Raw genomic sequence first — 144,179 nt, forward strand, 5'->3', positions numbered from 1 at the left:
TGTGTGAAGAGTGTCACAGGCAACTATTTTGTCTTTGTTTCCATGCATCATTTTTTTGCTGACCATGCAGCAACTGCCTTTTTGTGGAGTCATTGTGTGTGTGTCAGAGGCAGTGATTTTGACTTTTTCTCCTTGCCTCCTTCCTTGCTGGTCAATGCCATGGGGTCAGTGGCTCCACACTTTTGTGGGGTACCACTACTGTGATCACCACCAAAACCAAAGTAGATGTGTCTCAAACTGCAGTGACTACAGTCACTGCTGTGAGCAGTGAATTGGAAATCAAACTACCCCATAAGCCTCCCACATTTTCACAGGAAACAACAGCAACTCTATTCTGCTATACCTAGTGTTCTAGAGGTAGGATCAGAGGAGGAAGTTGAGCGTGCTACTGAGCAAGATGTTGTTGTGACTGGACTTGCAATGGATGTATCAGCTTCATTCCATCTTCTCCAAACTTCCCTTCTGATGATCTTGACTTGGACTGGACCCCCAACTGAGCTCTTCCATGAAAGACAAAAGAAAAGGAAGTTTCCTGAAAGCTTTGGAAGAGAGGAAGATGATGAACCAGGTATTGTTCATGTGGAGACTGACACAGAGGAAGTGCAGATCACCTCTATTCAACCTGCTTTGAATCATGCAGTATCACCAAACCACAGGGTAACTTCTTTTTAAGAAGACAAAAACCTGTAACAGCCACCACCACCCCTACTGAAGTCATAGATATTGCTCACCCTAAAGAAAACCAAACATAGCCTCCTAGCTCTATAGCAACACGTTTTTCAGGCTTTCACTAGATAATGTGATAATGCTCTTCACCAATTTGAAACTTGTTATTGATCCGTCACAGATGATGCTCCTCAGGATCAGTGCGATGCTCAAAAGGGTCCAATTCTCAAAACCCTCAATTCCCAATACCTTAAAGTCACAGAATCTTGAGGTGATCTAGTGGGGGAAAGGTCGTGGGGGTGGGAACAGTGGGGAAGGAGACCTGCAAAGAAGAAGAATAATCTTACTTTCTTCACTTGTGTACAACTAGAATCCTGAGGGTTTTTGTGTTACCAAACCTTAGTGGTATTATCTAAAATACACTGCGATTCCTCCCTTCTTGTTGTGTGTTGAATAGGTCATGTATTCTTTCTCCAAAAAGAGTCACAGTAGGATAGTACTATATTATGCCTGCTGATAAGGAAGATATACTAATGTGTTATCAAATCCAAACACACAATACTGTTACTGTGACATTATTAATCCATGAATACAATGTACATACCACAAGTTTTAGTCTTTCTTGCTTCTCAGATACACGCCTCAATAATGTCCCGTAGTTTCTGAAGACTTTTTCTGTATCGGTATGACTTCAAAGGCAGCGCCTCAACACTGCACACTATAAATGTCTTTACAAAGTTTGACTGTCTTTTCAAGAACAGCTAGTCTTTAAAAGCACCATAAAAACATGAACCATTTCCTGATCATTGCCATGCGACTGAATTCTCTGCCACAGTCACTGGCCTAGAAGCTATTCTTTACCTAAAAAAGGAGCGGACATAACACCCCTTACTTGTGAACCCAGGCCGGGTTCTCTGTACAGCTTCTGCGGGCCTCTGAAGGCACAGGAGAAGCAAGCATCAAGATGAGCTCCTTCCCAGCTGAAGCTCTAGGATTACATCCATTGACTATTGGGCGGGGCTCCGTTTTATACGTGTGTCCCACCCAAGAAGGCCATGCATTGTTGCCCTCTGCAGATTCTGGGACATGAGGTCTGTTTATGGGGGACCCGATCCCTACAATAGAAAATAAAGCAAAGCACATCATTTCATAATGCCTGCAATCCTTGTGATAACTGTTCAATTCTGGGCTAAGAGGCACCTGCAAAGCATGCTAGATCAATTTTACGGTAACGTACATGCACCTGCAAAGCCTATCAGAAGGGAATTAGTATACAGTTCCCTTTCTGTTCCGAGGCCTAAGGTCTCATTCAGAATCAGAAGGTGCTCAGAATAAAAAGGCACCCACGGATACTCGTCACACTCCAACAGACTTGCTTACACTTAGGGCACATGTAGGGCTCTTTGCAGAATGCTCACTTTGCCACAAACAATTTATGGATATTTGGTGAGGTGATGGACGGAATGCAGAACAAATCAAACATTCATCCCCAGTCACAGATCTGGGTTTAAGCCAACAATTTTTCTACTCACCATGCCACCCCAGTTTAGACACAGCCATACGCAAATCAATCTTGAATCAGCTCCCCACGGGCTCGCTATGTCACCGGATTCAAGCTATGTGGCTGATGAGGGGTGAAAACCTGAAACTGGTCCCAGGATGCTTGCGTCTGGTCCAGGGAGGACCTTGCCTGGCAGTTCGATCTTAACTGTTCCCATGGGAAGCAGGTGCTCCATAGCGCTCCATAGCGCTCGTATTCTGGAGCTTTTCACCTCTGATCCATGAAGGACAATGGCAGAGAAATTCAGTTGCACCATTTGCACAGTATCATTTTTCTTAACTTCTATTATGTTTATTTGTCAAATGTGTGCATTGTTGCCATTTTGGACTTCAACTTAGATAATTATAAATAACTGGGTCTGGGCGTAATTTCAATTACACAGGAATAATTAGAGTAATTTTGATAATTCTGTGTTACTCTTTGATGCCGAATAACCGATAATTACGTCATTACTAATTATGAGCAATTTTGGGGGAAACATCCTATCGCAAGAACACATTTAGTTTGCACTAGCTATTCACGTTCTACTGCATTCAGTACTATTTCATAGTGCAAAATGCACCCCCATGTCCATTTTGGATGCAAGGGTGCATTTTGCTCCAAACAACCACCACTAAATGCTGGTAGTAAGATGGGTAAAATTCCTAACCTAAGAACACATTTAATGAGTGCAAGCAGCTACTCACACCTACTAATAGTGTTCTGGTGTTCTGTTGCATTCAGCACTATTTCCTAGCAAAAAAGACACTATTGTGCCCATTTAGGATGAAAGGAGGCATTTTTGGGCCAAAAATAGCAGTAAATGCAGAATTACTCTTCTCACATAATTAAGTGTAATCTTGAGGAATTCTCTGGTAAATCTGTGTGATTACGTTGACAGCTAAAGACTGAGTAGGTTAACTTAACCATCATTCTCTTTCCATGTGATGAGCTGAATGCGATGTTTGTCTCTCTAAACCTTTTCTAATTTGCCCAACCAATCTAATCATTTATGCCGTAGCTTTTTTCTACAACACTGTGAGATCTATTGTGGTGTTATCTAATTCCATTATCAACAGATCTCACACTTGGAGGGGTAGATGTTGTGCATGCATCACTAAGCTTTCACAGTGGGAGGTTTCAAAAACTGCTAATTTGCCCACACAAAATCCCCCTACTAGGCCAAAAAGGGACATCATAATGCAGAGGATACATTATACCAGTGGTAAACCAAGGCTAGAATGTGTGCAATTGTTTCCACAATCTACACCCCTTGATGAATCAATCTAACTGATGATTCTACCAAAGCCAACCTCCTTCTGTGACATGAATGTTCATTAAGCTTACTTTAGTAAATGTATACCCTTCTACATTGTTTTGATTTATGCTGGTCTCTGTCTTAGAAATTCCACTCACTCTGTTTAGTTCTTTTTATTTCATGTTGCAGAAAAATAATAATTCTTTGCTGGTCCACCTGCTCAAATCTGAATATGAAGAACCTTGTTTCATTGGCAATGTCATTCCTGTTTGGGCCTGTTAGACCTCTGCATCAACAGCAAGGTTTCAGGAAGGTCACAGACAGTACATTTCTGCTCAGAAAAGAAATGGAAAGAGGGATTGGTTGGCTTCAGGGTTGATCAGGAGGACTTCAAAATATGCATAATGTAAACACAACCACAGTATTCCACCGGTTGTTGTTGCGGAGGATAGGCCACTGCACAGATATTACTACTACCGATTGATGGGTGGGGCATCCATCTCATCAAGTCAAGAAAGGGGAGTGGCAAGGAGAGAGATTAGAGAGAGAGGATGATAAGGTTGCACAATTTGCCAATTCCTGTGGGCCAGGTTCGGGGCTCAGCATTTATGTTGGCAGTAGGTAGGAAGGGCATGGCATCCTTGTTTATGGACGTTACAGTAAAAAGTGCAACCAACAAAAAATCACACTAATAATGACCATATTGGTTTATTCAAAACCTATAAGTAGGAAAAAATAGTTTTTGCACAAAAAATAGTGCCACCCACTTTACTCGCAACAGTCCCACCCCTCTTTCTAGATCCATTGAAAACACAAAAAACTCAAATATACTCTATCAAATCTCTTATATTCCATTCCCCAAGGGACCACACCTCTCCCTAAACCCCTCTAGTATAAATAAAACAAAATCATACTAAATCTATTTTACCTCTTCCACAACTTTTCTCACCCCCAGGCCCACCCCTCTCCTTAATGAAAACACACCTCCAAGCATTTAAGTCTTTTTTTAATCTCCCTCTGTCCCTTGTTTAGTTCATTGAGAAATAGAAAAGTTTAAATACATTATCTTATGATGTGACATTTTAATTAATTTGATTCTTAATATGCATTAAAAAAATACTAGACTGTAAATTGATATGGATTGCCATTGAAAACATTGGTACTTAAAATTGATGCTGCTCAATTCATTTTACCATATTATGTAATATAAACAAAGCTAATCCCTGCAGGGCAGCATGATGTTTTCACAACTATTGGCACATGACAATAATTCCAGTGCCCCCACACTTTCAGTACTCCTGTGTCCAGCCCACTGCCCACACCACACCCTCACGCCTACCCCTAATTCATTACCAGTACAGCAAATATTATTACTGGGTTAGGGAGCAAGTGAGTGTTAGCAAGAGGTGACGTTTTAGGCCAGGGATTGAGTTAGGCTGATGTTGGCCTATAGGCAGGTTGAATGTTGATGGACAATATAAGACAGACCAGTGTGAGAGATGGTAAATAAGGAAGAAACTTAGGAAAAGGTTGAGGGAGAATTTGGGGCACCTGTCTGGAATGAGACAGGATGGGACGTGGTAGGTATGAGTGGGCATTGGAAAAACAAGTAGAAGTTGGCTGTGGAAGCTAAATGGAATGCAAATAGGAAACACAATGAGGTGCGCTGAGCATATTGGCACTAGCTAAAAAGATAAAGGGGAAGTAAAGAAGCTTAGGCAAAATACAAAAAAGCACACTACAGTTTGACAGAAGAACACACTGCATAACTATAGGTAAGATTGTTAACTGAAATATAAGAAGAGTAAATAATTAAGTATACATGAATTACTGACCTCAGAGGGAATGCCTTCCTGCATGGAGGTGAAGGCAGAGGATACTAGCTTTCCTTTCCAAGACCTCCTCAAATATGGTGGGCCATATTTAAGAGCCTCCAGCACCATTGGAGGGTCTCTTTTCGTGATGCTCCAGTGGCGCTAAGCACAGCTCCATATTTACAAGGTAGTGTAATGCCACTTTTTTGAGGCGTTACATCTCCTTGTAAATAAGGGCCCCTCCGATGCAGTTTTCTGTGTCAGAGGGGCGTGCAATGGGTGTTGCTGTGTGCCTTACACCGCAATACCCATTGCTTGTGGCGCTGGCTCAGATTTACGAGTTGTCATAAACCTGAGGCAGTTCCAAAAACTAATGCCACCCCAGGGGTGGTGTTAGCATGGCAAAACGAGGAGGAATGCTTTCATTCCTCCTTGTTGTTTGCTTTTTCTAAAAGAAGTAAAATGCCATGGATGATTGTTTATGTGCAGGAAGGGACACCTTCCTGCATGTAAACAATCTATCGCCTCAACGCAGACACTGTTGCACTATGGTGCACCCTATTCCTCTAAATACTGTGCACCCCTGCATTTCAAAATTGGCGCAGCGCTGCGCTGGTATTTTTGGAGCAGCACTGCACTGCGCCACTTTAGCCTAAATCTGGGCTGGTGTTCCTAAACGAGGAAAGAAAAAAATACACTTGTTATTAGTTATGCTATCTACAATGATATTAAAAACATGTAATCAGATGGCAAACAAGCCTACTTCTTGAGTAACTGATCCAATTTCCCCCTTGAACATCTATCCTAAGAACAGCACCCTGATGTACAAAGTAGATATAACTACACATGATTTTGCTCCTCTGCTCCTTTCAAAATCTCTGCTAGAATCACACTAAAGCAATCTGCACCTAAAGTTGACAATATTATCCTGCATCTCAAGGACAAAGAGACTGTGCAGTTACAGGAGATTCATGGAGGACCACGCCCTCATTAAGATCTTTTCTCTGTTCTTTGCATTGCCAGCCCATCAGCTTAAGCCTAAGCATACCTAGCTCCGACGTTGCCTGCTGACATCCCAGGTGACCTCTAATGACTCAGCATGGATTCATGGAATATATTTTTGTAAAATCCAAATGTCTGGCACTGTGACTTGACAGCCATTCCACTCCCAGTCTTCCTGACATCCTCTGTGACATTCCACACTATTCTCAGTCTGGACCAAGCAAGCCTCACTACACACCTACAAACTAAGTCAAAGCAAAATGTACTGTATAATATATCTTGGTGGATGTATACTAATATCTGTCCACATAGACACAGACAGTGCTAAACCTTATCGAATGTAAAATTAACTAATTATTTTGAATACATTCAAATCCGTTCGTATATGTATGGTTAAATATGGGTGTGTGTCCATGTTTTTTGTGACAGAACTAAAGCCCATGATGTGCACAGGATCTAGTGCTCACTGCTTTGAGAAAGGATCCCAGATAAATAAAATGCTCCAATGTTCCTGTCTCACACTGTAAATAATGGACTAGATCCTGAGGTCATGTCTTGGACTTTTGTGCCTTCATACACACACACACACACACGCACGCACGCACACACACACTTTACATAATTATTAAGTAATCCCTTAAACATACCTATGATTTAAATAACACCTTCTGCAAAATAATAAATATAAAAACATCACGTGCCTGTCTCTGCCACCTCAAGTTGAGGGGGGTCGAACATGTTCAGCTCCCACTCCAGGATGTCAACCCAGCGTTGCATGACCTGCATGCTGGGTTTGGGAGAACCTAGTGTGTCAGCACATGGTGTCCTGCGCTATCTCCCAGTGCAGTGTGCACACCGCCAGGCTGTACCCCTTGCCACACCTGCCATCTGCTGCCAACATCTGGGAAGGTGGTGCTGTGCATAAAACACCAGTGCTGCCACCTCCTATGTTGCATGTAACTTTGGGAGGTTTCAGCTACTGCCTCCTCCTGTGCCTCCTTTAGCACACTGCCTTCCTCTAGCAAAGCTGTAGGGGTAGTGGGATAACGAAAACAAGCTAAACAGACAAAGAGGCAGCTAGAAAATGAAAATCATGTTGTGTAGAAAAGAAGCAAACCCGTAAAAAAAAATGGATGAAATGGGCAGGGATGAATGAGTTGGATCGACTAAGAAAAACAGCTAGGAAGAAGGCTGGAGTCAGAGTTCCACTTTCTTTGTTGTGCGTCATTAAATTTTACACTGTTTTTTTTACACAAATTGCATCTTTGTGTCATTTTTTGAGTGAGCGTCAGCGAGATGTATTTTGCATAATTCCGTGTAACTCTTTTCGAATTTCACATAAAAACACTAACAGTAATTACATGAATTTGGAACACCCAAGCTATTAGGGTACAATTAGATAATTTAAAAACAAATCACGTATTGAATGCAACTTTCGTTGGGTTTGTCACAGTTAATAATGAAGGATATGACATCAAAACATTCAATTTAACTTTAATGTTTAATGTAGTTAACATTTTAAAAGTCTACTTTATCACATGCAACCAAACAAACATGCTCTCTGGGAGGAAATATTGCTCTACAAAGCCGCTGTAAAGGAATAAGCAGTGCTTTAAATGGAAAAATAGAAGTGCAGGTACTCTCTATCAGAGTACCTGCTTGTTTCTGAGAAGTGCCGGTACTCTCCAATTAAAAGTATTACGTTTTTCTTGAGATATGCCGGTACTCTCCCTCTCAAAATAAAAAAGTGCCGGTACTCAGTACCGGAGAGTACCGGCCCATTTAAAGCACTGGGAATAAGCTAGCAGTGGCTACTTCTGTGGTACTCAGGGTGTGCTACACCTGTAAGAGCATTTTTCATTTATTTCCCCTATTATGTCTTCCCTGCAGTCAGAAGTACTCACATTAACCCACCTGCTACATGGTTGTTCCTTGGTAATAGTGGTATTTGCCTATATATCCCTTATATCTGAACTGTTTATTAAACAAAAGCATTTATTTCTATCCTCTGTAGAGCTGATTTCTACTTCTGGAGTCATAGTACTCACCCTTGTTCTCCTTCAACCTAGACTCTACCTGGAGATGGTAATCCTCCCCTGCATCCATCTTTATCAGTAGTCACTGGAGTAGGAAATACTTTCTCTCTTTCCTTACAGCTGGACTCTCTCTGGAGCTGTTAGTTCTCATCTCTATTCTTCTATCTGGACTCTCCTAATGAATCTGGTAGTTGTCACTCTGGTTCTTTTATCTGAACTTCTCTTTTAGTTGGTAGACCATCCCCTCCCCCCATTTCTATTTTGACCCTTTCTTGAGATGGTAGTCCTCACCCACATCCTTGATCATCCATCCTTTTCTCTGTAATTCTATCAGAACTGTCTAGAGCTCTTAGTAGTCATATCTGTCCCTTGTCTATCTCAACTGTCTGCAGGGCTTAAAGAACTCACCTATGTCTGTCTATTTGGACTTTCTTTGGAGCTGGTTACACTCACCATAGTCCTTCTATCTGTATTGACCTTCGGTTGGTAGTAACTTTTTCCCTCCTTCTCCTCTGTTTAGTTTCATGCTTATTAGTACTCTTTACCTCTTACCTTCTCTCTGAACTTTCCTGAAGTACTCTTCTCTCTTCTTCGTGATCTGGACATTCCTAGAGTTAACAGTAATTCATTACACTACTCAAAGAAGTAGTCATTTTTACCCGTGTCCTCTTGCTCTCTGGATGTTCTTGGAGTTAGTTATAGTTGTACAAATATGTTTATTTATTCTTCTTAGTCCATATGAAAAGCAAAGCAACATAAAACATCTTACAATATAATTTACAATTTACATGAAATAAACATTTGTAGTCCTTCTCTAGATTGTCCCTGTAATCAGTACTATTCATCTCTCTCTTCTACTGTGTGGACCTTACTTCATAATAGTAGTTGATAATATTAATGTGCGTACTTCTGCTTTATAAAGATTCTTGTAATTGGTAGTACTTCTCTAGACACCCAATAGAGTCTGTAAGGGCACTTTTGTCCTGCTGCAATTTGAACCCTCCTGGAATGTGCAATAATACTTATGAAGTCTGACTCTTTAGTCAGTGTAGGTCTGTGCTTCCAGAGAGTGGAACACCAGGGGTTCTATTACCCATAGGGTGCATTTCTTCTGTTTGCGCCATTGGGCAGCTTTAAATATGTGTGCCTTGCACAAATAAGGAAAGTGCACCCTATTAGAGAGAAGGCACTGCCCTCAGATCAGCCACAAGCTGGTGCTGCCCTGGGGGCTACACATTCACGTGAAATACCAAGAGGCTGCTTCAAAGCCACTCAGTGTTCCACTGAGGAAGCTACACCCTGCTTGCACTTTAAAGAGGGGAGAGAGATACTCTTGCAGGCAGGTGCAGTGAGTGACTCCGCCCTTCTGCAAGGGGATGTCTTGAAGGTCCATAGAAAAAGATGCCCTCACGGGGTGCACTGACAATGCAGCACCTTTTTGTGCCACACTTTGAGTACATGTCCAGATGCTTCCCTGCTTTGTGCCCACACTCCTAATAATACGGCACGGGCACAGAGATAAAGAGACTCCGCCAGGGATCACCTTCTCCCCATCGCTATCTTTGTGAAAGAAGGGGCTGCACAAGCCTCTACAACCTCTGCTGTAATACCAAAGCGCGTCTTGTGGAGTGAGGGGCAGCAGCAGGTCAACACAGGGCAGGAGCCCTTTAATCTAAGAAGTCTTGCGCTCCCGCTTCGCGGGAAGCGCGCCTTGCTGAAGGAGCGCACACCAGCAGCATCAACCAACGGCAGGAGCACTTTAAATTCGAGCCCGCGCTCCCGCTCCCGCGGGGAAGCGCGTCTTGTGGACTGAGGGGCAGCAGCAGGTCAACACAGGGCAGGAGCCCTTTAATCTAAGAAGTCTCGCACTCCCTCTTCGCGGGAAGCGCGCCTTGCTGAAGGAGCGCACACCGGCAGCATCAACCAAGGGCAGGAGCCCTTTAAATTTGAGCCCGCGCTCCCGCTGGGAAGTGCGTCTTGTGGAGTGAGGGGCAGCAGCAGGTCAACACAGGGCAGGAGCCCTTTAATCTAAGAAGTCTTGCGCTCCCACTTTGTGGGAAGCGCGCCTTGCTGAAGGAGGGCACACCGGCAGCATCAACCAAGGGCAGGAGCCCTTTAAATTCGAGCCCATGCTCCCGCTCCCGCGGGGAAGCGCGTCTTGTGGAGTGAGGGGCAGCAGCAGGTCAACACAGGGCAGGAGCTCTTTAATCTAAGAAGTCTCGCGCTCCCGCTTCGCGGGAAGCGTGCCTTGCTGAAGGAGGGCACACCGGCAGCATCAACCAAGGGCAGGAGCCCTTTAAATTCGAGCCTGCGCTCCCGCTCCCGCGGGGAAGCGCGTCTTGTGGAGTGAGGGGCAGCAGCAGGTCAACACAGGGCAGGAGCCCTTTAATCTAAGAAGTCTTGCGCTCCCGCTTCGCGGGAAGCGCGCCTTGCTGAAGGAGGGCACACCGGCAGCATCAACCAAGGGCAGGAGCCCTTTAAATTCGAGCCCGCGCTCCCGCTGCCGCAGGGAAGCCTCTCTTGTGGAGTGAGGGGCAGCAGCAGGTCAACACAGGGCAGGAGCCCTTTAATCTAAGAAGACTCGCGCTCCCGCTTCGCGGGAAGCGCGCCTTGCTGAAGGAGGGCACACCGGCAGCATCAACCAAGGGCAGGAGCCCTTTAAATTCGAGCCCGCGCTCCCGCTCCCGCGGGGAAGCGCGTCTTGTGGAGTGAGGGGCAGCAGCAGGTCAACACAGACCAGGAGCCCTTTAATCTAAGAAGTCTCGCGCTCCCACTTCGCGGGAAGCACGCCTTGCTGAAGGAGGGCACACCGGCAGCATCAACCAAGGGCAGGAGCCCTTTAAATTAGAGCCCGCGCTCGCGCTCCCGCTCCTGCGGGGAAGCGCGTCTTGTGGAGTGAGGGGCAGCAGCAGGTCAACACAGGGCAGGAGCCCTTTAATCTAAGAAGTCTCGTGCTCCCGCTTCGCGGGAAGCGCGCCTTGCTGAAGGAGCGCACACCGGCAGCATCAACCAAGGGCAGGAGCCCTTTAAATTTGAGCCTGCGCTCCCGCTCCGCGGGACGCGTGCGGGCAGCGCCGGGGCGAAGACCGGGCCAAGACAGGCCCGTCTACGCCCGTCTTCGACCGACTGAGACTGGGCTGGGACCCGTCCCTTTACTTTTTGTATCCGGTGATTGAGTAAGTGTCTAGTTCTTTTTTACAATTTGGGTAGCCATTATGGGGAAAAGGGAGGCTGTTGACTTGCCGGAATCCCGGTTCGAATGTAAAAAACAGAAAAAACGTTCCATTAAGCCAGCTAGCAAGCCCAAAGGTCGTAGTCTTAAACCATTTGAGGAGACAGACCATCTGTTCGAGGAGGAGGAGGCAATTTTAAATTGCACTGCAGGTACCAAGAAGGTCCTGCCACAATCCAGGAGGATACAAGATTTTTTTCATAAGACAAACAAGGGCATAGCCCAAGATCTAAATTTCTCAATTAATTGAGTAGGGCCTTCATCTAATGTGTCTACCACAACTCCTTCCCCATTTAGTGAAGAAAAGGACACAATCAGAGATTGTACTTCTAACCAAAGAGAAGAGGAAACTAGTCTCCTCATTGCTCCTATTCCGCTAAGTCCTGTGATTAATGTGATCCCAAATATTCCTTGCAGCAATCGGTTCCAGCCATTATCCGAGGATGTGGCTGCATATAGGTCGCATGTCTCTTCAGTAGAAGTCCTAGATCCCGGAATCCTTAGTCCTTCAACTATTCCAACTACCTATTCCCCACTGGTCGAATCCTCCTCCGAACCCAACATGTTTTTTATTCTGCAGAGAATAGATGAACTCAAGGGTATGGTGCAGCTATTAACCCAACTTGTCCAGGAAAGATCACCAAACTCATTTGGATGTAAATGCTGTTTAAGTGTGGACAAGGGGGAAGGTGAACCAATAAAGTCTGTTAGGAGCTCACATCCAAAGATGGCGTTTGAATTACAGGTTAATCCTCATTTAAAGAAAGGTGTACCTAGAACGGATATTGATGTGCAGTTGACATGCCCTGTCGATAAATCCATTTACGCCGAGCTGGGCAATATACACCCCCCTTCTGAAAGGATTACTGCGATTAACTGCGCTGCCCCTACTGGTTGCCCCTTTCCTTCTCTAAACCTACAGGGACTTGGAAGGCGTAAGGAATTTGATAACCTCAGACATGCAGGGGGGTGTCCCCCTTTGAATATACGAGGGCCACCTGTATCCATCCTCAAATCTACTTGATCTATTTCCTCTCAGGGAGTCCCCCCTGGTTTCAGTATGTCGAGGAAAAATCAAAAATATATACATGGGCCTAACTCCTTTTTTATGATTAATGTTCCCAGGTTGCCGCAAGGAGCAAAAGAGGACCATGAGTCCAGGATAAACAAAGCCATTTATTGGCTTCAGAACCAACGGGGCTGTTTATCGGTTATACGCTCGGATATTTCAAATGCCAAACGGCTGAGCCCCCCAGGGTCCAACCATGATATTTTTTCTATTGAGCTCTATGATAAGTCTCTGATTGATCATCTCATTACTTTTGATATTCGTACTCGCCTATTCTGGCTCAAAGGGAAAGAGGGGGGTATTGATTTAGATTTTGGGGTAGTTGATGCATCACAGGTCCAAACAAATGTTCAAACGATCAACAATATTACAAGCAATTTATGTGGGCACGTTGATACCATCCTGCCTAAGCCTGTATGACTGTCTACGTCCCAAGAAGCCCTTGGTGAGGACAAAATCATAGAGTTGCCTCTGAGCCCCACTATTAAATTAACTCTAGAGGATGTCCCACAGACAATTGGAGCCACACCTGATGTTACTGGTGGTCTATCAATACTGTCTTGGAAATTAGCTGGTATTGGGAGGAAACTGGAAGACAAGGACTGGTGTTCATATGTACAAACCTAAGATATTTGCCTCTTCCAGGAAACTTGGGCCGAGGTTAGGACTACCATCGATGGGTTTCTCTCTTTTTATGTTCCCGCCCAGCCTTCAGAAAAAGGGTCAGGTCGTGCAAAAGGGGGGTTGTTAATTCTCCTGAACAAAAGATTACATTGTGACTACAAGATTTTACAGTTTGATTGTGCTGACTTGATGGGGATGCAAATAACATTTCAACAGAATCTGACTATAACTCTTATCAATGTTTACGCTCAATCAGTATCACGGGGAGTAGAATCTCAGACCCTAATCCAGCTCCTCAGGTTTTTAGACACTACTCAATCTTCATCTTATTCAATTATAGCTGGGGACGTAAATTGTACTTTTGAACCATCAACATTATTAAGTGGCCTAACTATGGAGGAGGATCAAATATGGGGGATTATGCAACTGAACTCTGACCGCTACTGTCCTCGTACTCGCGTAGCAGTCCAATTGGCCTCACTTTGTTTGAAACATGGTCTCAGGGCCTGTAATGCTCGCATGCCCTCTGACCCAGATATTGCTCCCACTTTTTAAATGAGGCATCTGTACTAGTGTAATCGATTATTTCTTAGTCGATGTAAGACTGTGGCCACAGCTCAGAGATATGAAGGTAGACCTTAGATGTGAAAGCGACCATTATCCGCTGCTATTGTCTATTTCTGGGGATGTATTTCGTCGATCGGCAAATAACGTAGTTACTATGGTTCCCACCCCCATTATAAAGAAGTTATCTATGAAGGTTAGTTGGCCAAAGGTGGTGTCAAATCCTTATCTATTGCACGCAATCTATTCATCCTTTTTAGATCATTTGGCACCTTACAATGACTATGATCCTCAAGATATCCCTATTCTTTGTATACAACAGCTTATTCTGGGAACTTTTAGCTAAAAGAGATCAAGGGGGTAGAACTATCATTATGACTCACATCCAACCAGAAAGCTGGGTGGATCACTTTTCTTGCCTCTATGGCAAAATCGATACCTCAGAGACTCCCATAAATCATGGCGAGAGAAAAGAGCCCGGTTCCTCGCAAGACATTGTACTCTCATCTGCTTTACTGGGAAGGGGTCTCATAGATACTGAGGTCCACATTAGCTTCTCTATCGAAGAAACCTTAGTGGCAATTCTCTCGCTAAAACCCAGGAAAGCCCCAGGACCCGATATGATTCCAGGGGATCTCTATAGATCGGAACCCTTTGTATGGGGTTGGTATATTAATGCACTCTCCAATAAAATTTCTGAAGGAGGGCAGATTCCATCAACCTGGAAAGTTGCAGAGATTATACCTATCCATAAAAAGGGTAATGCAAATCTACCAGCAAACTACAGGCCGATTAGCCTCATAGACAACCTGCAAAAGATTTTTGCTAAACAACTTCTTGGCAGATTAATGCAATGGGCCAAGGAACATAAGGTATTATCACCCCTTCAGGCAGGTGTTCGACCTAGAATTAGTGCAGTGGACCAGGTCTTTAGGCTGGCTGTGTTGTATTGGAAACACACTGTTCTTGCCAATCAGCCATTATATGTTGTATTTGTTGATTTGAATCAGCCTTCGACCTGGTTCCAAGGGAGAAATTGTGGGTAGTCCTACACAGAATAGGGGTCCCCAGTAATCTAGTCTCCTTACTAAAGCACTTGCATGTAGGAACCTATGCGCAAGTCCGTTGGGGCAACCTAGGCGAACTGACCAATAAAATCCCCATAAATAGGGGTGTTCGCCAGGGCTGTGTGTTGGCACCGATCTTGTTTTCCTTGTTCATTAATGAGGTGGTACAGGCTATGATGACTTGCCAGAGTGATGCCCCTACTCTGGGGACCCAAAAAATTCCTATCCTTCTCTTTGCCGATGATTTGCTTTTAATCTCAAAGACGCCTATGGGTTTGCAAATTCTCATTGATAGGTTTAGTGCATTCTGCCAGGATTATGGTCTAGAGTTAAATCCCAAGAAAACGAAGTTAATGGTTTTGCGCTCTGGGAAACAGAAGAAGTGCACCATCAATTTAAAAGGTGATTCCCTGACTAAGGTCAGTTCCATAGATTACCTAGGAGTGAGGATAACTGACAACTTACATTGGGAAGAACATATTAATAAAAACACTGGTCTTCTCCAGCACAATGCAGCATCTATCCTGCTTTTTTATAGGAGCACCTCTATAAAAATGGTCTCCCCAGCTATTAAGATCTATGTAGCAAAGGCTCAGGGAGCTGCTGTATATGGTGAGGAAATATGGGGTTTTCATGATACCAACAAGCTCACCCTAGGGGAGAATAGCTTTGCAAGGGCCCTTTGTACTTGTCCCCCTAGTACACCTTTGATCCCCCTGTTTCTAGACTTGGGTATAAAACGGATAGCCGACCTGATAAACTTAAGACCATTGTTGTACTGGGTCAGGCTATGGATCGTCCCTGAATTAGTTGTCTATAAAGCCTCACTTCTAGATTTGCTAACATGCACCAACTCAGCTTCTATTCCGTGGGTTAAGCACGTATCCACCTGGCTCAAGATGTTGGGGTTAGGAGATTACTGGGAGAACCCTCACAAACTTGAGAAAGTCCAACTCCAAGCACTGAAGCGGGTTTATTGGTCTTATCTGAGGAATTATGCTATTAATCACAAATCATGCGGTCGTCTAACCAACTCATTTATTGATATTAAGTGGTACCCAAGGTTTAAACCTTATCTAGATCTTATACCTGACATTTTTGGCAAAAGTCTATATGCTAGATTTTGCTTTGGGACTTTACCATTGAAGACCGTAGTGTGCAGATGGGATCCAAATGCGACTAATGATACCTGCCCTGTGTGTGGCAACACTTCTGAATCAATGATGCACTTTATGTTTTTTTGCCCTGCATATAAAGCTCCTAGGTCTAAGTGGATCTGTGATCTTTGCCGAGAAATGAGAATAAGGGAATGTGCAGTAGCATTGAGGATTTTAAAAAGCGATACTACCAAAATGCTGATATATTCTGTTAGCAAATATTTATTGTCAGCATGGCGTATTAGGAACTTTTATATTAGCAAAACCGATGGATGAGGCTTTTCTGTTAAGTCAGCCAGAGGAGGGGATCTTTTTACTTAATAACATGATTTTAGGACTTGTATTTATTTTTTTAGGTGGTGTTATTATGTGGTTTTATGTTTTTGGGATGGAACTGTATTTTATATTTTTTTAATATTTATTTGTGATGATATTGATTATGTACTGGTTTGATGATCATTGATCGAATAAAGCTTTTGTTGACACACACACACCAAAGCACCCCTGGGTACTTTGGTATCACAGAAGCTATCTCCACTGGCTAGTTTACTTGGTAGAGTTAATGCAGATGTTAGCCCAAAGTCCCAGGGCTTCTCTTATGGAAATGAGATGTGGGAGTACAAGACAAAAGGAGAGTTTATAGTTGGGACCGATGGAGATTATCAGTATGCAGCTGGACTCCAATGGACAAAAGTAACAGAGCTTCAGACTTTGCAGAGATTATTGGAAAGATTCCTACTGGCCCAATAAAATGAATAAGCACAAAGCTGTGTTGTAAGGTAAGCTCTGCCAAAATTTTGATTAAAGCCCTTTTGTCTTCAATACAGTGTGTTACATTTCTGACAGAATTGTATTCATTGATTGAAAATTGATTTTGTTCTTTCAGCTGAGGAAACATTGTGACTACTAGGTTTGTTAATGAGCACTTGGCTAACTCCTAATAAAACAGACAATATCACCATATCCAAAGGCTAAAAGAGAGATTTCACACTGAATCAAACAGAGCAAATGCCTTGTTCAATGGATGAGAAGAAAAGGAATTAACGGTTAATAGAGCTATATGTACTTTTTGCAGTGGTATGAAGTTCCCCTTTTTGTTTTTAGATCAACATTTGGGAGAAAATATAATGCAAGGACCCCAAAGTCTGAAAATATAAGTATTTCTGCATTGTTCATAGTCCAGAAAGAATGAATGCCTGGTTGTATTCTCAAAATGAGTATGGTCTGTCGTATCCTGGTACATATTTGGTTACCAGATGTGGATACAGGTGGATAGTTTTTCAGAGGAGATAATGCTTGTTTTAGATTTATGCAGTGAATTGCTAAAACATCTTAGAAAAAAAATTGTGATAAAAAAGTTGTAAGAGAATTACATTTTATTTATCTTTAATGAATATATATATTTTTTATTTTAAATATATTTATTCCATTTTATGTTTAAATGCATTTTTTTACTGTTTAGGAATTGGAATAGTAAGTGTAACTCATCCAAGTCCACTACTTCCTTACTTTGCTTATGTTAAAGAGGAGATAGTAAATCAAACATTTCTAAAATCCAACACTTTCCCTACTTTTGCTTAAATTGGAGTGGGAATACTAAATTTAATCCCTCCAAAATCCAACACTTTCTCTACTGTTGCTCAGATTAGAGTAGAAAAAGTAAATCTAACTCCTTCAAAGCCCAACACCTCTCCTGCTTTTGCATAAGTTGGAGTAAAAATAGTACATTTTAACCCTCCAAAGTCCAACACTTTCCCTAATGCTCTTCAAAGTGGAATGGGAGTAGAAAACTTAAGCCCTTCATAATCCAACATTTCCCTCCTTTTGTTGACATTGGAGTGGAATAGTAAATTTGACCCCTCCAAAGTCCAACACTTTCTCTTCTGTTACTCAAAATGAAGTAGGAATAGTATATCTAAAATTTCCAAGGTCCAACATTTTCCCCACTGTTGTTCTGATTCTACGGGGAATAGTAAATCTAACACCTCCAAAGTTCAACAACTCCCCTAATTTTGCTCACGTTGGAGTGGGACTAGTATAGTTTGAAGCCTCGAAAGTCCAAGACATCCCCTACTGTTGCTCAGTTTGGTGTGTGAATAGAAAATTCAGACTTCCCATATTCCAACACATCCCTTCTTTTGTTCATTTTGGAGTGGGAATATTAAATGTGACCCTTCCAAACTCCAACACTTACCCTTCTGTGTCACGACTTACATGCTGCTTTACCCTGGAGGCCGCAGAGTGAGTGGCGTGGATCCTGTTCTTGAATGTTCGGCCTTGGCCCAAGTAGGGGCGACTCTTTCTGGTAGCCACAGTGCTGCAGGCAATAGGTATGCCAAGAGCAGGCCGTGTCCCTCAGAAGTGGCGCCAGAGGGAAAAAAAACCCTGAAAGGGGAAAAAACCTACACAAAGATAGGTTCCTGCAACAGGAACAAAAAAGAAGAGGTAACAGCAGGAGCAAATACAGGAAAAAAATATACTGGAACTGACGAGAACCAGCACAGGAATACAAGGAAGCAATTAGCGAAGACATCATCCAAACAGAAAGTGTTTCAGCGCAAGGAGAGAAAGAATCACAGCCCTTAAATACCAACAAACAGGAAACGACCAACAGGAAGTAAAAGGACACCATCTTAGATAAGGAAAAGCACATAGAACAGAATGGACTAGGAACCATAGAGAATAGGGAACAAGGAATGCTGGGAAGAGAAGGGTAACATGGGAAGGAGGAAAAAACATAAAGGAAGACACAACCAGATTTCCAAAGAAAAGAAGAAAAGAAGAAAAGAAAAGAAAAGAACAGGTGAGTGGGGGGGGGTCAGGACTGCTTAGACACACAGTGCACGGAAAAAGAACGAGGCCCCATGCCCAATTTGGGGCCTCTTAAAGTACAAAGCAGACTGGGGGCGTGGCGCGTCTGAGGACCGCGTGCTGCGGCCCGAGCCGAATGTTCGGCTCATGCCGCGCTCAGCGGCGCGACATTCTGATGCTCAGATTGGAGAGGGAATAATATATTTAACCCTTTCGAAGTCCACCACTTTTCTTACTGTTGCACAGATTGAAGTAGTAATAGTACATCTACGGCCTACAAAGTCCAACGCTTTCTCTGCTTTCACTCAATTAGAGAGAATGGAAACCAGAACCCTCTAAAGTCCAACACTTTCCCTACTGTTGCTCAGAATCGAACCCTTTCCCCACTTTTTTTTTACATTGAATGCAATAGTAAATCTGACCCCTTCAAGATCCAACACTTTCCCTACTTTTACCTATATTGGAGTGGGAAGCATAAATCTTACTCCTTTAAATACCAACACTTTATCTACTTTGTTAATTAGGATTGTTAACGGTATTATTTATTTATAGAAATAGATAATATGTACTTTTTGTTCATATTTTAATATTTGGGGTTTTATATTACATTGTTTAATGTAATTTCATACATGTTCTTGGTATATATATATATATATATATATATATATATATATATATATATATATATGATGCGCTTCTACTCACCTGGGGGCCGAGAGGAGGAGGCAGTGACGCTTCTTCAAGGGCAGGAGCCCTTTAAATCCGGACTAGCGCTCCAGCCTCGCGGGACGCGCTTCTACTCACCTGGGGGCCGAGAGGAGGAGGCAGTGATGCTTCTTCAAGGGCAGGAGCCCTTTAAATCCGGACTAGCGCTCCCGCCTCGCGAGACGCGCTTCTACTCACCTATGGGCCGAGAGGAGGAGGCAGTGATGCTTCTTCAAGGGCAGGAGCCCTTTAAATCCAGACTACCGCTTCCACCCGGGCGGGCCCGTCCTGTGCCCGTCGGAGACCGGAGGAGGCTGGGCTGGGCCCCCCCTCTTTCACTCGTACTGCGGTAGCAGTAGGTTTGCCAATGCCTGGTTAGTGCTTGGTGGGATTCCCAGTCCCAGGTTCCCTCGCTCTCTTTCTATACTTGGGAGATCCTCGCGAGCTGGATCATCACTATTCAACTTCTCTTTTGTTCTCGTTTTTGGGGACCCCAGTCCTTGGCCCGGATACGTTGTAGTGAATTATGGGGAAGCGCAAGGCAGATGATGTCCCTGCGCCTTCCTCTGGCACCAAAAAACACAATAAACGAGCTGGTCGGAAAATTGACGACCCTCCTAAGCCCATTAGGAATCAGTTTTAAGCTATTGACTCCAGGTTTGAAGAAGTAGAGGCAATATTGAGGAGTCCACCCATTACCGCTCCTTCCATCCCTGCTACTTCAACTATTAGGAAGATTCCAGATTTATTTATCAAGAAACTACGGTCACCTCCTTTGTCTGTGGAAGCGAACCTCCATCCCCCTCCTACATCTGAGGCTGCAATCTCTTCACCGTCAATGAGGCCTACTTTAAGTGTTGATATTGCAGGATGTAATCAACTTAGGGACTCTCTGCATTTGGGTTGCAAGTCTGTAGTTTCTAGTGATATTCCTTGTTCCAATAGATTTCAACTCCTATCCACTTCTAGCGAGAGCCCAGGTTGTTCTCTGCCCTTAACTTCTGTGGAACCTGATACAGAGGAATTGGTCTGGCAGGCTAAACGCAAGATGTCACTTGAACTGGAGATTGTTTCCCAGAAACTGGACAATTTAAAATCCCTGGTATCGGTTATTCTGGACAAAATTTCTGGACTATCTGAGACGAAGGTACTGTGTAATTGTAAATCGCTTAGCACAAATGGCCACCTTCTTGAGCCGATTGGAGGGCCTAATGCGCTAGCTACATTAGACATTGGGGGCAATCTAGTTTCTCACCCCAAACGTCCAAAGCAGGGGGCTAAGTCTATGAGTGTGGCTACAAATAAAAAGGGGAGTTGCCTCTCTCTATCCGATGGTAATCCCTCCATCCCCAGTCGCATGTTTATCCCCATTTCAACAAATAACGATCTACGTCCCTCCTGTATAAATCCCCTCTCTATGGGAGTCATGGTTGGGAAGGGCGTACGGGTGCCCGCAAGTCCTCCCAGAGTCTCATGCTCAGGTCAATCCAAATTCATTCAGGCGACAGTTCTAAACGGGAGACACGATCTAAATAGGAAGGATGCTTACATCTATATGACAGGGATTCCCAGGTTATCTGCTGGGCAGAGAGAGTCTCGTGATTCTATCATTAATAAAGTTGTCTACTGGTTTTGTATCCAGAGGAAACGTCTGTCTGCTATCCGTTCTGATATTTGGGAGGCACGTAGATATGCTCAACCAGACTCAGATTTTGATTACATTTCAATCCTTTTTTTTTATAGCTCTATGGCTGATAACCTTTTGGCTTTCAACCTACAGACTCATTGTCTGACATCTGTGAGAAATATCGGAATTGGCCTCTGCAGGTATTCTCCAGGGGGAGAGTTACGAAGGACTGATAGATCTTCCAATACTCATGAGGGAAAGGCTCTGGGTCCACTTAATAGCAATCAACCAGCTTTGACCAAGATCCGTTCCCCCCGGTTATCTGCTCTAGATTGACTAAACGACGTCTCTCCCTTAGCGTTCCACACTTCAGTTGTTATGCCTCACAGATGCAAACGATCCAGGGCTCTGAATTCAACCATATCCCTTAGAGCTAGACCCACTCCTGTGCTCTCTGCACTTAATATCTTATCTTGGAATGTGGCTGGAATAAGGAAAAAGATGGGAGATCCAGGATGGTTTAACTTTATCTCTAAGCAAGACTTGTGCCTTTTTCAGGAAACCTGGGCGGAAGAGTTAATATATGTTGAGGGGTTCATAACTTATTTTGTCGCAGCACAGCCTGCCTCTGGAGGCTTTGGTAGGCCTATGGGTGGGCTCATGATTTTAGTGAATAAGAAACTACAATGCGACCATTCTGTATTTCCCTTTAACTCATTAGATCTCATGGGTGTCAGACTTATATTCCACCCTGGTTTCATAGTGACCTTGGTTAACGTGTATGTGAGGTCCGTCCCCCCCAACATGGAATCTAGGGTACTTGCCCAGCTAGTTGAGAACGTTTTTTATAAAGAAACTACTGTGAGACATGCTCCAGATGCTATCCGATCCAGGGAATGGTTCAACAATGACTGCAACTTTGCTAGGCACAATCTTAAATTGGCCCCCCTCAAGCACTCACAGGAGGAGATTAGGACCGCTAGAGTTAGCTATACTAGCGAAGAAAAACTGGGAATTTGAGATCTGGCAGAAGTTGCTGGAGGCAGTCGAAAATCAAGACGAGGGCTCTTTTTGGAGGTTGTTGACTCACAGGCAAAGAGAGGGTAGTGCTAGTCCTAATTTTCATATCCAACCTGAAAGATGGGTGGCTCATTTTTCCGAGATTTATGCGTCATCTGTGCAACAGCATCATGAGGCCTATACGGGTGGCAAATGCAGACCTCTAATTGAGGGTCTCATGGAGGGCATTGTTTTTACAATTGCTGAAACCACAGTAGCTATTAATTCTTTGAAACCGGCTAAGGCTCCTGGTCCTGATAAGGTACCGGGGGACCTGTTTAAGTCTGAACCTGCTATTTGGGCGTGGTACATTAATACCTTATCAAATGCCATCGCAGCAGGTAGCCCCATTCCGGACTCTTTGCAAGACTTACTGGATAGACCAAACATACTATCTATCCCTTGGTTTAAGCACATTTTAGAATGGTTCCATACCTTGGGACTTAGTCATTTTTGGAGCCAGCCCAATAATTTAAAGAGGGCTCATAAGGACCACCTGAAATCTGTTTACTGGTCCCATGTTAAGGAAAAACATTTGTTTTGCACCTCACATGGCAGGTTGACATCTCTTTTTCTTGATTATAACTGGTTTCCCCACTTTGAACCCTTCCTGGACTTAATTACTGATCAATTAAGCATAAGTTTGTATGTTTGTTTTAGGTATGGAACCCTCCCTCTGAAGTCCTTTTCTAGTTCATGGTGCTCCACCCTGTCATTCGATAAATGCCCTTGCTGTAATGGTTCTGTGGAAACTGTAGTGCATTTTATGTTTATTTGTCCTGTCTATGGTACTGCTCGGCGGAAATGGCTTCGGCCCGCTTGTAGGAACATGGGGTTGAGAACGTGTAGAGACGCCCTTAGGTTGATGTTGAGAGACTGTTCCTTTCTCCTAACTTGTGCAGTCAGCAAGTTCCTTGCGTCCGCTTGGCACACACGTACATATTTAAAAAAAAAAGGATTATAGTGATCTGATATTAACCGATCCCTGATTTTACCTTATTTAAGTCAAATTGTTTTATTCATTGAATTTCTTATAAATTACTGATGAGTAAGTTTAAAGCAGTTAACTAAAGGAACTTGCCCCTCACTTATAGGATGGGATGCATATGTGAAGTTTTATTTCAATTTTTTACCTTCTGTACACTTGCAGATCCCTCATTTTATAGTATTTTTATCTTATTCTTATTATCTACATTTTAGTCTTGTTTCTATATATTTATTATGTATAGATCATGATTTTATTGTTGTAAGTTATTGCTTTGATGGTTATTTAGACCGAATAAAGCTTGTGTGGGACTGATATATATATATATATATATATATATATATATATATATATATATATATATATTAATGTAATATGTATGTATATATATTACTATATTTCTTTTTATATCATTTTTAGTACAATGATAGATAGATAGATAGATAGATAGATAGATAGATAGATAGATAGATAGATAGATAGATAGATAGATAGATTATGTAGGTGCTTCTAATGCTGAATTAAAGAGGTATGAAAAGTGTATAGAGGAGGTTTTGGGAGATATTGCTTCAAAGAAACTTAACAGGCAAATATATATGTTCAAAATCTGTGGTTTGACTAAGAATGTAGACAGTGCTATAGCGCTTTAGTAAGGTGTTTGAAATTTATTGAAATAAGCAAGCCTGCAAACATGAATGTGGAAATCTGAAACAGTGGCATTTTAAACTGTTTGGCAAAGATAGAGTGCATAATTGAAACTTGGGATTCTAAAACCTTTTGTCAAAGGGTCATAGAGGATAGATCAAGTGGATGTAAGGATCCTGATTTGCATATTTCCGAGAAACAAATAAGTGATCACTTGGAACTACTGTGTTGAGCCTCATTTGGTATACAGTAATTTGTAATGTGGTCTTTTATGCTTCACTTCTACTAAGATTACTCTGAAAAAGAATATGGAGTCCATATACAATATGAGTATTCACAGAGCCCCAGGGCCTAATGGTTTGTCAAACATAGAAATTAAGTGAGAACCTTTGATCTGGGCAATGCTATTCTTAGGCCTGTTTGCACATGCATGTAAAACTAACAAAATGCCACCAATAGGTAAATAATTGATTATAAAACCCATTTTTTAAAAGGGAAATAGATTTCATCTTGTGGCATATCACTTAATGTCACTTTTGCATGCCTTCACAAACATTTTTTTTAAAAGCTATTAGTTGAAGAAATGGAAAACTGAGTTCAATGTGAGAACTATTTCCTATTGAACAGTCTGGTTTTAGAACAGGATTTATTACACACTGTCATATATTTTCTTTGAGTTATATATATATATCATTATAAATGGTAGTGAATAAGCCAATTTGTGAGTGTACTACATAGAATTTCTAGCTACATTAAATTATGCAGCTTGCCACTTATTATGGAAAATGTTAACCACATTGTGTATAACGGGAGGTGTTTTTACTATGCTTACTATGCTACACACTAATACATGGACCAAAGTACAATTACGAATTCACTGGGAGATGACAGGCCAGATACCTACACTGAACATCCTTAGACAATGCTGCAACATGGTGCCAATGTTATTTGTCTGGTCATCATCTAAAACCTTGATTGTTAGAGGATTTTCCTCAAAGGTAACTTGATTGCCTGTAGGTGGATTATTATATGTGGATGATTTGATCATAATTGACGAGACTCCTGCGGGTCTCTTGAGGACTTACAATGTGCTAAATAGCTATTGTCATGTAACCCCATTGGGAGAGAATATTTCTACGACTCAATTTTTGCAATATGGCAGGTGAAAGTTACAATATGCCTGGCAGGTGTGCAATAGCAAGTTGGTTGAAGTCAAGCAATGAAAGTGTTAAGCAATACAGGTGGATGAACTGTTGACCTAGGAGGAACATCAGACTATGTTTTCATTAATGCTTTCATTATATTAAATGTTTTAAGATATTTTAGCCATAAATACTGTGGGCTTTTCATTTTACTCATGTTGAAAGTGTAAGTTAAAAAAATGCACCTGTGACCGTCAGGGGTGGCCAAGTCGGGGCAAAGCGGTTGGGTGGGGGGGTCACAAAAAAACAACATCGATTATATATATATTTTTTTAACGTACCTGACTCGGCATTCCACGCCACTCCTCTGTCCTCACTCATTGCAGGCTCAGGCTCCCAGCCTGCCCTGTGGCCAATCCTAACACTGCTTTTATGCTGCTGCCAGCATGAGAGCAGCATTGGAGCACCCTGGCTTGGCACTACCAGGCAGGCTGAGAACCTGTGCCTGCTGGCTCCAACCCGGCAATACAAGTACCAGGTTGGAGAGAGCTCAGTGCGCATGTATGTTTAGCCGTCCTGAGACAGCCAGCCAATACACAGATGCACAGTGAGGTGAGTGAACACCACTCCCCCTTTGTGCTCGTCATCCCCATGGCCTCACCCCTTGAAAAATAAAAATGATAATAACTGTTTATTATTGTTTTTATTTTTCAATTTGCAGCTGTTGCTGCTGCTGGTGGGAGGGGAGACGCTCCTCAGCCATAGGGGAGGAGCCGCCACTGGTGACAGATTGAGGAGCAGGCAGCACAACACATGAAAAAGAGTTCACTGAAATAGAACAAAGTGTTTCATAATGCTATCTCAATGCCATAGGCAGTAAGTAGGTGTTGAAGACTTGCAGCTAGAATTGCCTCTGTGGGCTTCCTAACTCTAAGGTAATGTTGTTTGAATTAATTGTGCTAAGGGACTTGTAGAATCCGAGTCACCGTCTTAATGCTATGTCATCTTTAGTCTAAAGAAACACGTAGAGTGCTTAATCACCATTGATTTCTCGTCACTAAAGACCATTTACATCAAGTAAGAACCATCTCAAGAATACAGTAGGAGATGGCAGAGGATTATGAAAACAATGTAAATAATCATGTCTTTAGATTGCATTACATTTTGGAATGGCACTCTATATATTTTAATGATGCTGGCATGAAGTGCAGCATACTGGAGACCAGAATTGAGAAGCTACGGACTCCAAGCCTACATTTGGGGAATTAAGAATTTGAAACAAGCTATCTGAACATAAACTTGCAAGACTTTGTAGTCCAGTAATAACTGGTAGTGTAAACAGAGCAATAGTTCCGTGTGAACTCATTTCAAGGTAACAGTCAGTAATATACAGGAGCAGAAATCAATCATAAAAATATTATACACAACTTATACACAACCCACCAAACATTTAATCTATCAAATACATTTATTTTCATATGTGCAATGTTTTCAAAGGTAAACAGTGCTCTGAACAGTGATCACGCAGTGCGACAAATGTGAAGAAGTGGCATATGTGTACATAAAAAGACAAATTACTTTTGAACTGAGATATTTATTTAGCACTAATGGTCAGTGAGTCTATGTGTTGTCTAAAGTTGATGGCGTTTGACGTGTGTGTAATGTCAAAGATTATCTTGAGTACTGGGTAATAGCAAAGAGCACTCTGGTTAGGGTGGGATGGTCCATGGTGAGTAAGCTACGGTTGCAAGAATATTGATCAGGAGCCTGAAACAGATTGGTGAGGCAGTCATATTGGTTAAGACGGAGGTTAGATAGTTGAGAAGTGTAAGGGTTATTCCAGTTATACTAACAAACGTAGAAACACTGTTCCAAAGCGAGGGAAATATAAGAGAACACAGGGCAATCCTATTGCTAGAAGCAAATGCCCTCACACATCCTATTGGATGTCATGCTTCATCATTGGGCCTGCTCCTCGTCAGACCGGCGCTGCAATGTCTGACGGGCTCTTTGCCGGAGATCTTTTCTCAATATTTTTGCGCCGTGGTAAGAGATATAGAAAACAGTGCCAACCTACAGGCACATAAGGAATAGGAGAGCAAAAGAAAAAAGATTAAAATTGGCTCAAAACCTAGCACAACCCCTATATTGAACTAGGGAACAACCTAACAACCCCTATATTGACCCATTATAGGGGTTGTTAGGTAGTTCCCTCCCCTCTTTCGTAATTGTGATTGAGAGAGTGAATGAGCATTACCTCATTCCTCACTCTTCTCTTTGTTTTAACCTTGGCCAAGACCCTCTCTAGATCCACAAATAATTGTTTTGTGCTAGCTTTATGTACTATATTTATTGAGGAAAGAAAGCAGTACCTCATATCAAGCTTTCATTAGGACTGTTGTGGCGTTCTAATTTTTGTATAATAAGGACAGGTTGAATGTTATATTGGCCTAGGTCTATTTTTGATGCTTGTTTGTAAAAGGAAAAAAGTGATAGATTTTAAATATTTGAATGCATGTACTTAACTTTTCTGTTGTCTATTACGTCTAAACAAACTGGTTTGAACAAAGTGTTATTTTCACTAAGAACTGCCAGCCTAGATACTCATAAAGTTTCGTCATTTTATTTTTTACCTTTTTTCTTTGCATAAAATGTGGATGTTCCTAGTCTAACTGAAAGTAAGTCCTGGTTTTATTGAAGACTCATAAGCGAGTACGATCTCATCTCTGTTTCTTCGATAACAACCTTGTATAGGCTGCTAATAGGCAGGGCAGAGGATAATGGAAACAGCCTGAGATGCGGAAGGTGTTATCGTGCAGAGGTGGTTTCTGCAGTAATAACTTCCAGGTTATTATTGTCAATCTCCTGCACAACAACCTGAAAGGGAAAGGATAATGCTTCCTTTACAAAGGCATCATGAAGGTTTTTCTTAAAGAAAGCCTCATTGGCAACCATTTCCTCACTGAAATTATCTTGAAAAGGTGTCAGACGAAAACTGTGGCCCCAATACCAAATGTGCACCGAATACAATGAAATCAGTAATACGTAAAGGGCAGCTCAGCAAAAGAAAAAAAACATCCTCAGTGTGTAATAAGAACAAAAAAATATATATTCCTTTAATTGCTGAAAAAGAGAGTTACTGCGTTATGACACAATTCACATCACTGTGTGGTCTTTATCACAGAGTCCTCAGTGCACCAGCCAAGAGGGTGAACAATGTAGATTTTTGTTTAGATAAGGATCTAGCCATCAGTCCACAGATTATCTCAGTGATTTCATTTTGTTGCTATTAGTTATAGATGATTTAAAAAATCCTTGATTGTGTTCCTTTTCCCCTGAAATCCTTTCTGATCATGTTAATTCCAGATTTAATTATATGAATGTCTCCTATCTGGACTGTCCAGGTTTTTTATTATATCGATGGCAAGGGGTCCAAAATATACAATCTAGGTTGGTACATAATTTACGGAAATATGTTGATGCCTTCATTGGATGTCGATTGTGAACCATATACATTTCAAAGATTTATGTCTCTAACACAAACCGTCCATAATAGTAGCAGAGTCTTTCTCCAGAAATTACATTCTAAGTACTATCTAGCGTGCAGCCTCAAATCCAGCTACTCCGTCAAGTAAATGTTATTCTGCTAACTTAGCCGTAAAAGTCACACATTAACGTCTCAAGGAACTTTAAAATCCACATAATAATGACATAAGAGTTATTCATTTTGCCTTAGTAGGCTTTTGGGGGACTGCTTCACACTTTTAATCTATTCATTCATTCAGTTCATGTGTGCCAAAGCAACAATGAATGGGACATTCGGCAAAACAGACATGTACAACTGCGTTGCAGCTTTCCTTGCTTGTGATAGGGAGAGAGGATGAAGATGTATAGGGTCATAGCTTAGCCACTGAAATATGAGGATGGGGGCTGAATCTCCAATTTTCCTACTTAAAAAAAGAGTGTGTTGCAGGGTGGAGGGATGAGATGACCAAGGATTGGGACGCGCTGTTTCCATGAGGAACAAGATCAGTACTGATTTTCTTAGGTGGGCCTCTATTTGAAGTGACACAGTGGATGAAAAATGATGGATATGGAATGCTACATTGACAGATTGTCACTGGTTAGACTATCTGAAAGCATTCATCCCATCTTTTGGGTGTTTGATTGCCAGTAGTATGCCTGGAAACGTGATACTTATGCAGCTTTCCAAGCCTACTACTGCCAATGTTTGTGAATTCCAAAAAGTAGTAAATATGCACCCATTCAGGGATTACTTCTATAGTCGCAGATTTACTATTTTTTTGTAAGAAAAAAAATATATAAATAGATAAATAAATATATATATGTGTATATGTATATATATATATATATATATATATATATATATATATATATATGTGTGTGTATATATATATATATAGATCCACTGAAAAAAACAAGGCCTACAGGGAGGTTATAGTTAGGTCCTGAATTTACAAAACCGTAGAAATGTAGCCGTTTTAGTTAGAGTTCTTTCAAGTAACTATAACTTGTGCCCTAAGGTAACTATAACTCGTGCCCTTGCCATGCTCAGTTTTCTTCTCAATAATTTTACTGCTAATTTTGCAGTAATAATATCAAAGATGCCATACAAGATCTCATCAATGATATAATATGTGGAGTAATTAGCAGTGCATGGCGAAGGCTTGGTTTATAGTTACCTTAGGGCTGGAGTAAAAATGAAAAATCATTTTAAACCTTTAATTTGCCCCTGACACACACCTCTATCACACCCCTGGGGTCAGGTTACCTTCACCCTGACCCCTTATGCCACTTTCAATTTGGATTTTCACCCTGGGGACAGTGTCCTGTGAAATAAAATGGCAGCTGCAACTTTCAAAATAGATTGCGTCAGCCAATTGCAATTGCTTCTTTTTGACCACGCATTCATGAAAATTCACAAATATTTGCTAAGTGATAATGGGCAAAGATATACAAATTTATTTTTGCTTTAATATCTCAAAAACTACTGAACAGATATACACCAAATAAGCGAAAATGTGATCTGCGTACCGAAAGCTGGCTTTCTGCCAAATGTGAATTTCTGTCCAGTGGTTCGGGGTGTAGACGTGTCCAAACGTCCTGTGGGAATTAACATGGGAAACACAACTTTTTTATCACCCCCCTTGTTCTCAGGCCTCGCTTGACCGATCACCTCCAAACTTTCTGTGCGCAACAAAAATCATCGCAACACTTTTTGGAAAACATTTTGTGAAGATTCGTCAAACGGTGCCAAAGGCAAGTCAATAAAAGTTTTTTCTATGGAAACATGGTCCTAACTATAACTACCTAGTGGCTATATAAAAACATATATATTATTATATATATATATACATATATATATATGTAGAGAGAGAGCGAGATAGATAGATAGATAGATAGATAGATAGATAGATAGATAGATAGATAGATAGATAGATAGATAGATAGATAGATCGGGAAGCCAGTACTCCACATGTATTATCCAAAAACTCCACCTCCTCTCGCAGACAGCTAAGCGCACTCCAGGACCAAAAGTTTTTTTAAAGAAAAAAAGTTTATTGGCAATGAGTTTAGATCGTTGCGATCTTCTTCATAGCCACATTAAAAACTGTGCTCCACTTCCCTTAAAAACTAATTTTTACCCATATCTATAAACATGAAAAACAGACTTTTACACCAATGGTGATTAAAGACCAAAGACTGTGTCCCTCCCAAATTAATGTTTTCAATTTCAGTAATATTGCCAATTTGATATTGTAAAATGTTCAACATAATCATAATACATTTTCAAATAACAAAAACACATCAATCTTCAATAATGTCCATAATGGACATAAAAAGCAAACTTCTACACCTATAATGATTTAAAAAATAAAAAGAAAGACTTCAATCCCACAAAAACAATTTGACTGATGTCAAAATCCGGTAATTTACCAATTGTCACATTCTCAACATGATCAGAATAACACATCACTTCTCAATGCTATCCATTGCAAGAATGTCAAAAAATACATCTGCATATTTTCATGCCAATTTTGGCCAAGTGGCCTAAGCCTCTCAAAACAACTGTTCTAAAATAGACTAACAATTCAATGGCCTCATAATTAATAACATCAAAGAATATCTTCAAAAGAGACAACAAGAAAAAGGGGGGTGGGTAAATCATCCTATAGTGTCTATGCATCTCATTACAATGGTATTATCTCTTTGACCAAAAGTTCCTCATCAGAGTTTAATCCTCCTGGAGTATGACTGTTCAGACGGATGATAAATTCTGACTCCAAAATCCTGAGCTTCTTCTCCTCGTTTATTTAGGATGACCCTCTCAACACCATCAAATGAGAATTCATCAGTATTTTTCTTATGAACCTGGGACCAATGCCTTGCAACAGGATAACTTTTGACGTCATTTCTTATAGCCCACAAATGTTCCAATATCCTATTACGAACCGGAAAATTTGTGCTCCCTACACACCGTAAGCCACAAGGGCATACAATACATAGACACAACAACTGCTGCTGCAAGTAATAAACTTGTTAATGTGTCTGATTTTCCCAGAGGGTAGGGAACAGGTTTTCATGTTCTTACTTGTTCTACAGCCTTTACAATGGCCACACTAATAAAAAACCCCTGTTATTCCATAAGCCGTCCTCTCACATCTCTTCTCACATTTAAATTACTGTGCACTAACATATCTGCAAGTGATGGCAATTTCCTGTATGTGAGTAAGGGATTCATTGGTAGTTCACTGCCAATCACAGGATCAGATTGCACCAAGTGCCAGTGTCTGTAAATCCTCCTCCTCAGCAAATGTGACGTTGCATTGCAAGTGGTAATTGAACAGATATCATTCAATCCCTTCTCTCTCGCTCTTAATCATGGGTAGAGTAGCTCATCCCTTGTACCTTTTCCTTTGCTTCATGTAAGACTTTTTTAGGATAACCCCTCACCCTAAATCTCTCCAGCATTCTACATTCTTCTTTCTGGTAAATGTGAGGGTTACTGCCATTGCGCTTGGATTTCAGGAGCTCCCCGTAGAGGATACCCCCCTTGAGCCAAGTAGGATAGTAACTTTGACCATGTAAAATGCTATTGCCGGCCTGGGGTTTTCAATACCAAGAAGTTGTATCTCCAAGTTTATACGTAAAAGCCAAACTCAAATTATTGGAGGAAATATGGGTGAAAAATTCAAGGAAAACATCACTTGTACCAATCCAGATGATGAATAAATCATCAATGTACCTAGTCCAGAGTTGATTTGTGTCAGTCCAAAGACAATGTTCCTCCCACCAGCCCATAAAGATACAAGCAAAACTTGGGGCAAAGCAACTGTCCATCACAGTCCCAACCTTCTGTCGGTACGATGTCTCATTAAACAGAAAAATATCTAAGCATCCCCAAGAGCATTATTGAATGATCATAAAAGTGTATTGGTTTGCCCCTAAACAAATGTCTGCATGCAAAGATGCCTTGTTCATGTTTGATGCAAGTATATAAGTAGACAACATCTATAGTGACCAGTAAATAATTGTCTGACTATGAAATCCCACTGATTTTAGAAATGAAGTCAGTGCTATCTCATCAATAGGAGGGTATATTAAGAACATAAGGCAACAGATAATAATCCAAGAAAATGAAAGTCGTTCCAACAAACTATTGTTGGCAGATACTATAGATCCTTTTGGTCCTGGAGTGAGCTTTGCAACACCACTTTTCTTGTGCCCCTTAGTGGTCCACTAACGCCACCATGTGTGCTCCGTATTTAAAATATGGTGCACCATGGTGGTAGTCAGGGGGACTAGTGTCATAATTATTTATGCTAGTCTGGCGCTTTGCAGGATTAGCGTAAAAATGATGATGCTAATCCTGCAAAGCTCCCAGAGGCCCATTAAACACAATGGGAGCCTTTTTTTAACGCCTGCTCCTAGCAGGCATAAAAAAAATGCTGGTGCAAATGATATGAATAAATCTCATATATTAGTTTGTGCCATTTTTACGCCCCCCCCCCAGCATACATTATGCGTGGTGCAGGTATAATGTGGCACAAGGTGTTACAAAGTGGTGCATGCCGTTTTTAGCCTTCTAATGCCACATTAGTCTTTTGCCATTTGTGTAGCAAAGTCTTTTAAGCACAGGATTGACACTGTCATTCTCGCCAAGCTGTAAAATGACAAAAGCCATTTACCACTCCAGGCACAGTATTACAGCTTTGGACTGATAAAATACCATCCAAGCCATCCTGGAATGAGTAAAAGCAACCCCTGACACATGTTTCACTTTCACTAGAGCTTTCAGAGGGGTTTAGCTTTGTCTTGACACAAGGGAGCACCCAGTATAAGTCAAAACAAAGCCCTTTCAGGGTTAGAGTGAATAATAGATTATGCAAAAAAGAAGGGAGAACTCTGGGTAGTTCCCAAGTTTAGGTGGAGAGCAGCTCCTGTAAGGAGCACCCTGAAACACCAGCGACACTCTAGATTTGCTCACCTCAAATGTCTGTTTATCTAGCAAAGTTTTTAAGCATAGGATCAGCACAGTGCTATCCACGCCGAGCTAGACAGGGACAAAGGGCCTTATTACGACTTCCAATTACGGAAAAGGCCATCTGCCAAAGTCTCGTGGTCAGGTTGCCGCCAGTGCGGCGTCTTCCCGTTGGCCCCATTATGAGTTTCCCACTGGGTCAGTGGGCGTAAACAGCCCACAACATTGATGTCAGCTCATAATTAAGCTGGCGGAAATGCTGCGGTGCATAGGGTGCACTGGCACCCATTGTGCTTTTCACTGTCTGCAAAGCAGACACTGAAAAGCATGATGGGGCTGTAAAATGACAACAGCCATTTGCCATATATAATATATATATATATATATGTATATATATATATATATATATATATATATATATATATATATATATATATATATATATATATATGTGGAGAGAGAGAGAGAGAGAGAAGGATATATATATATATAAGTTTCAGCTCAAAAAATGAACAGGTTAAAAGCTCTTAGTGAAACGAAAATGACAAGGAAAGCTGACACAAATGTAGAAGACAAGAATAAGATCCCCCAGACCCAAATACCAAGCCAAGAATGAATTTCACCCCTGCCCATCCAACCATGGCCTAGTAGTTCTCCCTGGTAACTCATAGCTACAGTCATGTACAACGCAATGGCCTGGAGTCCCTGCCCTCATATCACTTACATTAGATATATTTTCACTGTATGCAATCGTACTTGTCTCTGCTACGGGAAGCCTTGATCATAGAATTGTCAAATTGATGCAAGTAGGCGTGACTCCATGATTCCAGTTCTTGCCTTTTATGAATAATTTTATTAAGTGATTGATGGCCCCATGTCCAAAGCCCAAGCTACAAACAGAGGTGGGCACAACACTAAAATGAATAAGACTAGACAAGCAAGAGCCGAGCCAAGAGTCTAGCTAGGTGTTCATGCACAAGTCAAGGTATGAAAACAATTGGCATGTATATTGTGCAACAAACATAGTCTAAAAATATGTTACAGTCTCCTAAAAATTCAAAAAAGTGTATTCCTTTTCTATGCAGAAGTATTTCACCTTAGTACATAAGATTATATCAGTGCATAAACCGACATGAAATAAAAGTAATAGTTTTTAAACATGAACTTAGAAACATTAATGGCTCGCCACCCCCAATGACGCTGTCATTAGTGAATTTAGAGGCAAGTCCATTGTCATATAATCCCTAAATTTGGCCTAGTTTCCTATTATAGATGAAGCAACATTATAGTCTAATGAATAACACATAAGAGGTGCTTGTACAGCACACATCCTGAGCTCAAGTGTGTTCATATGTGTAATAAAGAAAAAGGAGGCTCTGTGAAATAAAATGATTGCCTATGATCAAATAATTTGGAGAAGCAGTGAAGCCGATATTGATTGCCGGTTATTTGGTTTACCATTTTTAGATACAGCTACATCACTACCCTTCCCTCTCCCTCTCTCTGCCCTCTCTTCTTCTCTCCCTTTCTTTCACCTTCCACGGACCCAACTACCTTGCCAAGAATACATTTATTTGGTAGATGTCACACCCGCATCACTCCCCCTGAAACTACATCCATAAACCCAGCCGAACATGCAACCGTTCTCCAAAGGAATACAAGGATAAAATCTAGCAAACAGGACCTTAGGAATTGGGGTGTCTTTGGGGATGCCAACCCTGCAGTAAAAATGCTAAAATAGACAAAATGTTGTGGACAATTAGCACAAATATAACTAATCAGTAACCAGAGAGAAGCTAATGTGGTAGTCAAGCATGTAACAATGAAAATGGCATAGAGGCTACTTCAGAAACTCATTGAGCAAAAAGAAAGAGCAGTCGGCCCTTCAACACTGATTGATAATTTTGATGGGATACCTTTGCTCCCTCAGAGGCATACTTACCTAGAATCTGTGACCATAAAGAGGTAGGATTTTTCAAATTTAAAAAATGGTGATTAGGATACCAGAGGCATCAAAGAAAATGGCATCACATGATTTTTGAGCTGACATTGTTATAGTGGAAATTACATCACATGACACTCCGATCATATTACAGATTGTGGTTCTACATAACATCATGAGAAATTACATGAGGTATTCATGACCATTGTGCTTAATTTCAGTAAGTGGCTGCAGGTGGGGCCTGCCCGCAGTCATTTTTTGGGACAGCCACCCATTTTTTCGCAACAGACTTTGATTTTAAGCAAGAGATCAAACAATGAAAAAGGGAAATAAACAGAAATAATAAGACAGAAAACAGTGACAAAAGGTGAAAGCAAAAATGAGACATAGAGACATGGAGTGCCTGGTGATGAAATAAAGAGGCATGAGGTGGAATTAAGACTACACAACCTTAGTTTTTGGAACCTTAGCCTTGGATATCGCGAGTTGCAGGCTTCTGAGCAAAACTTTGGACCCTGGCAGTTATTCTTTACAAACTACACACTGACAGCTAGCAACGCAGCTAATTTTCACTAGCATCCTAATATTTAAACCTACTTGCTCTGTGAGTAGACAGTGATGCTTCACTCTGAGCAGATTCGCATGTGTTGTTGTGAGCCCAGTTGGGAACTCCTCAGACCCCCAAGTGGGTTTCCATTGTGCCTATCAAGAGCAGGAAGCCATGGCCTCCCCACAAATGATTCTCTGCAGTGCATGTGGTTTTGGCTATTAGGACACCCTTGATAGGGCGACCTCAAACCTCACCCCCGTATACTCTCTAGAATCAACTGTCAGCACAGAGGCATGGCTTTCATAAAGTCTGGATTTTGTAATTCACATAGGTCATAAGTTAGAGCTCTAAACCAGGCACAATAAACAACACATCTAGCTGAGGTTCTGGGCCAGCTGAGCTTCCTTAACCTACCTCTGCTATTGCTATGTCCGGGTTGCATCATACATTGGCCTTCCTGGACCTTGCTTATGGTCTTTTCCTGTCCGAGGGTAGGGATTTCTCAAAACAGCTCCAGATATCACCATACTTTACAGAGTGAACGCAAAAACGCAAGTTTTTTTAGCTGATCAACCAAGTGTGAACATTTGGCTTATGCCTCAGCTTCCACCCCTATTTTTTATTGTTGCTTCAATTAAGCCTCCTACACATGCCACTACATGTGTGAGCATTCTAATTAGTTCTATAATGAATACAACATTTTTGTGATAGATTTGATCCCTCTCAATTTCGCTGAGCAATTTAGCATCATACTTACTATTGTTGAAATTACAGAGGGATGCTTACTGGACCCTCTAAAATGAAGCATTTACTACATGGTTATTAAAAAAGGTGGCTGGGTGGATGCAGCTGAACAGAATGGCTACAAACTTGTGGCAAGACTGCCAGTGGGAAGCTAGATTTTATGAGGTAAATACATTTCAAACCTAGTGCAAGAGCACTTCAAAGGATACTCGGCATTTACCACTCAGGATGTGGGATGGAGTCTGTGTTGGTTGAGGTCCCTAACAACCCCTTTAGGGATGAATGATAAATGCAATGTGATGGGCAATTAATGTATCACCAGTTTGTTATATGGGAAGGCTCTAAGTTGGACCATCACCTAGAAGAGACTACAGGGGCAAAGGGCATTCCCTCCTTTGGTTTTCTTTATTTAGAACTTTTCTTGAGCTATTTCCCTACATAAAAACATTAAAGTTTAAGACTACACCCAAAGGAAACAACAAATCAAAACCATACCATGCACACAATGCCAATGAATGGTTGGCAATAGTTTCAGCACCATGGATAGCACATCCACAGTCCTCGTTCCAGAAGTGTTCTCTCAGTGTTATCTTAAGGGGTGTATAATGGCCACAGATAGGTGTTCTGAGCTGATCGCAAGGAATTGTTGTAGTTGTTAAATATGAGTCCTGTGCTCTCTTCAGGGTGAAAGTGTGTTTTTACAGTTGTGTTTTCATCAAGAAAATGGCTACAGTTGCACTTTTTCATCTCTAATATGAAGGAAGGCTCTGGTAGTACATTCTGTGAGAGGAAAAGTGGCGTATGAGCAGTAAAGTAGTTTCTCAGCAGCAGTGGCCCCTTGTGAGAGTCATCCTTTTAGCATGTTCACCCCCATTTTTTCTGACTGATACTGGTTGTAACTGACCCTGACCGTGCCTGGGCTATGCTGAACAGGCCCAGGGCCAATGCTCTGAAGGAAAGGTATATGATAAAGTGGCACAGTTACAATTGGCAATGATAGACACCTGTAAGTCCCTAGTAGATAATAGGGCAAGGGAGATTCAAACTACCTATAAGTCCCTAGTATATAATATGGCAGGGAAGTTTAGACGAAAAATAGATTTCCTGCACTGGAGTGTGCACTGCTGTATTGCCTTCTGTCAATTTAAAGGCAGTCCTGCCTTGCAAACTGTCTTCAAAAAGTAAAATGTGCGCAGTTTGACTTCGAAATTAAAGGTACTACCTAACTGAGAATCTACCTTAGTTTTACATACAAGTCATCCCTAAGGCCTCCGCAAGATGCTTCATGGGTAGGGTGTCATGTAACCATAAGCAGGGACATTATAACAAATGTTTTATATGCCATGGTGAGGGACAAATTGTACATTTCATTTACTCTCATTGTAGATACTTAGCTCCATAGGCAAACATGAGACTATTTTCCAAAAGCATACTGCTAGGAAGGACATAAATGTGTCATGAAAGGACTCAGAAGGTTGGTAATGATAAATCCACTGTTGAATTTATCATAACTAATACAGAAAATAAGTTATAGGACTTTCTTTTCTGTAAGCCATATTCCAGCCTGCAAGTGGCCTCTCCTGATTGGGCAGCCTGAACAGGATTAGCCAGCTTTCTTTGATGAAGTGATGAGTGACCTGCACTGAGCGGTGGGTATTTGATGGGGGAGGTCTGCAGTTGCAGAGGCCAGACCAGGAAGGGTGCTGAGTAAATCAAACTGGGCTTTAAAGGAAGCAGGGCAGAAAGGAATGCCAGCCGGCCTGTCCTCTCACCCTGTCCCCCCCAGATACATAGCAGGCCTGGATAAAAAATGTACAGATGTCTGGGGGGGGGGGGGGGGATGTGTTAATGAAAATGAGCCACACCAGTAGGTTGATTTAACCAGGTCTTGATGCTTTGGATGAAAATCCTCCATCGTGGATTTTGAAATGCAGTGCTTTTTGGGACAAGAAAATGCCACACTCCGCAGGAAGCTGTCATGCTTTGGGTGGCACCCTGGAGCTCATTGGACAGGGGTACCCCTCTGATTGTCTCCCAAAATGATTGAATAAATGTGGTTGAGTTGCATTGGAGCTCGGACTTGCTGCCTGAAATCAAAAGGAAGAAAAAGAATTGCCCTGCTTGAACCCTGGTCTGCAACCCGGAGGACTGCACTCTGAATTAGTGCTCCTGTTGCACACTGGAACAACAGCCCTAAGGACTTTGCCTTGCTTCAAAAAGGACTCAGGAGTGGACTCTCCAAAAGCAATGGGTTAGCAGAGCTTGCCTGCATCAACCATCACAAAAGCCCCAGCCTGGACTAGCATCCAGTGAACTTTTAGGGGGTCTGGCTATGTGCATTGTGGGAATTGTAGTCCTAAACTTCCAAGGACAATCTCAGTGCTGCTAAACCATTGGATTTGTTTTTTTGGGCACTTTGAACCCTCAAAAGGAGATTCAGGATGAAGTTCCAGAAGTTTGGACAAGTTTGGTGCAACTTTTAGAGAAAGCTCAATAGGTGGATCGACTCGTCGTCATGAGTCAAGCTGACTACCTCCAACCACGACATGGCCAGGGTATCAGGATTGTCCCACTGAGCGCTCCGGAGTTCCATGCTTCCAAGATTTGACTAGTGCCTTGCAGAAAAGAGGTTCAACGATGCAGCATCTAAATTGGATTGCTGAGGAGGACCACATGACATAGAGAGAGAAAAGATTCAGAAAAGTATCTAAGCGCAAAGGTAAAATTTTGACCAAGACCTCCCACTCAGTGTATTCGAGTAGGGCTCTATTGCGGTCGGCCTCAAACTTTGACTTTGAGCTCGTCAAGGGTGGTCAGATGTCCCTGGTGTGCACTATTGATTTCTAAGCACAAGAAAGCACATTTTTCATTTTAATCTTTAACAATTCATAATTCCTGTTCCTATATTGGATTTTTGTCATTTTGGTGTCATTTTAAAGATACAATGATTTACTTTTGTTTTTAATTGGTGTGATATTTTCATTGTGTGTTGTGTCTTACAAATGTACTGTATCAGTGTATTTAAGTGCTTTACATACCTTTCTCTTAAACTAATCCTGTTTGCTTGTTGCCAAGTTACCAGGGGCTGAGCAAGGGGCTTATGTTTTGATTCCTTGACTGGACCTAACATTATCTTCTGGGCATTTTTGCTAGTGGTTGGTGTGTATTTACCTTTACTAATAACCAGCCTCCAACACCCCTTGTATTTAACACCCGGTGGCAGAGCTTTGGGGCACACATAGTTTTTTAGGTTTGTCCTACAGACCGCTTTAGCCATCTCGCCGGGCTCAATTATCAAAAGAATCATCAATAAAAAAATAGATACGTATACAGAGAGTGGCTGTGGTTCAGTCCTCTTCATCTAGAGTTTGGGTTCAACTGCCCTTCACATTTTGCTTCTACTCATCGTAGCTGACCGTTTCAGACACTGGCATGTTCTGTGAATGACTCCATTTTACCTAGTTCTCGTAAAAAGAAGTGCACTTCAGTGATAAGGTTGTTTGCCAACAACATACTAGCCAATTATTTTTTTCCATTCTTCATATTTTTAGTTTTTTGTGATCATTGCTTGTTTAGAATTGACTTCTGGTTACAGTAATTGAAAATTACTTCATTGATTCGTGAAGGTTACTGTAATTCAAAACCAGTAATGCATCTATCAAGAAGAAGAATAATTTCCTGTGATGTGCATTAAACTGTATCGAAAAAATGTACTCTATTGCGAGAGCACTAATCTGAAGGCGGAACATCACTGACATCTACCAATGATTTTCTAACTCTTTTGAGAAGAGCACCAAATCTATATTATTTTTGTTATGAAGGCTTGAACAGAAGTGCTTTGAAAAGCAGCATTTTGTGAAAATGTCAGTAAAATCTGACACAGAAATTTGAGAATACTTCTTTGTAAACAGTAACGCGATTAAAAAATTAAACGATGAAAACATATTTTAAGCAGTAGCAAACAACTCGCCTGATGAAATTATATTAACTGCATAAATAGCATTATGTCGTTTTTTAACAGTCGGACTTTATTGCCATTTTCAACAGCCAATTTTAGTTAGTAATATGCGGTATCCTCCACTTTACACGTCAATGTGCACATGACTATAATCATAAAAGCACATGAAAGCCACACATCAATCTCAGTATCAGTATAATAAGTAGCCTGTCCAGTTGGCTCACATTTTATCGTATTTATGAGGCAATTAATGGCTATCACGAGCTTGTTTCTCAAGAATTCTACGACATCGTGTTTTTGTTCACACTAGACTACAAATCCCTAAATAGAATAAATAAACGCCAAGGACACGTATACCATTAGCCAGCCCAGGTCAAACAGAGCTGATTCTAACACACACACACACATAATCACTTTTAGAAACTACCAGAAAAATAATGTTTTTGTTCAGCCTTCAAAGCCAATTAACAGAAAAAACGTTTGTTTATTTTTTCTATGACCTTTACTATGATTAAAAATAAAAAAATAACTTTAAAATGAAGCAAAAGCTACTCAGTTCATCCAACAATAGATGCCAGCAAAAGGTGTGGGAAAGCGGTGCCTCTAAACAAAGGTAAGTGGGACAAAATAGTTTGTTTTCGTTGCTCGAAACTAGCGTGTTCATGATCCACCAGAAGGCAAATTAGCACGGCCATGACCTTGATTGTGAATTGCAGGATAATGCTTCAAAGAGGATGTCCTCCAGAGTTCTTTGCCAAAGCTATTTTGTCAGTGCATAGAGCATTTGGATGTCTGTCTGTCTGTTCAAGAGTGAGACAAAGGGCCTTATGTAAAACCGTATTTTGCGGTCTCAAAGACTGTGATTCGTTAGCCTGTGATGTTAGCATGCAACAACACTCAATTAATAATTGTCCCTTTTTGAAAAAAAAGGAAAAAGAATAGTCTTTTCCTAGACTCCCACTATTAAAACTATACATTTAATTACAAATATGTGCATCAGATAGATGGACATACCTTTGATGACATCCATCATATCGCAATGAATCCCTGGTGGGTCCTGATACCTATAACCATGATGACCCCCACCTATATTAGATGCAGCATCACAATATAAGAGGATGTCATTATCACTAAGCAAGCCCACTGGCTTTGTCAATGTGTCACTACATTAGTAAAATCGGCCACATATCTTAACTCATACTTCTACCACCACTAAAATCAATGGATATAGAATAAACACAACCATTAATTACAATGATAAAACATTGCACTGCAAACATCAACATTATCAATAAAGTATTTCAATTGAAAACATGTGTGTCAAAGTCTTTCTTTTACTCCCATTAGTCATCCATTGCAGTTATGGGACTAATCACAAGGATTCGCCACACACCAGAGCGAAACAGCAAAGCTCCAGGTCTGAGTACTTAAAACAAAGGAACGGTTGTTATTTTTAAAACATTCCATGGGCCTCCGCAACTCCTGCCGCCCACCCCAGCACATGAGCAGAATGTGGTGCTCCTGCCCATTTAGGGGCATTATAGAAGCAAACTAGTATGCAAATTAGCCATCTTGTGCTGCTTTATGGGGTGCTTCAGGCCTGGTTTTGTGGATTCATATGAAGCAGCTCTGTTGCTTGCAGGTAAGGGCTTTTCATTTGTTTTCCTTTCTTTTTTAAGTGTGCATTGGTCCTACTTAGACAGTATTTGCTGAGCAGTTACTCTTCAAAATTCTTGAACTAGGAGACAATCACTCAGCCCTTGTGTTCCCATACTCATTCGAGTTTGACAACCCAGTAGTGAATCTTACTTGGCTAGACTTGCTCCACACATCATCCAACTCCACACTACCATGTGTTTTGAACGTGTCTGATATTAAAAGGGTCTTGATAAGGTCCAAACACAGAGAGGTACTCGTTTCACACTTCTGGGGATTTTAACCAGGACTTCATAATTCGCCACTCAAGCAAAATTTTTCACTTTGCAAGAGCCATCGTACAAACGTTTCACATCTTCTAGTGCCTCACAACTTTTGTAATCTGTCCATCCCCTTCAACACACAACTTCTTTCTCCCCAGACACAGTCATCTAGGATTCAAATTAGAGACAGTCTTGCTCTCTTTCATGCCTTCATAAGGCAACACACTTATGTTGCTGTGTAGCATGGTTCTATGATCCCATAGGGTTTCTTTCAAAACTTCCATCAGACAAACTGTAAATTGCACACACCCCTTTCCCATTTTGTTCGTTTGCAAACTTTATTGTTTAGTCGATAAAAACCATAACAACTATGCAGACATGTGCAATAGGATACATTAATAATAATAAAATTACCTCGCTAGGTAGGCAGATTGCAAATTACATTTAAAAGCACTAATAATGCATATTTTAAAGGTACATCAGTAAAATTCGATCCAATGCTCCTAATTCACTGGTATTCGAATGGAATATAACATCAGTTTCTTTTGACTGGGCAGGACTTCAGATTGCGGGCAACGCAGCGACCTGAGTTCATCAACAAATTTCCTGTATCTCACCAGGACAGATGGAGTAGAGTGTGTAAAGCAGAGCAGTAGGTGCAAACACTATTTGTGTCTATGGCTGCAAAGTCTACATTCGCCCGACGCTATTGGGCTGGCACAACCTGGGCTAAAGTCTCTCTCTGGTAATCCTAAAAGCTCCATGTTTAGGCTCTTCCTATGGACGAGCTTATTTATAGCTCCCAAGAGCTATGGTTGCGGCTTCCCCACCAAATAAGAGCTGTTTAATGGGTGAATGGATATAGAGTCATTTACTGACCTTAAATCTTGGTTCTTAGACCTGGCATCCTTAAGATGGTCTTACCCCAGACTTTTTGCCTTTCACCTCCTGTTTTTGCTGTATCTTTTCGTTGGCCTTAATAGTCTGAACAGTGCTACAGTGCATGTGCCTCTCTCTTAAACATGGTAACAGTGGTGTACCCACAATTGGCATATTTAATGTATTTGTAAGTCCCTTGTAAAGTGGTATACCATATACCCAAGGTCTGTAAATCAAATGCAACTAGTGGGCCTGCAGCACTGTTTGTGCCACCCACTCAAGTAGCCATGTGAACATGTCTCAGGCCTTCCATTGCAGAGCCTGTGTATGCAGTGTCACTGTCACTTTGACTTGGCATTTAAAACCTCTTGCCAAGCTTTAAACCCTCTTTCATTACATATATGTTACCACTAAGGTAGGCCCTCAATAACCCGTAGTGCAGGGTGCTGTGTAAGTAAAAGGCAGGACATGTACTTTTAGGTTTTGAAATGTCTGGTAGTGAAAAACTCCCACGGTTGTTTTTCACTACTGTGAGGACTACTCTTCTCATAGACCAGCATTGGGAATTACTTATTATATGCTTAAGATCTAATACCTGATCAAAAAGGAGTAGCCACATCATGCTTTGTATAATTGGAATGGTAATAATTAGTCCACTTTACTGGTGAAGTCGGATTGAACATTACTATTTTAGTAAAGACACTTTTGGAAAGTGGGCATTTCTCTACTCTTACTGCTGTGTGTGCCAGACAGCCTATACCCAACACACGTCTGGACTGGGCTGGGTTACAGCTACTTTTGTGCATTCCCTCGTGACAGCCGCAACACAGGATATCTGCATTCATCTGCATACTTCCTGAGCAAGGAGGATGGGAAGGGCTCACATTTATACTTCAAAGGTTAGTGGCCGAACCACCCACAAAGGGCTGATTATTCTCGATAGTCAAGGACAAGGGATGGGATGAAAGAGGTTACCTGCACACTTCAGAGAGATCCTTTGAAGTCTTCCCCCACATCAAATACACTTTTGGGTATAAGTACTGGGGCTCTGACCCTAGGAGATCAGAGCACTACTGGACGTTGGAGGAAGTCTGCTGGAGGAAAAACGTCTGTGTTGTAAGGATTGCCACTCTGCCAGGACTGACTGTTCCAAGGAACTGCTTCTCTGCTTTGCTGTGTTGCCTTGCTGCTTCTTGATCTCTGCCCTGCTGAGGACGAGGACTGGACCAATTTTGCTGATCCAGAGTGACATCAAGGGCTTGCTGGCTTGCCCCGTGTTCTCCTTCAGTCTCAGAGACATCAAAAACTTCCTGCAATTCTCCTAGTGCTGCTGGACTCTGCCACCTGTGAGTCCTACCCTTGTCTGAGGTGCCCCTCCAGTCCTGGGCCTCAGAAGTGGGTTTCTGCAGCTTTTTCCATCTCAACGTTGATGCATCGGGAACTTTGCCCCAGTCAGAGGCGACCCATCTCCACTTCGGCAACTAAGCAGCGGCTGCTGAACAACATCGCATTGACACCTGGTGCAGCTCAGTACCGACGGACATTGGATTCCCAGTTGACATGGCTCTATGACGACGCTCGGCACCAATACTTTGCTTTCACTTCAATGGAGCTCAATGACAATGCAAGGTTTCCCTTTGTGAGGCTCAACGGCAGCGCAACACACTCTCGATGTTGGCAAAAGGTCCATCCAAGTTATTTCTTCAATGGATCCTGTCTGGGTCCTGTCGTCAGCCTACCCTTCATCACAGTCAGCCTGAACTTTGAATTTGTACCATTCCCTCGCATCCTCAAGTAACCTTTTGACCACTTGATAATTTGAGTTCCACTTACTAGATTTTTATTGTTTTCTTTGTGTTTTACTCAGATAAATATTCTCTATTTTTCTAAAGCTGCGTGAAGTCTTTTTGAGGTGTTTTTCTATTGAGTTACTGCATTTTAAGTGTTGCACAAATACTTTACACATTGCCTCTTAACTTAAGCCTGACTGCTGTGTCCCAAGCTACCAGAGGGTGAGTAGAGGTTAATTTAGGGAGTGTAACTGACTTACCCTGTCTAGGACTGTGGTCCTTACTTGGTCAGGGTGCATACCTCTGTCTACTGGAGACCTATTTTCTAACACTTGTCACTTGAGATTTTCCTCAATTGCCTGTTTATTACTTATTTCCAGGCTTTAGGGAAATTTCCTCTATTTGGAGAGACACAATGGTGTATTGCAAATAATGATGGCACAGATTATCCAAAGACTCAAAGATAAACTTTACCTGTGTCTTCAGTGAGTTAACAGGGTCATTCATAATCCTGATGGAATATTTGAATAGGGTGGCTTTATAGTCTAGTGATTGATTCGCCAAGCTGAATTCCAGTCTTATTATTGAACGTTGAATGTAACATGGATGCTGGAATACTTATCTGTAGGCAGTACAATGAATGGGCTCCAAGACAGGTGCAAAGGCTCCTGGTTAAGCTTGATGCTTATACTGCAGGGCTGGGAGGAGAGTTGCATTCTTGACCCCAAGTATGGGGGCCACTAATGAACTACTAAGTAACAAATTCAGTTGGCTGATACCATGGGAGATTGATGCGCCTTTTTTTTAAAGAGTTTTCATATGTGTAGTGGGTTTGGTATTTTCTGCAAACCAAACTCCCAGATAATTATATTTCCTGGCTCCATGAATAGTCATACTGCTGAATGACATGCTTCTTATTTTGGTTTCTTCCAAAAATGAGACCTTTTGCCTTGGTTTACCTTGAGATGATTTTCCACATTGTAGGTGTTTCAGACCTTGTTGCATTCCTTCTCTGGTGTGATCTATTATTACTATGTCATCCATATATTGGATGATGTGTAGTTTAGTTGACTGAGCTTGGGGGGACAGTAGGCAGTCAACCTCCATAGGCTTCCCCAATCAGCACTGTATAACTTAAAAAGGAGAGGTGCAAGAAAGCATCACTTCTTTAAAATGTATGAGGTGATAATTTTGGGTATGACGGTGCTGACTTCAGTTTTCACACAGACCCATGTACATATATACAATGACACTATAGCCTTTAACAATTTTGGATGGGGGCCCCAAGCCTCAAGTTTCCTCTATTAGGCTGCCCGTCAACCCCACCAAATGCTGCACTATAATCTGTAAAACAGAAAAAATAGTCTGATGTGAGATGGGCTACCCCTTCAAAAACTCACACATCTCATATGGAGTAAACTGCAACAGTTAACTGTTACAATGAACTCAGCAGCTTCTCTGGGAAATTCTTCCTTAAGAAATTCTGTAACCATGCCTGTAGTCACAGAAAAAACAAACACGTTGGTGTGATCCAGTTGGTTTCATAGTCCATCAGAACTTCAACAAACCATTCTGAGGGCTGTACAAAATCAAAAGGACCTAAAACATCCATACCCAACATTTGTCAGGGTTACAAAGATGCCTGCCTCGAAGTTTTAGATGTAACAGTGTGCACGTACTTAAAACATTCTTTCCAACAGTCTCCACCATCCTGCCCATGCCCGGCCACTAATACTATTCCCTCAGTCTCTCTTTAGTCAAATTCATGCCTGGATGTCTATCATGAGCACGATTCACTAATTTACCGCTTGCCACTTCAGTTGGAATTCTTTGTCACCTTTGCACAATACACCCTCCATCAAGCTCAATTCATCTCTTACAGCCCCAACCACCTCTCTGGAACATTTATTTTTCCCCATTACGGGGCCAGCCCTTTTCAACATATCTCTAAATCTTCTCATACAACAAATCATCCCTCATGCCTATCTCTCACTCGTCCTTCATTAATGTCATCAAACAAATCCATAACACAGGTGAGCACTCATCGACACTCACAATATTGTCCAACAGCAACCTGGACAATCAGCTGCAGTATTCCTAGAAAAAGGTAAGTTCTGTATTTCAAAAATCAACTCCCTTATGCCCGCCAACCACCAACTGATCATTGGCATAGCGCTATTTCTATCTTTACAAGAAAATACATGTAACAACTGTTAGAAATTGGGTCTTTGGTTGGCAGTCAGGTTACCCCCTCTCCAAGCAAGAACCCTCACTCTAGTCAGGGTAAGTCACACACAATCCAAATTATCCTGTGCCTACCTTCTGGTAGCTTGGCACTGAGCAGTCAGGCTTAAATTAGAAGGAAATGTGTGAAGTATTTGTAGAATAAATCATACAATAACACCATATAGCACCACAAAAATACACCACACAGTGTTTAGAAAAATATATAATATATATCTGGATAAATGCAGGTCAAAACTATTAAAGATGCAATAAGTAAATGTTGAGATGTCACTGAAAAGTGAGATAAAGTGTCTTAAGTCTTTTAAAAGCAAACAAAGTCTCTTTCAAGCACAAAGTACCTGGTCCACGCGAAAAATCTCTGCAAAGAACCGCAGAGGAGGAGGTGCGTGGAAACAAAGGGTGTGTGTCGATTTCTCGGGCCGCACACAGCGATGCGTCATTTCGTTTTCACGGAGGGACGGCTGTGCATCGATTTCCGGTGCTCGGTCGTGGATCCTCTTCGGGTTGCGGAGTTTTCAGACACCCCTGGGATGATGCATGGATTTCTTGAGCTGGCAGGACGAAGTCGAAGGAACGGCGTTGATCCAGTGGGCGTTGTGTCGAATTTTCTACAGCACGCCAGGCGCTGCGTCAATTCCTCTCTGGAAGTCGGGCTGCGTCGTTCCGCCTCGGGTGTGCGTCGATCCAGGGGGCAGTGCGTCGCATTTCCAGCCGCTATGCTGGCGCTGCGTCGATCTTCTTGTTGCAAAGTTGGGCTGCATCGTTCTAGTTCAGCTTGCGGTGAAATTTTCACAGCGGTGCAGGCTGGGCATCATTTCTGGCAGGCTGTGCGTCAAATTTCACCGCACAAGGAGTCCTTCTTGTAGAGATGAAGTCTTTTTGGTCCTGAGACTTCAGGAAACAGGAGGCAAGCTCTATCCAAGCCCTTTGAGAGCACTTCTTCACCTCAGATAGAGAGTAGCAAGGCAGCAGGGCAACCGCAAGGCAGCAGTTCTTCACAGACAGGTGAGTCCCTTGGGCAGCCAGGCAGTTCTTCTTGACAGGATGCAGGTTCTGGTTCAAGTTTCTTCTCAGGGAAGTGTCTGAGTTGGTAGGGGCAGAGGCCCTGTTTATATACCCAAGTGTGCCTTTGAAGTGGGGGAGACTTCAAAGAGTGGCTTTGAAGTGCACCATGTCCCCTGTCAGTTCAATCCTGTCTGCCAGGGTCCCAGTAGGGGTGTGGCAGTCCTTTGTGTGAAGGCAGGCCCTCCACCATCCCAGCCCACGAAGACCCATTCAAAATGCAGATGTATGCAAGTGAGGCTGAGTATCCTGTGTTTGGGGTGTGTCTGAGTGAATGCACAAGGAGCTGTCAACTAAACACAGCCAGACGTGGATTGTAAGGCACAGAAAGATTTAAGGGCAGAGAAATGCTCACTTTCTAAAAGTGGCATTTCTAAAATAGTAATATTAAATCCAACTTCATCACTCAGCAGGATTATATATCACCATTCTGGCCACACTAAATATGACCTTCTTACTCCTTTCAGATCAGAAACTACCACTCAAACAATGTATGAGGGGAGCCCCAATGTTAGCCCATGAAGGGAGCAGGCCTCACAGCAGTGTAAAAAGTAATTTAGGAGTTTTACACTACCAGGACATGTAAACTACATAGGTACATGTCCTGCCTTTTGCCTGCACCGCACCCTGCCCTATGGGTTACATAGGGCATACCTTAGGGTAGTCTTATATGAAGAAAAAGGGGGGTTTTAGGCTTGGCAAGTACTTTTAAATGCCAAGTCAAAATGGCAGTGAAACTGCACACACAGGCCTTGTAATGGCAGGCCTGAGACAAGGTTAAGCGGCTACTTAAGTGGGTGGCACAATCAGTGCTGCAGGCCCACTAGTAGCATGTAATCTGCAGGCCCTGGACACATATAGTGCACTCTACTAGGGACTTATAAGTAAATTAAATAGTCCAATTGGGTATGATCCCATGTTACCATGTTTAAAGGGAGAGAGCATATGCACTTTAACACTGGTTAGCAGTGGTAAAGTGCACAGTCTTAAAATCAGCAAAAACAGTATCTAAAAAGTGGACGGAGGCAGGCAAAAAGTTAGGGGGGACCACCCTAAGGATGTTAGGTCTAACGCCAATGGCCTGTGGTCACTCTTGACAATGAATGACAAAGTTGACAGATAACATTTGAAGTGTTGCATAGCCCACATACATGCCAGAGTGTCTAGCTTGGTCACTGAATACTTCACCTCAGATTCTTTGAGTGCACAGGAAGCAAAGTCAAACACCTTTTCTTCTCCATGCTCCACATGAGCTATGACTGCCCCAAATCCCTTTAGACCAACATCAGTTGTCAGGATGGTTCTCCTATGCACTTCGAAATGCCCTAAGTTGGGTTTCTTTCCCAAGTAGGATTTGACCTGCTCAAATGCTACAGAGCACTCACTGAAATAAATATGTTCTATCCCTTTCTTCATCAAGAGTCTGGTGGGATTAACTAGAAAACTAGAAGTAAAATTCTTGATGAATGTAGCACAGTATTCTGCTACCCCTAAAAGTCATTACACTTGATCTCTATTAATAGGAACTAACAATCAACTCCACCAGATCAGTTGTGGGGCCAATCTCTCCCTGAAGTGGCACACCCTAAGTATTTCATACCGTCCAGTCTAATCTGACACCTGTGTCTTTTTACAGTCAGTGCATTTTTCTGCAACCTAACCAGTACCTCCATAACAGTCTCTGCTTAATTGTGCCTACACTAACCTGGAGATATAATTCTAAAAATTGCACATGCTGTACCACTTCCAAAACCTTTCTGAATACACATTGAAAGCAGACAGCTGCTGAAGCCAATCCGAAGAGTATCCTTACATAGTGGTAAACACTTAGGGCCAGATGTAGCAAGCTCCCTGTTTGCTTTTCTTAAATAGCGAATTTTAAGAAATACCTATTTAAGAAATGCAAAATGGGATGTATCAAAACTGCGAGTCAGTAATATCGATTTCTTAAAATTCGCAAACGCAATTTGCGAGTTGCAAATACCTAATCGCAAAAGAATTGAGAATCCGTATTTGGAAATCGCAAATTGCGAAAATGGCAAACCGGAACAGCCTGATGACATCACAACCAGGAAGTGAGTCAGCCCATGCTGTTCCAGGAGTTACACCCACAGGAGCAGGCAGAGAGAAACAGCCCAGCACCAGGGAGGCAGCTTTGTGATCCAACCAGGACCAAACAGCAACATGGCCAATAATGGAAATGTGAAGGAGAAAGAAGACAGGAAGCACAAGCTTAAACTCAGTGAGCAGGAATTGGAGGTGCTCACTGAGGAGGTGGTCAGGAACCACGACAAACTTTTTTGGAAGAACTTACTCCAGGTACCTAAAAGTGAGAAGAGCAAACTGTGGTCAGACATCCAGACCAAAATATGCGCAGTGGGTGTTGTGCAGCACTCTGTTGAGGAGATACGCAAGCGATGGTACGACTTGCGTTCCTGTGCCAAAGAGAGGGCAGCCAGTAGGCTAAAGGAGGCAAGGAGCACAGGAGGAGGACCACCCACCCAGACTCCTTCCACACTAATAGAAGACGTGGTGGAGTCCACACTGCTTCCTGAAGCTGTCAGTGGTGTCACTGACATTGACACCTCAGGCACAACCAGCACCAACAAAGGTAAGGTCACTAATGATGTGTCTCCCCATATCTGCATGTGCAAATGCCCCCTAGAAATGAGCTATTAGCTTGATGCAGCGTGATAAGTAGTCCATGCCAGATCTTACATACAACGCAACAATACCTTATGGGAGTGGTAGTCCACACCCCTAAAGTGCAAATACCACATAAATAGCAAGATAGTGTTCAGCTACATAGAGAAACAACACAAAAGACTCATAGTGATACGATGTTAGTGTACACTTAATGCTATTATGCAACATTTTGTGAAATGTTCATAAATGACATGCTGCACATTGTCGTTGTTGATGTCCCGGGCCCTGCCGCAGCATAAGGTGGAAATGTGGGGGATAGCGAAACACAGCCACAGTCCGACTCAAACACTAGTGAGTCCTTCATCATTGCACCAACTAGACGCAGGGCAAGAGTGTTACCTCTCTCAGAGTATAACCTGGACTCAGATTAAATGCCGGATGAAGTACCCACACCACCCCCAGAGGCTATATTCACAGGAAGACAGCAGTTCCTGCCCCAGCGTCAGTCCACTCCCCTCAGGAGGTGTCACAATGCAGGCAGTGCACTGATGAAGGAGAGGGCTCATCACTTTTTGATGGCCTTGAAGCTTCCATGCTGAAAGTGCAGTGCCTGCGATGCAAACACATGAGGTCAATGTACAGGCAGTTGGTGTCTCACAATAACAACATGGGAGTACTGCACAAGCAGGTGGATGCACTCAATGAGAATATGGGATCAATGCAAAAGAAGTTGGAGTCTCTGAATGAAAACATGTGCAAGCTGCATTAGGGACAGCAAACAGCAGCAGAAAACACAAAGAAGATATCAAACGCCATTAGGGAACTCTGCTCAGAGATTCAGCTGGAGCGTGTCAGCCACCGTAGCCGCCATCACGAATTGATGGGCAGGTTGGATGGCTTTTGCAGATCGGTCATTCAGCTCGCTAGCTCGACTGCCTTGATATCACAACATGCTTTGGGCATACAGGTGGAGATGGTACATTGCAGTCTGGACGTTGTGCAGGGATTGGTGCAAATCGCCAATGTACTGGATGCAACCCAGACAGCACGGAGTGCTACAAACAGAGAAATGGGTGGTGGGGATAGTGAGGAGCTCTCAGCCTTAGCAGTCTCAATGCCCCGGTGATGGATCCTAGGTGTTGCAGTACCAGACACCTTACTGTCTTGGAACCCGCTACAAGAGGTGCCAACGAGGCCACTGAGCACTTAAGTGGGGTGCGTGGATGTAGGAAGTAATGTTCGGGGGTACAGGGGACCAGCTTAACATGTACCAGTACAGTTATCCTATGATGGTAACAGTGTGACTGTGTTACTCACACCTGTTGGTCTATAGTGCATAGCTATGTCCTATTCACACATATGTTACCTGGATTCAAGGTAATAAAGATGCTACCTACAGCAATACATATAATTGACGTAGTATTGTCATTACTTACATCAGAAATGGTTGCGCGTGATGTCAGCCCGTCTTTGTCTGCCCTTGCTGCACTGCTCCTGTCTACTGGGTGAAGGGGTGGTAAGGGATCACCATCCTCATCTGAGTCCGGCTCGGTGGGTTCCACAGGTATGCCCTTTGTTGTTGAAATGTTGTGCAACACAGCACATGTAGCCATGAGTTTGCAGGTTGTTTCAGGGCTATATTGTAGTGTACTACCACTCTTGTGAATGCACCTGAAGCGGCTCTTCAGCAGTCCGAAGGACCTCTCCACAACACTGCGGATTGTCCTGTGAGCAGCATTGTACCACCTCTCGGCTGGCATTGCAGGACTCAGGTAGGGCGTCAGTATAAAGGAACGCACTGCATAGGCACTGTCTCCCGGAATGAAATGAGAGTGAAATGAGTACTTGTTATTATATTTTACGTTACGTTTACATCAATGCTACATTGTCAACTATTACATTAACCAGTAGATATCCTTCGCCAAACTCCCCAGCTAGTAGTCTTGTGTAAATTCCACTGTGGTGAAAGATGTAGGAGCCATGTGGTGCTACCTGTTTATCTGGCCACTAGATCGGTTATGATGTTTGAGGCATTGCTAATTACTTGTATGTTCATGGAATGTGAATTTTTACAGTTCTGATAAACATCCTCTGTGGCCGATGGTGGACAGATAGCTACATGTGTCCCATAGATGGCACCTATGACATGTGGGAATTGGGCAATCTGGTAGAAATCGATTTTTGTCTGTTGTAATTCCTGTGGGGTGTTGGGGAATCTTATGTGCTGTTGAATTTTGCTCGGCATGGCATTGAGAAATGCATTGAAAAATCTTGAAAGGGCACTCTGTGAGACTCCTCCTACTGCTGCTATAACCCCTTGATAGCTCGCTGAGGCTAATAGTTGCAGGAAGCATAATACTTTCACATGGGCGGGTATACTATTGGTCCTGTGTGTTGTGCGTTTCAATATGGGTTGGAGATCAGCTATCAGGTCAAATATCATGGCTGAGCTTAACCTGCACTTCTCACATATCTACTCCTCTATCTGGTCACAAAGGGTAATGCGCACTCTAAAAATGCGCTCCTGTCTCCTCCTTCCTCTCCTCAAACCTCCCAGAATCCTCATCTTCCTCGCCATCACGTAGATTGAGTCATTGTTAAAAGGGCTAAGTCATTCTGGGCCTATTTATATAGGTTGCACCTGGTTACCACCTGATTTCAATTTGTGGTAAATGGCATGTGAAAAAGGGTATTCTGGGAATATTCGTTATTTGCGATTTTTGATGCATAGCATTGCGAGACAGAATTTGTGTGTCGCAAACTGCGTCTCACAAATAGCGACATGAATTTGTGGATCGCTATCTGCGAATCACAAATCTAGGTCGCAATTTGTGTTATGCAGATAGCGATTCGCTAAATCATGTTGCTATTTGCGATACGCAGTTTGCAACACGCAAATTCATGTCACAGTCACAAGGACTCGCTAATTTAGCGATTCCTTATATTTGCACTGCAAATGCCTTTCATACATTGTGAAAGGCATTTTTGCATTCGCAAATGGCAGAATTTTGCAATTCGCAGCATTTGCGAATGTAAAAAAGTTTGATTCATCTGGCCCTTAATGCCTCAACAAAGGATATTACTTGGATTCTGCACTAAAAGCAATATGATGATATGTGTACAAAAAGTCCATGACAGTGAAAAATGAAAATAGTGGGCAACAGCTCCTTGTCCACCCAAATTCATTATTAAGATTCCCGAACGTTCATCCAAATGTGACTTTAAGAGACACAAAACATTCAGAGCACTCTCTCTCCTCAATCACTCCCTGATTCTTCAATCTGTTTAATTTAACTTTGAATGGGTCCAATACTAATAGATTTTTGGACTGAAGGCTTCACTCACTTCTTAAAAATAATTCTATGCTTGAATCATTGAGGAGATTTTATTTGGCTCCAAAAACATCAGGAAATTGTTTTGACGACGTCAACATCCTCACTGACACGAGCAACCATAATAATTTTGTCAGGGGCATTAGGGGCCAGATGTAGGTAGCTAAAAAATTGCGAGTTGGAAATTGCGAGTCGTAGCGACTCGCAATTTCCTACTCGCAATATGGTATCCAACAAGAAAAAGCGACTCCATTTTGCGACTCGCAAATGAAGTTGCACCGCAGATTGCGAGTCTGCTGTTTGCGAGGTCGCTTTTTGCAACCGCGCTAAAAACGAACACGCAAATTGCGAGTGGGTGTCGCAAATTGCGACTGTGCCGCAAATTGAAGTCAGGTGCAGCAGAACACTCTGGAAAACACTTCCTGGCTCTTGATGATGACATCACAGCCAGGAAGTTTACTAATACACGTGGGTGGAGGGAGGACCACAACCATTTCCAACTGCTGAACAGCCAACAAGAGGAATAGCAGCTACAATGGAAGAAACAGCCAGGAAGAGAAAGATACAATTTGCAGAAAAAGAACTGGTGGTGCTGACGGACGTATGCTGCTAGCACCGTGGTCAACTCTTTGGAAGATCAGCCCTCAGTGTGCCAGAGCAGGAAAAAAGGAGGATTTGGAGTGATATCCAAGACAAAGTAAATTCAATGGGTGTGAGCCACAGGAGCATTGAGGAACTTAAAAAAAGGTGGTATGACCTGCGCTCCTGGACCAAGGAGAGGGTGGCAGAGCGCCTCCGGGAGATGAGGGGCACTGGAGGAGGACCATCTACCATACCACCACCCACACCCTTGAAGGAAAGAGTGGAGGAGACCCTGGAGCCAGAGGCAGTGTCCAGAATAAGAAAGCTGGACATGTCAGCGCCAGGACCATCAACCAGTGAGTACCATGAGACATGCATGTACACCCATATCTGCCATACCCCCACCTACCTAGTACACAGCAGCATGCACAACCAAAATAGCTCCATTTCAGTGTAGCAACCACCTGAATGGTGCATTATGGGCAATGTAGTCAAGAAGGGCAGCTGATAGGCAACAGTTTATTAGGAAGCATATAACAGATGGTAGATATTGACAGTGTGTTCCCTATGTCCCACAGGTCTCCCACAAGACACCACCTCCAGCCACACCGTCCAGGGGCCACAGGTCAGCCACCAGGCAGCACAGGTCCCAGGAGCAGCCACCACAGGGACCTGCACCACCCAACCACAGTCCCCTCCAGATGCACCAGTGGCCATACTGGAGATTGAGGCAGCACCCGGGCTCAGCCACAGTGCCAGCGTACAGGACACAGAACCACCACAGCGTCGCAGGCGACGTGTCAATGTCCCTACAGTGTCACAGGGAGCAGTAGGGGACGCCTCTATTTCCTCCGCCGAGGCTGCACTCATCCATGGTCAGCGCCTGCAGACAAGGGAATTGAGAATTATTTCAGGGGCCATGCGGCGCATGGAAAGAAACCAAACAACAGGGCTGTAACAGGTCCACACAGAGCTACAACATCTAAACAGCAATGTAAGTGACCTTGCGCTCTCACTCAGACAACTGGTGGCTGAACTTGTCACGGAGAGAGAGGGTTTAAGGCGACGTGACCGGCAGCTCATCCACCGCCTAGACCGCATGGCTGCCTCCATCGTCCGGCTGGCTGTAAACACCACAGGGCTGTCACGCCGCACAGTCAGCCTACAGGTGGACATGGGCCACTTTGCCAGCGATGCGGCACGTGGGCTGGGATGCATTAGCCATGCAGTCGACATGATGGAGGCACGACAGGTGGCTAGGGGCGCGGCAAGACAGTGAGGAGGACTCTACGATAAGTAGTGCATCTGCCACAGACACCAGGGTGTTGCGTAGTGGAAGTGCATGGCAGGGCACTACAGACGCTCCAGGAACCAGCCATACTGGGCGAGCACGGCGTAGGGTGTGAGCTACGCACTGACATACAATGGGGGCACATGAGGTTAATGTGTCCTCATAGCAGGTGGACTTTTACAGCCCCTGATCAGTAGTTTCTGTAAATAGGGTATTGGTTCACATCATTAAAGTTCTTGTTTGTTCCACTTCACACCTGGGCTCTTTGTGTGTGACATTCGTGTGTGTGGTGACAGTTACCACGTACCTTCCAAAGTATTGGTTTGCAATGTGGTCCCGTCTCTGTCTGCCTTGATTTGCAATGCTTCTATCCCCATGATGGCGATGTGGTCGTCATCCTACGAATCTGGGTCTTCTGGGGTGAGATGTAGCCCACGTCTGGTGGCAATGTTGTGCAGTATAGCGCATGCGCCAACTATCCTGAATGCTGTAATTGGGGCATACTGGAGGGCACCTCCACTTCTGTGGAGGCATCTGAATCTTGCCTTGAACAGTCCAAAGGTCCTCTCTATAATATTTCGGGTCCTCCTATGTGTACTGTTGTATCGCCTCTCTGTCTCATTGCTGGGTGTTAAGTATGGGGTAAGTATCCATGGTCGTAGTGCATATGCACTGTCACCTGTTTGGCAAAAATGAACAATGTTAGCTGGGCATGGATGGTTTCCACATTGACCTGTGTGTATGTCTGCAAGGTGTATTCAGCTATACCTAGGAGATATCCATTTCCAAACTCCCCACGTTCTAGGCGTTGGTGTATCCCACTGTGCCTGAAAATGTAGGAGTCATGTGTACTCCCTGGAAATTTGGCTACCATGTCAGTTATAACATAATGGGCGTCACATAACACCTGGATGTTCAGTGAGTGGGTACACTTCTGGTTGCGGAACAGATATTACAGATTTGCAGGAGGGCAGATTTGTATATGTGTCCCGTCTACACACCCTATTACATGAGGGAAGTTGGCAATCCTGTAGAATTCCAACTTTGTATATGTGTCCCGTCTACACACCCTATTACATGAGGGAAGTTGGCAAACCTGTAGAATTCCAACTTGATGCTGTAGATTTCTGCCTCATTCCTGGGTAGGTATAAGTATCTGGACATGTGTGTGAGTATGGCATCTAGGAATGCTCTGAAGAACTGTGAGAGTGCACTTTGGGATACCCCACCTTCCACGGCAATGACCCCCTGATAGCTACCCGAGGCCAAGAGGTGCAGTGAGCATAGCACTTGCACATGTGTGGGGATGGCGCTGCCGCGCACAGTCTGACGTTGAAGCTGCGGATTGAGTAGATCTATTAAATCTAGTATTGCTGCACTGCTAAGTCTGTATTTATCATATATCTCCTCCTCAGTTTGTTGGAAAAGTGTCTGTCTGGTTCTGTATATCTTCTCCTGTCTCTGGCTCCTCCTCCTCATCTGCTGTGCGGCGTGGGCTCTCCTTCTCCTTGCTATCACATATATCTCCGCCATCTTAAGTGGCCCAGGGGCCTTCTGGGTCCCCTTTTATACTTTGGTTATGGTTACCACCTGCTCTGAGTTAGTGGTAAATTGGAAGTGCAAAAAGGGCTTTTTGCGACTAGTCGCAATTTGCGAGTGGCTATTTCATATGGTTTGCGACTCGCAAATTGCGACTTCCTATTTGCTGGTCGCAAAATGGGGTCGCTATTTTTGCGAGTCGGTAATGGCTCGCATCGCACTTTGCGATTTGGAAATGGGATTTTTGCATCCCATTTCCGATTTTGCGGGGTCTCAAATTGTGATTCCGGCCATTTGCGACTCGCAAAAGTTTGCTACATCTGGCCCTAGGATTCAAAATAATTCAATGATGTCACTTATGTTGTCACCTATGTAAATTAGACCACCTTTTTGCCAGGTACACCTTAACAATTGTTTCATGACCCCTAAATGCAATTGTGATAGGCACACATTCAATTAGATTCACTTTGGTACCACCATAGCGCACCAAATTTATGTCATGATCCTTTAACACAATTTCATCACATTCAAAGATTCTTTACCAAATATGGTCCCAAATCAAGGTGTAAGGAGATATAAATCTGCTAAATATCTATTTCTTTGTTTTTTATGGTGAGTTTACACTCAGGCATTCTACGGGTAAGAACATCACACCAGCACTCTTTTCTTGATACACTAGTTTCTATGGCATGCAAATCTATGGTTCTTACATCTTCTTGTGCATCATCCACCTCTTGTATCACTGTTTTTTCATCCTTCTGATGTTCTTCTGAGCTCTAGCAGACCCTAGCAAAGTGCCAGCACCTACCACACCTCCCAGACACTAAGGCGGTCATTCTGACCGCGGCGGTCGGCGGTCACCGCCCGCCAGGCGGTTCCCGCCGAAAGACCGCAGCGGCCATTCCGGCTTTCCCGCTGGGCCGGCGGGCGACCGCCAGAAGACCGCCGGCCGGCCCAGCAGGAAAGCCCCTTCAACAATGAAGCCGGCTCGGAATGGAGCCGGCGGAGTTGCAGGGGTGCGACGGGTGCAGTGGCACCCCTCGCGATTTTCACTGTCTGCACAGCAGACAGTGAAAATCTTTGTGGGGCCCTGTTAGGGGGCCCCTGCACTGCCCATGCCAGTGGCATGGGCAGTGCAGGGGCCCCCAGGGGCCCCACGGCACCCGTTCCCGCCATCCTGGTTCTGGCGGTGGACACGCCAGAAACAGGCTGGCGGGAAGGCGGTCGGAATCCCCATGGCGGTGCTGCAAGCAGCGGCGCCATGGCGGATTCCCTGGGCCAGCGGGAAACCGGCGGGAAACCGGCGGCTCCCCTTTTCTGACCGCGGCTTTACCGCCGCGGTCAGAATCGCCCAGGAAGCACCGCAAGCCTGTTGGCGGTGCTTCCGCCGCCCTCCGCCAAGGCGCTCATGGACCACCAGGGTCAGAATGACCCCCTGAGTTACTGAGTTACTTGCAGAACAAGTTTTGTCGTGTTCTGGCCATGTGGACCACTGCCACATCTATAATATGTTATCTTCTCTGAGGCTTGCTGCGAAACTTTCCCAACTATTTTCTTCACCCTCAGGCTCTCTTCATATACACAACCTTTCCCACTCCAAACATCGGCTAAATCAATGTCAACACTTCTCATTTTCTTCACCTGTCTCAAGATGTGTTCTATCCATTCTTTTATGGAAATGGCATTCATCTAATTGGCTTTCTTGACATATAGTTTCTTTTGTACTCTTGGGTTGTTTGTACAGTGTGCAAGCTGGTCTCTAATGAGTGATTCTGAAAATTCCCCAAACGTGCAGGTTTTGGCTCAATTCTGTAGGCTGCCCACATAATTTCCAATCTTCTCTGTTTTGTATTGTTGTTGAGTAAAGAACTTATACTTTAAAAAAACAACAACATTCAAATGTGTACCAAAGTGCTACTCTAACTTCCCAAACAGACATTTGTAAATGTTTCTAGGTTCTTCATCACCAACTCCTATAGGGATTTTTTCCAGGCTTCCACATATGTTTTTATACCTTCAATACCAAGATTATGTAGAAGAACACCTTGCTTTCTTGCTGAATAAATAATTTCCCCTCCTGTGACCAATAGGTATGAGTCAATGAGACTTTTTCCATCTCTCCATGTTAAAGTGGCTTCTCCACCTCAGTCAAAAGGAGGGGGGCTGAGGCATGCTGGCAGCCCCATAGTATCAAAGGAATTGCCCAATACAATCAGTGTTTTTAAAGTAGATAACACATCTGCAAGATGGCCGCTCATTAGAGGCCTCTACCTGCTGACTTAAATTTCCTTAATTCTGCACCCATCTGTGGATGAACTAGGGCCATTGAAGAGTGACGTCCCTTCCCCGGGGCGCTGTGAGTTCAGGGACATTGTTCCACTGAGGTGAGGCCCCGTTCCTGTGAAGTTCTGCCAATTGCCCATGGCCTGCAGTGTCACAGCTTGTAAACCAGATGAACTGGGATTTGTGTTAGCTGGGGTTGCTGGCACTGGTGCTTGGGGGAGCTGTGGCCCTCCTCCCCCCAGCCGGCAATCCTACCTGACTGCAGCTGTCTGCCATTTGCTGGTCACAGGGTCGGGCTGCAGCATGGTCCAGCAAAGTGACCTGTGCCTCGGGTGTGTGTGCTTCAGACACACTGGGATGAGGGGCTGCTGAAGCGTTTTTAAAGGGTTGAGACCCCTAAGGCGAGCATGCTATCTAGATGGAAGGCAGAGATGAATCCTGGACAACTACACTGCAGATGCTGAAGACTCTCACACTAGCTTCTGGAGACACTCAGTGAGACCCATATTTTCCTCCTGACCCTCTGGCTCTTCTTCCAGAAAGACTCACATGGGCTGACCCTGATCACCCAGTAGCACCCGTCTGATTTTTAAAATATGGGGAGACGCTCATGGCTCATTCCCAACCTCACATTTGTCATTGTTTGTGTGGAAGGGCTCTTGTGTTGTACATACTGTTGTAAGAGGCCCCAGCTGGCCCTTGGCAGACCTCCCGTTACTTTAGTGCTTCAGGGCCATATTCTGGCATCAGGTCTGCTTGTGCCCCCCAGAGTTTTGTTGTCCAGGGTTAAGGGGGGCCTAGAAGAGACCTTCAACTCCCAGCTGCCCCTGGCCTGTCCATGGGGCGTACCTTAGGGATTCTGTGTTGGTGTGGGCCCGGTCTCTGGCTTTTGCCCCTCTCCTAACTGGCTCTGATTCTTTACCTTTACCTGGCCTGCCTTGGTGGGATCATGGGGAAGAAAGACAACTGGCAGCAGAAGCTCTCACTCGAGAGTAAACACGAGACTTGCCAAATGGAACAACAATTACAGTTGGGGGACCAGCTGGGCTGCTCAGGCAGAGATGCCCAAACTGACATAGACTTTAAGGGTCTTTTGGTTAATCTGAAGTCAGGCCTCAAAGCCATTGATGCTAAGCTGGACATCTTAACAACTGGCCTCATCCATATGAAACAACGCGTTGATAGGCATGAAACCTGGACTCTTTGCTGTGACTCCTGCCCTGCCAAGTGATGCCTAATCCAGTCCCTGTACCCTTGAAAGGAGAAGCTTGTGGAAAAACCAAGAACAACCAAGTAAATCGACTTTGGATGACTCTGGACTGATGCCACTTACAACCAAAGCTGTGATGCTCGCTGAAGTGCGACTGCCCTACAGGCCCTACGCCGCTGCAGCCTCGCTGAAGTCCGCAACTCCGTGGAAGTCACTTCATCACGTCGTGACCACCAGATATTGACTCTGCTGGAAGTGCGTGAATTCAAGGCTTCACACCTACGCCACCTCACCTCCACTGCTCCGCAGCCAGGACCTGACACCTCTCCGTTACACCTCTGCTCCTTCACTCTGCAGCACCAGAACCAACACCGCCTCAGATCCAGTGCACCGGCTTATTCCGCATTTTCGCAAGGTACTGTACCTGAGGGTGCGTGTGACTCCGTGACCAGTGCCATTGGCGTCGGATTGTTGGGATCAACTAAGCTATGACACTGTGATATCACCTGATCGAAGCATTTGTGTTTCTAAGTGCTATTCTAGTGGTTAATCTTTGAAAATTCATAACTTTGCTTGTGTATGTTGGATTTGTGTCATTTTGGTCTTGTTTTGTTTAGATACATATTGGCTTTTTTAACCTGTTTGGTGTCCATTTGGAGGGATTCACTGCATTACTGTATGTGTTGGTACAAATACTTTAAACATCGCCTCTGGGTTAAGCCTTCCTGCTCATGCCAAGCTACTAAGGGGGCGAGCGGGGGTTAAACAGGTGTGTTTCTCCTTTGCCCTGACTAGAGTGAGGGTCCTTGCTTGGACAGGGGGTAACCTGACTCCCAACCAAATACCCCATTTCTAATGCTGACCAAAGTCCCCTATTTTTTTGTCCCCATACCACTAGGGAACAACCCCTTATTATCCATCTTACCAGAGGCAGAGTCAAGAGTGTGAACTGGTGGACGTGGCCTAAAGACTTTTTCAGACTTGTGCCCTAATGGTGAAGTCATGGCTCCTTTTCCGGATCCTGCCTCCTTGCAACCAACAATTATAGAAATCTTTCTATATCACCAGCTCCAGGGACCTTGCTGGACACTGCACAACACCTTCCTAACCCTCACGCTCCAGGCCCTAGATATTGCACCGGTTATCGTGCCTGCGGCTCGTGACACTTGATCAACTGATCTAGACACCCCTCAGCGATACCCAATGGTCTTCCTGCTGCGGCCAAATGCCTTCTCTTTCATTCAACTATCACCTGAGTTTGATACACTTCAAGTTCCTACACTGACTATACCACACCTTCGCACAGCTGGAGAAAATGGGTCTCACTGCGGACAGGCACTGTATGAGCTGCACCTCCCAACTGGCCACCTTCATTCATCTAGTGTGTGATTACCCTGCGGTGGGAGAGTTCTGGGAAGCTGCCTTAATCACTATAAATGAAACCACTGACCTTTTCTCACCTTGTACCGCTCTGGTGGGTATATGTTAATGATGTCCCAGCTGGCGAGCATTGCCTTACCACAACATTCCTCCTGTAAGTTAAACATAGAGCTGCCTTACACTGGAGATGGTGTCCGACCACTTCGGCAGATGCCTGGCTGAAAGATGCTATCTATTGTCAAGAACAACTATGCAATTACTGGTAATTGATGCCGTTGCGCTACCATCCCAAGTATATATAGAAACCTTTTCCATCATATTTGCGTAGCCGAGAATCCCTCCATAGGTCCACAGATGTCACACTTTTAAATACTTGAGTTCAGGATGTGCACTGTACAAACATCTCTTATGTTTGATTTAATAGACTATAATGTTGCAATTCTACATTTAGGGTTAACATCACTACTGACTTGCCTCTTAGTGCACCAATAGCAATGCCGTTAGGGGGGATGGAGGGAGGGCAGCCATGAATGTTCCTAAAAACTATAACTTTTAATAAATTTGTATCTATGCAGTGATATAGTCTGATATATTAAGGGAAACACTTCTCTGTGATAAAATACACTTTTTTGAACCTTGAAGATATTGTATCAAATGTTTACAGTATGTTTGTTGTATGATATACATGCCAAACGTTTTGTGGCTCTACTTGTGCATGGGCTCTTAGAGCCGAGATAGACCATGGCTCGGCTCGGCCTATTAATTTTGCCTCAAGCCCTCCTCCATTTACAGCACAGGCTTAGTACATGGGGCCATCAGTCACTTGATAAAATGATTTGTAAAAGGCAAGGCATACAAACATGGGGCCCACCGCACCCGCATCAATTTGACCATTCTACCATAAATGCTTCTTGTAGCAAAGATGAGGATGAGTCTGGCATTGAAAATACATTTAAAAGAAGCAATCCCATGGCAAGGACTTCAGCCAGGGAGAACTATACAACCCAGGTAGGATGGGCAGGGGCATAGCTTCAGTGGAGATGTTTGGGGTCTGATACCCCTCAAAATGCATGTTTGTTGGTTGGGTCCGACACCATGCAGTCAGGTCTGCTATGTTGGTGTGGATGTTTCTCATCATTCTCTTTTCAATAATAGGTTTTAACTTGTTCACTTTGTGGATCGGGATCTTAAATATATATATTTACCAAATAAGTAGTAATTCCGCACCATAAAAGTACTCCTTGAATGGATGAAAATGTACTACTTTTGGAATTCACAAACATTGGCAACATTAGCATATCACTGACAATAAAACACCACAGAGGTGATGGGATAAATCCTTGCAAATAGTCTAACCAGTGGCAATCACTTGGGGTAGAATTCCAACCCATTGGTTTTTGCCCAATGTGTCACACTAGAAAGAAAATCCCACATAATGCAAATCAGTACTGGCCCTATTCTTCATGGAAACAGTCCATCCTGAATCTTGGTCATCTTACCCCTACACGCCACTGCTTTTTTAGCTGGCCAATTTGAGATTCACCCACCCCAGACCTCACTGACTAAGCTACACCCTAGGGAGAACCACAGATGGCCACTGCCCCTACATGAGTATTGGGATGGGGTCAATATGTACAGTGTGCACAGTGCTGTACCACAGGTTCTTGTTCAGTAGAAACAAGCAAGTGCAGATCACGCGTGCTTCGTGCTTTCTCAGGTTTTTTTACATGCTCGGGTCATTGCCCGTGAAGACCTTGCCTTGTGAAGAATGGCACACTCCTTGGAACTCAGCAAAAAACAGTAAAATAAGTCATTAACTGGCGGGTATTTAAAGAAAGAAAATCAAGCGCAAATGTTTGATAAGGCTTACCAGGGTGCAGGTGCATCTTAGGGATATTGGGGGGGCCTGGGCCAAATTAATTTTTGGGGCCCCTGTTTGGAACAGCGTTGAATTTATGATCCAATTTCAGCTCTTTTATGCACTTTTTGACCAGGGCACTGACAGTGTACTTGCACACTCCTCCAAATCGTAAATGCGTTTACATCTAATATTCAGGGATAGTTTGATTTTTTTTTGTATTTTGTTAACACAGCAGCAGCTCACTATTATTACTGAAAAAATCTCTATGACACCCTCAAATTTCTTATGTTAAAAGCTCAGTCTTCACTGGTGATGGTGTGTGAAAACTGCACCCTGTGCAGGTAACTTGTCACTAACTGCATTTAATAGGAAAACTGGGGACACCACCAATACTGAAAGAGGACTTCACTCCTGGGCCGCCTTCTCTAACTGCTACAGCACATCATTGGGGTTTGTTTTTAAATAAATACATTATTAATATTTTTAAATACGGTGTTACCTGTAGGTTTCTTAGGAGGACACCTATATTTAGTTACATTCAAATACTATTTCACGATCAGTTCTGAATTTCCACTCACTGTTTTGCAATTATTAAATGTTGTATTTTTTATGCCTGAAGAGAGAAAACATGCACACAATATGCCCTTAGGTGCCAGAACCATACCATGTGATCACAGTTTTTTTTTAATCAGAGCACAAATATACTTTTAATGCCATTGGAATCAACTGGTTAGTTCTTCTCAGTGATAGTGGTCGTGAGTTTGGATAAAGATGCTGAACGTTGAGGGATTGTTCTTAGACCAAAACCATACATATGATAAACTACATAGAGCCATATGGGGCAGTTTCACAAAACTTTTAATCTGTTGTGAAATGCAGTGGGTGCATAATGTGACATCTTTCTTGTATCCCTGTGCATGTTATCAATTTCCAATCCTCACATATAGTTTATACCTTCTGCATTTACCCAAAACACTTCTTAGTTCACATTTATGCCATATAGTTGATATAGATGGAATAAAATGCTCACTACAACATAGGAGGAGGCAGCTGCTCTTTAACCAAGGAGTTTCAAGTTCACATAGAGAAGGAGGCTAAATCTGAATTCCTGTATAAACTCAAAGAACTCACAGTGAAATGCAATATCCTTTTTTTTTACTAAGGTCTGGGGCTATTTTATTTTTTAAGACTTGATTATCATCACTTGTCCCCACTTAAAACCCTTTTCAAGCTACGGCAATGGATTTTTTGCCAAATAAAACTGCAATCCATAGTGTTGAATTCCACCAGTAACTTTCCACAATAACTTGCTTAAACCAGAGTAATATTTGTGCTCCTGGAGATTCCGTTCACTCTCTGCTGGCTCTGGTGTCCAGAAGTGAGGCTTTGGACCACAAATATAACAAGGATTTTAGAAAACTGACCTTCTTTATTGAGAGCTCTCTATTACTTAGCAGTTACAATTTGATCTTTGTGGCTTCTTGGCACTTTCTCAAGCACTAGCTGCAGATATCTATATGTGACATACAAATCAAGTGCTTGAACTAGCCATTTGTTCTTCCAGCATTGATAAGATCAGTGTTGCTAACTTTGAAAATGTCTATTTCTTAAGTGCATGTTTATTTAGTTATTTATTGGCAGATTATTGTTTTTTTGGAGTGCCAGCTAGTTGCCTCACAACCTCTTCATAGTACTTGACTGTCTGGAGCAGTAACCTTTATTGTGATTCCCTTTGCTTGCATTGCCACTGCCTACTGTCAATCAAATTGAACGGAAGTATTTTGTTTCAGATGACATGACGCCCTGGTGGTGATAGTAGGAGGACCTGGCTCAGGCCGGTAGTCATCAGTATATTTTTAGGGGGCATGGCCCTCAGCTATGACCAAACATTAAAGCTGTGCTCTATAGGTGCATTATTTCCAAAGTGCGGGTTTCTCCTCAAGTAAGGTTAGGAAATGTCATCTGCTTCATAAAGTGTGGAGTTTCCTAATTCTGACCAACTTCGTGAGTGAAGTTTTAATTTAATTTGGAACTAATTTAAAAAACCTTTACAGAGAGCTTGTAGCATATCAGTCAAGAACATTTTAGGAAACTAGTGGTCAACAGTGTGTTTTAAACATTTAAGGGATGGAACAATGGGTAAAAACTAAATGGAATTTCAGTGTCAATTTACAGGGGAAGTGGGAAGGTCCCACAATGATATTTCACTGTAAACATGTGACAAAAGATGGATAGTTCAATTCCATTTCATCAAAAGCACCAATCAAAACTACTGCATGGACAGGTTCTGACATTGGCATACAACCCTTACAGTTACAGGCAGGTTGTGTGAAACGTGTTGTACAAAAGGAGTCTCTCGTTAGATATCAACCAGCAAGAAAGGTAGGCATGGTAAGTATAGGTGATTACGGGAGCCCAGGATGGATTTATTGAGTCCTGTGGCCTGGCTGAGGTCACTAGCAGCTGTACTGCCTCTAATGCTCTGAGTGATAGTTTCACAGTTTGCATCTAGGATACTGTTCTGTGTTAACCTTCTCATCAAGAGCATATAGCAGCAAATAACAAGGGGCTACCACTGTTAAGCAATTTGCAAAAAGCAATGTGTATCAAGTAACAATGGTTACACCTTACTAGTATTTTAAATACCACAATGCAAGGTGATTTTTGGATCTTACACTTTGATCCCTTTTAGAAAATAAAGAACACAATTATGCTTTGAAATCATAGTGTGCTAAGTGTATTGGCCAAAAACATGATAAGCTATAAATTAGACTTAATATCTCAGGTCATCATTTCTCTGCATGTACCTAGCTCTCATTTCGCTCCTTTAGGCCCTCTCATACTTTCTCTATTCACTCCCAAACTCCAATCCCTCCCCTACTGCTTCTCTCAACCTTTTCCATACTATCCGTTTCTGTTTGCTGCTGCATCTATCTTCCTATTCCTGTCTCTCCTGCTCTTATTTGCGTTTCCTATTTACTCTCCTTTCTTTCTCCTGCTCTAGTCTCCTTTTTTGACCCTTATCTCTCTATCTTCTCTTCTCTCCTCTTTGCATTTTCCAGTATTTGTTTTCTCTCTCTATCCCTTTTCTTCATAAACCATTTGTGACCACTTAAACTTTCTCTTGGTTATGGATGGGCATTAGCAGCACCTGCCACCCTTCTTTGACCACTGTGCTTTCACTGTCACTCAGTCCCGGAAGCCTGCCATCCTGGTGTCCTCCTGAAACTGGAGAGATCCCTTACAATGATGGAACAGAAAAGGTAATACAATGTGGCCAGAATATCCCTGCAGCTTGTTGTCAATTCTTGTTGAACAGGATATACGACTGCATGGATTTGGGCTGATCTCAAAAATGCATTTTGGTAGGTAACAAGTCCAATTTGCGATTCAGTAACTTGTTGCCGAATTGCTAATTGGATTTGCGACTACATACCAATTCAGTATTAAGAAGGGTCATGTCAAGGGCGTCCCTTCCTAATACCTAATCACAGAGGTGTGTATGATTGTTTTGTGACAGTGAATGCACAACAATCGCAGTTACCACCTCCTTCAAGTAGGTGGTAACCTGTTCGCAAAGGGGAAGGTGTCCCTTTGGGACCCCTTCCGCTTTGTGAATGCATGCAAAAACATTTTTAAGAACAAGCAGTGGTCCCCGGACCACTGCCTACTCTAAAAAAATGAAAAGAAAACTTCTAATTTTTCATTTTTAAATACATCCTGTTTTTCTTTAAGGAAAACGGGCTGCTTTAAAAAAAAAAAAAAAGATTGCTTTATTGAAAAGCAATCACAGACATGGTGGTCTGCTGAGCCCAGCAGCCAGCCATCCCTGTGATTGTAGCCATTCGCATTGGCTCACAAATTGCACCCTACCTCATGAATATTGATGAGGTAGGTCCATTTGCGAGCCCTTGCGAATCGCAGTATGTAACTCCTGGAGTTTCATACATTCCAATAGCATTTACTTAATTACGATTCGCAAAAAATTGCAATTAGGAAATCGCTATTGGATAACATGATACACCTGGCCCTTTGTGTTTTTAACTGCTTTAGGGCAGAGGAGGACCCACTGATGTCCACCACAATACTTTTACAGTGTGATGGACTTCAACAGTTATCCACAGTACTTGAAAAGAAAATATTGCTGGCAAAAACACCAGAAGCATTTTCTTTTCCATAATCGAAGGTATGTAGGGGACTTGCTTCCCAATAGTCTTAAGCTTGATGAAACAAAGTGAAAGCAGATCACACAAACAAGTCTGAGAGAAACAACAAGTGTTTGCAATTCTCCCAAGCATAACATTTGTGAGACTGGGCTATAGCTCGTTAAAGGAAAGGCTCCCCAAGATTCCTATGACACAAAAATAAATCAAGATTTTGCAATGCAAATTGACTAATCATTGTACTGTGGGTAGCTAAGGTATTTAGGCCAGGGCTTGTCAGCACTCTGGGATCTTCCAGACTCAGACATTTCTGAAAACAAGATACCCAGGGAAGTCTGTGGTGGTGTAGTTTGCATTGATCCAAATACTTTTTCTTAGCCAGAATGCCCTGGAAACAACACATTTTGGCTTGATCACAGATTCCTTATATTTCTGTGAAGAAAAATTCCAGAATTTGAGAGGATTCAGAGAATTCCTAACACCCAGCATTTATACACTTCTCCCAATAAAAAAACAAGCCCCAAATGTTCACCAACTATTATGCATTTAGTACATTAATTACATAGGACCTCATAATAGCAATTTATCTGCTTTGAACACACATAAGACAAAGCAGAATTTCAAAGGGGCCAATACATTTGAAAAAGCAGATTCATATGACACAGGTCATAAACTACAATATACAAAAACCAGGAAATGTTAGTTGATGTTCTGCATAGAGGTCTAGAGACTGACTCTGGCAGCGTTATCTAGATATTAAACCATTTTTTAAATATATGCCCTCATTACAACCCTGGCTGTCAGTGATAAAGTGGCGTTAATACCGCCAACAGGCCGGTGGTAATAACCGCAAAATTATGACCACGGCGAAAATATCTCAGACAGACAGCCACTTTAACACACCGACCCCCAGGGCGGAATCAACAGGCACCACAGTGGTACCTGCCTCCAGCCAGACGAAAGACAATATTCTGCCCACTGTATTATGAGACAGGAAACTGCCACCTTTTCCGGGGCGGTACCAACAACATCAAAAGCCTGGTAGAAACACTGCACAGAAGGGAAACGCCTCACCTGTGGAGACTCAGAGAACACCATGGAGCCCGAGTTGCATGTCTTCCCAATGCTCTTCTACGTGCTGCTCCACTACGAACACCAATGACGCCGAAGACGACCACGGTGAGTACTGCTGGCTAGCACACAGCGGGGGGAGGAAAAAGAAAGTGACACACACACGCAACACGCAACACTCTCTCCCCAACACCATACACACAAGCAGATGCAGTAAAATAACATATTCACCCCATACCACTCAGGAATAATGCAAGGACAACTACAATAGAGTTAAATGAGTGTAATAAGAGAAATATATTAGTAATACGTTCATCAAAATCAAAAATTATATACATATTTACAAATCAAGGGACACTACCCAGTCCACAATGTTCGTGGGCCACAGGACCACATCACTAAGTCCAAGGCACCACCTCACTCCTGCAGCAACACGGAGAGAACACTGCAGGGTCATCAGGTTGAAAATAGCCAGGCACCTTAGGGAGACGGGGAATGGGGGGCACCTCAGCCGGAAGATGGTACAACACCACTGGTCCTGTCTGGGGCATCGTGCCCAGTGAGCTACATCCTGGGGAGGATGGGGTGAGTAGATGGCTTATCCACTGGTTCTGCTGGGGGCTTCGTCCCCACTGAGCTTCATCCTGGGGAGGATGGGGTGAATGGATGGCTTCACCACTGGTCCTGGAGGGGGCATCATGCCCAGAGATCTTCATCCTGGGGAGGATGGGGTGAGTGGATGGCTTCACCACTGGTTCTGGAGGGGGCATCGTGCCCAGTGAGCTTCATCCTGGGGAGGATGGAGTGAGTGGATGGCTTCTCCACTGGTTCTGGAGGGAGCATCGTGCCCTGTGATGCAGATCTTGGGAGGGACAAGGTAACATTCTCTCAGCTGGGTGTCATACCCACAGGATTTGCAGGGGCCAGGCCGCACAACAGCCCATGGATGCAGGACTACACACTGTCCGCCTGCGGTGATGGCTGTTCAGTGGTGGCAGCGGTGGTGGTGGTGCTGCTGCTGCTGGTAGTGTTTGGCAGAGGCTCAAGCGCATCCCCTGCAGCCTTGGACGGCTGCCCACTGAGGGTACTGCTGCCAGTGGCGGTGCTGCTGGTGGAGCTGGTAGTGTTGGGGGGAGGCTCCAGCCCATCTCCTGTAGCCTTGGATGGCTGCCCACTGGGGCAGGTGGCGTGCTGGTGGTGGTGCTGCTGGTGGAGCTCGTAGGAGTGGGGGGAGGCTCCAGCCCATCCCCTGCAACCTCAGACGGCTCCACCACCGTGGTTGGTGGTGGTGGCTCAGACTGAGTCCCAGCACCAGGACCCCTTGTCTCTACTGTCTGCTGTTGCAGGCCCCTTGCCCTTCCTTCCTGCAGCTGGGACTGGCTCCTTGCCTTTCCTTCCTGCAGCTGGGATCGGTCCCTTGCCCTTCCCTCCTGCAGCTGGGGCTGGCTCCTTACCCTTCCTTCCTGCAGCTGGGGCTGGCCCTTTGCCCTTTACCTCCTGCAGGTGGGGCGGGCTCCTTGCCCTTCCTTTCTGCAGCTGGGGCTGGCTCCTTGCCCTTCCTTCCTGCAGCTGGGGCTGGCCCTTTACCTCCTGCAGCTGGGGCGGGCTCCTTGCCCTTCCTTTCTGCAGCTGGGGCTGGCTCCTTGCCCTTCCTTCCTGCAGCTGGGGCTGGCCCTTTGCCCTTTCCTTCCTGCAGCTAGGGCTGGCTCTTTGCCCTTCCTTCCTGCAGCTGGGGCTGGCTCCTTGCCCTTCATTGAACCACTTGGGGCAGGCACCCTTTCCATCTGGCTGACTGGTGGCCGGGATCCTTTCCCACCTGGAGTTGCTAGGGACACTACTGTGCCTGTGGACTGGGTGGCAGAGGTGCTTGCCTGGGTTTGGACCACCCTGGCCTGACGTGAGGGATGGGGGGAGGGATAGAGAAGAGATCAATGGTGGCAAGGAAAAGCTTCTTAGAGACATTGGGGTGGAATGAGGGAGATGGTTTGGGAGAGGGGGAAGAGGGAGCGGTGGTAGGAGGTGTCAGTCTGCTGTGTTTGGGTGCAGGTGCATGGGCTGGATGCTGTTGTGAGGTGGATGGCTGTTAGGTGTCTGAGTGCTTGCATTTGTGTACTTTGGGAGGAGGTGGCACAGACACAGTGGGAAAGGACACAGGGGACATTTGCATGGATGTGGGGGTGGTGACTGCCAGTGAGGGATGTGTACTGCTAGGTGTGCTGGGGTTGGTGGTAGTGGATGAGGGTGTAGTGCATTCAGGTGTGAGTAGAGATTCTACTGGGAGGGAGGTGGATGAGGAGGAGGGGGCTACAGTGGAGACAGTGGATGTTGGTATGTCTGCTTCTGGAAGGTGTTTGTGTGAGTGCCTGTGGGATTAAGTATGATGCTTGTGTTTTCCATGTCCGCTCTTGTGTGTTGTCCTGGGTGCCTGCTCATCTGACTGTGTGCTTGGGATAGGTTTGGGTTGTGGGGAATGGGATTGGGAAGAGGAAGTTGGAAGGGGGAGGGTGGAAACAGAGCCAATGGCTGCCATCAGAGAGGATGCCAGAGCCTGGATTGATCTCTGTTAGGCCACCAAGCCAGCGTGAATACCCTCTGGAAATGCATTTGTCTGTTGCATTTGGGCTGCCAGCCACTGGATGGCATTCACAATGGTTGACTGCACAACAGAGATGGATCGCAGGAGGTCAATAGCCTCCTCACTCAGGGCAGCAGGGCTAACTGGGGCAGGGCCTGAGGTGCCTGGGGCAAAGGAGATGCCCACGCTCCTGGGTGAGCGGGCACAGGAAACTCGCTGAGGGGCTGCTGGGAGGGTGGTGCGGGTATGGGGGATGGTGGCTGTACATGTAGCTGGGGTGGGCACAGAGGTGTCTGCCACTACCAGGGAGCCTCCATCAGAGAAGGTATCCGTGTCCAAACTGTCCCCTCTAGTCTCCGCCGTGGTGCTCCTTTCGCCCTCCATCCCACTGGTGCCCTAACCGTCGGTGGATTTGGCCTCCTGGGTCCTGTGGGTTGCAGCTCCCTCTGTCACCGGTGCCTCTGCTCCTATGCCAGATGATGCTAATGCACATAAGGACAGGGTGACAAAACAAAATGGGGGGAAGAGATACACTTGGTCAGTGGCGGCACCAACAACACCGTTGGTGCACACAACACACACACACACAGGGAACAGCCCTCAGCATTAGGCAATGCACTACCAGTCACAATGCTAGTCACCAGCCCATGGATAGGGACACCTAACGCTAATTGCAACATACCTGAGACCCACAGACCCCTGCCCAGTAGTGGATGCCTACTAGCTTGATTGGAGGACTTTCACATCAGAACCCTGCCCAACATGGGACCTACTCTACAATGCCAGGACTGGCCTAGGGGCACCCACAGGACCCCCCACCCATATACCACCCCACCAGGCGTAAGCTGTAATGTAGGGCACTATACTCACCCCCTTGTTGCTGCTGTGATGCCCCCAAGCGCCCATCTAGCTCCGGATAGGCCACCGCCAGTATGCAGGCCATCAGGGGGGTCAGGGTTCGACGGGCACCCCTTCCTCGTTGGGAGGCCATCCCCAGCTGGGCTGCCACCGTCTTCTGTGCCCTCCCACCATTTCCAACAGTGGGTGCTCCGCCTGCCGTAGACCCCCATGGTCCACACATCCTTGGCAATGGCACACCATATACCCTTCTTTTGATGGGCGCTGAACTGCAGGAAAATACACACAGGGAAAGGTATTAGTCCGACCGTCCTGCCTGTTACACTTATGGCCTAACATACCCCTTCCTAGCTCCATCAGCACAGACATGGCCCAGCATACATGCTGCACACTGCCCAGGGCCCATCCACCAACCCCCCACATGAGGCCTTCACACACAGCACTCCATACATTCACGCCCCATGCATTGTACTCACAGTGTACTCATCTGTTGGTCTGGAGGCCCATACAGCAGTCCGTAAGGGGTAGGACCCCATCCACCAGTCGCTCCAACTCCACCGAGGTGAAGGCAGGGACACTTTCCCCAGTAACACGAGCCATGGTCGGTTCCAGACACAGGTCACCGCAGCACATGCAGTGTAGGTCCTCTCCTGTTGAAGGTCAGGTAGTAAGTGAGTGAACAGATTGAAAATGGCAGTCACGTCCACGGCGGTGCGTACTGTCACCGCCGGCATACATCACCGTTGACCACTGTACCCCATAGGGCCCCATGATAACTAATGAGGAGTTGCACAGTGGTTCTCGACCGCCTCCAGCAACGGCACACAAAGTCAGTGGAATTACCTAATTTCCACCTGTCCCTCCATACAAGACAGACGGACGCCATTTCAGGGGGGAGCAGGCCATGGCTCCTAACTGCGTCAAAGTACACAAATTCACATTTTGGACATATCCCACCAAAGTAATGTTACAATCACAATATGCATTGAACTGTAGGGGTTAGAATGTACAGATAATGACCAGCTGCTCACTCTTTTGCCCCATAGATTGCAACTGCTGCCAATGAATAGGAGATGGAGACATCCCCGTGTACAGACCACTGATGGACTTGGCAACAATGGAGGACAAGCACATTATCCTCACTTTTAGACTTGACAGGGCCACAATCACTGAGCTGTGTGCCCAATTAGGGCCTGACCTAATATCTGCTATCTGTCACCCCACCGGGATCACTTCTCTTGTGCAAGTCCTATCAATGCTCCATTTCCTGGCAACTGGTTCTTTCCAAGTGACAGTGGGCTTGGCACCAGGAATGTCACAGCCAATGTTTTCAATAGTGCTGACCAGAGTGTTGTCTGCCCTGATTAAACACATGTGCAGCTACATCGTTTTCCCCCAGGTGGAGGATTTGGCCACAGTGAAAGCTGACTTCTATGCAATGGGACAGATCCCCAACATCATTGAGGCAATAGATGGAACACATATTGCATTTGTTCCCCCTCCCACCCCCAGCGAAATGAACAGGTGTTCAGAAATCAAAAGAGTTTTCACTCAATGAATGTCCAGATAATGCGCCTGGCGGACCAGTACATTCCCCACGTCAATGCAAAGTATCCTGGGTCTGTGCATGATGACTTTATCCTGAGGAATAGCAGCATCCCAAATTTGATGACCCAACTCCAGAGGCACAGGGTGTGGCTAATAGGTGAGCCCTGGTTCCCACCCAGTGGATGTTGCTGTTTGGGTATGTTGTGGGTCCTAAGGGTGAGTGTGTGGCTAACAGTTGTCCCTCGATATTTGGAGGTGACTCTGGTTACCCCAACCTCTCATGGCTACTGACCTCTGTGAGGAATGCCAAGACAAGGACAGAGGAACGTTACAATGAGGTACATGGGTGAACAAGAAGGATTATAGAAAGGACCTTCGGCTTCCTGAAGGCCAGGGTTCGGTCACTCCATCCAACAGGTGGATCCATGTGCTGCTCACCCAAAAAGGTCTGCCAGATCATTGTGGCATGCTATGTGTTGCACAACCTTGCCTTGCGCTGCCATGTGCCTTTTCTGCAGTAGGAGGAGGCTGGAGATGTCCGTGTGGAAGCTGTGGACCCTGTGGACTGTGAAGATGAGGAGGCAGAGGATGAGGATGAGGATAACAGAAGTGTAGTTCTTCGTCAATACTTCCAATGAGACACAGGTAAGACAGTGTTATTTCACATATAATTGACAGTTTGATGTGTGACATTGTCACTGGCAGGCTGTGAATTCCTACTTCTATGCCCACTCACTGTACCCTTGGGCATCTCTTTTTGGAGATGTTGGTGCCCCACTATTGCTCCTGGTGTGTTCAGTGCAGCGAACTACAGGTCTTTCCTATGTAAACACTACTGTACAATTGAATTGCAATGTTTGAACCTGGTTAAACAAATAAATTTTGAAATCATTTGACATACACCATACTTGTATTTTATCAAAGTGTGTTAATTGCAGTGCTCTGAAGAAGAGGGGGTAGTGCAATGGGCTGGGGTGATGATGGAGGAAAGTCCAGGTTAGAGTCCAGTCTATTTGTATCACAGGTGCAGTGACCAAGGGGATGTAGGAAGGGGAGCAATGGCAGTCCAAGGTGGACAGGGTGACAGAGTGAGACACAAGGGTGACAATCAGGAGAGTCTTATTTCCTGGTGGTGGTCTTGGCAATAGTCTCTGGCTTCTGCCTGGATCACAGGGAACGTTTGTGGGGTGGTTCTACTTCTGCAGGGCGGTGGGGTGCTGGTGGCCTGTTGGTCCCGTGGCGGGGGCCTCCTGTCCACTAGCAGCAGTGTAGGTGGAGGGTTGTTCAGTAGTCGGCTAGTGTCAGGGGTCCGCTGGTGTGCCACTGCCTCCCTCATACTGTTGGCCATGTCTGCTAGCATCCCTGCAATGGAGACCAGGGTGGTGTTAATGGCCTTGAAGTCCTCCCTGATCCCCAGGTATTGTGCCTCCTGCATGTTCTCCTCCATCTTGTCCAAGATCTGGCCCAACGAATCCTGGGAATGTTGATATGCTTCCAGGATCATGGTGAGTGCCTCCTGGAGGGTCGGTTCCCTGGGCCTGTCCTCCCCCTGTCGCACAGCAGTCCTCCCAGCTTTGCTGTTGTCCTGTACTTCTGTTCCCTGAACCGTGTGCCCACTGCCACTGAACCCAGATCTTGGATTGTCCTGTGTTTGTGGGGTGGCCTGGGGTCCCTGTAGTGGTGGACACACTGCTGATTGATGTGTCCTGGGGACAGAGGTATTGACCTTCTGGGTGGGTACTGTGGTGGTGTTTCCTGAGAGGGGAGGCTCTGTGGTGGTGTGACAGTGTGTCTGGGTAACCAACTGTCCAGAGGTCCCTGATGGGCCAGGTTGGTCATCCAGATCCAAGTGGCGGGGGGGCTGGATGTTGCTGGCACGTCATCGCCAGTGTCATTGGCTGGGTTACCTGTGGGGATGTAAATGCAGTGTTATTGTTTCTGCTTGTGACATATTGTGCATGGGTGTGTTGCCCTCTATGGTTGTTATTGCACTGCCAGCTTTGCCTTGTGTGAGTTGTTATTTGGTGGGCTAGGTGATTCTCTCTAGTGTGCATGCTGTGGTGATGAGTGTCCATGCAGGTCTTTGAGGGGTGTCCATGCATTGGTGTTGCAGGCAGGGCTTGGCATTGGGATAAGTGGGTTGTGATGGTGGGGTGTGTGGGAGATGTTGGTGTGATGGGAGTGAGGGTGAGGGTGGGGGTATGTGATGGCATGCAGGTAGGGGGTGATAGTAATAGAGAATTGACTTAACAGAGTCCAGTCCTTCTCCTACTCCTGCCAGGCCCTCAGGATGCATGATTGCCAAGACTTGCTCCTCCCATGTTGTTAGTTGTGGGGGAGGAGGTGAGGGTCCCCTGCCAGTCCACTGTACAGCTTGTTGGTGTCTTGCTGCTATGGAATGCACCTTCCCCCGTAGGTCGTTCCACTTCTTCCTGATGTCATCCCTTGTTCTGGGGTGCTGTCTCACGATGTTGTCCCTGTCCACGATTCTCCGCCATAGCTCCATCTTCCTAGCAATGGATATCTGCTGCACCTGTGATCCAAATAGCTGTGGCTCTACTCACATCATTTCCACCAGAATGACCCTTAGCTCCTACTCCGAGAACCTGGGGTGTCATTGTGGTGCCATGAGTGTGGTGTGAGTGGTGTGGGTGAGGGTGTGTAGGGTGATGTGCTGGGGTGTGTGATGTGGGGTTAGTGAGTGGTGTATTGGTGCAGGTGGTGTGTGGCTTTGGTCTTGTCTGTGGTCCTGGTGTCTGTGTCGTGCCAATGGTTTTTATTCATAAAGGGTTGAGGGTAATGTGTGTGTGTTTTATAGTGGTGTGGGTGTGTGGGTGTGGTGTGTGTATGGGTGTCAGGTGTGTGTAGTTTGAATTTACTAATGTAGTGTTGTTTTGTTAGTGTGTGTGTATTTTGAGCGCAGCAGTATGTACCGCCAATGGTTTACCGGCATTGAATGTCTGCCGTGGTGATTCGTGGGTAATAATTTTGTGGGCGTTGTTCTGTTGCATAACGTTGTGTGGGTTTGGATACCACCAGTTTATCACTGACCTTTGGACTGGCGGACTTGTGTGTGTGGCTGTCTAGTGACGGATTGGTTTGTGTGTGTCATAATATGTTTAGCAGATATCCGCTGCCGACGTGGTAAGTTGGAGACAGTCAGCATGGCAGTAAGTGGGATTTACTGCCAATGTCATAATGAGGGCCATAGTCTGTTACAGCAGCCCTTTGTTACATGGCAAGTTATGATTGCTTATTTCAGATTCAAACTACTGCTGAGTAGGTTATTTGCACCTCTCTAACCTAGCAAAGTATCTGTCTCCTACAAAAATAATGATCAGCAGAGCAGATACATTATGTAGGCTATATTTCACAACAGGCAAGTGTAGACTAGAGCAATGTCAGTCAAATATAAGTCGTACCTGACTTGTGATAACTCTGCTCTTAGATAATAAGCTACTCAAAGCACCATGCCATATTGGAATCTGGAGTTTCCTGATTGGACATTGCTCCTGAATGATAGGTCGGTTTGGGTTGTGGCAACCAACTTATGTATCAAGAATAGGAAATGTCATAAATGTTTCTATGTTAAGAACAACATGCCTAAATGTTCTGAACAAATGTGCAATCTCTCACAGCATATTTTTGTTTAACCTACCGTATGTGAAACGTGAGAAAGGAGTCCAGTTAATGCCCATTAAATTATTGGCCTCTCAGCTATGATCTGAACTAGTATTAATATTACCTTTCATAACAGCTCCTCACACAAAACACTGTGGCATTCCACAGGGGTCTATGATAGACCCTCTACTCTTCAACATTTATCTAACCTCCTTACTAAACCTGATTAAGTCATTCAACCTCACCTGTTTCAACTAAGTAGTTGACATCCAAGTCATTTTTCAAAAACTGGATGGTCTGAAAGACCCCTACAATTTAAAACTTGATGAATGCATTTTGTCCAGAACCACATGGATGGCAAATAAACATCTAAAGCTAAATACTTCAAAGACAGAGCTTATGACCTGCGGACAATGACAAAAATACCAGCCTCCCACCATATGGCCTAAAGAATATGACGATCATCCAACAATATCATGAGAAGTCAGATACCTGGGGATAACCATGGATTTATACCTATATTTGATACCACATGTTAACACCATAAAACAGAGTGGCTTCTGGTCTGAAACATCACGTTGCATTCTCCCATACCTTGGATACCAACAGAAGCTGCAAGCCACCCTTGCACTCGCAATCTTTAAGCTTGACTATGCCAACAGCCTATACGTTGGCACACCAGCATCATATTATGCAAAATAGAACTCATCCAAAATACTCACCCAAGAGACCGTCAGTCTTGCAATCCCTCCAGTGGCTACCTATATCAATATCAAGAAGCACAATGTTTAAGTCACTTTGCACAAAGCCTCCAAGGAAAAGGCTGCTGTGTTTATAAGCTGAATTCAAGCAATAAAAACAAATCAGGACACTGTGCTCTAGGCTTCCATCACTTATCATTTACCACCTTACCATAAGAAATATGTAGGAGGCACTGGTTCCTCAGTACAAGCCATGCTCTTGAACACACTACTAGTTGGCATTCGGAGCATCCAGCAGCAGATACACTTTAGAAAACAGTTGAACCATGGCTATTTCCAAGACAACTTTACCACAAAACATCCTGGCAACAGAACCTGGAAAGATGGTTGTACCCTCAAGGTCCATCTTTAGCTTACAATCCACAGACTGGAACAACCCAACAACCAAACTACTTCCGATAAGCAGTTAAGCTAAGGAGAGCTGACCTATGCTTCGCTGGGGTATTACATTGTTATGTCAGTTCATAAATAGCATTTCTGGCCCACACTAATACTAATACCAAAATGCTCAGTGGTCATCAGTCAACTGTAACTTACACCTCTTACATTCAATGACGATGTATATGCTATGAGGGTTGTCCATCACCAGTACTGTGCAGTCAGTGAACCAGCCACCACTAAAATGAACAGACATGGAATAACTGAAGAGATCTGTCACTCCAAGGACTTACATTTAGTACATGAATGCAGGCCCAAATAGCTATATTCCATGGCAACTTGTTTTCCTCTAACAATGGCTTCAGGTATGACATGACAGTAGCAATGCACATCCCAGCAGATCTCTCCACTTCTCTCTTCCCCCAACAATGGGGGCTATGGCCCTGAGCCATACACTCGGGGCAGATTTACTAACATTTCGCATCAGGGTTGCATACCTTTTGTGGCGCAGCCCAGACACAAAATCATTTTTGGTATTTACCAAGCCAGGCAAAGTCATCTTGCAGGCCTTTGCATAGTTTAGTAAATACAAACTAACGCAAGGCAGCAGATATCATTGCCTTGCAATGGGAAGGCATTCCCTGGGTGGAGCATGGGCGTTTTCGTGCTTCCACCCCTGGATTTTGGCACATTCCCAGATTTACTAAAGTTAGTAAACCTGGGAAAATGCTACGCCTTCCCCAGTGAGGTGTAACAATGAGAAATATATTTCTTTCTCTTGTTACTTCCTCATTCTATGTGTTCTGCATTATGCAGCACACAAAGAAAGAAGAATATGCTTCTAATGATTGTTTTTTGTGCAAAGTTGTCCATTCCTGCACAGAAACAATCCTGCCTTTAATGCAGGCACCCTTGCACCATGGTGCATGGATGGCTGTGTTGGGGCTAGGCACCACACAGTGTGGCAATGCTAGGAGAATTTAGAAATTTGCTATCTTTTTGCAAACATGGCATGTTTCTGCTGTCTTCCTTTCACACAACGCAGTGCAGTAAGTTGCCTCACTGGGTTGCATGAAATGTAAGTAAATCTGCCCCAAAATTTCTGATTGGACAGCCCATTGCAGTAGCTAGCTAAGCAGACTATAATCACACGAAATACCATATTGGGATCTAGAGAGCTGTTCAAAGCTGCTGGCTTACTGAAAAACTCATGTGCATTTGTGTCTCTCACACTTCATCATCCTCCACATGGCTATGCACTGTGTCTCATAACACAATAGCCGTACCTCAGTGGTCATCACCCACAACACGGAAACACTTCCCAAACTAACTCACAAAAGAAAGACAACACGTTTGTAACCACACTACCCTATCTGGCGTAGCTTGCTGCCAATGTACGTAAGCGCTTAAGTGCTTCACGTAGGGGTAGTAAGTGCTATACAAATGGCAATACAATAGAATACAACGTTTATCATTTGTGCATCACCAAGATTTGTTTTGATCCCATTAAAATCTCAGTTTTCATTACGCTTCAGAATGAAAATACAAAATGTGTTTCAATTGTGCTTTCATAACTGCTGGTATGTCATGTTGAAATATTTTCACAGTTCGCTTACAGGTATTTAATTTTTTGTGAATTAGTAAGAAATTAACATCTTAAATCAATTATTTGTGTACTCCCTTACACAAGGCTGTTGGATTTATGTAATTCTGTGGATGCAGAATTGTGAGATTCTGTGGTCACAGCATTTTCTGCAAAATCATGAATTTACCACATTTGCCAGATAATCCATCATCTACATAATCTGCAGATTTCTAACAAAAAATATATTTTCTAGCTCAAACAGAACAAAATTACTAAAAATGCTAGAGTGTTTTGCCAGGTCCTTCGCAAAGGTGACTTGTCACCTTTCAGTTACTTACATCTGTTTTTGGAGTGGAACTGGTATTTATGAGGTGAAACTTTTTCCCATACAGTATTAATATGCAAAAAGTACAAAATAATGAAGTGAGACTATTAGAAAATATGCTGCATTAAGCCACATCATATGTGCTTTCTTGCCATATAATTCAGTCAACATTGGCACGATTTAGGCCTTCCCTGATTGTCAAATAGTTCACATTATAAAATCCTCTCATTTTGCAGTCAAAGTAAGAAAAGTAAACAACATCTCCACATTAGAATAATAAGCAGCAATATTTTTAGAAGACATAACTGACAATTAACCTGCTTTGGACAAGCAGCAAATGCAACAAGATAAAGACAACACTTAAAGGCATTTTTATTGCTCATTGCCTGTCTGAATTCCTGCACCTCTATACTGTGCCAGGTGCCTCAGTCGTTTGGGAGGGGCCAAAGATAATTATGGCCTGGCCCGACCCTCAAATTCCACCCCCTCCACCTCATGGCTCTTTCTTGAAGGAGGTGGGGATCTAAGAGAGGAGTCGTTAAGCAATTGGTTTTCGAATGTGGCCACCGGGGGGCGTTCCAGAGTTGTGGGCAACGATCATTGATGGTTCTGCCACCACACGTCTTTCAGCCAAATTTGGCTTGGGTGATATAAGTGCATGCAATAGGAAATCTCAATATTATACATCTGCAAAAAAAACAACCCCAGTTTATTTATTGTAGTTTGATTGGGACATTACCTGTTACCAGCAACACAAAATACAATCATTACTCTACTGTGATTAATATTAATTCTTTAGTTGTTCCTCAACGTTTTACTGACATATGAACAGGAAAAATTATGAAGCAATGCAAACTTGTATAGTGAAAACACCATTCATTACTTTGCAAAGAATAGAAAAAATGAATTATGAAAAGTTCAAGAATAGTGAAAGTTCCTAACAAACACTCTAATTCTAACCCTAACTTGCCTTCATCATACCAAAATACCAACCCTATCCTGAACCCCATGCCAATGTAAATATGACCCTTCATCCCAAACCTACTCCTACCACATACTCCCACCAAGTCTTTACTCTAAACTTTTACTTAATAACAAAACTTTTGCCCTTTTACATGATGGCAAACACGTCCAATGCTATTGCAGTTTTCATTATTATTACATAACAGAAACACACATTATCACCTTTCTTCACTTTCTGACCTCATTACAGGTTGATTAATTTTTATATTTTCACCTATTTCACCTAATGCCTAGCAAAATACCATCTTCCACATAAATAATTACAAGAATGATTAGCATTTCGAATTCCGTTCGTCTGAATGTGAATACCCTGAAATCTGAGACATTAGAGGATAATGAGATATTAATGGTAAAATGTTTATTTAATGAACGGCTGGAGTTCAGTAGGGGAGTGTACAAATCTATCTGAAAGTTTTCACATTTTAGACCCCAAGATTGACATTCAAATTGGCTTTCATTAAACTGCTGAGATGTACGGTATAAATAAATCACAAGCTGAATATTGGTGTGTTGAAGACCACATTACATTTCCATATTTCCAATACATATCAGCAACCAGAAGATGTTCTTACATCACCGGGATCAAGAGATCCCGGTGCCACCGTACTATTAACACACTTTACTAGTGGACCCAAAACTGAACATCAGGTACACTTCGTTGGGAATTGACCCTCAGATAGTGATCTAGAGCAACCCAAGTCTTACCACAGTGAGAAGAGCAATCAAGGGAACCAAAGCAGCCCTGGCAAAGATGTTCAAACCAGCATATCTCCTTTCCTCTTCCTCCCTCCCTACCTCTCTCTCTAGTTTTACCCGCTATAGTTGCTGCCATAAACCCTGGAGAGATGGAGACAGAGGAAGTGGCCGTCAATGGCTCCAGTCCATAAGTAAAACCCGAAGGAATAAATGAGCAATCCTGCAACTGAGATGGTGCGGGCTAGAAACAGATTTCAGGAGAGACAATAGCACTCAGTTACACTGCACACCAGCCGGCGCTTTAACAATAAAAAGAAAAGATACTTGATTCTAGGCTCAGATAAATTCTTCACATATAAATAAGGGGTAGCCTATCTCATGTAATTCAATGTAGGCTAAACCTGTGGAATTACCTGAGAATTCAGAAATTAGGCATAATTGCACATAAAAAGTAATCCTGCGAGAAGTGTTATTTTTTAGCGCACAAAGGACCCCTTGTATCTAAAATGGCCACGAGAAAGCATTTTGTGATAAGAAATAGTGCTAAATGCAGCAGAACACAAATAGCAAGCATGAGCATTGGTTCACATTTGCTAAGTGTGTTTTTGGCATAGATTTTTCCCCTAACCTATTCTCATCGTTTAGTGGTATTTGCTTATTGCAAAATGTACCCGCGTCCAAAATGGACACAAGGATACATTTTGTGCTGAGAAATTGTGCTAAATGCAGTAAAACACAAATAGCGAGCAACCGTGAGCAGCCCCTTGCACTCATTATTTATGCTCTTGCAGGAGGATTTTTCCCATAAATTCCTCATAATTACATGAGCAGGAGTAACCGCATAATCAGTGATTCTGCATCAAAGAGTAATGCAGAATTACCAAAATTACTATGATTGCTTTGGCGTAATTGAAATTCCACAAAGACCTGATATAAATATTTTATTCAACATGGCGAAAAACAAGCAATGTAATACAAGCTTTTCACAAAGTGCTCTGTATTGGCTTTAAAAAAGGCTTTTTATAATCAATAAACCACTGCTCATAAGCGTAAACAACAGGTTGCCACAGTCAATAAACCACTGCCAGTAGGCTTTGACAAAAGGTTTTCATAAACAATCAGACAGGCATTTGGGCTTCAACATCAGGATTTATGTTGCACTACAGGCAACTAAAGAGTTAGTGTTTTCTTTCCTAAAACACTGCTGATAATGAGGCACACAAATGATCCTACAAAGCGGGGCTTTCTAATTCAAGTACCTCAATAGCCGCTGGGTGTTTTTTGATGTATTTGGGAGAGGGATCCGAAAGCTTGCAGCCTGTGTGTTCTAGCGCATTGCTGAGGTCTCACAATGAGATGGTCTTTTCCCTCAGAACAGAGGCAGCACGTCAAACAGGGTCATGCACACAAAACACTTGCACACTTCCAAGTCACCAAATAGCTAGGCTAAGGACTCCAAAGGACAGGCTGTCCTTGGTGTGAGGCAGTGCAGTATCCCCTGTACTGGGCAGGCTGTTCCTCCTTCTCCAGGCAGTCTTCAGCTAAACCCTTAGGCACTGCCTCAGGTTTTGTTCCCAACGTGGCAGAGCTACTGGCTGTCAAAAACACCAGCCCTGGCCTCTCATATTTCCCCCAACACTGCAGTGTAGAGCCAGGACACCAGTCAGAGAGAAACCAAAGAACACAGGCCTGGGGTTTTTACCACTTATTGGTGGCTCCCAGACACATATGTGAAATCCGGAGTACCTCTGTTTTATTTTACAGTTAATGTCTTGCATAATCAACAGGAAGATGGGGTGCAGCCATGGAGGTCAATTCACCGAAATGCTAAGGGATAGTGGAGGTGACATCACATGCCCTTTGACGTCCACTTTCACTGGCACACACATACTTTACATACACACAAATTCACACTTACATACACTCTCTCTCACATAAACGCACTCTCACTCGCAAGCACGCACACAACATACATTAAAATCATTTCATTTTTTATTAATCTCTGCTGCCATGGAAGGTCATATTCCAGCTAATTGTACTCCATTTTTTTTATACTAATGGTGAAAAATATGTTATTATTCACTCTTACTATAATAAAAATATGACCGAAAACCAAGAGAGTGGCACCCTAGCTGACGTCCATAAGGGCGAGATGCCACTGTGCTCCTGGCACTGAATTTGCCACCTCTGAGGACAGGGGTCCCATAGGCAGTGCCAGGGGTAGCAAGGGCAAGCCAGGGGTTGCAGCTGCGACTCTGGCAACCCCTTAATGACATCCATGGGTGCAGCTGGTCACAGCCTGACAGGAGTTGGAAATCAAATGCACAATATACACTGACCACTACACAAACCTGTCTATATGACATCGGGAGATGGAAATGAGGAAAGGGAGGGGTGGTCTGTGCACTTCAAACAGCAATTACAACCCTTATATCCCACCAGCCCACCAACTACTAGAGGTTGGCTCACATCAATGACCAGATGTAGGAATGTTACAAGACTTCCTTCAAACCACAAAATAATCTAAGCAGGCTTACTCCCATCCTCCTTCTTATGGTTCACCCACACACAGGGAACTTTCCCAGCCAACGATGCACAACACTCTTACTCCATGAACACATGAGGAATAAACATGCAGGGCCAGATTCACAAAGGTAAATTTACCCTTTTGGTCTAAATTTAGACCAAAAGTGGAAGTTTATGACTTCTTGGTATTCACAATGGTAAGTTACGAGTAGTACCTTAATATCCGCACTCCGGGCAGATTATCCATACTCAGGCCAGATTCTCTGCACTCGGGCCAGAACCTCCGCACTCGGGCCAGATCATCCATCCCACAGCCGTAATCAGTGTAATCACATGCACCTGCACATAATCAAACCCACCTGCAACCCATTTCCAAGTACCATACTGTGCCTGCCTCTTCTGCAAATCTTGAAGCCATGCTGCCCACTAGGAGGGGAACAAATCTACACAGAGGAGGAGACCACCATGACCCTGAAATTTATTGGGGGGAACTACAAGAAACTGCATGGTCTGTGACCCTACAGCAGCAGTTTCTCACAGAAGGCAGCTTTATGGCAGCAATTGACCACGCAAGTCATTGCATTGGGGGGGACATCTAAACCGTGAATGACATCAAGAAGAAGTGGCAGGACGAGAGGAAGATAGTGAAGGAGAAATGCGCCAGGATAGAGATGGCCAGGGTTCCCGCAGGTGTACAAACCTGAGCCCTCCTCTGACTCGCCCCACTTGGGAGGGATGTCCTCTCCAACATGGACACTGAGCTGCTTCATGGGCCACCTGTGACTGATGACTGCAATGTGGTGTTGTCTATTTTGTAATGTAACTAACAATGACACCAAATGAGTAATGTTTGTGATAGTCAATAAATGTGACCATGAATGGTGATCTAAATATTGCCATCTTCATGGTGACTCTGCCCCTCTTGTGTCTCAGCTAGTCAATTACACTACAAGTACCAGCGTCCTTTGTGATGGCAATTGAAAATTACAATACCTCAGTCCCAAACAGTGAGCCATCATGCTGCCTCATACACTTCATACTGGTGTATGGCAATAGAAAAGGTCCCTTGTACATTTACCACTGCTGTTGGCGTGTAGATGCAAATGTGTAGTCATGTCATAGGTTGCACATAATCAAATCTCTTGGACATTTCTTATGACCTTTCTGTTCTGATGCCACATAGAGCCAGAGAACAGTCACACACTGGAGCACAGAATACTATCTTAACTGAACACACACATATCATTGTAGGCCCTGTGATGTCTAGAAAGGTTCAGCCTGCAGTGACCTAAGCAACATGTATGAGTTTGACTTTTGGTCAGGCACCACACACTGAGCGGATGTCAGACACTGGTAAGGATACCTGAAAATGGCTTCACGGAAAGCTTTTGCTACCAAACTGTGTTGTAAATGTCAGCAGTATGTGGTGTCAGTCTAATGTCACTGTTGCCACTCATCCCCATATGCACATATATGGCTCATAACAGTATGCCACACACTAACCTGACATGTTGGCCAATGATATGTCTATCAAATATGTATGTGTACATTACCTACCTAAGGGTTCATTTTGGCCCTCATGTAGGTTGATTTTTGTGTGGGTCAGTGCTGGAGGTCTACATGTGACAAGTCACAATGACTCACATCATTGTGTGTAAGGTGTTTGCGCCTTCCCAGTCATACAGGGCTCTGTCACTCTGGGGAACTGTGATACATGTTGTTCATGGAATTTCATTCAAGGGGAGAGTAAGGCAACTCGGTGATGGGTCCACTCTTGACGCACTCGACATAGGCCACATCAAACCATGCAAAGTGGCCTGTTGTGGCCTCATAGATATGATTTACAGGTGTGTGCAGCTGGGGTTGATTCTCAGGGGCCTTGAGGGGCTCACTAAGTTGTCCCCAAGTCCATCATAGAGATGTGGAATCAAAACCTGTTTGTAATTTCCTGACATGGATACTTGCTGACAAGATGCCAGGAAACAACTGCTAAAGTGATGTTGGTGAGGGGTGAACTGATACCAGCAGGCTTACAATTTGGGGTTGTGGTAGTGGATGGCAAGTTGGTAGTAGAGGAGGGGAAGCCTAGACTTCTAGTGGTTGAACAGCACATCATGAAAACTTTAAAGCTGGGGAACAGCCCAGCTTTTCTACTTGAGCAAGATGTGGGCTCCTTAAATACTGTCAATCTCCCTTTGCCAACATTAGCACAAATTAAAAGAACCTCTGAATAGAGGACCCTAGGATGTGTCCTGTAGTTGTACTACAAACACAAGCCAAAGGGAAAGTGCACAGCAGAGATGGTTGCACTCACAGTCCATAATTAGCAATGTTGTCCTGTTGGAGTAGGGCAGGGGGTGAATTTAAATAAACATTACCCAAACCTTTGTTGATAATTGTGTATATCAAGACATGCACCTTTCAATGTATGGACAAAATCTGATGTGCAAAAATAGCCCAGCTCTGCATGTTCTGGAAGGTTCCTTCACAAATTTGCACATGCCATATCATACTTAGGATGCATGATGCCAATGAAGACGAGGTGTGTCCAGAGGTAGCCAGTGCAGGACAACCAAGTCATTCCCATCCTATAGTTCTCAGTGACATCCAATTACATGTTTGCCTATAAGTGTGAAACATGGTTGATCTGTGGCTGGGTATAGCTTGTAGATTACTGGTCCATATCTCTTACATGTACACGTAGAATCATCACCATCATCCTGTGCTATCAGCAGTGGATATGTATGTTACATTATAGCTGCTGCCTGGACAACATCAGTGATAAGGATGACACCATCCAGGGCTTTAGCAGATATCCTGGCTGCAGCAGTCAAACCCACAGCCATCCGTCTGCAAGGTAAGTGTGCCATATGGCATTCTAACCTCTTGATGCCAATCCCTTGTAGAAGTAGATGGGCATATATTACCATTTTTAGATCTCACCTGTAGTTGGTGTGCAAAATGTACCCTAAATGTTTAGTGATGCTATGTCAGGGGTACCCAATCACATTTAATATATGGAGACTAGTAACCATGGTGTGACATCTCTCCAAAGCTGCTGGATTACAGACCAGTTCTTCTGCTACTCACTCAAAGAACCTAGTCAAGCAGCTGACATCTAGGGAGATCTCAGTATGATCACAGACCTGTGGTTGGAACAGGTGACATTTCAGATCTGCATTGAACACCTCAATGCACAGTGTGAGCTACTACATGAGTGGCACACTAACCAGGTCACATGTGGCTCATCTGTTGAATTGAAGATACATGTTGACCAATAGCTGTGTTGCACTGCATCATGATGTAAGCCACATACTTAGCCTGTTGCAAACTCGGTCTCACAGGTGGGGACGACAAAGATCTGAGTTTGGATGATGGAGCAGCTACCAGTGACGGGTGCCAGGCAATCCGACTGGCAAACCCACTCCTCTTCCAAGTTTCCTTGTAAGCTTCCAGAACAGCACAGGAGAGGGAGTAGGAGGAAGTAGAGGAGGAGGGATATCAGGGGGATAATGGTGCCTCATTCTACAACCCAGAGGATTGCACATTTTCCACATATCCCAACCCACAGCTCACCTCTTCACACCCGTCACATCCAGGTCACACATGTTGGTTCCCCTACATACTCCTACTCTGAGAGTCTCTCCCAGGCTTTCTCTCCATCATCTGAGGGACATATCAGCACTGGTGAGGAGCAGGTAGCCCCTAGGCACAAATCTGCTCCTCACAACCTCCCACTTGGCACCTCCCACCCCCTGCTCATGGGTCGGCTGTTTGTATCTGAGGGTGTCCCAGGCAGAGAGGGCTGGTAGATATACATGTTGGAGAGTGGGAGGAAGATTTTTTCAAGTAGCAGTCAGATGTGAGGTAGGATATTTGTGACATAGGGGCTACACTGTCTGACATGTCTGCCTCGCTGCAGGACATGCACCAACTCCATAGTTGGTGCACAGAATGATCCACGTGTTGGAGACAATGGATTGATTCTTGCAAGACATGCGGAAGAGGCTGATTGACATCATGGCCAAACAGAGGGAAGAGAGTGAAAGACACCTTGCGTTGGCTATAAAGATAATGGAGGGGATACTCAAAATGATACCAAATCCTTCATAGTCGATGCATGGATGGGAGTTAACACATCTACCTGCACCATCCCACCTACAACCCCTGGTTAGGCAACCTGCACTGCCCCACCCAATCCACAATGGAAGCACTCACCTTGCACATGCCCTAAAAGGCAGTCACATATTCTTCCTGTACAGGCCCCAAGACCCCCTGTCCAGGCAGACCCCCACTCTGGACAGGCTCAGACACCCCCTGTCCAGGCAGACCCCATACAGAACAGGCTCAGACACCCCTGTCAAGGCAGACCCAACAAATGACAGGCTCAGATACCCACTGTCCAGACAGACACCCACACTGAACAGGCTCAGACACCCGCTATCTAGGCAGACCCCAAAACTGAACAGGCTCAGACACCTGCTGTCCAGTCAGACCCCCATACTGGACAGGCTCAGAGACCCCCTGTCCCAGCGGACCCTCACACTGGACAGCCACCACACCCACCTACAACTAAGTAATCCATGAAATGTTCAACACTGCAAAGGTCCTCACTAGCAAAACTGAGAAGGCTCAGCTGAGATCCCACATGAGCACTGTGACATATGCGTGCACAGCACTATGTAATTAATTGACATTTTGCACATTTAAATTTGTTTGGACATTAGTTGATGATGTTTGAAGGCTTAATGCGGCTGTAGGCCATGTATGTGTCAACAATGTGAGTAAGACATGTTTAGCCCTAGGACCAACTGCGTACAGTAGTGTCATGTGGAAGGCATAGCTAGACAACTCCAGATGTATAATGCCATGCTTCAGTTCCAGCACAGACACTGAACTACACAACACACTTTCTCCATTTGTTAATAGATAAATGTAATGTGAAAAAACAACTGTCCACTGGGAAGGGAGAAACGAAAACAAATATTGCTCTTCACAGAGTATGGGCCTGGGACATGGGGGGACTTGGGGAAAATAAATAAAACACATAAGGAAACGTTATGGAAAACAGTCTATTTACAGGGAGAAAAAGAAAAGTCCAGTAATAATCAAATGTTCAGTCAACTGTCACTCTGGTCATTCTCTTTCTCTAAGACAATGAGATACTCTGCCGTTGTGGCCTCTTCCTGGCTTGCCATAGAAGGACCTGACACCCCACAGGACTGAGACACACGGGGATATGAAGGGTGGGGGAAACAGAGTGGGAGGAATGACAGGGGGACACATGGATGGTGGTGTGTGGCTGGGACGCTGAGACAGGGCAGAAATCGTGGCTGCACCCAAGGAAGTGAGGGTGGCATTGATGGAATCCAGGGAATGGGTCAACTCCTCTCAGGTCTCACGCTATTGTTCCTATTAACTGCTGTAGGAGCTGAGAGAGGTTGACTGGCTACCCCTCAGATGCCACCATCCCTTCCTGGGACGCAGGCACAGGGGTCACAACACAGGAAGGGGTTTGTTTGGCACAAGAGGGATGCAGAGTGTGGGAGACAACAGAGCTCCCAGTGGGACTAGGCAGGCACATAGGGGGACTGGTGACAGGTGTGGCAGCTGGGGGCCCCGTTGGACTGGGGGCTCATGTTCTAGGGAGGGGACAAAGCCAGGCACAAATGATGAAGATTACGGCTCTGGTAACACATCTGGCTGGTCAAGGTCTTTAATGTCTGGGGGAGAGACAACACCCTCCCCTCCTGGCCAGAGGTGTCCAGATCAAGGTCCCCGCTACAGTCTCAACAGCCTCCACCTGGGCCTTGTCCTCAGAGTCCGTTCGGATGTGCGCACTTCCTCTGCCTGCAGATGGTACAGGTCCCTCCTCCTACTGGTCTTCCTCAGTAGACGACAGAGATCATGCTTGCCGTTGTCCCCAGGTAGATTTCCTCCTCCCTGGTTCTCTCCTTGGTCTTCTTGGCCAGCCGGGTCCACTGAAATGGAAGTGAGAACATTATGTCGTTGGTGTCCAAATCATGCCAAGCAACATGAGTATCTGAAGCAAATGCTGACTTTGTCCACCTTTGATCTCACTGACCAATTTCAGGTGACTTTGATTCCCAATAGAATGGGTACTATCACTGACGGATCCAGACATAATTTACACAATGACATCTGTCACAATTGTGGGTGGTATATCCTAGTGTAGTGACAAGGCCTAACCTTAAGCAAAACCTAAGAATCATGTCCAGATTCTCAACAGCCATAAAAGCTGTACGTGTGAATTACTGGACAGAAGTTCATGTTACCCAAAGATATTGGGACAATGGTTTCCTGACCTCACTACCTAGTCTTCTTCACAAGTGAGTCTACAAGTGGAGTCAGACCACGGTCTGGATGGTGCTGTCCTCGCCGAAGCCATGGGCCTGATTCACAAAGGTAAACTTAGACCAAAGTCTAAACTTAGAACAAAAGTCTCAATTTACTACGAGTAAAGTTAGACTTTAGGTCTAAACTTTGGCTTGTGATCTAAAAAGAGACTTTTGGTCTAAGTTTACCTTTGTGAATAGGGCCTCATGTGTCAATGATCACTCTGCCAAGTACAGACTTGATAGCCTTAAAATATCATATATCATCTGCTTTGTAGCAGGGTTGATTCTACATTCTTGTTTGAATGGGTATACAAGTGAAAACCACCCCTTGGACCTGACTTTTGCTAAGCTGTGAGTACATGCTTTGGGGGATGCCTGAATATATCTGTCAAACTGCATGGCATGTGCCACATTTGGCAGTTCAAGAATGCCTGTTGGTGCTGCACACCAGTTGGCATTTGTGCAAAGTTGGCTCACCTAGTTAGCTGTTACATGAAACAGACGAGCCACTGTTCTAAGGACATGTGCATTCGTCCAACCTTGGAAATTAGGGAACCATTTTGTGTGAAACAGGTATTCCAAAGTTAGCTATTACTCCAAGATACAAGGAATGATATTTTACACTGATGATACACACAACCAAGGCATGCATGTCACAGTGTCCAACACAAGAAGTGTGACCACTTGAGCTCACACTGGACATTGTCTGGATCATCCATTTTGCACTGCACACAGCAGTGACAAGACCCTTGCTATACCAGATATGGTGGGGGCATTGCACTTCTTCACATAAAAGCATGGGTGATGACTATTTCCCCTGTAGTGTCCAGCACACTAAAAGTCCCAGAATACACTTTGGTCAATGCTTCCATTGTGAGCCCATGGGGCTTTGGCCTTATGACTGCTGCAGCTGCAATTGCTGTGATTTGTGCAAAAAGACCTGAGAGGCTCAGAAAGAGAATGCATGTCACAGCATCCGACACAAGAACTATGACCTCCTAACCTCACACTGGACAGTGTCTGGACCATCCTTCGCCTGGACCATCCTTTTGGCATTGCACCCAGCAGTGATAAAGCCCTTGCTTCACCAGTCATTGTCGAGGCATTGCATTTCTTCACATAAAAGCATGAGTGATGGCTATTTCCCCTGTAGTGTTCAGCACACTAGAAGTCCTAGAATGCACTTTGGGTGGTGCTCCCAATGTGATCCCATGGAGCATTGGCCTTATGACTGCTGCTGCAATCGCTGTGATTTTGTGCAGAGAGACATGAGAGGCACAAAAAGAGTATGCATGTCACAGCATCCAACACAAGAAATGAGACCACTTGACCTCACACTGGAAAGTATCTGGACCATCCTTTTGGCATTGCACCCAGCAGTGATAAGATCCTTGCCTCACCAGTCATGAAGGAGGAATTGCATTTCTTCACATGAAAGCATGAGTGATGGCTAGTTCTGCTGTAGTGTCCAGCACACTACAAGTCCCAGAATGCACTTTGATCAGTGCTTTCAATGTGATCCCATGGGGCATTGACCTTATGACTACTGCTGAAATTGGCCAGATTCTGTACATGGTGACATGCGATACATGTTTGCACAGCTCTGTTACCACTCACACCATGCTACCAGACACAGCGTGCAGGCAATTCACTCATAAGATCTCTGCTGCGCTAACTTCACTAGCTGAGCATTTGGCCAGTTTGTACTCAGGACCCTCCTGTACAGTGGCTTGCACTGGGGCTGGTGCATGTGTGGCTGGGAGGACTGCCCCAACAGTTTTGGAGTCCTCAGATGAGCCCAACATTTCAGGTCTGCCCGGTGCTTGCTGCACGTCCTGGCCAGCTGGTGGTATACACCCACTTCACTGCAGAACTGCGCAATCAGCTCCCATATCCTGGCATGTGCTTCAGTGCTCAGCTGGTCCTCGTGCCTCCATAAAGCTTGAGGATAGTTATCCAGCACCCCATCCAGCTAAGCTGTCTAATTCCCTTTCACTGAAGTGGGGGTGCCCTCTCCTCAACTCCCTCAGCCATGTTGGGGGCAGTAAGGGTGGACTGAGCAGCAGGGTGGCAGAGGATTCTGTCTGTAGCGGAGGATGACTCAGAATGACTAGAAAATGACTCCCTGCAACTTCCTCTGTGTCACTTCCTGTTGATTATCATTGGGTTACGGCCCGTCGGTGGATACTATGCCCCGAGTGCGGATCATCCGCACCCGGAGCGCACGCTTCGCATACAAAGCGTAGGATCCGCTTGCGTGGTGTGGCACTGTAATCAGAATGGAAATCCTCAAAAACACAAAAGTGAAAATCAAACGTGACATATGCAAGAATGTAGAAAGGACAGGTATACTGAGGAAGAAATGGAATGTTTTTTGGTTACACTTTACACTACAGGACTTCCCAGCACAGTTTTGCGCTTTGCATTGCTTTGTAGTACATGTCAGCAACATATCTTACTCACATCTTGGGAATCTGCTGTATCACTACTCCAGGATCACGTTGTGATGTCAATTTCTGGACACATAAAACCAAGTACACCAAAGACCAGAGGTACAGAGTAAGACTGGGAAGCCATTGCAGCACTGACTAGTTTGTCACACCTGCTCCAATACAGAAACTGTGTGTTCAAGTGTGTGGATCATGCAGGATTGCTGATTTTTAACTGGTTGCACATATTGGCATACCAGTTCTGAAGCAATCACCATAATGAGACCCATCCCCCCCCGTCCTGTGCCCCCGACAGAGGCCCAATATCCCCCTGGCCAGTCAGGACAAGCCCACAACCTTCACACTATTGGCAATGGCCCGTTGATCATCGCACTGGGTTACAATCACTACACTGCAATATCTTATGGCAGGAAAATCCACCATGGTTATGGGAACACACCCTCTGATGTGGCACCTTCACCCGAATGGGCAACACCCTTTGTGAAGCAGGGGCCTTTTGTGACACAATCTAGGGAGGTCTCACTCATACTGAGCTTTGATCCCCAGAGCCAATGAGGCCTTAAATGACATTTGACACATTAATCCTTGACATGCACAGACAATCTTTTAACTCCTGGGGACAGTTGTTCTATACGGACATCATGTATGAGTCGCAAAGTTGTATCAGGATGGCATATGCGGACAGAGTGTTAAATGTCCACCAATCATGATTGACAACAGACTGCAAACCACATGAAGGCCATGACACAATATGTTGCTCAGGTGAAAAAAGTGTCAGCTAGCTGGTCACGCACCTGCATACCCTGCCCTCTGTTTTGTACAATGGCAAGGTTGCCCAGATTCAGACCTACCTGAGGGTCCAGTGACTTAATTCTATGTTGTGTAATACTCAACAGGCTACTATGATCTTGTACACAACTTGAGGGGACTACAGGAGCACCCCACTGTATGGTCAAGACATCTGAATCTTGACTTCAGGAACCCAAAACTGCATTCAATGATGGCTTGTGTATGTCTGTGTGCCCTATTGTACCTCTGCTGAGGTACAGTGGATGCAATTTTTTATAGTGTGAGGGGATTAGAGGAGAGTGCATATGCAGCATCACCTGTGGATGGAAAATTTGTGATATTTGAAAAATGTCCCTTTGCATCTGTATAGTACATGCTGTTTGAAGTGGTACATGCTGTGCCTGTTTGGGGCATGAATGTGGGATGAGGATCAGCTCTGTCTGATGTTTGTGCACATGTACAGACACAATTATACATGTGGTGCTTGGAACTTACCCAGTAGCAACATGTTGCCAAATTCTCCTGCTGCCATCCGGCGGGCAAGAGGAGACCTCCAGAATACATAGCTGTCATGGGTACTGCCTGGGAATACTGCATGCACATCAATGAAGCTAGTACTGGCATCACAGATACCCAGCATGTTGATGGAGTGCCAGCGATGTCTGCTGCAGAATGTGTGTGCATTGTGACAAGGTGACTAGAGAGCCACATGAGGGTAATCAATTGCACCCAGCACACGGAGGAAGCAGGACATGAGGAAGAAATCCCTAGCTACCCTTTGCCTTCTGGCCAGTGTATGTGGCATTCGCATATGGCGATGAGTATTCCTAATGATGCAGCTCGGTACCTTATGCAGGCATCTGGATTGGGTTGCCTGGGAAATGCCCACCAGGTCACCTGTGACCCTCTGTAATGACCGATTAACAAAGAAATGGAGAGCTTCTAGGATCTTGACATAAGTTGGATGGCGTGGGAGCAGGATGTCACTGAGTGAAGATCCTGCTCCCACTCACATAACCACCTCCAAGATGACATTTGGGGGAAAACGGTACCTGAATAGGACATCTTGGCTGGATATCCCAAAGAAAGTTATCCTTTGTCTAAAGATCCTCTATACTCTCCTCCTCCTTCTCCTCAAATGATCCTGTTACATAGCAAGGGGCAAACCGACGAACACATTTAGTGACATTTTGCAATGTCTGAAAGGGTTTGTTTGTATCAGCTTTGTTTTTATGTGTGCAGCAAGGCTAGGATTGGGTGTGGTCTGGGGAGTTTCAGCTGGAGCTGTATGGGGGATGGTAGGCACTTACACAGGTGTGTCATCATCCGTTTCTGACTGATCCGGCCCGAGAGCAGATCATCCGACCCATATGCAGATGATCCACCCGAGTGTGGATGATCCACTCTGAGTTGAGATGATTCAGCTCGAGTGCGGATGATCCACACCGAGTGCGGATGTAAAGTTACTAATTGTAACTTACCTTTGTGAATGCCAAAAAAGTCATAATCTTACACTTTAGGTCTAAACTTAGACCAAAAGTGTAAGTTTACCTCCGTGAATCGGGCCCGCAGTCTCTACTAATGTCCTAGGTGGATGCAGCGAATGACCCAGTTGTGGGACACTGAGCAGACTTCTCCCCTGTGCAGTTAATAGGCTCAAAGGACTTACCTCTCCTCCTAATCATCTTTTGCCACCACTGCAAGTTGCTCTCATCCCGATGAGAGGACAAGAATCACTCTTAAAAGAAAGTGTATTTTGTGTACCACTCCTGACCTCTGAACTGTGCTCTGGTATTGTACACAATTACATGAGAGGCCCAGAGTCAATAGACGTGACTGTCATGTTCAGCCAGGTGAAATATAAACAATTTAAGAGAAGTAATGTGAGTTTCCATCGGTGTAACTCAGAGCGGGAGGAGGCATACTTTCCAGAGCTTTGCAGGAGACTTTTTTTTCTGTCCATGACTGCTGGAAGGGGTGTCTTTTGTATTTCCTTTAACTCGCCTGACTTTTCAATCCAACACAATTTGCATTCTGGCAGTTGATGACAGGATTATCCCCTATCACAATGGTTCGACAAATCTCAGAATGAAAAGTGTTGTTCTTTAAATGGTAAAAGACAGTTTAAAGTTCTCACAGAAAAAGCTATAATGTCATGCATTATTATAAGAAATAAACCTCCCCAAATAAATTTAAAATTGATATTAAAACATTGGAATTTTGAGAGCTCCAATGAAGACACAGGAGTAGCTCTGGGCTTATAATGGCTAGTATAAGCCCAGAGCTCCAAAATGACAATGTTTGTCTTCATATTTCTCTCTTTTTAGTTTAGAACATGCTACCCTGATTCCCAGTGGCTCAGGCCTATAACTCTGGTTCAGGGCATTTAATAATGGTTACAGCCCTTGGCAGCTGACTATAAGGCTATATTACCTCAGAGTTCGGAGACCAGCTGCATTGTTCTTATATGATGTAAATTTGAGGGTATTTTATCCCATAACAATAAATGGTAGGAGAGCTGCTTCCCCTATGTAAAACATACCACTTGAAATTTCACATCATATGTGATGTAAGATAAAGTGTACTATTTGACATATATAAAGTATGTTTGTGTTATTTCTTATTGTATATAATGTATGACACCTGGTGCTTCATCTCATATATAATATTTGTACGAGGGCACTTCCGCCTGTATATAATTTAAAACAGGGGTACTTTATCTGATATGCAATGTATTAGCAGATGCTACATTCATGCATAATGTATATTAGGGGAGTCCCATATATAATTTACAATCAAGTGTATTGCTTCCTATTAATAATGTTCAGTATTGAGACTTTATCTCATATGTCCTGTAAGGTAGTGTGTGCTTCATCCCATGTAACATTAGGTGGTAATGTATCTCATAAATAATATATAGTAGTGTGTACTTTGTACCATATATATTGTACAAGAGGAACATTTCCTCCAGTAATTCATGAGGCGATTGGTCAGTGCCTAAGGGTGACCTATGAACTGCTGCCACCTCTCCTCCGTCTTCTTTTGCTCCCGGCAGCATGGTTCAGCAGCACACAGGCTCCCCGACTCTCCTAAGCCAATCATGAAGCAGATGTCACCATCATGACAGCAGAGTAATGATTGGTCTGAGCGGCCTGCTTCGTTGCTCAGACAGGAAGTGGGAGTCTGTGTATTTCTCCACCCAGCTGTGCAATACAGCCGGGTGGAGAAATGCAAAGTGTGCATGTCAGTTTGGCCAGCCCAAGACGGCCGGCCAAACAGTCAAGAGCACTTATGGTGCACATACCACTCCTCCTCCAGCCCTCCTCCAGTCCCCTCCAGCCCAATCCCACCTTAACCTGACTCGCAAAAAAAAAAAATGATAATAAACTTTATTATCATTTACTTTTTCAATTTTTTATTGGTCAGAGCAGTGGGGCGACCTCCTCCTCCTCCGTTGTTGATTAGTTAAGCTACCAGTCATAGATCAATAAGGCAGCTTTACCCTTTCGCCTTCCCTTTACTGTTTAAAATACATACGAATCGAGGAAAACATGCAGGCTTTGGGTATTTTCTTCATTTTCGTACTACCCAGCATAATAAAGAAATGCTGGTAATGGTGGTACAAAAACGGCCAGTGGCAACTTTTGCCAGATCAAGTGCTGCAGCCCTTCAGCCATTTTATTTTACCTCACCCTCCAGGCCAAAATGCAGGGTTTCTAGTTGTTACCAATGTTACTGGTTGTATAGGTCTTAAAATGTTTACCTTTACTAAATATTTCTTTAAAAAAACATGAGTCCAGAGAGAGTAACCAAATGGAGTTTCGTGAAACGGCACGGTCCGGTATTGTTGGCCACTTCTTTCCTGCTTAAATCCACAGACCTAAACAAATTAGATGACTGATTTATTATGAAAAAAATCCGCATTGGGAAATGCTTAAAGAATCAATCACAATGAAGAGGTGGTTGTGCAGTGGTGAGTCAGACATTGGTTACACACACAGAAAGGTGCCACAGCTTGGCACACAATCACGACTTTGCAAGTAAAGAGTGTTTACTCGCACCTCGGTGCTTCAAGCGCATCTGTTTCGAACAGAGTGCAGGGGCAGCTGCTTGACTTTTCTACCCGAAGGGGTAGAGAGAGGCAGATCCCATTCTACTGATTTCAGACGAGGGCATAGTGTGGCCAGGGAACGATGGGAGCACCGTCAGGGCATAAGGGCAGAGGGCCCATTGATGTGGATCAATGGGATGTGGATAACTAAATCTAAGCTATGATTATTGTCAGAACCCATCCATCCAACCATCTGCCCAACCATCCATCCATCCAGCCTTCCACGTGTGCGTTTATTTATATCTCGCGCTTCTACTGTTCCAGGACCTTTTGAATTAAATTGCGGGACTACATATTTTTAATGTCTTATTTTTTCATGAAAGCTTTTATTACCAAATCAGATATATGTGGTGTGTCTTGCGGAGTGCTACACCCGTACGTGGGAGAGAAAAATAAATAAATTTGAAATGCTCCAGCTCAACGGAAATGCTGTTAATTAATAGTACAATATCCTAAAAAAAATCCCTTTCCTCCCCATGAAAGTTCTGCTGAATTCCAGAGCTAATTTTGTTAAGCTTGAGTTGTATTATTTTAAATAATATCTTCATGACAAGCTATGTTATTATAATTGCATCTCGGAGGACAAGTATCACTGTTTTAAAGCCGCACTTAAGAAACTGAATTGTATGATGGGAACTATTAAAATTATTAACATTAGCGTGTTTCCATGAACATGATTGGTGTTAGACCTCAGCATTGTTCCTATAATTTTGCCATCATGGAAAGTACAGTGGTAATGCCAGCATGCACATTAATGTATTTGGTCGGTGGAAATCATACTATGGGCAAGAATTCCCAGCTCCAGTTGAAATCGATCAAGATTCATTGAACCTAAGAATAAGCAAAGCTATATTTTTGTTGTCATTAATAAGCCACGAAGCACGTATAGACTTTGTCTCTCATTGTTCCACCCAAGGCAATTCTCTACAGAGGGACCCAGGTGCCTGTTTCCATTGATATTGTGCTGGAGCGAACCCTAGTTTGCAAGACAGGTTACGAAACAGAGGGTCTCATTACAATTGTGGCAGTCTTACATTCGAGGTGGCACTCTGGACCACTGCCTATGTGGCTGTCTGACCACAAGATAACAACCCTGGCGCTCTGACCACCAGCTCTGCCAGGATCTTGGATCCAGGTGGTCTGGCGGTGGCAGAGATCCAAATCCACCACGGCAGTGCTGCATGCAGTGCTGCCCTGCGTATTATGACCTCATTCTCCGCCAGCCTTTTCATTGCAGTAACACCGCCATGAAAAGGCTGGCAGAAAGCAGGCAGGTTAAGGGGGCTGCAGAGGGGCTTCTGCACTTCACATGCACTTGGCATGGGCAGTACAGAGGCCACACTGTCCAGCACCCTCGCAATGTTCACTGTCTGCACAGTGAACATTGCGAGGGTGCTGGTGCTCCCTGCTGGCTACAACATTGCTGCCGGCTTGATTACGAGGTGGAGACAATGCTGTAGCCTGTTTCTCTCTAGGCCGGCGGGTGGAACTCAGGTTTCCGCCCGATGACCTACTGGGAAACTGATAATGACATAGGCGGCGGCCACCATCACAGGAGTTTGGAGGATGGGCTTTTCTGTTCGCCAAACTCGAAATGAGGCCCACACTGCCTACAGAACTACAAGGGGTGTCTATTTACTGTATTGCACTACACAGCCAATTAAGAGACACATGTAAAGTATGGCTGGCTGTAGTCCATTCTGCCAGCTCAGCAGAGAGCTGCACTCTCAGTGTCTGCTAGCTTGTATATATGGCAGGGGTGGGGCGTGGGTACAATAATAATATATATTTTTTTTAAAAGCACTTGCCTGACAGCATCCTCCTCTCTTCATGGCGTTCTCCTCTCCTCGTGCTCCTGGAAGCTCCAAGGGGGGACCAGAAAACTGCACTAGCAAATCCTGGGGCTGCTTCCATGCTGATAACTAGCATGAAAGAGGCATCAGAATTGGAGGGAGGGGCTCTCTCAGCGCTCACAAGAGCACTTTAGGCCTGTGCTTTCTCTAACCCAGCTGTCTTACGACAGCTAGGTTAGAGAAGTTTAAAGTGCGCATGTCAGACTGGCTGTTGCAAGACAACAGGCCAAAGGGACATGTGCACTTTAAACAGCTCCCTTCTGCTGACACTCAGCAGCAATTGCCCCGCCCCATGCTGACATTCTATTCAGGACGAGGTGCTAAAAAATAAAAGGATAATAACATTTATTACCAGTTTATTATTCAGTTCTGGCGACATTTTTGGAGGCATTTTCATAGCGGGAGATACTCCTCCACTCTTGTGAAGTGGGCTGCCCCTGTGCATTCTGCTGCCCTAGTTGAGTACAGCTCGCCATATTTAAGGATCTCTAACAAGAAGGTGAGGTCTCTGTTACTTCTTCAGAGGCACAACCTTGGCGTCCTCACCGAAGGCAGTGATGCTTTGCTGTGTGGAAGTGCCATATTCAATGTGCAGAACAACAAAGTATTTTGTTTTTCAAAAAGGAACTCCCATAGCTGGAGTACTGAAAAACACAAAAATAATGGCACTGATGCTTTGGAGGGACCATTAATCTTAATTCCACTTTAGGACTGCAAGACTTTCTGTGGCAATCCTGAACAGTAAAAACTGATGCTCATGAACAGAGAGGCCTTTTAAACATTACCATTCCAAACTGCCCCTAAAACCTGGGAGTTTATAGCCAGGTTATAAAAAAGAAGAGAGTGAGAGGGATAGAGTTAGAGAGTTTCATGGGCTTTGATAAATGATATACAGAGAATGAGATATTTCAGGACAAATTGAAAAGAAACATGTATTTGTCAATTAAAAAGAGTGAGATGACGTTTCAGTATGAACCTTAAACTTTTGAAGTTTAAAAGAAATTAAAGAAGGAAAATGACCATGGACTCACCTGGAGTAGAAACCTCAACTTTCAGTGCAAGGGTCTGAGACCTTAACATTTAGGCCATAGGTGACTCCTTACTGTGATGTGCACTCTCTCTCTCTTCCATTCCATTATGGTATGGAAAGGAATAGAGAGAGTGACAGGACAGCAGAGAGAGCCTCAATGCCCTGCGGCCCTAGCCGGCTTTCCGCATACTGTGGGAGTCAGCATTGATCCCAAAACCAGAGAGCTGCTTTAAAAAAAAACAGCTCCCTGCTTGTGGGAGCAATGTGTTCATCTGTTTCCCTGCACGCTTATTTGTGTGCAGGGAAACAGATGAAAACTCCACTTTCTGTCAGTGGGAGCAGTTTGATAGCACTCAGGGCGGGTGCTTCTGCTATGTGGTGGTGAACCCACCATATCTGGGTTTCACCAGTAACTCCCCTGAGGGCAGGCAAGTTATTGGTGAACTTGAGAAACGAGTAAATAAGTACATAACGTGCATCACCATGCACCATTGGAAAATGCAGCCTCGACGATTTTTTCAGTAATTATTCAAATTGCTGGTAGTATGGGCATTGGTCCAACTCCTGCGTGTGTTGCATCTGAAAATTAGATATAACAGCATTGGTGAGGGTAATTGTTATATAAATGTCAAATAACATGGAAGTTGCCTCATTTGTGAATCCATATAATTGTTGCTATAGAGTTAAGCGGACTGTGTGATTTTAATTTGTGTGATATCGATCACTCAGCATTTGTGGCTATTTTGTTGTACATTAGAAACGAATGGCACAGTGCAAATGTTGCCATTGGGGATTATAGAGGAAAAGGACACCGAAATGGCTGCCATGGATTGTGAATGTCAAAAAGGACGGCAGCAGTCCTCTTTGAGGAAAGTGAAGGCTGTAATGCATCTACTGACAAATGACAATTGGCAACTTATCCCGTGAGTGCTCCGTGTTTGTCCTTTTGGATACAGAAATGCAGATATCATGGGTTTACATCCACATAGCGAAAGCACCCATCTGAGTGCTGGCGAGTTACTGGTAAACTTGAGAAATGGGTAAGTAAGCACAGAGCCTACACCACCATGCGCCATTGGAAAGCACAGCTGTGTTTTTTTGATTGGCAATTATTCAAATTGCTGGCAGAATGGGTACTGGTTGACTCCAGCGTGTACTGCGTCTGAAAATTAGATATTACGGCAGTGAAGGGGGTAATTGTTCTATAAATGTCAAATAACATGGAAGTTGCCTCATGTGTGAATGTACATAATTTTCACAATGGAGCTAAGAGGGCTGCGTGATATTTATTAAAAAAAAAATTAAGTCAGACGATAATAGATCCACTATTTCCACTCCAATCTGTGCAACAGTAGGGAAAGCGTTGGAATTTGGAGGGATAAAATACACTATTCCCACTCCAGTCTGTGCAACATCAGAGAAAGCATTATACTTCAGAGGGGTTAAGTTGACTAATCCCACTCCAATCTATACAACAGTAGGGAAAGCATTGGAATTCAGAGGGGTAAAATTTGCTATTCCCACTCCAGTCCATCAATAGTAGGGAAAGCGTTGGAATTCAGAGGGGTAAAATTTACTATTCCCACTCTAGTCTGTGCAACGTTAGAGAATGCGTTGGACTTTCGCGGGCTTAAATTTACTATTCTCATTCCACTCTATGCAACAGGAGGGAAACCATTGGATTTTGGAAGGGTTACATTTACTATTCCTACTCCAGTCTATGTAAGGGTAGCAAGAGTGATGGAACTTGGAGAGATAAAATTCACTATTCCCACTCCAGTCTGCAACAGTAGAGAGAGCACTGGACTTCTGAGGGGTTGCATTTACTATTCCCACTCCAGTCTGTACAACAGTAGGCAAAGCATTGGAATTCAGAGGGGTAAAATGTACTATTCCCTCCAGTCTGTGCAACAGTAGGGAAAGAGTTGAACTTCAAAAGGGTAAAATTTACTATTCCCACTCCAGTCTCCGTAACAGTAGGGAAAGCATTGGAATTAAGAGCGGTAACATCTAATATTTCCACTCGCATTTGTGCAACACTATGAAAAGTGTTGGACTTCGGAGGAGTTAAATCTACTATTCTCACTCTAGTCTATGCAGCAGTAGGGAAAGTGTTAGACACCAGAGGGTTAATATTTATTATTCCCACTCCAGTCTGTGCAACAGTAGAGAAGGTGTTTGACTTCAGTGGGTTACTTAAGTTACTATTCCCATTCCAGTCTATGCAATAATAGGGCAAGTATTGAATTTCAGAGGGGTTACATTTACTATTGACACTCCAGTCTCTGCAAGAGTAGGGAAAGCGTTGGAATTCATAGGGGTTGGATTTACTAATCCCACTCCAGTCTATATAACAGTACAGAAAGTATTGGTCTTCAGAGGATTTACATTTGCTATTCCCACTCCAGTAGGGAAATTGTTGGACTTCAGTTCAAACACATAACATATTTTAAAAACTCCATTAGTTGACTAGAAATACACAACTCTTATTAGGAAAAATATATATAGAAAAACAGTTCAACAATTTACATGATTATTACAAAATGTAATAACGAATTATAAATTACAAAATGTTATTAATTTATCATTTAACTAAGTTCCCTAACCTAACAGCCCACACTTAATATCTAAACACAATACACAGATTTATTATTCAATTAAATAATTCCTAATAAATTAATAATGAATTGTTGCTCAATTATTAGTTCTATAACTTCTTGCTCTATGCCCCTACAAACACATCACACACCTAATATATATAACTTACAAATATTACTATTGCACAGTTTACATAATTACTAATCAATTACATAATTAATAATACATTAATATATAATTGTTAAATAATTATTACTTACTTAACTTCCCACCTATAAACCCAACAACCCACACCTAAAATATAATCCAACAATATACTTATTACACAATTTTCATGAATAACAGTCAATTAAGTAATCAAAAATAAAGTAATAATTCATTATTAATCAATTGCTACTTAATTACCTTCCCTGCCTATACCCCTACCAACCCAACATTATGTACCTAATATAGAACTTAAAAAACATAATAATTGCACAATTTAAATAATAAATTATCAATTAAATAATGACTAATGCATGAAAAATTAATTATTAATCAATTAATTCTTGATCAACTTCGTACCCTATACTCTTACAAACCCTGCAACCCGCACCTGATATATAACTAAAAATATAACTACAAAATGCACTTACTTGAAAATCAATGAAATAATAAAATTAACAAATAATTAATTGTTAATAAATTATACCTAATTAACTTCCCACTTTTTAATCCTACAAACTTCACAACCTGCTACAACAATATAAATTACTATTAGCAATTAAACTAAAAATTATGTCACTTAAATTTACAGACTGTATTTAAAAATATTGTGAACATATAAAATTAAATATATAAACGAAAACACATAACGATAATTAAAAAGCAATATTGTTCACAACTATATTGTTGAATACAATATTATCAAACAAAGATTTTCTTGAAAACGATATCACTTACCTAGAAAATAGATATACTTGTCAACAATATTTCAGCATCACAATATTTTTGTATCACACTATTTTTTCCGATACTTCTGTATCTTGAAATTTAAAATTGAATAGTTTGTACAAATACCTTTCTAAACCCTGCACATTTAATTGGAGCAAACAAAGCTGGAGGAAACAAAAGGAAGAAAAAAACAATGATTTAATGACATCCCTAAACATCAAAACCTTACACAGAATAACCCTAGACTGGTCTTTTTGTTACTACCTTGTATAACAAAATTACATAGTGTTGCTCATTTGGATGAAAATAGAAATGTCTCATTCTCTCTGACTTTCATTTCTTTGAGTAGCATTTTAGTTTGTGGATGTGTTTTTATAAATTACACGGATGAAGACAGTTTCCCTTAAAGCGGAGTTCTATCATTTACAGAGGTTTAAACCTAAAACAGTGATAGAAAAGTCAACTTCTGTGAGAGGATGTATTAGTTTTACCCCGTTACCTGCACTCCTGCAGGAAACGAAAAGAGGATTCCTATTGAACCAAGCTGTTTCAGGTTAGAATAGAAATCTACATAATTTGTGAAGTGCAGCTACGGTGAAGTGTGAAGCTGTGCAGTGCTAACTTGTAGAGCTGTGCTAGTAGAACTGTTTAACAAGATGGTATAGTGTGGTGCAGGGTATGCCGGGACGGAGCGGAGAGCAGTGAGGGCAATGACTGTTCAGAGTGGTTAGGCAGAAGAGGAGGTAGTGTGTATGCAGTAGTGATAAGGATAAGAAAGGGTAGTGTATGAACAGAGGTGTTCAGTCAAGGCAGGAGCAGAGATCTTGCAATACAATTAATTGCATTGTCCGATCAAATAGGGTACATGTCACAAATGCCTGCCACTCTCCCAAACCACCTGCAATTTTTCCTAATTTAAAATTAATACTGGGTAGTGGAACCAGGGCCCGTCAACATTTTTGCCAACTTGGACTCCCTGCTATGAATTACAGGTGGGTAGAGATGCATGCAGAATATTGGTGGGTGCAGGTGAGTGTAAATTATGGATGAGTAGGAGTGGGTGTAGAATAACAATGGATATGTCTGGGTATAGTATAAGAATGAGAAGGGGTGTGCAATACCATTGATGTGAGTACACGTGGAGTACGCTGGCTCTGAGTGTGTGTGGAATATGGAAGGAGGAAGGGCATGTGAAGTGTGGATGGGTGGGGGAAAGGTAGACTAAAGATGTGTAGGACTGCATGGAGAATAAGGATGGGAGGACGCGATTAGAATGGTGATTGTCATGAGTGCATGTAGAATAAGGATGATAGTAATGTATGCAAGATATGGATGGGTAGTGGGTGAATGTAGAGACGGCAATGGTTCATGTAGAATTCCAATAGGCAGAGTAAGGTGTAGAATAAGAATGTGTAGTTGTGCATGTAGAATATGGATGGTATGAGTGCGTATGGAAAAGGATGGGTAGAGATGCCAACAGAACAGCGATGGGTCAGGGTGTACATACAGTATGGATCTTTATGGAGGAGAGGGTAGAATAAAGATGTGTAGGGGTGCTTGTCGATTGAGTATGTGTGGGAGGGACTAGAATTTAAAAGAGTTGGGGTATAGAATATGGATGGGTATGAGCTTGTTTAAAATGCTCATGGGGAGGGCTGAGTGAAGATTGGGGATAGGCATGGTGTGCATGATACAGATAGAGGGTGGTCTTATACAATAAGGTGAGTATGTGTGCATGTAAACGTGAGATAGGTAGGAACGAGTGTATAATATGGCTGTGTAGGTGTCTAGCTTGACTATGAATGCGATTGGGTGTTTGTTGAATGTGGAGGGTATTGATTAAGAAGAGTAAGGATGTGTAAAGTTGTGTAATGAATAAAGATGGGCGCCGATCATATCCAGTAGAATGGACGAAAGTGCATGCTGAATAAGAAATGAGTAAAGATTTGTGTAGAATTGAGGTGTTTACGAAAGTCTGTGGAATATAGATAGGTTTGGATGCTTCTACAATAAGGATGACTGTGAACGTGCGTTGAATAAGGAAGTGTAGAGGTGTGTATAAAAACAGATTAATAGAAGTATGTGAAGAGTAAGCATAGGTAGAGGAGTGTGTAGAATACAAATAGATAGGGCTCTGTGTATAGTAAGGATGTGTAGGTGCGTTGAGAATAGCTTGGGTAGAGGTGCTTGCAGACTATGGAATGGTAATGCTGGGTGTAGGATACAGATGGATATGGGTGTGTATGCAATAAGGATGATTATAGGTGTGTTTTGAATAAGGATGAATAAAGACGTGCGTATAAAAGGATGTGTAGGGACGAGAGAAGAATAATGATTATAGGGGTTAATGTGGAAAAGGAGGTGTAAGTGTGCATGTAGAATACAGATGAATATGGAATATGTAGAATATAGATTACTATGAATTCTTATATTATTATTATATGTATGTGTGCAGGCGCATGTAGAATGTAGATGCACGGGCCAGTTTTTTATAAGGACATAGCAAGGGTGAGAGCAGAATACTGACCTGGAGAGGTGGTTGCAGAATATGAATGTGTAGGTCTGAGTGCTAAATAAGGTTTTACACTGATGCATGTAATTTAAAGATGGGAAGGTGTGAATGAATAGCGATGAGCAGAGGTGCATATAGAATATGGATAGGCAATAGTGGGAGCAGAATAGAGGCGGTTCGAAGTGAGTGTTTCTAGAATGCTGATGGGTAGGAGCAGATGTAGAAAGCGAATGGGTCCTGATGCAAGTACAATAAAAATGGGTGTGCAATAGGGATGATTTATGAGAACAAGTGGGTGCCACTGCTTCACATCACTTTCTTTCGAAAAGAAGAAAAGCCAGACCCATGAAGAAAGCATTCACTTAGCTCCATAATAGTGTTCCTTGACCAAATACCCAAATGACCTATCCCCACGCATGGATTCAACCTCTCTCCACTTGTGTCCTTGCTACAGGCATTTGACTCTCATCGCCCTCTCTGCACGTTTACCTGGGCTGACTTAGGCCCCATATTTTTATCACATCTTTCTTTCTGGTGCCTAAATGCCAAAGTACACACCGTTCTGAGCAAGTAGCAAACACCAGGAGGCCCTGTAGCCTGCCCTCTGACCCTCACTGCCCACCATCTGATAAATCGTTCTTCTTCCTTGATCTAATCACCTTCCTAGGACGAATCACATACATCATAAACTTAATTGGGAAAAAATGACAACATCACCTAACGGGAAGGGAAACTGGAGAAAAGGCCCGGTGGTGTGCGGGGCCTACTGCCCCCCAATTATGTCTGTCCTTTACTAACCAAACGGAGGTTACTAGAGGCCCATTGCCCTTAACTGCTTTATTGCACATGGTGGCGATGCTACATTACTGACATAATCAACTCTACTAATGCATCTACATGCAAAGTCTAATAAACCTGCTCACGTTTGTTTCAGTGCTCATCGTTCCTTGGATCTCATGTATCTGACTTGATCATCTCATGCCACCATAAAAACTGTAATCTGTCATACTCCTCACTTTTCATGAAATGGTCAGCACCATCATACACCACACCCTGACTCTTGATTTTTTCTCATCCTTCCTTTCTGACGCCACTTTCTCTTGGTTAATTGTAATCTCTCCTATCCTAGACTTCGAGGCTGTCTCCCACACACCTTTATCAAAATCCCTACACACTGTGCTCCCATGCAGACTATGTTCTACCAAAAGAAATGCCCTTGCATCTGCCAAAAACCAAGTGCCTTGTCCAGATTTCTGTCCCTTGACACGCTCGGACCAAAACTCGAACTTGCTCCAAGCTGACTGAGATCTACTACCTCACTCCAGTTGTTCAAGGCTGTCCTCAAACCGCATAACCACCAACTCAAGATCAGGAAATAATTACTCAGGGCTCCGGGGGAGCCGGGTGCCTCCCCCTACGCATTAAATCTATGAATGCCCCAGATACCTGGCCCACCGGAGTGCTCCAGTGCAACAAGCATGAGAGCCTACGTTTGTGTTTTTTAAATAATTAAAAAATGCTTTTAAGCCCTGCGGTGTCCCTCTTGGACTCCAACACCAGATCCAAGGGGTCAAGGTTAATCTACCCTGGCCCTTTTTCTTCTTCTTTTTTCAGGGACTCGGCTGAAGCCGAGTCCCAAGATAGCTGCCAACACTTCCTTCCTGAATCCACGAGCCATCTCACCATGAGAGCAGGAGGGTTCGCGAAGCCTTTGCATCTCTATATTTACACATTTGTTTTTCCTTTAATTACTAATAAACTAGTAATTAGATTTACACCAAAAAACAAAATATTCACTTTCTGGACCATGAGCTACCTTTCTGCCAAATGTGGTGTAATTCTCTCCAGCAGTTTGGGCGCTATTGCTGTTCACATCCCAATGGAAAAATGAATGTTGAAAAACTGTTACGAGAACCCCCTTTTTCTTGTCCCCCACTTCATGGTTCATCCCTAAATTTTCCAGACAAAAGCTCATGTGAACATCGAATATTTTAGGAAAATTTTGTAAAGATTTTTCAACCAGCGCCAAAGATATAGGCAAGTAAAAAAACACTTTTTCTATAGAAACTTATTATGAGACTGGCGAGTGGTGGTGGGACCACCGCAGCTTTGGTGGTCCGACTGCAACAATATGACGTTGGGGGGCAGACCCGCCAACCTACTACTGTCTCCACCAGGATCAGTGATCCCAAAGTGCTGACAGCAGTGCTGGTTGTAATCAGCCAAACTTAGTGCCGCCCTACTGATTACAACCTTGTTCTCTGCCAGCCTTTTTCATGGCAGTTACACCACAATGAAAAGGCTGGCAGAGAACAAGTGCAGTGGGCCACTGGGGGGGGCCCTGCACTGCTGTGCAGACAGTGTGCATTTCGATGGTGATGGTGCACCCTGCGTGCAGCAGCATTGCAGCCGGCTCAATTGTGAGCCGGAAAAAATGCTACCGCACCTTTTCCACTTGTCTGCTGGGCAGGAACCTTGGTTCCCGTCTGTCAGCCCAGTGGGAGAGTTGCAATAGGGCCGGTTGGTTGACGGCTACCTTGACAGCGGTCTCCTCACCATGGGTCTAGCAGTTAGGTTTTCTGACCTCCAAACTCCTAATCAAGCCGTAAGTCCTAACTATAACTACCTAGTGGCGACTGTCACTAGGTGAGATATATATATCCTGAGTGTGCAAGTAATATTTATTTTGTTCCTTTGGATTATTTATTACCGGCTTGCTCATGCCGGTTCTTGCACCACCCCTCTTGGGCCACACAAGTTTATTTCGAGCATTTTGGAGTTTGTTTATATGTATATATATATATATATATCCGTATATCTATATATATATATATATATATATATATATATATATATGTGTGTGTGTGTATGTGTATATATATCTATATATATATCTATATATATACAGTGCTTTAAATGGGCCGGTACTCTCCGGTACTGAGTACCGGCACTTTTTTATTTTGAGAGGGAGAGTACCGGCATATCTCAAGAAAAACGTAACACTTTTCATTGGAGAGTACCGGCACTTCTCAGAAACAAGCAGGTACTCTGATAGAGAGTACCTGCACTTCTATTTTTCCATTTAAAGCACTGTATATATATATAGATATATATATATATAAAGCGTTTTTTACTTGCCTATATCTTTGGTGCCACTTCCTGAAACTTTCCAAAAAAAGTTGCCTGTCCTGTCAGCTGCTGCCTGGAAAGTTTCAGGGTAATCCGTCCAGTGGGGTTCGATAAAAAAAGGGAGGTGGGGGACACGTTTTGCCCATTCATTTTTTCATAGGGATTTTGAACAGTGATAGTGCAAAAACTATTGGATGGAATTATACCAAATTGGCAGAAAGGCAGGGACCTGGTCCAGAAAAAGTATTTTTTTGTTCAAGTGTAATTCCATTCAGTAGTTTTTGAGAAATTAAGGGAAAAACACATTTGTATATCTTGGGACGTGAAGGATTCGATACACCTAACGATCTCATGCTGAGATCTAATTGGCTGATAATACTTCAACAACAGAAGCTGTTGAAGCGTTGTGAGCCATCTTGGGACTCGGCTGAAGCAGAGTCCCTAAAAAAGTTTAAAAAAAACAAAAGAGCCCAGGATACGAACGCCCTAACCCCTTAGCTCTGGTGGTGAGGTCCCAGAGGAACCCCTCTAGGGCTAAAAAACATTTTTATTTAACTTTACAAGCAGAGAAGTTGTGGATCCGCAAATCTGTTCATAAAATTAATTTTTTTTAAATGAAGTGCGGGCTCCCATGCTTTGCTAGGCTAATGCCCCGGGTGGGCCAAGTCCTGGGGGATTTTTTTTTTTTAAAGCAGAGGGGCCTCTTGGCCCCCTCCCGCTGCCCTAGGGACTACCACCTCCCCAGGGTGATGTCTTAACTAATTTGGGGGGCCCTGTGCCCCACTCCTGCCCCAGGGACCACCATCCCCCAGTGCAACACTACATTTGGATTGGGGGGGGCCGTGTAGCTCCCCCATACCTTGGGGACAACCACTTCCTGGGACTAGGTTCTCATTTGAGAGGGGTCCCATCCTGGAGCTTCTGATGGGCCTGGGGACTGCCCCCCCTCCAGGCTGGCTCCTGCTGTGTCCCGGGTATGCCCACCCCCGGGACATATCTGTTTGCTGTGGCTTGGCTGCAGCACTGCAGCTGCAGCCAAGCCACAGAAAACACTTCAGGTTTTCACAGCTGGACCTTAAAAGCAGGTCCCGCTGTCAAAATCCAAAGTTTCCTTTCTGTCCACTGCATGAGTGCAGAGGACAGAGATGAAATGCTTCAGCAAGCACGGAGCTACTGTCAAAGCAACCCTGTGCTTGCTGAAACAATGGCACTGCGAGGGAAGCCTTATGGCCTCTCCCGCTGTGCCAGGTAGCCTGTAAATGCTTTGTATTAAAAAAAAAATAATAATTAAAAAACAGTAGGGGACCGTAAGGGGAGCTCCTTCATGTAGGTATTGCCCTTGAGGGCTCCCTCGGAGTCCCACATAGTCCGTAAAGGGCTTTGTAATAAAAATAAAAAATAAATAAATAAAGTAGGGACCGCAGAGGAGCCCTTGAGGGCTTCCCCACAGTCCCACGCAGCCCACAAAGGGGCTAAAAAAAGTTTCCATAGCTCATAGACTAGTCGCAGACCTTCACACTGAGCTATGGGGGTTTCAGTCCAGGTGGACTCATTTCCTTTTTTTAATAAAATAAATAATAAATACATTTTTTGTTATTTTGCAAATCCAACAAAAATATCTCATTCTAAGTACAGGAGATCCTAAAGCCTAATGAATCTCTCTCTTTCTGTCTCACTTTCTTTCTCTCTTTCTGTGTCTCTTTCAATCAATTTCTCTCACTCACAGGCCCACTCAGACACTCATGCATCCACTCACAGCCCAATGACAACCTCATGCAGCCACTCACAGACCCGTGCACAGACTGACACAACCACTAAAACACTGGTGTACGCACTCTCACATACAGACAATATGACTGCCAATCTCACCCCAGATACACCCTCTCACACCTATTCTCACACCCAGAGAAGCTGTGGCTAACTCCTGCTGCGCACAGCGAAAGGGTTGTGCACAGTGTGGGTTTGAGTGGTTGGGGGGTGTTGGCGGCAGGGTCTTGCTGCCGGCCAGGTCTTGTGGGCAACTTCCCTACACATACGTGAAGGACATGTATGGTTGGGTGCTTTTAGGGTGCTGGCTTCCGGGCCTGGCCGGAGGCCAACCGCCACTGTGCACGGCATTGGTTGGATTAACGTATAGTAAATTAAATTACTATACGGTAAAAAAACATAGAAATTCACTGAAAGAACAAAGGTTACAGGGATGTTATAGTTACCATATAGAATTTAAAAAAAATCATAGAAATGTACTTAAAAAAACAAAGGTTACAGGAAAGTTATATTTAGGCTCACATTTTAAAAGTGCAAAACCATACAAATTCACCAGTTAGAGATAGAGTTACCTCAAGTAATTATAACTCGTGCCCTAAGGTAACTAACTATATATATGAAAATCTTTCTCCACACGGACTCCTCCTCACCTGGTGTCATGGTGGCACCGTCATATAGCAATCAGTGACTCCTTCACATTGTTCTTTAGTACTTTTCATAAAAAAGGGAACTATTACAGCTAAAGTTGCTGCAAATTTATTCAGTGCTTACAGTAGCAAAAACAAGCAATGGTCAACTTGTTTCGGCAGTACGGCTTTAACTGGGCCTCACGACCAATTGTGGTGGACATCTATATATTTTCTCAGTCCTCCCTTCATTTCTTTAGCCCAACAACTAGACTGCTCCTATTCCTCACTCCATACCCATCTAGTCCCAAGCCATCCTCTATTTTAATTATATACAATCCAATCGTTACATTAAAATCATGGCACAGCAAATTTCATCCCCTAAAAAGGCAAAATGTGTTTATCAAATACAAATCATGGAATAAAGTGCATTTGCTTCATACAGACATCAAATAAAATGCAGCAATCTTCATTTCTATGCAATTCCCACATTCACATATTATTGCCATTCCATGTTCTCAAGCTTTTAGGTAAATAAAAGAGCTTTTCAGTATCAACTTGTCACACCTGAGTATATCTACAAGGGGGGGGGGGTGATTAGTGAGTAAAAGGCGCTCCTACCCTCATAATATTAACTATTTGTATCTTATAGTACACGGTGCAAGATACTGGGGTTACACCCTCCAATACCCCCAACAAAGTAACATAACGTTACCCAAAACTTCGCTTAGAATATTCGCACACGTGAACAGATCAAATTAAATTATACACAATACAGGTAAGTTACACACGAATGATAATTAGTACGATTGACTTTATGCTCAATAATAACTATTGTCTATTTAAAAGTGACTGGTACAAACAGAAACAGGGTGTGGCAATCGGCTCAAAATTCTCCAACTCATACACAAATTTGTTTATGGGGTCGTTTGAAGAAATTTGGATTTTAGGCCCGGGTGGAGCAAAATGGCACACCCATATTCTTTATTGGGGGCGATACATCGATGATTGTTTCATGCTATGGACAGGAGATGAACTTACACTGGAAGAATTTTGCAAGTATCTTAATGAAAATGATGTAAACATTAAATTTACACATAAATATAGTGAGATTCGGTTAGAATTTCTTGATGTGGAACTGTTTGTCGAGGATAACAAAATGGGAAGTAGACCATATCGCAAACTGACCTCATGCAATAATATACTGCACGCTACTAGTGCTCATCCACAACATCAGATAGAGGCGATACCACTAGGAGAAATTATTAGAGTGAGGAGAAATTGCAGCAAGAATTGTGACTTTTATGAGGAGATTGATAACATGGGACGGAGATTCCTAGCTAGGGGTTACTCAGAGACTACCGTAAAAAAATCTCTACGGAAAGTGAGAAATATATCGCGTAGACAGACATTAGGCTCGGGTATACGCAAGAGTGATATATCCAATAAAAATAGGGATCAGAAGATCAGAATTGTTTTGGACTATACGGAAAAGTCCCCAAAATTAATTAGGATTATGAATAAACACTGGTCCATATTAACTCGGGATGAATCACTTAGGAAATATATTGGTAACAGACCTGAAGTTGTATTCAGGAGGGGTAACACCCTCAACAATATTCTAAGGCCCAGCTATCCATTGGAGAGAAGTAAATCAGACTGGCTTAGTAAGCGTAGTTTGGGTTTTTTCAAATGCGGTTCTTGTGCAGTATGCAAATGGGCGTGGCAGCCCAAGAAGGAATTCGATGATATAAGTGGTAATAAAGTGCCCATAAAATCACACATAGACTGCAATACTAAGTTTGTGGTGTACATGATTGTTTGCAAATGTGATAAAATTTACGTAGGCAGTACAATACGCCCGTTAAAGGTTAGAATCTCTGAACACTGGAGGGCAATCAATCAAAAAGATGAACGTTATCCTATAGCTTCCCATATGAGGACATGTAATGCACAGGGTGTTCATAAGGTATTTAAATTTTTGGGTTTTGACTATTGTGAAGTTAACCCTCGGGGTGGAAATAGAGAATTAACTCTAAGAAGAAGGGAATCACATTGGATTTTGAGGTTAGGAGCTGTTAAACAGGGTCTTAATACTAACTACGAAATGGAGTATTTCTTAGGAGATAAATAGTCAGTATTTATTGATTAAGTCTATATATATATACAGTTGGGCAACTTTTACATATTTTAGGGACTTGGTAGTCTTTAGTTATAATTATAGGTGCAGTTATATTTAGGGCTGGAGAGGCAGTGCAATATCATACACGGATTGTTAATAACTATGATCAGAATTTGAGATTGTTTAGCTAGGAGGGGACTAATACGAATTGCATCTTTACTAATAGAATGAAGGGATATATGCAAAATATGAAGGATGTGACCTTCGATGTTCACACCCATCAGAGATATTTGCTGGGATTCGTTAATAGTGCAAAGTACGGACTGTGACCGGGGCTCCTAGTAAAAATGGCGATGTCCGTTCTCTATTTTTGCTGCATGGAGTGTACGGACGTTAGCGAGTGGAGTCCGTTGTCTATTTCAGTCACGAGATAGATGTATAAATCTTTGGAAGCCGTGGAGCTTCGGCTTCGATATTTGGGAGCGTACTTGCAGGCGGCATGTTATTGAAATCGGCTGGTGAGTTTAAAGCTAGATTATGAACCTCTGATATTCACTTTTTGACTATGCTTTTGAATTTGAGGATACTGTTTCTGAACACAGAATGGCTAATCAGATATGTCTGTGTGTTTACCATAGGAGATTCTGACTATGGGAAATCTATCCAAATAATTATTCTGAGGTATAAAGTAACAGTGAGATATAAGATGGGAATATTGGGACATAATATTTATAGTCAAATGATTGGGGAGCATAACATCTGAGTATCTAACTTTATCTCAGCAGAGTCCTTAGAATGATCATGGGAATACAGGGGGATATATTATTAATATAGACAACTGGAGCCCTCTTGGAAGGTAGGGTGTATCGCATGTATTTAATTTCACACTTAGGCCTTTATGGGGAATGTTTAGCAGATGGTGGGGAATTATCACAAATGTGGTGTTATGTTTTTGAATATGCTTGCTCACAGATATGTTATTTGTAACACACACTAGCCTTTTGCTCACCTGGAACACACATTGGATGCACTGTAAGATGGGTAGTATTACATTCTCACTAAATAGTGTGATTTAGTTTGGTTCCTACTGCATATAAAGTTTCATATAGATTACTGCGATGATTAAAAATAGGAATGATACTTTTATGTGATATATTGAAATAGTGTTTATGAAAATACCATTTTAGGGGGTACTGATGAAATCCAGGGGCACTCCCCGGATGAAACACGTGTTGACGGGACGGACGTACTAATAGTGGACATTTTTGGATGGACTGGATCGTGTTTGGATATTTGGAATTAGCTTGGATCTTCATTTGGAACTGTGAAGCTGTTATGACTTCTGTTCTGGAATATGGACTATAAAATATCTAACCTTAAGAATAGAAGAACAAAAATAGGACTATCGCAATTTTGATTTACTGTGTATCTGTAAGTGTTTTTTAAAGTTTTGTTGTATGAAAAGGTTATCAATTTGGACATAATAATATCTTGTCACACCTGAGACCCAACTGCATTTCTTAGAATTTCAGCCCTCATGTTCAGAATCAATATTTTGTTCATAATCTCAACATTAAAGTGCAAGTTTGTTGTATCTCGCGATAACATAAACACAACTTTGTACAGAGAATACATCCAGAAAGCTTTATTCTCCAGGTAATGTCAGCACTGTGACCTCACAGCCGTCCGAAGCAACTATCATTGTTTCGAACACTATGAGTCACCGACGCTGCTGAAACAACATTCTAAAATCTAGAATCAATTTGCTGAATACATATACATAACATATCTTTCCCTTTTTACAACAATCACAAAACACATAGCACTAAAACCAAATCAATAAACAGTTAATGTCAACACTATACATTTCCTTTTCTTTTAAAACATTTCATAATCATTCAATGTTTAGGTTTTTTGATGTACTTTCTAAGCCTGCCCTTTAACCCACTGGAACCCGCATTAGACACTCCATTAGAGAAATCTAAAGAATCAAATCTGACATCTGCTTGTACATTCTCTGTGCTGTCTCTAACTTCAACTGGTGTATGTGCATTCTCTGTGCTGTCTCTAACCTCAACTGGTATATCTTCAACTTTTACTATGTTCCTCTCAACAATTCGTGGTGCATCACTATTTCCTCTACCCACATCACTTGTTCTCCCTTCCTGCCTCTCATTCAGGTCGAGATTAGAACCCCGGGAAAATGTACTGCAATTTGGGATTTTAACAATGTCTCTTTTGTTCTACCTTTTCCCATTCTCCACCTTCACTGCATGTCCGGAAACACCACCTTGGTTTCAGGAAAAATCTAGAACCCTTATACACCTTCCTTCCAGGCTTCTTCACCTTAATCCTGTTGCCTACATTGAATTGCACATCACTCGCATTCTTGAGTAAATCATAACTCATCTTGCTAGCAATTTGGGAATCACCAACTTTTGCCTTAATTTGCAAAATATCAGGTATTCTGTCATTCACCTTAGTTTCATGAACTACCCTTGTCGGAGATAGATCATTACTTGAATGTCTCCCTGTAGACAACACTAAAGGATGATATGCCTGTGGTAGCATGTGGTGTGTTATGATAACAGCAAACTCTTTCCGCTACTGTGTCCTGCTCAAATCTACCTGAAGTGTTAGCTATTTGAATGGTCTCCTTAAGTATTCTATTGACTCTTTCTACCAAATCATTTCTTGAGGACTATACAAAGGAGTGGTAAGATGTTTAACACTGATCCTTTCCAAAAATTCCTTCACCAAGCATGAGAGGAATTGTACGCCATTATCTGTGACCAAATACGCTGGCATCTCTTCATTATAAAACAGTTGTTTTTAAAATGCCACTACACCTTGAGCATTTGGGTCTCTCAAAAATGTGTAATGTATCCATTTAGAATGATAATCTACAACCACTAACACAAAAAGTTTACCCTTACAGAGACCACCAATGGGTCCTATAAAGTCCATTCCTAATTTCTCCCAAGGTCTCTCCGGAAACTGCACTGGAAACAATGGTACATTGTGGGTACGCATTCTCTTGTCAGCTTGACCACATTCCCTACAACTGTTCACATTCACCTCTATTTCCTTGTCCATTCCTGGCCACCAATAGTGCAACCTGACACGTTTTCTAGTACCTGTGATGCCCACGTGACCATTTTGAGCAAACTTTATCAATCTCCCTCTTAAACCCACAGGCAGAATTAGACACTCTCCCCTCATTATTAAACCACCCTCTACCCTCAACTCTTTCTTAAGTTTATAAAAAGGTTGTAGGATCATAGACAATGACCCCTCCCTAGGCCATCTGCTGGAGAAATATTTTGCTATCTGACACTTGTCCTTGCTCGCAAATTTCTACCAGCCATGTTGCGAGATAACTCCTTCCAACACACTCACACTGTCAATCGCACCAATTACTACCTCATCATGCTGATAAACATTTTCACCCTCACATTCAGCCACTGGACATCTGGATAAGAAATCTGCTCTGCAATTTTCCTTTCCTACTACATGTTTCATTTCAATGTTGAAATCAATTTAGAGAACAATTTTATAATCTAGGACTAGTCTTTCCCTAAACTTTCACAGATAAACCAAGGGTTTGTGATCTGAAACCAAAATGAACCTCCTACCCCATAAATATGTAGCGAAATGCTGGGCATCCCACACACAAGATAACACCTCTCTTTCAATTGTGCTGTAATTTGTTTCAGCTACTGACAATCGCCTAGACGTGAATGCTATTGTGTTCTCCTTACCATGAACTATTTGGCTCGAAACAGCACCCAATCCTATGCCACTCACATCTACTATTACAATACATGTAATATTGTCTTGATAAGGTTGTAGAGCTGGCGCACCAACCATGAGCACCTTAATTGTGCCAAGAGCCTCTTCTTGCTCACTCTCCCATACACATTGTTCCCCTCTCCTCAACAATTTACATAATGGCTCAGTTTGTAGTGCACAGTTTTGGACAAAATGTGAATAATATTCACAAAGACCAAGGAATAATCTTTAATCATCTTTGTTAGTAGGAGACACACATTGCTCAATCCCCAAAATGAGATCCTTTTTGGGCAAAATAACTGAAGCCAAAATTCTGTGAGACAGATATTCCATTGTATCCACCATGAATTTACACTTATCTTTTTTTATCGTGATAACATGACCTCTTAATATGACTAAAACTTTGTCTAATTTTTGTAAATGTTCTTCCTCAGAATCAGAACCAATTAAAATGTAATCTTGATAAGCCAACACCCATTCCAAATCCCCAAAAAGATGATACATGTGTTTCTAAAATACTGACTCCGCTGAAGCTCAACCAAATGGCATGTATAGGAAATGAAATGTTCCAAGGGTGTAACGAATGCTGTGAGAGAACGAGACTCCTTGTTGAGTTCCACTTGATGATAGGCTGCTTTCAAGTCAATGGTAGTAAAAACTTTCATACCTCCCAACTGTGCCAACATGTCTTGGATTCTGGGTAAAGGGAAACAATCAACTTTTATGTTTTCCTTGATTGACCTCAAGTCAATGCAAAGTCTAAAATCACCATTGTTTAAGAAAGAATCAATAGCTTTGATAACACCATCATCGCAAAGACCTTTAAGGTGCTCCTTCAATTTATTAGCTTCCAAACCATGAACTTCGAAAGCGCATATCGTCTTACCGCACCAACGAACAAGACGTGATAGGATTCAAAAGGTAAGGACTCCAAATCAGCCACAACAATAAAATAGGCACGTAGGTTCAGTAAACGATGCTGACAAACTTGTCACCAAAATATTGTGCCGCTCTATAACATAAACACAACTTCATAGAAAGAATATGTCCAGAAAGCTTTATTCTCTAGGTAATATCAGCACCGCTGTCCTCACAGCTGTCTGAAGCCACGACCATCTGCTAACTGTGGTTGCCTCAAACTCTGCCAGTCATCGACGCTGCCAAAACAGCATTCTAAAATCTAAAAACAAATTCTGCATACATATATATAACAAAGTTCTTTCATGCAAAAAGTGAAAGTATGTTGATAACATTCTGCATATGCTTTAAATCTACTCAGGATTTTAAACATTACAGGTATACCGGGCTCAGATGCATATATATAAACCATATTACCCCCGTCTTCAACACTGCACTGAAATAGAATGTAAACCTTTCTTGTACAGATTACATAGGATGCATTTACCATTTTTCAAATACTATCTAAGTCATTTTTCATATGCGGAGCTCATAAATTAGAATACATACAAAAAGATACAATCTTCCCAAAGAATGCATCTTTTCAAAGATTTCATTATTACCATTCCTACCCTCTCCTGCTTTGAAGCACCATACTACTCTCATGTACTTAACAAAACCATTCCATATTTTTTGACGCCCCTATGTGGGATTCACAGGTAAATATATATTACGTTACAAGTCCTATGACCTTAGAATCATTAACATTATGTATATAAACACAGTTCTAAAGATAAAGTGCATGTGCCATGCGCAAATATAAGATAAAGTGCAATAGTTAAATTTCACCCCATTCTTGGGTATTTTTTTTAATCAAAATTCGATTCATCTTCATAATGGACTAATCCAAAGAGATGAGGAACTTACTCCAAAAACTATAGTAATACCTTCCATTGGTAAGAGTGGTCCATGAAATCCTTAGCTACCAACACACACTATCAAATTAGCTAAATCCCATTATCTCTAATTAATACAAACACTCCAACCAAATCTATCACAATCCCAGAGGTACAAACTCCCCCCACACACAATCTCATAGGGCCTAATGCTTCCATAATCCATAACTCCAACATTCATATAAAAAATAAATAATACAGGATGGGATGGAAAGAAAGAAGGTATGATAAACTGGCCTTAAGGTACCAGCAACACAAACCAACACACATCACTCAAGATATTGCACCCATACATCATTCCAATCGAAGTATCATAGATGAACATGAAGTTCTGTATCAATTTTATGGTCCCAGGAAACCTGCGTACCCAGGATCAAAGTCAAACACGACTTCACTCTTCTCAATACCTTCTCCCTATCACCTCCCCTTAGGTGAGCTTTCACGTGCTTTATTCCATAATAACAAAAACTCGTCAAAGAATGACCATGATACTTTTCAAAATGAGAGTCAATAGGGTAACTCCTGTCACCATGCTTAATAGCATGCATGTGCTGCAGAATGCATATTTTCAACTTATTTGTCATGCTGCCAACATATTGTTTTTTGCAGCCACAGCACAAAACGTGTACTACATAATTAGTATTGCAGGTGATCCTGTTCCTGATTGTTACTTCTCAGCCCTCAAATGTATGATAAGTTCTTTGGTTCATCCTGTACCTACATGCTTTACAAGGATTGCACTTCATAAAGCTCCTAATGCTCTGCTGCAGCCAATTATTCACCACAAGGTTCAAATAGCTATTTGTTAGAATATCATCTAGTGATTTAGTCTTCTTAGAAGTTATACATGGTCCCCCACATGTTATACTTTTCAAATGCTCATCTTTGCACAACACATGCCAATTGCTATGTATAATTCTCTTAAACATCACAGTCTGGTTCACTATATTGCAAGAATAGCCTTTTCACACCATCCTGTCACTTTTCCACTTTCTGTTGATACAGTATCTAATTTCTCTGTTTCTCGAGCACCCTATTACTTACATTTTCTAAGACACTCAGTGGGTAGCCCCTTGCCAGGAACCTTTCCATCATCCTGCATATTGCTTTATCACTCTCCTCATCAGTTGAGAAAATTTTCCTCACCGTCAACATCTGGCTCTATGGGATGCTCCATTTCAACACCCCAGGGTGCCACTGTTGGTGTGAAGTTCTGAGTTAGTGGTAGTTGGTCTCATGTGAATTTTGGTGATCAAATTTCCATCACACACCTCAAGCTTAACATCCAAGAAAGTACAATGGGATCTATTATTCTCACTCATGAACCGAATATTGTCATTACATTTCAATTTTTCAATAAAGCTCAGCAAATTCATCCCATTTCCCTCCCATAGTACAAACAAGTTGTCTATGATGCATGTCCATTTTGCCACCTTTCCCATATATTGCTCCTTACCATCAGTTGGCCCATATATATATATATAAATATATAGCGAGAGAGAGAGGGGTTATGCTTCTTAATGCTTACCACTTTACTTTTTACCACGCATACGCCTTTACCAACCAAAGCTTTACAATGAAAATTTTGTGGTAAAGTCATGCATGGTGAAGACATATGTATGGTTCAAAGTTTGGTTATAAAGCATGCGTGTTAATGATGCGTGCATTGTAGTGACTGCATTGTAAAGGCATGTAGGGGAAGTTGCATGTGTGGTTCCATCATCAACCCCCAGTGCTTTCTTTTAGGAGCAGAACCCAACTACATTCAGATGAGAATTCCTGCGCGTCACAGCTCAAACTCAGAATTTGTCCACACAGATGTCATAAGTGGATTTGAAAGTACTTAAGGATGACCTTCAGATTCTGGACTGTGCATATTTTAACATAGGGAGAACAGGCCTCCTGGGAATAGCTGAGTAAAACTTACAAAAATATAAGAAGTGCATATTAGTTTGCATTTTCACTAATGTGTTCAAGTCATGGAAAATCGAAGGTATGACTCAAAACAAATCGGTAGCTTAAGTAATGTCACATAAGGCTCAGTCCGGACACTTCTTGTCATGGCTCTCGTGGTAGGGTTCATTGGTTCTTTAGCATCTGTGTTCACATTACGAAGTTGTAAAATAGCTTTTCTACAGGCACTGTTTATATATATATATATATATATATACATACATATATATATATATATATATAAAAAATCCTGGGAAATTGTTAAAAATTCTGGACATCCCAAAGCATAACATGTACCCGTGAGATGTTTAAATAAAGAGAATTTTGGCACTACTAGTCAAATGGACAGAATTTTGCCGTTCATTGTAGGTGTTGGATTGCACTGGACAGATTTCAAGAGCAACAGCGGGACACGCTTTATATATTCTTCCAAATGCTCAAAGCCACGTCCTAAAGCATTGACAATGATGGAAAAGAGTAAGAGGGACCCAGCAGACCTTGATGCAAATGGTTCGCCTGGTAGAGTGTTGTTACATTCGGTTGACAAACGTTTTACCCTACAGACAGTCAATATTTCCTTGCTAGGAAGATATCCAAACCTGACAGCAGAGCTAATTACAGCTCCTTGGGATTGCATAAAGAATAGCCTTATAACGAAGAGTAACTGACTCCAACTTAAACTTGAGTCACATGAAATCGTCAAATACAAAGAGTCCTTTACACATGGCTTTGGGGTTTCTTTTATATACATCTGTGTGACCTACAGCCACCGTGTGTGGCTCATATAAATTTTCAGCAAGGTGCAAATTTAGGGCTTGATTTAGGTCTTGGCAAAGGGAATACTTCATCACAAACGTGCCAGATATCCAGTATGCCACATTGCAATCCCCATAGGAGATAATGGGATTGTAATACGGAGGACGGGACATCTGTAACATTTATGGCAGAGTATTTCCCTGCACCAAGACCTAAATCAGGCACTTTGTGTAAGGCTAATGAAACATTTATCCAATGACTGAAGTTTGTACGTAGTTTTGGAAAATATCTTCATTAATCAGACTTGTAGAATATTCATGTAGAGCAAAGAAGACAGAGCACATTCCTTTCCCAGTCGCTAAAGGACCAAAAGACTTCAGTATATTCATCCCGTTGACAATATTTCAGCCCTGAAAAAAAATGAAAGTGCGTGGATTATAACAGCCCGATCAGTGCATCAATTTCGCAGCGGCCTAACAATAGCTCCCAAACCTCCCACGGTGAGGGTGGGGGGCACCAAGTTCCAAGCGGCCCCATCATTAGTACATAGTCACAAACTGTGCACTGGCCGGCACTGTGCATGGGTGATGGGCCGCTGGCGTGAGTGCTCCTGACTGAGCTGCAGGTGGTCCCTTCCATTAACTTTGCATGGGGGTCCCTCCCCCGAGGAGTTTTGTTATGCCAGTGCAACTTTGTTCTAATCACACAATCGAAAGCCAGGGGAAGATAAAAGTTGTGATCCAGTTTTGTGGGTGCATCAACCTACCAACTTAACAGAGACGAGACTTAGGGATGTTGGTTGTTAGCATGGGGAAACCCCCGTTATCCTACTTGTAAATATATGTTTATAGACTCACATTATGAGTGGAGTGCTTGCCACCAAAACAGTGTTTTGTGGTGTTCATTAGCTGAGGCCCTAAGGTCGATCTTAAATTTCAAAAAGTCTAACAACCTCTCAAGAAGGCCAAGAACCTTCTTTGGTGGACCAAGAGGCTTACCTTCCACAATATTTTGCAGAAAAGGTAGGAGTTTTAGGGCCTAATTTAAAGTTTGATTAAAATGTACGACCCATGAAAAACAGTCAGTTAGCCCCTCTGCCATCATGGTCGTCCGTCTGTTGGGTTTAGAGCATGGCTGTTTGATGGATAAAAGTCTATCAACTGTCCGCTGAACCCGCCACATTTCCTTCTTCCATTGATGGAGTAAAATTTCAAACATGACGAATGGAGCAACGGAAAGCCACTACTCTGTATGATGTATTTAGAAGAGTATAATTTCCATTGACAGAAACATGGCGGTTCATCATCCAAACCTGTTTTAGAGGAAAAAGAGAAGAAATAGCCAAGCCGTGTCCTAATCAAACACAAAATCTACTTAAATATGTCCGTGCTACTCCAGTGACTGCTCTCTATCTAGAAGTGCTAGATAAACAACAACACAATCCACAACAAAATAGAAGGTAAGTACAACTTCTTAAGATCAATTTTAAAAGCAAAATGTTAACTAGCTATGCAACTAAATTCAACTTTATGAACATTAACTCGTATCTAATTACAAGTTACCCACTTTCCCTGTCTAGCCACATGTCCTACACTAAAGACCCATATGAAGTACTCAACTAATACTATTTTACTACACTACACACCTCAATGTCTGTATGTGAATGCACATTTGTTAGAAATGTACATGCTCACATTAACATTTAATTTTAACACTCTATATCTAAGCCGTTTTAAATTATATAGAAATAAGAGTATGCGATTGCAATTTTACATTTGGAGTGTTTATCACCAAACACAAAACTATTGAAAGACGAATCTTTATCCCACTTTACTCACTTACCACACATCCCCTAATAATAGCAATCAACCATATACCCCAAGTACAGACCTCTACTGGCCAGTGACTAATATGTTATATCTAAAAATCTACCACATTGTATCAAGGGCTGGACACACACTCACATTCCAGACATTGTGTTCAAGTGCTTAACTTGTGTGTAGGCATGAATAACCTATGGCATTGACTATATATGAACCACAATATCTCAAGCTGCACCTACATTTATTTCTAAAAGGTATTAGTGTGAACCACTCAGAATGTCACTTACACTGAGCCACAACAACACTACCACATTCCTTAACACATGGGAAATGGACTGACCTACTTCTTCCACAAGGGAACATTTGGTAAGTAGTAAGACCTAGAAATGAACTTATCCAACATTCACACCATAGTTATCAACATTTACTATTTGTATAATTGTAGGAAGAGGTGCAGCAATACTTCCCTCGGCCCCTGGATTTTTTGTACAGAATATTGAAACATGTAATCACATGTGCCATTTTCTGCATTTTTAAAACACAATGGCCCTCATTCTGAGTTTTGCGGGTGGCAGAGGCTGCCCGCCATACTCAAACTGCCGGTAGACTGGCACTGCCGTCTGAACACCGCCCGCCCTATAAAGTGTTCACTGCAGGGCCTTAATATTGACGCCAGCTGGTTATCGATCGTTGCAGTGCGTTATTCGGGCATTGGAAGGCACAATGGGGCTGTCCATGGACGCCCCTGCACTGCCCATGCCAAATGCATGGGCAGTGGAGGGACCACCATAGGGTTCCCAGCACCCCCTTTCCACTAGCCTTTGCGTGGCTGGGCTACCGCCATGCAAAGGCTGGCAGAAAGGGAACTCGTAATCTCCAGGGAAGCACTGCAAGCAGCACTGCCCTGGTGGATTACAACTGCCAAGACCACCAGGCTGTTTAATGATGGCAACCTGGCGGTGCCGGCAATCCAACAGTGGCCCTTTTGCCATGGTGATAATGTCGCGGTCGGACCACCGCTTTGGCAGAGGTCCAACTGTGAGCTTGACCCTGGCGGTCTAGTGACTGCCAGGGTCATAATGCGGCCCAAAATGTCTTCAAGTCAGCAACAGAAGAATTGTGTAATTTTATTTTTATAATAAATGAAAAAGGGACAACCACAATCCTAAAAATCGAAGTCCAGAGGTGAGTCTCAAACAAAAAGTGTTCTACCACAATCAATATTTACAACAATGCCTCCAGCTATGGGGCTTCCGTTCCCACCATGTGTAGCAATGTCCTCCTTAGGAGACTCACCATCCTCCTGAAGTTGGTGCCTTTCCAGGCATCTACTTCTTGGAATGGAGTGATTTTTCAGAATATTTTAGGGAGGCAATAGGGCTAAGTGGTTTCATTTAGTGAATTTGATTGGAATGATGAGGATTGGAAGTGTGAGAATATTTGTGGGTACAGGAAGCTTTACGGGTTTTGGTTGGGGTTGGGACAGGTAGATTGGTGAAAACATGGTGTCTAGAGGTGAAATTGGGGTTGGATGTGTAACAGTGTCAGCACTTGGAATTGGGGCAGGTGGTTTAATGGGGTATAGGCTTTGGATGAGGACAGAAGGTTGCAAGGTGACAGGGTGAGAGTGGTGTTGAAAGGAGGAATGGCTGTAGGTGATTTTTTAGTGGTGTCAGCTGAGGCACTAGAAGACAGTGAAACTCTCTGTAAGGCAGACAGTGCAGAGTGCATGCTATCAAGGATGTCTATTGTTGAGCAAGTTTCTGACTGTCCCCTTGGATAGCATGAACCTGCCCCATAGAGAGGCTGTTTAGAACATCTCCTGGGGTCTCCTCTTACATCAGTGTTGATGGGATGGGCCATGGAGAGAGGTGTGTGGGGGAAGGAGACCCCAGTATGTTTCTGGACTGGATCTTTTCTAGGAGTAGAGGAGTGAGGGTGTTACAGGTATGAAGAGTGGTAGTGGACACAGGAACTAAAGGTATGATCTGAAGTGTTTCATCCTGCATCATGGGGGACTAGCCCATGTTGGAGACCTCTGAGTCAGATGTACTTGTGCCCCGTTGTCCAGCCCCATCACTTTCAGTGCTACTGGGTCAATTGGTGTCAGTGGCTCCACCTTCCGACTCTCTATGACTGTCTTACATCTCCAACAAAGCCTGAACAGCATCTGCCTCACTAGCTCCAGAAGAAGCTGAAAGCACATATGTTTTACAGATGTCAAGATAAAAGGTACATACATCAAAGAGGAGCAAACATAAAATCTTTTATCTGCTAATCTCAAAGAAGGGAACACATAGTGACGTTATAAATGGCTGGATTGTGATTTGGGAATGCTTGCTCCTTCACAAATGTTAAGGATATTCTGTCTGCCTTATTACAAGTGAGTTATATTATCTAGCACTTGTAATAAGGTGGACTGGATATCCATCACATTTAAAGCAGGGTTTAATTCACAAATCTGACAGAGGACCTGATATTTAGTTTGGCAGACCAGTTATTCCATCACAAACATGACCTATATCTTTTTGTGGCATAGAATCAAATGCACTTTTAATAAGGCACACAGGAAGTCCACCCCATTTATAACAGAATAGCCCATCTATCAAATTATAACTCTGTCTCACAATATTTGCACAACACATGACAACTTATATAAATGCTTTTATACTGATTAAAAATGTTCCATGTTTTGTCTTCTTTTTTTAAGAGTTTCTTATCTGTCAAAATGGAACTCAGGCAAATCTTTTGTTTTTTGTTCATTAAATTGTGTTGACACCAAATTAATGCAAATGCTGTATACTCATTGGCCTTGGCCAACATGCCTTAAATCCCAAGTCTACAACTATATGGAAAAAAAATCAGATTTAAATAAATTGCTATATTTGAAGGCAGAGGCCACCTTTCTAACAATAATGTTTCCATACACTTGGCCAGTACCTGGATGTCTTATACAAATTACAGACTGAAGGTATGACCAAGGGAAAAAAGTCACATATGATAGAGCCAATTAGAAATCTGGCACAATATCATGTTTAATCTACATTTGAATAGCTTATTCTTTTGCAACATACAAGTGTGAGTCTCATTGGCCACTTGCAGAAAGGCCAGGATTTAGTTTTTGTTAGATGGATAATCCTTTTGTAATAAATGACATCAGCAAAGATACAACTACAGTATTGTCACTGTGCTGCATTTTAGTTAGGAAACTTTTATCACTGTGTCACAAATGTGGCATGGATCCTATCTGCCTCTTGTGAACCTTTGAATGCCTTACATTTAAATTAACATGTTATAAGGCAGATGAAATATTTGTCACATTTGTGATGAAATAGCTGTCCAGCAGAAATTAAATCTGGATCAAAGTTTAATATATTGTACAGTGCTTGTAAAAACAAATCTTTATAAACTTTAATGTCCCAATTTGGAGTTTGTTGAATGGACCACTCCCCCCACAAATGTGCCAGAAGTCACGTTATTCTTTTTGCTAATCCATTAAACCCTATGGCTGTTTTTAAAAGATTGATAGGATATCTGTTACATTTGTAATGGAGTAAATCTTCTGCAAAGTTCCACAACATGCCTTAAATGAGGGAAGTAGATCTGTGAAGTTCTATTACAATCTGATATATTTCAACAATGGCTATGAACAATATGCCTAGTTTTTAATGTGAATACATGCACTCACTTGCCGCTGCTCCATAGCCTTCAGCTCCCCATCCAGGGCAGGGTAGGCCACTACCACAATGCACAGCCTTATGGGGGTCAGTAGCCACCACACCAGTTTTGAAAGGGCAATGAAGTGCATCTAAGTCCAAAGGTTCTGCCACATATCCCTGCAGAGAATGCTGCCCACCAGATCTGGGGACTTATCTACAGAAAGTAAAAGGGAAAAACAAAATGAAAAAACTTCATATTTATTTTACCTACAACAGTGAACAAATATATATGTTTAGTTTATTTAAACATACATTGGTGTTGAATAACATTTTGTTAGAAATGTTAGTGCATCACCACATGGACAGAAATGCATCCATCTCATTATACGTACATTGTATTATTGTATTGTATTATATATATTTATTGAGCACATTCTGGCCGTAGCATCAAAGTTCTGAAGACGAAAGGTAAGTTGAAGAAGTCCTAACAAGAGTAAAGCCAGATACTGAAGCTGTCAAAGAAAAAGGGGGCCCCCTCCCTAATGTGAAAATAGGCAAGTTTTAAGTTGCTTCCGGAAGTGGAGGTACGTCTCCTCCATCCTAATGGACAGTGGAAGTGATTTCCAGAGTCTCGCTGCCACCACTGAAAAGGCTTTATCCCCCCATCTAACCCTATGACAGCAGGGGACTGATATAAAATGAAGAGCAGAAGTTCTAAGCTGAAGACAAGACAGGTACGGCTGCTGGGCAGAGCTAAGATAATTACAGCCTTCCTGGTGGAGAGTCTTATACGTGAGGCAAAGTGTCTTGAACGTGATCCGTTTTATCACTGGTAACCAATGCAGCTGTCTCAGGCTACTGCTAGCCGATGCAGAACGCGGAAGATTCAGCACTAGGTGAGCCGCTGCATTCTGAATCAGCTGTAATCTATGGAGGGAAACCTTCTTGATGTTTAGCAACAGAACATTGCAATAATCAAGTTTAGAAATAACTAAGGCTAAAGTCACCACAATTTTGAGTTCTTCCTGAAGGAAGGGGAAGATTTTCTTTAGCATTTTCAGACACCAATAGCATCATTTGACAGTGTGGTTAAATTGTTGCTCAAAAGAGAGAGTCCTGTCAAATAAAATTCAGAGGTTTCTGGCCCACGAACTCAAGACTAGATACTCCTCACAGGACTTTGGCCACCAGCGAGTACTCCATAAATTGCTGTCTAGGCCAAAGAAGAGAATTTACATCTTCTCTCCGTTCGTTTTCAGCCAATTGTTGCTCATCCAGTTATTAATCTTACTCATGCAATTGTATAATCTGTCTGCCACTTTCTCCCAGTTCTGGTTGACAGAAATGATCAACTGGGTGTCTTCAGCATAAGACAATACTTGAAAGCCGAACGAGTGAACCAGTCTGGATACTGGGGCGACATATGTTATACAGAGTAGGGCTAAGTGGGGACCCTTGTGGGACCCCACAGGGGAGTTAAAATGGGGTCGCCTTATAATCCCCGCAGCTAACCGTAATAGATCTATCCATCAAAAAAGATTTAAAAATATCAGGAGCCCTTTCTCTAACTCCTGCTTGGTAGAGTTGCTGTATCAACAATTGAGGAGAATGGCGCCCTCCCCACGATCCACTCTTCTCCGAATGATATCAGAAGAAGAGACTGGAGAAGATTCTGTACTATGAGCTTTACGGAACCCAGGTGGAGAACGGTCTAATCCACCAATGGCCTGAAGTAAACCCACCAGTTCGATGTTAAGATGTTTCTCCAAACTTTTTGCCATGGCGGGCAGTAAAGAGACAGGTCATAAATCTTTTACATCATTTGGTTTGCCGCCCGGTTTCTTAGTGAGAAGAATCACAATGGATTCCTTCCAGGCTGGTGGGAGGCGCCCTTCCATCAAAACGTCTAGATTTAAGGGCAGCCAAGACCAGATCACATACTAATTTTAATATACTAGGAGGGCGTGGATCGTTGGTGACCCTGATTTAACTCCCCCCAACAATTCTTTAATTCTGTTAGCCTATAAAGGTGTGAAACAGGTAAGCTTTGGTCCAGTTTCTAAGACCAGAGCTCCCCCATGAACTCCCCCGCTCAACTCCGGTGGGGGCTGTGCGAAATTAGCGTGAAGCTGGATGATTCATGTATTGGAAAAAAAAAACAGCCTACCTTGGTTCTCTAAGGACCTTAAATCACTCCAGAGGAAATATAGACAGCAGGAGCATCGCTGGAGACTCAATTCCGGTGCCAGTGAGAAATTTCATTTAAAATTAGCCTTAAATAACTATAAGGAAGCTTGTTTCAGAGCTAAATCAGATTACTTCACGCTAAAAATTAGAAAAGTTGCCAATTCCTCCACAGAGTTATTTAGAGTTATTAATATCCTTACCACCCCCCCTTGCACGTCCAAGCTGGAGAACTCTCAAGATTTTTGCAACAAAACAGCAAAAAAATTTGAAACCAAAATCTTAAATATTTACTCCAGCTTTATTTTAGAAAAGGTTCAGGGACACTCTCTCCCCTCCGATATTATGAAATTGCTCCCCTCTGCTTCATTCAGAGCCATCTCTGATAATCTCAGTTTACTCTCAAAGTTCAACATTCCATCTCAAGATGTAATTTGTAAGCTGCTTCACGAATGTAAATCTGGTTCCCTGTTAGATCCCTGCCCCCTGCCATTCTGCAACTGGTCCCGGAGTTATTGGCATCTGCGCTGGTCCCTATATTTCAGGAAGTCCTCACTTCCAGCATTTATCCCTCTGCTTGGAAGGAGACTACTATTATTCCCTTGAAAAAGAAGGAAACTGGGAAACATGATGATTTAACCAATCTTCGCCCTATAGCCTTGCTTCCATTTCTGGCTAAAATGTTTGAAAAATACATTAATAGAGAATTGGTCAATTTCTTGTTAGACTCAGAGGGTTTTGACATTTCTCAACATGGATTCCGTAAGTTCCATAGTACGGAATCAGCTCTCATCTCTTCATCAGACACTATTCGTTGGCTGGTAGATGAGGGACAGGGTGTTTTTCTGGTCTTGCTGGACCTATCAGCAGCATTTGACACCATTGCTCCCCACATTCTGCTAGAACGTCTACATCAGGTAGGCATCAGGGATCAAGCCCTGAAGCTCATTGAATCCTTTCTCACTAACAGGTGGTCTACGGTAAGCAGTGGAGATTTTAGATCCCCTGCTTATCTTTTGGCCTGTGGGGTTCCACAGGGTTCGTCGCTTAGCCCTACTTTATTCAATGTCTATGTGGCCCCTCTTGCAGAATTAATACGCTCGTTTGGCTTTATCCCAACCTCATACGCAGATGATATTCAACTTATCATTCCTATCAACAAAGACGTGGAGGTAGTTGCGGCCCGTTTTAGCGCTTGTATGCTAGAGGTAAGCAGTTGGATGAAGGCCAACTGGCTGATACTGAACTGTGATAAGACTGAGGTTCTCTGCTTTGGGATTAGTAGGGCACAGTGGTCTCCTAACTGGTGGCCTAAAGAGTGAGGCACCCCGCCTTTGCCAGGTTCCACCTCAAGGAATCTAGGATCTCTTTTCGATGACCATTTATCTTTTAAACCCCAGGTCAATCAGACCATTAGATCTTGTATGTGGATTTTGAGGAAATTGAAGAACATTTTCCCCTATATTTTAAAAGAATGGAGAATCCCTGCTACTCTGGCCCTGGTCCTGTCCAGACTGGATTACCGCAATGCCCTCTTGCTCAATCTGGACAAAGGATCACTTAAAAAACTGCAGCTGATGCAGAACATAGCTGTGAGATTAATACTGAATTTGCCATGATCAGCCTCCGCTAAGGAGAGCCTTAAGAATCCACATTGGCTTCCGATAGCCCAACGGATTTATTTCAAGGCTCTCTGTATCTCACATAAAGCCACTCACGGGATTGGTCCCAAGTACTTGACTACCAAATTACAGTGGCACCGATCTATACGTCGGCTGCGCTCTGCCAGCACCTTTCAAATCCAAGTCCCCCGCACCAAGAAGGTGAAGTAGGGGGACAAAGCTTTTACTATCGCTGATGCAGAGATTTGGAATTCACTCCTGTTGGATCTCAGGAAAGAGCACAATTACCATACCTTTAGGAAACGGGTTAAGACCTGGCTGTTCCCACGATAGCCTAAACTTTAACTCCCTACAGACATTGCATTGCCTCACCATAGTTATCGCTTCGATGCCCCCGGGCCGGAATGCGCTTTATAAATACACTATACATACATACATGATTTAATTCTTAAAGAAGTCTGCGGCCCTTTGACAAAAGTTGATAGAATTCTCTAACACCAGGGAGGAGGGAGAGGAAGTCAGGGTGTGGACCACTTAAAGAGTTTTCTAGGTCCATTATCCACTTCCTTAATTTTGCAGGAGAAGTAATCTGATTTAGATTTTTTAATATCTGATTTATATCCTTGAGTGAGGCCCTAAGCTTGGCTCTCTCCTCATCATTCTGATGAAACCTCCATCTGCGTTCCTGACGTCGGTACAATCTCTGTAGGTTTTTAAGTTCCTTAGAGTACTATGGAGAGGATAAAATCCTCCCAGGCTTAGGACCTAATTTAACCAGGGGAGCCAGCATATCAATGGCTGCTCTGAGCCTCAGTTCAAAGCCCTCCCACTTGGAGATATCACATGATGTACAGTGCTGCATTTTCCAGTGAGGATGCAATAACCCTTATTTGTTGAGTTATTAAAATGACAAACAACTTAAAACTTACACAAAAAATGTTTTCCTATGGTCATGATACAAAACTGTATGATGCAATGTTTGCCCACATTAATTGATATTTGTGAAATTTTAGGTTTTGTTAAAACATGACAACGTGATGGACAGTGCCTTTTAAAGTATAGCACTTTTCTTTGTCAATGTGTCCTATATGTCACATTGTGATTAAGCAGACAATATGGCTAAAAGCAACTCTAGACCATTGTGTTCTATGTATAAGTTTACTTATTATAAAATGTCATTGAGTGCAAAGTCTTCGAATGACAAAACATTGTTATTGCTGAAGTCAGATAGAGTGTGATTTTATTCAAGGCACTGTCACCACTGACTTAACAGTTTGGAAGATAACATTCACACCCATGGCATCCCTTGCCTCTAATATTACCATGTAATAAAATGTGCAAGTCGTTAAAACTCAAATCACCTTAAAACATGAGCTGCATAGTGACAACATGGGTGTTAATGTTTGTTTCACTGTTATAGCTGTTGGCCAGGATGACCACACAACTTCACCCTGCCGACGGATGAGCTTGCATAGCCTTCAATATTATACTTTAGTTCTTACTGTCACAGTGTACCTTTGAGGGTAATGTTTTTGACTCAACATTTAAAAGTTCCTATTTCTAAGCAATCCTTAATGATTATGTAGTACATTAAGTACAAAGCCTTGATATAAAATATTTAGACATTATTTAAGTAAAGTATAGTAAGTAATGTTCTAGATACATCTATGTGTATTTGAAAAAAATTAATTAAAATGCATATTTGTTCATTTTTAGTGCAATTTTAGGATCTTCAGAATAGTCAGAATATAGACACACAAGGTCAACAGAAAATGTGGTTTAACAGACCTCTGGATTCTCTGCAGAATTTCAACATAATATATTTAAGCAATATTAAAATGATGGTTGGTGGGACTATTCAAACATTACTTAGAGTTTGTGAAGCCACTCACAATCCTTGTAACAATACTACATTTTAATATTAGTGCACTCCATGTCTAGAGCTTACCTTAATCTCTGTTGTCCCACAGAGTTGGCTGTAGTTGTCTGGGCCCCATTCTGGAAGTATATACAATTCTTCCGGAGCGAGGATGGGGCCCTATCACCTGAATTTTCAGCCATAGGCCCCAGCAGCACCAAATGAGCAGCAACAGGTGAGAAGGTCTGCTAGACTTGAAAGTTAGGAGGCAAGTGACTAAATGAATCTTCAAAAATATGTACGTCAATGTGACAGATATAACTTCAATGGATGCTTATATGGTGTATGTCTGATGCCATCAATCATGGATATTTTAACCAATGTGGGATCATGGACACTGGAAAAGATAGATCCAGACTACACTTAGTAGTTAATCGTCCACTGTGGATATCTCAGGCATCTGACATGTTTTGGCCACCTCCATAAAGCTACATTGTAAGCATTAGGTATGTCTGACAATATGGCGGACTGGAAGGGCATTTTTGAAGCAACAATCCGTCATTTGGGACATTGTTTTCATCAATAACATAAAGGTGGTCGTTTTGAATTAGGCGGATGGAAAACTCCGCCTGCCAAACTTCATGACAGGGTGGCTGCCCCCTACGCAGCAACCTCAGCGCTACAGCTATTACGGATTTCCTGCTAGGTTGGCAGGCAGAGACCTACGTTTCCGTCCACCGGCCTAGCGGGAAACAGGCTACAGAATTGTCTCTGGCTCGTAATCGAGCCCAAGGCAATGTTGTAGCCGGCTGTTGCAAGCATCCTTGCAATGTTCACTGTCTGCAAAGACAGTGAACATTGCGACGGTGTTGGCCAGGGCGGCCCACGCATTGCCTATGCCAAGTGCCTGGGCAGTGCAGGGGCGCTCCTGGGGCCCCCTGTACCTGTTCTCCGCCAGCCTTTTCCTGGCAGTGCTACCACCATGAAACCGTTGGTGTTAAAGAGGGACGTAACCTGGTGGATTAAGACCACCACCATACTCCAGACCGCTGGGATCCAAGACCCTGGCAAAGCTGGTGTTTCCCTGTCCACTTTCCAAGAGATTATGATGCACTCAACAATATCAATGCAGAGTTCTGTGTTTTGGAAGTCATATCACATGTTGTTGATGACACTGATAGAACTCACATTGTATTGGTGTCACATCATTATAACGATCAGGAGCAAGTTTGCTGCATTAGGAAACATTTCCTCTCCATAACTGTACTGATGGTTTGTCTTGTAGATCGCTACATCACCAGTGTTTGTGCAGGATTTACAGGCTCCACCATGACTCTCTAGTCATACACAACAGCTCCATTTGTCAACAGATGGAAAGCTGTACACCAAGGGCCTGATTTGTTCTATTTTACAAGAGAGTCAACCTATCCTAGCTCCATATGCATTTTAACACTACTGAGAAGTCCAACAACCCTGACAGAAATCAAGTTCAATAAGGCCCACATGCAAACATGAGGCCTGTGGAGCAGGCTTTTGGACTCTTAAAGGCCTGGTTCTGGTATCTGGACAAGACAGGAGTGGCCCTTCTCTTTTCTCCTGGCAGGGTCTACAACACTGTCATGTTATGCTGCCTGCTGCACAACATTTCCCTGCAGAGAAACATTCCCTTCATCTCTGATGTTTACCACCAATGAGAACCTCAGGGTGATGTTGGTGAGATAAATCAGCAAGTTGACAGTGACGAAGATGAAGACAGTGACTTCAAGCATGAAGACATTGAATATTTCTTTGCCTAGAACTTAAGTGAATTAAAGTGAAATGTTCATGTAAAAAAACCAACATGGACATATCTTCTTTTAAACGCATGCTGCTAATTCCCTGTGTCAAGAAAAGTGAATTATAACAGCATCGATTCTACCTGTGACATGCAAAGAGAGTGTATCTTTTCCAGCTCTTGATGTTTCTTTGTTCAAAAAAGAAAAATAATCTAACTCGAAAATAAAAGAGCTCATCACAAACTTTGGGCCTCATTATGAGTTTGGCAGACGGACCGCCAGTCCGCCATGTGGGCTGTCCCAAAAAGTCCCCCATGTTGGCGGTCTTTCTGTCCGCCCTATTATTAGTTAAACAGGTAGGACCGCCGACCACCAACCAAAAAAGTCAGACCAGCAGTGACGCGGAGGCCTGGAAATAGGTGGTCCGACCTCCATCCCCGACAGCATAGCGACCAAGTACTAACCGTATTACAAGTCCAAAGTCGCAGTGGCAGGCACTCATGGTGGTTAGCCTATGGTGGATGAAATCATAAGGTTAGAGCCACAATTGTTTGGAGCACAAGTACAGCACACTCCTCTCAGTAAGAAAATGGAAATGTGGGAAAGGATCGTCGACAGATTGAATACTGTAGGTACCACCCTGCGCTTTAGGGAGGACATCAGGAAGAGGTGGAACGACCTGAAAGGCAAGGTCCGTTCCCTGGCCTCCAGGCACCAGCTGCAGGTCAAGAAAACTGGCGGTGGCCCTCCCAGTGCCCCACTACATCTCTTTCCCTGGGAAGAGGTCTTGGCCATCCTGCATCCTGAGGGCTTGACAGAAATACCTGGGAAAGGGGAATCTGGTATGTCACAACAATAAAATTGTCAACAAAATACAATATCATGCATGCCCACAGCTCACATTTTCCTTAATCTACTTCTACCCCACTCACTAGCCTAGTGATTTCCCCTCCAAATACTCCTGTATCTGAACTCCCAATTGAAGGATACCACCTGAGGTTTATTTTTTACGTACACAGTGCATAGCACAGGGGGTGACAGGACTCCAACTCCCAAGAGGCACTGTTGCTGTAACTCCAACTACCAGGCCAGTGTTCACTTCTACAAATACCCTCAAATGTAGTGTACTCACCTGTAGGAACAACATTTGTATAGTGTGAGTGTACTACAGGGACTGACAAGACTGCAACTCCCAGCAGGCACAGTTCCTTTAACTCCAAGCACCAGCACAGTGTTCCCTTGCCCAAAGACCCTTTTGGTATTCTTTCAAATGAAGGGTACTCACCTAGGGGAACAACATTTGTATACTGTGTGTTCTACAGGGCCTGACAGGACTGCAAAGGCCAGGAAGGCCCTGTGTTTGTGAATCCAAAGACCAGCACAGTGTTAGTCACTACAAACACTCTTGTTTGGCAAGTCTCAAATGTTGTGTATTTATCTGGGGGAACAACATTTGTATAGTGTGTGTACTACAGGGACTGACAGGACTGCAACTCCCAGCAGGCACTGTTACTGTACTTACAAACACCATCACAGTGTTCTCTTGTCCAAAGACTATTCAGATAATCTCTCAAATGAAGTGTATTCAACTTGGGGGATGACACTGGTCAGGTGTGTCAAGTACACGGACTTCCCTGAATGCAACTCACAGGATGCACTACCACTCTGACTACAAACACCACAACAGGGTACATACGATCAAAGATCACAGTTTCCCAACTCTCAATGTCAAGTTATTCAGATGTGTGGATACTGTTTGAGTAGTGTTTGTAGTAGAGGGAGGGACAGGACTGCTAAGGCCATGAACATATGTAGCGCACACTCCAGACACAAGCTCAGTGTTCATATGCATAAATAGCAATGTCTGTGAAATCCCAATTGATATGTACTCACCAGGGAGGATAACATTTGTGAAATGCTGGGAAGTAGAGGGACTGACCGGAAAGCTAAGTCCAATAGTCTCTGTCCCACACACTACAAAAACAAAATCAGTGTTCACTTGCCCAAATCCATCTAGTAGAGAAGACTCAAATGAACTCTACACACCTTGGACAATGACAGTGACAGTGACATGACTCTGGCCCTCATTACAACCCTGGTAGTAAATTCCGCTTACTGCTATGCCGACAGTTGCCAACATACCGTGACCGCGGCGGTATTCTGCCACGGGTATTATGACCCACACAGTGAATACGCCACAATACAGACACCCACACAAGTCTGCCACACCAAAGGTCAGTTATAAACTGGCGATAGCAAAACCCACACAGTCACGCCAACAGGAATACGCCCACAGTATCACGACCCACAAATCAACACGGTGGTCTATCAACTGCGGTAAACCATTGGCGGTACACACCGCCACACTCAAAATACACACACACTTACAAAATCACACCACATTGGACAATTCAAAATACACACATCTGACTCACATACACACACCACACCCACACACTAACAACACTATAAAACACACACCCACATTACCCACAACCCCTTACAACGAAAAAAAAGAGACCAAGCACAGAGAGACAAGCAAACAGCACACACCCAATTAGAGGCACCGTCCACCATCACCCATACACCATCCATGCACATCACAGTATACACCCCAACACATCACCCCACACATCACCTCACACATATCACTCACACCACATCCACAGCACCCCAAAGACACCCCAGGTTTTCTGAGGAGGAGCTAAGGGTAATGGTGGAGGAAAGCACCCAGGTAGAGCCACAGCTATTCGTATCACAGGTGCAGCAGACATCCATTGCTAGGAAGATGGAGCTATGGCGGAGAATCATGGACAGGGTCAACGCTGTGGAACAGCATCGAAGAACCAGGGATGACACCAGGAAGAGGTGGAACGACCTATGGGGAAGGTGCGTTCCATGGTTTCAAGACACCAGATTGCTGTACAGAGGACTGGCGGTGGACTCCCACCTCCTCCCCCATAACTAACAACATGGGAGGAGCAAGTCTTGGTGATCATGCATTCTCAGGACCTCGCAGGAGTAGCAGGAGGACTGGACTCTGGTAAGTCGACTCTTTACCATTATATCCCCCACCCTACCTGCATGCCATCACATACCCCCACCCTTACCTCACTCCCATCACTCCATCACCTCACATACACCCCACCATCACAACCCACCCATCCCAATACCAAGCCCTGCATGCAACAACAATGCATGGACACCCATCACAGGCCTGCATGGACACCCATCACCACAGCATGCCGAGTAGAGAGACTCACCCAGCCCACACAATCAGCACTCACACAAGGCCAAGGCGACAGGGAAAGCACAATTATACAGGGAAACACACCCATTGCACAAGATGGCACACACAGATACAATAACAATGCTTTTGCATCCCAACAGGACCCCTACCCAATGTCACCGGAGAGGAGGTGCCACCAACAACCAGCACCCCCAGAAGAGGACCACAGTGATAACAGCAGCTCTGCACGCCTGGATCACGATGACCAACCTGGCCCATCAGGGACCTCTGGACAGTCGGTTCCCCTGCCACAGTCCCAACCCACCACAGAGCCTCCCCCCTCAGGAAACACCACCACAGCACCCACCCAGCGGGCCCATAGCTCTGTCCCCAGGACACGTCAATCAGCAGTGTGTCCACCACTACAGGAACCCCAGGCAACCCCAATAACACAGGACGATCAGGGACCTGGGGTCAGTGGGCACACGGTTCAGGGGACAGAGGCACAGGACAACAGGGAAGCTGGGTGGACTGCTGTGCGACAGGGGGCGGACAGGCCCAGGGAACCAACCCTCTACGAGGCATTCTCTAACATCATGGGAGCATACCACCATTCCCAGGAGACCATGGGCACGGTACTGGACAATTTACAGGAGACCCAGTGGCTGCAGGAGGGACAGTACCTGGGGATCAAGGAGGACCTCACAAAAATCTACACCATCCTGGTCACCATAGCAGGGGTGTTGGCTGACATGGTCAAGACCATGAGGGAGGCAGTGGCACAACAAAGGGACCCTGACACTAGCCAAACCGAGGAACAGCCTTCCACCTCTGCCGACGCTAGTTGAAAGGAGGCCCCGCCACAGGACCAACAGGCCACCAGCACCCCACCCCCTGCAGAACGAGAACCACCCCGCAAACTGTCCCTGCGATCCAGGCAGAAGACAGAGAACATTGCCAAGACCCCCGCCAGGAAATAGGACTCTCCTGATTGTCACCCTTCTGTCCCACTCTGTCACCCTGTCCACCTTGAACTGACATTACTCCCCTTCCTATGCCCCATTGGACAATGCACCTGTGATATCAAGAGACTGGACTCTACCCTGGACCTTCCTCCACCATCACCCCAGCCCCTTGCACTTACCCCCATACTATTTAACCCAAAAAATAAACACCATTGAAATATAAACCATACTGGACTCAGTGTAATAATTGGAAAGATGTATTCTTACAACATTCTCAAAGCATTGCAACATCTATGTCCATTGAATTGTACCAATGTATGACCATTGGTGGGCAGCAGTACATATAGCAGGAGCCAGAATGGGGCAAAAAGATCTGAAATAAGGGAATCCAAAGGGAACAGTCAGTGGCCATAGACAGAGGGTAAGAGGCTGCCATGTACAATGTCCAAATGATTACTGAAAAGTAAAGTTGAGTTACAGTCTCTTACCTGGGTGTCACTGGAAGTACTGCTGTATAAGGTTTGTTCTGTTGTCCACATCTTCTTCATCTGCCTCCTCTTCCTCACTGTCCACAGGCTCCACCGCTGCCACAAGACCATCACCAGGCTCATCCTCCAGCAGAAAAGGCACCTGGTGTCTCAAGGCCAGGTTGTGCAACATACAGCATGCCACGATGATCTGGCACACCTTCTTTGGTGAGTAGTACAGGGATCCACCTGTCAGATGGAGGCACCGGAACCTGGCCTTCAGGAGGCCGAAGGTCCTCTCAATAATCCTCCTTGTTCGCTCATGTGCCTCAGTGTAATGTTCCTCTGCCCTTGTCCTGGAATTCCTCACTGGGGTCAGTAGCCAATGAGAGGTTGGGGTAACCAGAGTCACCTGTAAATATCGAGGGACAACTGTTAGACACACACTAACCCTTAAGGACAACCCCATACTCAGACCCCAACTTATACTGTGTGGGGACCTTGGCCTCACCTAATAGCCACATCCGGTCCCTCTGGAGTTGCCCCATCACATAAGGGATGCTGCTATTCCTCAAGATATAGGCGTCATGCACAGAGGCAGGATATTTGGCATTCACATGGGAGATGTACTGGTCTGCCAAACACACCATTTGCACATTCATCGAATGATAGCTTTTTCTATTCCTGTAGACCTGTTAATTTCTGCCACCTGCCAAGGTTAAGAAGGGGCCGGCATGCAGCACGGACAAGCCTCACCACTCACCCAGCAAGGCCTCATCCAAAACAAAAGAGGGCAGTGCCAAGGGCCCAGCAGCGACTACCAAGGTGGGGAAGTGACAAAAAAGCAAAGGCAAGGCACTTCAGGGCTCGGAGCCTCCAGGTGAGGGACTGGTAACCACCATTTGTCCTGACAGGCCAGCAACCTGTACCACGCTAAGCACCGCCGCAACAACCTCCACCTGCACCGCATTTGCACCGCCCCCTGCACCGCCGCTGCCACAACGACAGTCACAAGCATCATCCCCAGTGGGCAGCCGTCCGAGGCTGCTGGAGACGGACTGGTGTCTCCCTCCACTGCTACCAGCACCTGCACCACAGGCAGCACCGGCAGCATCTCCGCCGCAGACACCGCCGCAGGCACCGCAACCTGCACCGTGACCTGCATCACCATATGCACCGCCACATGCGCAGTCGGTGCCACTACATCGGACATCAGCAGCATCCCCAGTGGGCAGCCATCCAAAGCTGCAGGAGACGTCTTGGACCCTGCACCCACCACTTGAGGCTCCACCACCAGCACAGGTACTATCAGCAGTTTGCAGCCTAAGTCGCCGCAGGATGGAGTCTGTCTCGGCCTCCATGGAGTATCATGCTACCTGTTCCCTGCACATCTCATGCCTCAGACACCCAGGTGAGGGAATGTGAACTGCCACACCCCAGGTGCAGCATCACTAGGCACAAGTCCCCCTCCAGAACCAGTGGAGAAATGCATCCACTCATCCAATCCTTGGCAGGATGAAGCAGACTGGGCACAAGACCCCCTCCAGAACCAGTGGAACATGTCACCCACTTGAGAGACTGTGGCCTTGCACTCCCCAGGACCAAGCAGTGGGCAAACCACCCACTTGAGAGACTTGAGAGACTGTGGCTTTCTACTCCCGAGCACCAAGCAGTGGGCAAACAACCCACTTGAGAGACTTGACAGACTGTGGCTTTGCACTCCCCAGGACATTGCTGTGGGCAAGTTGACCGCTCGAGGTTCAGTGGAGTGGTACCATCTTCCGGCTGAGGTGCCCCCCCTACCCTTCCCTCTGAGGTGCCTGTGTTTTTTCGACCTGATGCCTCTGCAGTGTTCTCTCCGTTTTGAAGCAGGAGTCAAGTGTGGGCTTCCTCCCATGATTTTTTGGCCCACTGGTCCACGGACATTTGCAATGGACAGTTTACGGCCCTCTGTACATATTGTACATATTTGTATATACAGTTGTTTGCAATCGTTAACTTTATATGCATTTTCTAAATATCAGAGATTTGACTCAATTCCTTTTGTCTTTGCGCTCTTCCAGGGGGTTACAGGGTGTATCTGTGATGTTGTTGGATCTGTTAGTGTGTATGG

Source organism: Pleurodeles waltl, chromosome 3_1, assembly GCF_031143425.1.
Source record: "Pleurodeles waltl isolate 20211129_DDA chromosome 3_1, aPleWal1.hap1.20221129, whole genome shotgun sequence".
NCBI classification, from domain to species: Eukaryota; Metazoa; Chordata; class Amphibia; order Caudata; family Salamandridae; genus Pleurodeles; species Pleurodeles waltl.